The 108,773-nt window shown below is 36.8% G+C and overlaps 4 protein-coding genes and 2 non-coding genes across 6 annotated transcripts; 5 read left to right on the top strand and 1 right to left on the bottom strand.

Annotated features, from left to right (window-relative positions):
- Positions 1–6,080: 6,080 nt before the first annotated feature.
- On the bottom strand, positions 6,081–7,220 carry LOC146734369 (uncharacterized). Its single transcript, XM_085508220.1, has 3 exons — positions 7,190–7,220; positions 6,677–6,784; positions 6,081–6,445 (listed from the first exon to the last, which is right to left on the bottom strand). The coding sequence occupies exons 1-3, from the start codon at positions 7,218–7,220 to the stop codon at positions 6,210–6,212; spliced, it is 375 nt and encodes a 124-aa protein (XP_085364346.1). The 3' UTR covers positions 6,081–6,209.
- Positions 7,221–37,735: 30,515 nt separating this feature from the next.
- On the top strand, positions 37,736–48,448 carry LOC100377278 (sphingomyelin phosphodiesterase-like). Its single transcript, XM_078010705.2, has 12 exons — positions 37,736–38,136; positions 40,547–40,711; positions 41,398–41,521; positions 42,237–42,340; positions 42,500–42,669; positions 43,350–43,469; positions 43,651–43,731; positions 44,455–44,625; positions 46,462–46,654; positions 46,945–47,034; positions 47,144–47,238; positions 47,654–48,448. Exons 1-12 carry the CDS (start codon positions 37,846–37,848, stop codon positions 47,763–47,765), a joined length of 1,716 nt encoding a protein of 571 aa, XP_077866831.2. The 5' UTR covers positions 37,736–37,845; the 3' UTR covers positions 47,766–48,448.
- Positions 48,449–50,654: 2,206 nt separating this feature from the next.
- LOC102805850 (sphingomyelin phosphodiesterase-like) lies at positions 50,655–79,435 on the top strand. The gene is made up of 11 exons (XM_085507780.1): positions 50,655–51,284; positions 55,987–56,151; positions 57,256–57,379; positions 61,200–61,303; positions 61,666–61,835; positions 65,446–65,568; positions 69,878–70,129; positions 70,278–70,470; positions 73,677–73,766; positions 74,190–74,284; positions 75,911–79,435. The coding sequence occupies exons 1-11, from the start codon at positions 50,928–50,930 to the stop codon at positions 76,068–76,070; spliced, it is 1,833 nt and encodes a 610-aa protein (XP_085363906.1). The 5' UTR covers positions 50,655–50,927; the 3' UTR covers positions 76,071–79,435.
- Positions 79,436–82,369: 2,934 nt separating this feature from the next.
- Positions 82,370–87,127, top strand: aqp (aquaporin). Its single transcript, NM_001165015.1, is given in 4 exon segments — positions 82,370–82,735; positions 85,202–85,406; positions 86,085–86,165; positions 86,659–87,127. Coding segments are annotated over 4 exon segments (885 nt in total). The 5' UTR covers positions 82,370–82,379; the 3' UTR covers positions 86,902–87,127.
- A 14,355-nt stretch (positions 87,128–101,482) lies between these two features.
- On the top strand, positions 101,483–101,555 carry TRNAA-AGC (transfer RNA alanine (anticodon AGC)). Its single transcript has one exon. It is a non-coding gene; the product is annotated as a tRNA-Ala (tRNA).
- A 5,442-nt stretch (positions 101,556–106,997) lies between these two features.
- TRNAA-AGC (transfer RNA alanine (anticodon AGC)) lies at positions 106,998–107,070 on the top strand. Its single transcript has one exon. It is a non-coding gene; the product is annotated as a tRNA-Ala (tRNA).
- Positions 107,071–108,773: the final 1,703 nt, after the last annotated feature.

Genomic DNA, 108,773 nt, shown 5'->3' with positions numbered 1-108,773 from the left:
CACAGTAGTACTGTATGTATCTGTTCAAACATGATTTATCGCAAGCCTAATACAAATGAACGAGCATATTTGATATTTGATAATGATTTAAACATAAACGGACTAGATTGGAGAGGAGAGTAAATAGTATGCCAGATTGGCCATATACCTTGAATAATGTACTAATGACATAATTACATGAAAAACAAAAGTATATTCCGAGCTGAAACAAGCAAGAGTTATTGAAGGGAATATTTATGTTATATCAATACTTTACCAGTGTGGTATATTTGTAGTCACCGTATATGCCATAGAACGTATCCACATTTTCACATTCCCTATTTGGCTCAGGAATAAGTATATCATCTTCCTGTCAAACGAGAATAATTATATGTATAGGAAGTAGTTGAAAACACACATCTGTGTGAGGTATGTAACTGGTACAAACCATACAAACAATGGCCTACATGTGCATATTTGGTTTGTGTCCGATAGATTGTATTTTCAATGATTTTGTATGAATTTCAGTTCTTTCAAACTCAATTTCAAAACAGTTACGATCGACTCTGAAATTAAAACAGTTGACAATTGTATATCTTGCCAGTATGCCAGAGAATAGCTTGAATGGTTTGTCAGTAAACCAATAATAAAAAGTGGCTTGTGACCAATGTTTAATTACTTTGCTAATAAAATGTATTGAACATATACCGCCATGTGTATAAATAAACAGGAAGGCTTGCATGTGGGATAGTAGGTAACTTGTTGAACCAGAAATGCAGTCATTTCTTACAAGTCAAGTATATTCCTCCGGACATTCAGACAAATAGTGTTGGTTTCACTCCAATAGCCAACTCCCATCCATCAATCTATTCATCTCTGCCATTGTTGTGGGGAGAAAATTGAATAGAACACACCTAGTTGGATGTCCAATTGCAGGGTGGATTTATCAAACTGGTAATGATAATTAAAAAAATATCGTCCTCTACGGATTTCAATAGTGAATGAATGAAGATATTCTAAAGACAATATTTTCACCTTATATAGCCCAATGGAGGTCTTGCTTCCTGTACGCAGGACCATGCCATGGTCTTCTGGAAATGGCGTGTCTTCCGGAGAATGTATAGTCATCAGAACCCCTGCATCCTTGCCATAGAAAGTGATGTATTCTGGTTGTTCTACATTCATTGTTAGCCGAAGACCTATATGCACATTTAGAAAGTGTAGATTAAATACGAGTAATAACCGTGTGTGTGCGTGGTGTCAATTTTGTTTTTCAAAAAACACATCTTATATACAAGATACCAGAAAAATCTATTTTCAAGAAAAAACAGCATATCCAACCAGATATTTCATATTTCTTTGCTCTCATCTCAACTAAACCTTGTACTGTTTTTGTAAGCATTGGTAGGATGTTTCTGATAAGCGAATGTTACATAATTATGATAGGAGAGATTGTGCTTACCATAATCACCGCCAGCTTTGGTGGAGTTACGTAACGGCACTCCATGCATGCCATGATTGAATGTGAAGCAATTGCCATACTCGTCGTGTTGAAAAGTATGAAAATCTCTAAAATAAGGAAATCCATAAGTTATTTTCCAATTCCATCTTCCATTTTGAATGAATTAATTTCCAATGATGCTTGACGAGAGGTCACGTGATCACAGCTTTTGTTCACAATACACAGACCTGGACTTTTTTCCTCAAACCATACATTCTAGGTAAGGTTTTCAAACTTTCGTTTTTTCGTTATCTCAAACATATAGTTACTGTTATGTTTGGATTGATTCGGCAGACAAAATGTCCACATCATAGCAGTCCGTGAAATGTTATTTTACAAGACCTAGCCATTTTTGGTAATAAGTGTTCTATTAATACCTAATTGCGATATGTGCATCTCGTTGACGGTAGTTTATTATTTATTTTTTAGTACTTTTTTGTGGTTTACTAATTAGCATAATGCATATAATTGTGTACATAGGGACATTCGTTTTTTTTGTAGTCCAGTGAAGCTGTTATGTCATGCCTTACACCTCTCCCGCAAATAATGGTATCTTGCATTAAAGGGGAGCAGATGTTTGGCTTTTGTCACGTCGTACATGAGTTTTGAGATCTATGAATGAATTCTGGCGATAAAAACAACTTGTATGTGCTGAAAATTCCCTAAATATCGAGTATGAAATGGGCAGTGAAGTAGAGGACAAACGTACACTTTGCATGGCATTATTTTGCCTCTAGAGGGCCAGTCAATGACGTCATGCGTGAACACTGATAATTGAACCCATTCATCCATTCAATACGTCAATCCCATAGAAATTCTACTATGAAAGGCCTTGTTTACTGACAATTTAAAAGTTGTAACATGGTGTTTGCAAATGTTTCATCTCAAGTTTCTCACGATGTTAATAGCGAGAAATCGTACAGACTGACAAAAGCCAGACCTTTGCTCACCTTTAAGTGATGCATGTATCAACTGATGCCACTTGTATGGACGTTGCTATACAACGATTGATTGGTCAATGTCAGGGAGCTCCCCTTTTTTAGTGACCGTACTGAATTGTATTAACCGGTGATTGATTGTTTTGGTTTATATCAATGTATAATGAGACCAGCCTTAAGCCTTTGGTAGTTTGACTTTGCATCTTTACCTTTTCAATGCAATGCCGTGAATCTTTTGAGTTGAAATGTGAAAGCTGCCACCATGTTTCGCAGACTTTTCTGAAGCTTCATGTTTTTGAACTTTTATAGTTGTACTGTTTTATTTATACCTAATTTCAATATTTTGAACAATACACAATAATTTTTGTGGCTTTTATGACCAAAACAAGTGTATTGTGTAAGTGTTATTAATCAACGTTCTAACTGCACTTTTTATGTATAAATCTGAGTGGCTGACTTGCGAAGGCCACGATTAACCTTCAAACACAGCGAGAATGGTCTCTATATTTGTCGAACGATTCCAGGACACGAAGCAGACTGTTCCTGAAGCTGAGGATTGGATATCCCAGTTTGAATGATTTCGATCAACGAACACGCGCGGATTTAGGAGGAGGCGCGCTTTCAGCCCGCAAAATAAAATAAAATTGACAAATCAATTGACAAACCCAGCCAACCGGAGGCCACGTCAGTAGGATCACGCTCCTCCTTACCGAATTTCTAGATCCACCAGTGACGAAGGAATTAAAATCCTGTGAAGTCTCGCGAAATGCGAGATTTCACAGTGACAAAAACTCCCGGGTTATTTTAGTATTAAGAAGGAAATCGTTTTTTGTTTTGTTTTACAAGTTAGTGATCATCGAAAGCACAATTGTTCACACTCTGACAGAGCGCCCTCAATTGAATATTATTATTTGCACATAATGAGTGCCCTCAGATGATGTATACTTTCGTTTAAGAAATTTACGTCTTCAGAGGGATCATGCTCGAATGTTTTGTTCTTGTTTTCTTAAAGCTGAAGATGTAGCCAGCTATTTTTGTAAGCCGTTAGGTTTATTGAACAACCAGCATCCAGATCGACCTTACATTTTAAATCATTTAGGTATTCTCTAAATCGGTCAGGTAATTTATAAGTGATTAGGTCTTAAGTTATTTATCATAGATATAAGTGTGACGCTTGGCGCTGCCTTATATAAACATTTACTGCCGAAATTAATGTGTTCGAAAATACAACATAGTTCAGCCAAATATTAAGTAAAGTATGATAGCCGATTAATTTTAAACGCATGATCTAGGCTTTCAACACTGAAGCTATTCTAAAACCCAAATGTATCTTGACCACAAAACCGACTCTGATTCCTTTTCACTACATGCTACAATATCATCTGAGTGGTAAGCAAAAATAATATTATAGCTGGAATATTAACGTTTATGTTCAAGTAAAGAAGCACATACAGGTCACTGGTAGCATAGTGGTTGTCGTACCAGACTCATGATCGGTAGACCCAAGTTCAAATCCTAAATTAGGCTGAACATCAAAATGGTCGACCCCTACCCTGGGTGAGTGTGCCAATTCCACTGGCCGAGATTCATTCACTAACGAATGCGACTTTGGGGGAACCTTGGTTAAGGTCCGCAGGTGCTTGTGTTCGACCGGGCCTGGTTGACGCCAGGATAGCGCATTACAAATTGCCATTTGACAGAGAGATGGCCACACAGCCCTGTCATGTAGTCCCAAACATGAATATGACTTCTGTGGCAAAATGCACTATGTGTCGTCACTAGCACTTGCAATTTGCACATAAAAAAGTCAGGAGAGACAACAGTGACACTTAAAAAAGAAGCACATTTGTACGTTGCAGTGTTTTTTTTCTCCATATTTGGACAGTAATGTTGAAGTTTATAATTACTTTTCCATATCGCATTCATTTCCGTCGAAGCTGCACTCAAGTATAAGGTCTTCAAGTTGATGCCCCAACACTTTTAACTCATCTTTGGAAAACTTGAGAACTTTTCGCAATGGAGTCCACGACGGGTCTCTGCTGAATGACATGAATGCTCGCCAGTCTGGCGGATCTTCTGACTTAACTCGACCATAAAAAGGATCTCTGTAATAACTATCTTCGAATGTCTTGTATACAGTCGGGTCCTCTTCGATATCAAGGTATGCGTCGTACCACCCAGGCATGAATAACACCTTTTTGTAGTCACGGACCTTAGCTGTAAATTTGAAATGGTCATGTTTGGATATCTATATTATATATGCTGAAGGCTCATTTTATATAACTGGATCAAAATTGCCGATATTTGGAAAAATTGAAAGTGTAACATGAATACATCATTTGCCATGCATTCTCAGGACACCAAAATAGATTTTCAGAACTTTTTTATTCTTTCATTTTTATCTGAAAAAAGAAAACGCAAGATAAAAAATATTTTACTCACAGCCACTGACGTTATATGTACAAGACAATTCGTCCAATGCAATAGTTCCATTGGCTTCCTCTCCACAATCTTTCCAGCCATCGCATACTTGGTATTTGAAGATGCATTTCGTGCCATTCTCACACATCACATGTGTATCTGGGCATGATTCTACAAAATGAACCGACGCACACATATAAAACACAATATAACATGTTTTTAACACGAAACACGCCAGCACAGGTTAAACCGTCGAGATTTATTGTAGGACATGATCATGATAAACCCCACCCACTTGTACAATGCCATGTCAATTCCGAGGTCGGTTTTACGCTCACCGCTTTGATCATAGTGTCAATCCTCATCTAAACCACGGCTGTGGACAATTCCTTATGACAATTTGATCAACTGAAGACGTGAATGGGTGATACGATTTGAATTGATATGTTCAATTCCTATGAATAACACATCCAAGGACACGAAGTCTGAGTTCTGAATATTTGTGATAAAAAAGAGTGAATTCCCTATTCCAGTCTTTTACAATTCTCCTAAATAATGATGTATTCGCATATATAATTGCTATTTATTATTTTCAGTATGTGCTTTGAACTCATGTTTTTGTGACGGGTAGCTAGTCCGATTTCATAAAACAATTATTATTATAAATATGAGAACCGGGTTTGAACAGCCAGATAGGACATAACTGGGTCATGTACTTTACTATGTATGTTTATGAGTTACACAACTACTGATTATCAACTCGCATTGTAAATGTGGACATTCTAATTTAGTGGGGGGGGGGGTCAATTTCACTTTTGCGTAATTTGTCCTGAGCTCATAATAAATTGTTTCTATATGTCGCGTCCTTTAGCATCGAAGTGTCTCTGCTATGGAAGCGTAATTGACAGCATCAACATATGTAGTGCTTTTATCCGTATTCATTCGTTACTGCTATTCTCTAATAGGTGATTTTCCGTTCAACTGCGAGATCTCGTGAGTTGCATGAAAGACGCGCGCCGAACGTCTGCCGATTTGATTTTGAACTAGTTTATTTCGTAGCTCACGTCGAAAAGTCGATCTTTGACAGGCGAATATTGCGTTACCCTTATTTCATTGAAATCGCCTATCATCAAATTTGTACAGCACATTATTAAGCATGGAATTCCCCCCCCCCGAAATCTTTTCGCGTTTGTCGAATCCCACGCGATGTTTGTCGCCACTACGACGCTATGACCTTTTTTTTTTTTTTTTTCGTTCGATTTCACGCATAACGCGGGATCTCGCAATGAACGGAAAATGGTATTGGCAAACGACTGCATAATCTAACATAATCGTCGATTTGAACTACATCTCTTGTTGTTATGTTGATATTATAGAAGCGCTCCGTCACTAAGAGCGAGGTTCATCATAAGAGTTGAGACGGAGTTACTAGGACACATGACAAATCGATTCGATTCGATTGGACCATATATGAATATTAAGAAAATATTACCAGGACAGTCATTTTCATCGGAACCATCGATACAGTCAGCTTTCTTGTCACATCTGTCATATGTACTTACACACTGTTCATTGTCACACGTGAACTCATTGTCGAAACACGTCCCTGGAATAAGGAATGAAAAGAGAAATCATTCTTGCATGTTGTATTGAAATTGTGTTCAATTTTATATGTATAATTAAATAAATTGTCATCAACAGTGTGTCACATTTTCATAGAATTTAAAATTAGTTTACAACTTTCGACCTAATATGAATATTATGTTCATAATTTTGATTCTGACACTAAAAATTACAGCTTTGAGAAACATTTGGAATTCAGTGTGCATACACTTACTATGCTCACAGTCTTTCTCGTCCGCATTGTCCACGCAGTCCTGTCTGAAATTACACACCCAGAGACTAGGTATACATAAATCCTGACAAAGGAAACCATTGCACAGTCCTGAAAAATAACATAACAATATAGCTAATAAATTATCTATTTAATATTGATTCCATATAGCGACGCATATAACGCGTGTAAATTGTAAACACGCGACCATGGTTTTTTTCTGTAAAAGGTCCGTCGGGGTTAACAAATTACGCGCATTTTATATGCCGCATGGAACCATATCGAACGCGACGCAGCTCGACGACTATGACACTATAGGAACTAGAGTCGCTATAGAGTGAAGTATCAGGGGGAAATCTTTTCTGGTCTCGGGTTTCTCCAACACGTGTCAGGGGGAAATATCGTCTGTCTCTATATCTCGTCAGCTTGAGGTACCGGACCGGGAAAGTCACTTAAACTTTACAGTCAAATAGACGCACACAGCGAAATACGTTTCAATAGCTAGTCATTAGCCACCTCGAGAACGCCTCGAGGCGAACTGCCTCATCGGGGTCTCTGCCCAGCACTGACCCTGACTCTCTCGCTTCGTGGAGCTCTTTCTCTCTCTCTCTCTCTCTGACCAAGGACTTAGACTGTTTATTACGTATTACAAAACCAATTACAGAGAAGATAAAACACTGTAAGGCGTAACCTTCACACATTCAACTTCACATAGCCAATCAAACTGAACACGTCATATCTTTTGATTAATCGTCCACTATATTACTAAGTTAAACTGAAAATACCAACTAGAATTAGCGGTCAGGATGGCGACGGTTATATCGTGATTAGTTCCAAATCACTGAGTCAACTTCCGTTTAGGACCTCGCATGAGCCTAAATGATGACAGATATCACACAGCCATTTACTAGTAATCAGCTAAATAAGTCGGTCAACAGATACGCGAAAACTAATTCATGACAGAAGTGTAAGACACAGTTTTGTTCATACCACACGACCACGTCTGAAAACTCAGTAGCGCTAAGCAGGTGCCCCACAAGCAAAAAGAAGACGCTACTTTATAGTATAGAAGACATTAAATTAACAGATAGCTTTAAGAAGTAATTCCCATGAACATTATGCAATACGAATAAAACACGATACGAAACTTACTTTGGACAATGAATGAATGAAGCTCAGCTCCAGCTACTTGTGTCGAAGACAAATTTGCGAGTTCTGGATGCGACTTTAACAGAACACAATCTTCAGAAATATAGTTGTACTCAAACGCTTTGCAGTTAGTCAGTGAATTACAGATTTCTTTGCACGTGTCTTTATCATAAATGTTTGATTTATGCGTTAGGATGTCGGATGTGTGATATTCAACGGTCTGGTTTAAAGGACGTCGTTTGTAGTAGTCTCCCAAACTTACCACCTGCCCTGTTACAAACATGATATTAAGTCATCAATTAATAATCATTTCGTATAAGTCGCACTTTTTCGGGCGAAGCGCTTTTATGACGACGCAATTATGTTCAATTGTTTAGGCATTTTGTCTTTCAAATATATAACTTAGTCGCTATAAAACTATAATGCTATTAACGAACAACTTCAAATCAAAACATATATGAACATTACGAATTCTGACATTCCACCCAATTATGTCTAGGAAGAACATTGTCTCTAGAAGGCGCAATTCGTACAAGCAGTTTATATGGCTCAGACTAAGACCAGAGACAGTCAGCTACTAAAAATATAAATATATAAATATTGTTTGTATGGTAGCAGTGTGCTGTGACCAGCGCCATGTAATAGTTTATCACGTATTTATCATCATAAGTACTTGTAAATGCTATGTTTAAATGAGGTTGAGGCAAGGCGTAATGTGGTATCTGTAAGTGGAACTAGCAAACATCTGTTATGTCATACTTACAGCAATCCTCTTCATCATTAGGCCGCTTGCAGTCCCGGCGACCATCACATAAACGATTGGGTTGCAGGCACCATTTCCAGGGTGTTTCACACGTAAATTCCCTCCCTTCGCATTCTATAAATTATTTGAAATACACATACAAAATCAATAGGCATTGTAAATAAGAGAAAGGGAAAGAGAGAGCCACGAAACTTGTCTTTCGCCCCTAAAATAGTCACTCCGTTTTCTACCGTCATGGAATAAACTATTCCAAATATTATGGTCACGTAGATCATTTTTTTCTCTTTTATTGATGTTATATTCTCTCCCATAATTCCATTGGTCCATGAAGTAGACGCGATAACAAAAGAAAATGAGACATTAGATTAGGGACAAAAACAATTTTTGTGACTTTTTCACTAGCAACGAGGCGACCAATTGCGTCTTAGTTCTATTCAAAGTTCATTATATTGATGTATCTAAAATTGCCATGAGGGACACAAGCAAGAGATTTGTTGTATATCATTGATACTACTTGGACAGACAAGATAAAAATATGAGCCAATCTAGTTTGCACTGGGAACAACGAGGCAAAAATAAGGGACAATCAAGGTTACCACTGAGACAAAAAAAGCAAGAATAAGAGCTAATCTAGTTTGGATTTGCCAAACAAGTCCAAAATGAGGGCTAAACTGTGTTGTACTTGAATAAACAAGGCAATAATAAGTAACAATAACAAGGTAGGAATCAACTTGAATCAACAAGGCAAGAATAAGGGCCAATCTGGTTGGACTCTGAGCAACAAGATAAAAATAAAGGCCAACCTACTTTGCACTTGGACAAAAATATGGGTCAATCGAACTTTGAACTTGGACAAGCAAAGCAAGAATAAGGGCCAATCCAGGTTGCAGTTTGGTATATGTAATGCCTAATCGACTTCAATTTCAAGAACAGACAAGGCAGGAATGATGGTTAATCTAGTTTGCACTAGGCAACAACAAGGCAAGAATAAAGGCCGGAATGGGGGGCGAAATAGTTTTACTTTCTTGAACGTGAACCAACAATATAAGAATGAGGGCTAATTTTAATTTGCAATTGGACCAACATGACAAAAATAAGGGCTAATAAAGTTAGCTTTTTCTCCAACAAGGTAAAAATAAAAGTTTTTATGGCCGGGGCTGGGTCGGCAATTTTTTGTAAATGTAGAAACAAAATCAATAACCCCCCTGTATACACAATGAACATTATGGTGACCCCCCGGACAAAGACTAAAAATAATGTGACCCCCCCATTTTCAGTTCTTTTTAAAACATTTTTATAATTAATTATTAAGTTTAGTTATAGTTAGTTGGTGTTGATTAAAGATATCATCTCGAAATGAATAAATTTGAGAGAGATCCACATATAGTACCTATATATGTAATATCAAAGCAATCGGACTTGTGATTTTTAACAAGAATTCGAAAATATCACGTTTTACCAAAAATGACAAAAATATTCATCCAAAATAGAGAATTTGAAATTTTGACATGAAATGAACAAATCTGAGAAAGAACCACCCAAGGTACTTGCATATCAAATTTGAAAACATTCTGACTTGCGGTTTCGAAGAACAACAACAACAACTGATAATCAGTAATATGAACAGCTTCGCTGATAAAGAATAAGATAAACCAAAAATTGTTATATTTTATATTATTTTATATATATTCTATATTACTAATTTTTTTATATCATACTTTATTGTGTTTCCTGTAAATCTCCATACTTTTAGTCATGTGACAGTGATTGCAAACTGTGTACAATCAATAGCTTAGAATCTGTCAACCTATTTATTTCCACTTACTAATATTTATTTATTGTGGTATAATTTACACATTTACATTTATATTTTTATCTAATTTATTGTTCTGTAGTCAATATAAATTATTTGACATATAACCGTCCATACTTTACAGGGTGTTGTCATGTACTGTATTTGTCAACATTTACATTGACATTATTGCAATTTATAACTAGTTTATTTCTGTTTACAGTTTATATTTACAAATCACATTCCAGACTTACAGCAACAGAGCGTATTGTGCTCTTTTCACATCTAATGTGTTGGCATTAATTGTTGCAATATTGTTAATATTCCATTTCACAAGTTTTTAAATCACTTGCTGTCATACGCCATAAATTGTTTATGTGGTGCACGGCAATAAATTATAACTAAAATACCGATATTTGCTAGTGTAATAATTTAAAAATGCTATAGAAATACAATGCAGATAATACCAGCCTAGAAAGAAAGTAACAGTTTATACTTGCAAAATTCTGACGGTGTGAAGAAAGTATTGCATGTTGTAACTTATAATTTGCAATATTTTATAAATAAGGTGACCCACCTCAAATGCTGTCTGAAAAAGACTGACCCCCCTCTTGATACTTCAGAAATAATGAGCCTCCCCGGAATTTGCCGGCCCAGCCCCGGCTATAATAACTGATCCGTCCCTTAGACAAACAAAATAAGTATACGGACGAATCGAGTTTTCAATGCAAGTATGAAGGCTAATCTAACTTTGCACACGAACAGCGAAACAAGTTTATGGGCAAATTTAGTTTGTACTTGGACCAACAAGGCGACAATAGAACCCAATCGTTTTTTGCACTTTACCCAACAAGGCAAAAACAAGAGCCAATCTAGTTGGCCACTGGCCTAACAAGGCAAGACTAATCTTACCGCAGCCATCTTCGTCCTCTCCTTCACTGCAGTGTTGAACGCCATCACATACTAACGATTCATGTATACAGCGCCCATTTATTCCAGGACCACGACACAGAAATTCTTCACTGCCACATTTAACTGTTGAACAAAAAAAATCTTATTCACAAATGCGTGCAGAATAATTGTATCCTAACGTGTTGTAATGAAATTAGTCTGTGTTGTTTTGTTCCTGGTGCGATTTCATGTTACATTGACTGAAAGTTTAATTTCTTTGTGCTGCGACTCAAGGCGTTGTTATTGTTAATTGAGCCATTTTCACGATTCTGAGATAAAAACTTTTTATTTAAATGAACACAATTGAAATACAACTACTGCTTAATAAATAAATACAAAATAATATATGGCAATTATAACAAATTGACTATTTTAGCAAATATTCACGCCCAACTTGAACAAAAAATTACGTGTACAATAGTTGCGTTATAAAATTACATAAAATTATGTTTTTTTAGCGATTTGTTTATATTTATAATTTATGTACCCTCGTTAAACCAACAATATTTTTATAAACAAATGCAAAAGAACCACAGCATAAATACAATGTAGCAAACATAACAATAAAATAAAGCAGCATGTGACATTCACTGTTTTTAAAAAAAATAACGAAAATACATGTATGTTTTGTTGATTAGCGCGTCTGTTTTGAATTAGGAGCTTATTGATTGGTGTCGTATGCTAATTTTGGTCAAAGAAGCATGACGTCAATTACACGCGCCAATGTAATTCTGCGCGCGTTGGAGACACACAGACATAATATTGTGTTATTAGAATAATCCTTACGTTCTAGACCAATATTTTCTGTTTAGACTGCGTCTGTTAAATCGTAGACGTGGTCATAGATAAAGAGGGCTTGGGGCAATACTCAGTATAAAGCAGTTCCATGTATCACCCGCTATGAATGATTAGTCTCTAAATATATACCATAGACTTGACATAATAATATAGGGATTACTATCTTCAATATTATATCAATTGTAATTAAGTAAAAATCTAAGTACCAGTGTGTAGATTTGATGTAATATAATTATATAACATCATACTTAAAAAATATAATATATAAATAGAAAATGGTAGAAACGCATAACCAAATGCATGTTAAAAGCTTTTATGGAATGTGTGTATGTGTGATTAAAAAGAAAACAAAAAAACAAAACCAATAGATGTAAGAATGTATCGGCAATGTGGTGTAAGTGTGTTTTAAAAATGAGGAACATTTTGTGCGGGTGATAAATATATGATTCAGAAAGAACAACATTTCTTAAATTTATTTGATATATTATAACAAAATAATAGTGCTAGATAGTGCAGAGCATAATAATCTTGTTGCATACCAAACTGTGCAAATTGGGGGGGGGGGACCTAGTGCACGTTACCAGTGATATGATATATATTAAATGTTAAAACCCTCCATGGAAAGTAAATATGAGAAAAATATAAAAATAGCAAACGGAGAGCACATGTGTTCATGGAAACGGGCTAAACATAATTAAATGAGGCAGACAGAGAAAAAGAAAACTATATAAATACATTTAAAACACACGCAGAATCAAAAGTACCAGCAAGAATAAAATTGCTTGCAGCCTCACAGCAGTCCAAGCAAGAAGAGCCATACTGTACAAGTACAGTTTGAAATTAGCATGGTGATGGCTGCTAAGAAATATTATTATTATTTGCCACAATTAAATTATAATTTATACACATTTTAGGTTATTATAAGTGCTATAGGTTTAAGTACGTTGTGTGTGTATTCAATCCAAAATAGAAACCACAGCACATAAACATATGATAACATGCAACATATCAAGTTGATCGCTTTTAATACTCAAGGGGATTATATGAACATTTTGTATAATTTTGACGGATATCCAAGATGGCGACCAAGCCACGTGACCGATCCGATTTGGTCGAACATGCAAAATATCAAGTCAATAGGTTAAAGCATCAATGAAAAACAAATGCGGTCATATTATGCCGAATATCCAAGATGGGCGTGGCTGATCACAAATTGTTTTTTCTCGTAAAAGCGTTGATTATGCTGCTTGTTAAATATTTAGTTGGTCGGTAAAACATTGGTGAACAGCAATTGACCCACATAGTTCAGCATAATCGACTGATTATTAAATGTTGGCTTGAAGGCTATGGTGAGTAGTGGAAAACAGAGCCTGCTACCCCATGGATATCGGTTTTAAAAGTAAACCACAATAATATGGCAACCCACAATGCAAATCCGTGTTTACACCCAACTTTTTCTGTTTATAGCATGGAAAGCACCTGAAAAACTGGATGTCCTCTCTTGGTGACAGATGTCTTAATCTGAAGGCAGTCGGACTGAGTTTGATATGGTAAAAGCCTCAAATGGTGTTTCTGACCTAACCTTGTGACGCACACTGTTCTTCATCTCTGACATTAAACGCAACACCAGGTAATCTTTGACAGTTCCAAACACCATCACAGACATGATAGAATTTAATACACGGTCCCTGATCCTCGGTACATAGAAAATCATCGTCCAGACAAGGTGCTGAAAAAGAAAACGACAAATACAGAGGCGAGTATTTAACTATATATTTCAGGTTTGGGTAGCAAAAGAATGAGGCTTTTGTTACACTCCACGATGCTGAGCGTTCTAAGGTTCTAATCTATTCATTTTATAGTCTGATAGCGTAGATATTGTCAAGGTGACCAAACAATTGGGTTATTGTCGTATTTAACCATATTTGAAAGTACAACAATATTCCCCGCATTGCAGTAATGACAGATTAATAGGGAAAAGCACGGTTCATAGCTGTATATGGTGGTGAAAGTTGTTTTGGTGACGACTAAGAAATACTTACGATAGTATATAAGAGTGTTAATTTCCAGGGAATCCAATAGCGAACTGTATCCGCTTTGTTGAATCATCGAACGTCTGACTTTATTTGTGTTACATAGGGTAACAGCAGGAAATGGAAGAGTATTAGCAGATACCAAAATGTTTTCAGTTCGCTTAGGAACCGATAGGTACAGGCTGAGAAGATCTCCAATTTGCCACAAGTACACCGAACATGCTGCACAGAAGATGACAACCCACATGCATTGAGTATATGTGTGAGAACTCTTCGCTGATTTAGGAAGTGCATGTGCACTAGTTTCTAGTGCGAAACGTCTGGTTATACGTCTCACGGTTGTATCACCATTTTCTGTAGATGGATGATTGTCTTTGGTCATTGCATCAAGAGAGGTACTTGACTTTGATATGAATGACCGAGGCATTGATGATTTCATTGATACAGTCTTAACCACTCAAATATTTCTATATATGGAAGTAGACTCAACTTTCAACATAACCATATCCATTAATACCAGTCACTGTAATGTGAAGCACAGATTATCATAGTTAAATGTGATTATATAGAATCAAACCTGTTTGGATATATCTTCTGAATATCATCTAATTACAGTCACTTATTTGAGGTATCGTTGATTTTCTTGGATTTTCTTTCCAGTGTTTAAGATATAATGACTGAACTGGCAGTGACTGTTAGTTAGGTTAAGTTAGTCCTTCGTTTCCATATGTGTCACGTGAAAGACCAATTTCCTAAAACCCCTATAATATTTCTGACTGACAATTATAGGATACACTCAGTGTTACTAAGTTCATGTACATTTGTCCCGCCTGTTTTAAGAACCTGTTTTTATTTTACAGAAGTGTCTTCCAGTTAACATCTTTTACGAGCCATTATTCCGTGATAACGCAAGACATTAAACAATAACATCTCGCATTGTGGCGCTATGGTAGTGGTTTAGATGGGGGTTCCAATGAGGTAATTACAGTATAGCAACTACTAAATATTACAAGAAAATAATATGCTAATGAGGCAGTGCAGGCTGCCAATGAAATGTTAGTATCCATTGTTATGTAAATATAGCAATTTAGGGACAAATCATTCATGTAAGCAAACAGTGCTGGTTTGATTAATGTGTCACAAACACTGGGAGATATGTTAACTATCTATAGTGATTCATCTACGTTTAGAAAGATGTTTTCGATTGTGAAAAAAAAATAAAAGAGACGTTTTTATTATTTGTTCATTGAATATTCTCTTGAAGCAACAGAAATGTTAGCAAAATAAATAAATGTAGACAATTCAGTGATTTTAAAGGTTTTTTATTTCTACATATTTACAAACAGAAAATCACATTTAACACTGCGTCAAATGCGATTGCTGCAAGTAGTTGTCAACATATTGGGTATATTTGGTCGGAAGATTCAGTTGACGTACCTTCAAAATAAAAAATAGTTTTGTTACCAATGGAACACCTGACCATTGAGAATGTTTATATGAACTGATTAGAAGGAGCCCTCAGTGGATGTTAGGTAGAGAGCGTGACATTGTGACAAACAAAGTACACAAATATCCAGTAATCCGTATGTTATTTTACAGACAATCGTTTAACTCAAAGCATAGTTCAGTGTGTCTTTGCCATGTTTTAGAATACATTTTGAAAATAAACTTTAAAATCAAGGCCATGAATGAAATGTTACTTCATACAATGAATATGAAAAAATGTTGTTCAGTTAATGAAACTAACAGACTGAATGTATGTATAAATTGTGTCAACAGACAAGGTTGAATATATTAATGTATTTCTATAAATGCAGAAGCCATGTGCAATACAGAATATTTTATAATAATAAATACACAGATTAGGACATACCGAATTGATCAGAAGTTCGGCCGCTCTATCACCACGCCATCATAGTTTCCGGAAGTTGTCAATTCAATATCACACCTGGTGAATTCTAGAAGTAAGGGTGAACTACATTTGACCGAATTACTTTTAAAAGCTATTTCAAATCACTGTTCCCACAAAAAAAAAAATTATCCCAACCAGCGTATCTACAAAAAATAAAACTTTGCTAATCTCTCTGTCTATTTTTACACATAACATATCTACATAAGTTTAGCTTAGCAAGAGATTAATGCAATAATATGTTTTATTCGTACCGTGCTTTTCAAATGTGGCAGGATACACTTTTATACAAAGGTGTGAAACCCTTCACTTAGGGCGAAACATAACAAATGTATAATAATATGTTTCATGTATTTTAAAAAGTATATTAAATGTGCGGGCGAGAAGATATTGAATTGTAATTGAAAAAGCAATTCAATTCAACAACGGCGGCATGCTTCAATGACAGAAAAGCACGCATGGAATTTACTGCTATTTTCGTCGGGTTGTTATAAAATGTAAAATGTAAAATCATGCCCACAGTTGTAAGATGTTGTTTTTCATCACAACACGCCTTGATTTACGAACAATAACACATAGATAAATAAATGAATAAACAAACAAACGAACAAAGTTTATAAATAAATAAATAAATAAATAAATAAATAAATAAATAAATAAATAAATAAATAAATAAATAAATAAATAAATAAATAAATAAATAAATAAATAAATAAATAAATAGTGAATGAATTAATAAATTAATTAATTAATTAATAAATTAATAAATAAATTGTACAGGTAAAATTAAAATTAAAGGAAATAGACCCCTCATATAAATCATCCAGAATATACTATTTGTGTGTTTGTGTTTTATATAATTTTATTTTTCTGCTTTACAAATTAAAGATTTATATCCTTTATAGACACCTTTATGTCCATGATAAACACAAAAAGACCATATTATTATCAGTATAGCGTGTTTTGTTCATTGCATTTTAATTCCTTTCTCTTCGACAATTGTATTGTATGAATACCAATCATAACCATGGCCATCAATGCATGTCATTGTATAACAGTACTTAGCTAATGCTGTATATTTTCGGCTCTGTCCATTAATGTGTGCTGTTGTATTTACTAGTTGTAAATGTACAACCCGGTGGGAAATGTTCATATCGATGTGTTTCATTCGGAGTTATTCACAAAATGTAATTGGAGTTGTAAATTACAATTAGATACCTGAAAATACATGAATTATGTTTTAACTTAGTCGGAGTTCGGTGTTTTGTGAGGTAAAGAGGAGAAGTTAACTTATTGATGAAATGCCCTATTTTATCCAGCAGGTATAAAAGAAGAATTCCAATTTGAAGTTGGCCTAATAATAATTCGCATTATATTTTATTCATTCATATTAAAATGTCAACACTGTAAAACACATTATAGAATTTTAACAAATATATTTTTCATTATAATACCAATTGGAACGTCAAATTTACCACCGAACTGCTCTATATAACGAACATTTTAGATAATTCTTTCAGATGCTTGTAGATTAGCGACTAAAATAGAGTTTCGTAAAACGTTAATATATTGGGAGAAAAATGAAAGAATTTGTTGTAGCATTGGACAATAACACTTCTATTGAAGGTCAACTCCAATGTCACTCTGGGTTATTCGTGAATCTCAAGTGTCCAAACATGCAAAGTTATTGCATCAGTGGAGCTATTATCCTAAATAGATGAGTGGAGAGAAGATAAGGATATACAGCTGTTCAAATTGTCAGATCTTACTAAGCTTTACACTCAGAATAGATAAGATTGTTGTGGGTGTTACCAGATGAGTAAACAGTAAGCACCTAAAAGACTGGATTCTCATGCATCTACAAGGTGTGAAAGCCTACAGGGAAGTAAGAGATGAGTAGCTGACAGATCGTCTGTACTTCAATGGTTCAGACAGTCAGTTGGATATCTGAATAAAGTATTGGAACTGTTGCATTAACTTTTATAGTTGAATACATGCCAAGTCCTTTGCATTTTGAAACACGTAATTGGCCGAAGGCGTCAGGGGAAAAGCCAATCAAAACTGCTAATTGTTTTTATAAACACTGGAACAAACCATTATATATAAGGGCACTTATTTCAAACAAATGTTCAACGCATTTTCAGCCAAATTACCTGCAGAAATATTCAAAAATGATGAAACATCTCTCATGTGTTGAATAGATATTCTGACCCCCCAGTACTGCAATCAAAAAGAAGTTCAACAGGGCAGGAAGAATGAACAAACTATTCACTCATATAAATGCACTACATAACATGGAGAATTATATTGTTATCAATCCATGGGAAACTCATTGTACACGTCCTTCACGAGCGTTTTGTCGCACCCATTGCAGAGAAAATACTTCGATGTGGGTTGCAATTGACATGATCTTGCAGCAAAGTAAATTCAGGAATTTCAGCTCAAATATGTTTGTAGTAGTTATTCCTTTGTAAAACGAGGATGCGTGGTTGCACGTCTCCTTTTTACTCCCCGTTAGACGTAGTCAATCAACATTTGGACAAGTCATCGACCGTTTCTCGGACATGCCTTGACCGATTTCATTCAAACTTGGCATTGGCACCATTCACGGTTGGTTACTGATGCGCATCATTTTTTCGTGATTCGATACAGAATGGCGGACTCGTGGCCATTCTGTTTTTTACGAGTGCTCTGCTCATTTTACAGAGATGATTGTACAGATTTGGGTTTAATGTGTCACAAAGGCAAGATATAAATGGTTAAATGTTGTGTTCTGTTTTATTTTCGTTTTCATCAAAATTTCGTCGAATGGCAGCCATTTTAATGAAAACGTCAAAAATGAATAAAATCACAAAATTCAAACAACTTTGACATGAGTCATAGTGAGTTACTGATGCACGACTGGTGGCCATTTTGTTTTTTATGAGTGTTCTGCCCATTTTGTAGAGAGGGTTTAAACTTGGTACAAAGCCAAGATAAGTCATGATACATATTAATATCATTATGTTTTATTTTGTTAATCTTCAACTGACAGCCATTAATTGTCCCCAAAATCAGTTTCTGGTGCATGCCTTGACCAATTTCATTAAAACTTATACCTTTTTCATGCGCATTTGTAGTTAATATGCTAAATACTATCCCAATGTTTAAACATAATCTGACTATGCTTTTCATTGTTCACCAAAAACATGACGGGGACTATGTCATTGACAATGACTTGTTATTGTTATATTTGTTATTATGATAACAACAACACTTAAAGATAGAGAATGATGTGTGAATACATTAATTAGATTTTTTCTGAAAATTGTGCTTATATGACACATATGATAGTAGATGACAAATTGTGAACTGTGAGCATTTTGGACCTGCATTTAGTCTCAATTAACAGAAATTTAGTTTCAGCCATTTTTATAAAAATGAAAAAATAATCCTGCTGCTGTAAACATATATTATTATGATAGCATCCCGATATAAAATGGCTACAATCGATGATGTCACTTGAAGACTAGCCAAGGTATATCATGTGTTTAGTTAAAATTAAGTTAAAATCAGATCTTTGACAAAAAAGGAAATCCCTAACGGATATCAGCAAATCGGTCGCCTTCTTTGTTCTTCACTGAAGATGTGAGAATTGAACATGTTACCATAGTCATATCCCCAAAACTGAGGCATATTTGATCGTGATACCATTCTTCATGAAAAGGCCAAAATCACTTATATGTCAGCTCTTTTTGTGAAAGCATGTAGAGACGATTAGTGTCTAGGCGAGCGATTAGTGCCACCATGAGTACAAAGCTAAAATCTTAGCTGAATTAATGTAGCATGGGCTCAAATAACATCGCTGCAGTGGTTAAAGAACATATACTGCAAGCATATGGTCAACCATTATGAATCTGAATGTGTCATAGTGACCATGAGGTTATTACGAAGATACCGAAAAGTATGCACGAAGACAGTACAGCGGGAGTATCGATGTGTCAATGCGACAGCGTACTGTCTGGTGCAAAAATTTGCGGTATCCTTGTAATAACCTCATTATTATACATCTTTTCCACCCGATAATACATCATGGGAATGTCGAAATCCTAAATCTTTAGAATAGATTTAGAGAACTTCTTTCTGTGGGGTTAGGGCAAACCCTGGGGGCCGCCATGTTTGTTTGTATTATTAGAGAACGCTTGCACGCGTAATCGTTCCATACATATAACTCGCATTTCCTAATATGGTAGGATGACAATACCCAGTGCTATACCGCGACATTACGGCACACTGTTAACTTATGGCATTACGGTGACAGATGTATAATAATTTGAAGTATTGTTCATATTAAAATAATACATTTGAAACATGTGCTTATCAAAATATAAATGTCAGTTATTTTGTACATGTAGCCAATACATAATAAAGAAAAACGGTTTTAGTAACACGCCATAATATTTCTTGGTCAAACTAATAAATTGTATGTTTGTGTTTCTTTGACGAAACGAGGTAGTTACGCAAGAAATGGCAATTGTTAAATTGTTCCCATTATCTCAATATTTGTCCAAACGATACGCGAATACGTATGAAAGTATTGTCTCTAGGTGATCACGTGTATGAGAGATTATGATTGACTGAATAAATTATGAAGTCGCTGTATCATGTATGCATGTTATGCTACCATACGACATTTATGGTGAGGTTAACCACAAACACACCGAATCTATTAATTTTTAGAAAAAGAGTCAACATTATAATTTAGACATTTATTATTTTATATGGGGTAATACAGGACGTACAAATGTGTACTTTTTCAAATATCCTTTGTGTTATATATGCCAAGTGTGAAGTACAGTTGAACCAGTTGGCCACCTTGCTATTATACTGGCTATATAGGGGTTGAGTAGATAAAATCAGCAACACTTTGTTCACCGTATTGGTTAAGAGATCATTGTCTTAAACAGTGACATACAACCATCCTCCCATCAAAGAGACAATATCCTGCATTGCGGCTATTTAATATATTAATTTGTTTTTTCATGTAATATCAAAGTTAACCAATCATGTTTTCCAAATTGCTGGGAGCCACAGTGTAAGACACCATTAGTAGTCAACACCTTTTTTAATTGCCTTATTATAATGCGATTGCAGAAGTATTTACTAACAACTAGGTAATAAATTTTATGCATTTTTGTCGCCATTTCGAATTATTGGAAATATGTTTTTGCAGTCCAGATGCATTATTCAACCAACAAATAAGATTGATGCAGGTAGTGCCATATATATATAGAAAATCGATTTCTTTGTATTAGTAACAATTAGACACATACAGAATCTATTCAGTGTCATACAGTTTGCATTTTTATTCATTCTGTCATTCAAGAGATATTTGATAATTATAGAATTCCCACGAGTGCCTGAACCCAACAACAACAACGTGTGTTTCGTACGTGTTATGTTAGATTACTCGTGACTGGCCAACTAACACGGTGTAAGGATTGACCAATAATTTATAAACTATCATGACACCTAAATGTTTTTTCTTATTAATGGAAAGCTTTTGCAATGACTTAGATTACAGTTCAGCTAGCAATCACTGAACCATTATTTTCAAAATGTAATGTTCACACGTGTTATTTTACCATATCGAAAGTATGCACCTTCAGTACACATGGCAGAGTGTGTTTATAATCGCAAACCCTACAGTTGTGTTCCGCATAATGTAAACCTTCTGATAACAAATTGATATTATCTATTTTCCGTCTTGCATAATGTATGACACTGAAGTCAAAAGTTAATACAATGGCTTACATGCAATTGTCTTTTGTATGCTTTGCCATGTGCTTGTTAATAACAACATTTAGAAATGAAAAAAATTTATTAAAAGACAAAAACCGACACAAGAAGAGCTGTGGGGTAACGGCTCGGTGCAATGGGTATGCCGTCTAAGGTGGTAATTAGAGTACACTCAGTTTACCGAGGTATATAAGGACACTTGCTTGGTTAAACCATAGAGATTGACTGAAAACTGGTCAAAATCGGTTACAGGATTGCCTCAGTAAGTGTTCATTACGTAATTGTCAAAGTTCAACCTAGTTTCCAAAGGGTAAAACAGCTCTAGTTAATACACTGTTGCCGATTGCATGAAAACATACAGAAGCGATTCTTCGGAGCAGTGCAGATCACAAAACACTGTGAGCACGAATACGTTAAATATTATTACCAGGCCACGGGGAAATAGGGTTTAACTACTTGGAATGAATGACCACTTTCAACGGATGTACGGTACGATATGTGTTTGTCCAAATACGAATTTAATTTTTTGCATCCTATATTTTTGTTTGGAAAACATGACAGGGTGTAAATCGATATTCACCATTTATAATACATTTGATAGCTTTCCGTCGCTTTTCGCTTTCCAGATGAAATCAACACAGTTTTATTCATGGCACGTAATATACCAAGTTGTCAAAATATATGAATCGCCACTTCCAGATAATGTAGCAATAATTCAGGACGGATATAGTCCAATTAACACAGGCATGATACAAAGCTATGATATTAATGAGTCAAGTGCAATGTACCCCATCATTTCCAGAATTGTATTTTGTGAATTTTACTGAGCAGGGATTCCCGGTTTATCAATTATTTTCTAGTAATTCCTTAATATGTGGTTATTCTGTAACAAGGCATTTCCCTCGTGACAGACTATTTCTTTTAACTGATGTTGTACAAGGAATAACGATTCCCCCGCTGATCTATTTAACCTGTTATCTTAGCAATACAACGAATCGTGTTTAATCTTTATTATGTACACAACAGCGAATACTTGTCTGTATTTATTCAAAACCCATCTGGGAACAGGCAGTCGTAATTCACTTCAGAAATATAAATTAAAAAAAGAAAAGATACGATGATGATGTGACACTTCCCGTTATATTAATTATATTTATACATTTCTTGACAGATCAATACAGGAAATGAGTTTGTAATCAACGCTTTGACGAGTACATAAAGGCAGAGTGACGGTGCAAACCAGTCAACTACACTTTCGAGTTATATACTTTAATATTAGTATACGATAACGACCAGCTAGTAATAACGAAGGATAAAATACTGCCTTATTTGCATAATTTCAATATGGCCACCTACTTTCACACAATTGTCATGGTATGAATGAGCTTTGATGCGTAATTATTAATAGTGAGATAATTATATTGGTTTCTTAACAACTTTATTAGATCAAGGTTGTTTTTTTAATTGGTAATATTAGAAGGCTCACAAAATAGCCGAAAATCCGTATACATTTAAGATGACCGTCTCTTGCTGCTACCCTTCATCAGGTGGGGGCGTCATCTCTATCTTATGAAGCTTAATCTTAGCCTCTCTCCATTGTAAGAGAATAAGAGTGGGACCTAAAAGCAGTGCACCGTTTGCCTTGCTGTGCTGGCGATTTTAATTGAACCAATTTTTCTTAGCTGCTACTCCCTACTTTGCTAAAAACTCTCCTAATACTTTATCTGGTAACAGCTGGTCTGGTTGTTACCTTACTTGCCCACCACCGTTTCGAACACCTGTTTTTGGCAAACGGCGTGTTTCCAGTTTGTCAATTTAAATGCCTAAGCCAATCATACTGAGAATGAGTGACAGAACTTCTCAGCTAATTATTCAGTCCTTCTATGTGAGAGCAGTGTATTCTACATTAGGCATGCAGATTCGTAGCCCAGCAACTTACTACATATATCCTGCATTGCTGACATGACCAACAGTGCTTACAATGTCTCAAGTGGAACGTGATTCTGGAGTTGCCAAAAAAGAACACAAATGACAATTTCTGTTGCAATTGTTCATCTCTCGTGAAATAAGCCCAACACTAAATAAAACATGGGAAATTGCTTAAAATAAAATTGAATTTCAATACATAAAGCTCATGACTCGTGGATTGTATCAGATTGCAGTGATACAGAATAAATAGATAAATCCGGTAAACAGATATTTTGCTAGAGATGCGATTTTTGTTTCACACGGACCCGTCATAAACTTGTCCTTTGCTTTGGCTGTTCTATTTTGCATCTGTGAAAAACATTGTTTGTTGACAGTACACATGGCAGTACGTTTACCTTGGGGGTTGACAGTACACATGGCAGTAAGTTTACCTTGGGGGTTGACAGTACACATGGCAGTAAGTTTACCTTGGGGGTTGACAGTACACATGGCAGTAAGTTTACCTTGGGGGTTGACAGTACACATGGCAGTAAGTTTACCTTGGGGGTTGACGGTACACATGGCAGTAAGTTTACCTTGGGGGTTGACGGTACACATGGCAGTAAGTTTACCTTGGGGTTGACGGTACACATGGCAGTACGTTTACCTTGGGGGTTGACAGTACACATGGCAGTAAGTTTACCTTGGGGGTTGACAGTACACATGGCAGTAAGTTTACCTTGGGGGTTGACGGTACACATGGCAGTACGTTTACCTTGGGGGTTGACAGTACACATGGCAGTAAGTTTACCTTGGGGGTTGACAGTACACATGGCAGTAAGTTTACCTTGGGGGTTGACGGTACACATGGCAGTAAGTTTACCTTGGGGGTTGACGGTACACATGGCAGTACGTTTACCTTGGGGGTTGACAGTACACATGGCAGTAAGTTTACCTTGGGGGTTGACAGTACACATGGCAGTAAGTTTACCTTGGGGGTTGACGGTACACATGGCAGTAAGTTTACCTTGGGGGTTGACGGTACACATGGCAGTAAGTTTACCTTGGGGGTTGACGGTACACATGGCAGTACGTTTACCTTGGGGGTTGACAGTACACATGGCAGTAAGTTTACCTTGGGGGTTGACAGTACACATGGCAGTAAGTTTACCTTGGGGGTTGACAGTACACATGGCAGTAAGTTTACCTTGGGGGTTGACGGTACACATGGCAGTAAGTTTACCTTGGGGGTTGACAGTACACATGGCAGTAAGTTTACCTTGGGGGTTGACAGTACACATGGCAGTAAGTTTACCTTGGGGGTTGACGGTACACATGGCAGTACGTTTACCTTGGGGGTTGACAGTACACATGGCAGTAAGTTTACCTTGGGGGTTGACAGTACACATGGCAGTAAGTTTACCTTGGGGGTTGACGGTACACATGGCAGTAAGTTTACCTTGGGGGTTGACGGTACACATGGCAGTAAGTTTACCTTGGGGGTTGACGGTACACATGGCAGTACGTTTACCTTGGGGGTTGACAGTACACATGGCAGTAAGTTTACCATGGGGGTTGACAGTACACATGGCAGTAAGTTTACCTTGGGGGTTGACAGTACACATGGCAGTAAGTTTACCTTGGGGGTTGACGGTACACATGGCAGTAAGTTTACCTTGGGGGTTGACGGTACACATGGCAGTAAGTTTACCTTGGGGGTTGACGGTACACATGGCAGTAAGTTTACCTTGGGGGTTGACGGTGCACAAATGCCAGATCATAGTATAAAAAGTGTCTAGTAGTATTGGATGTTTATGTATACAGTCAGTCGAACTGTGCAGTACTATTATTTGCAATAGTACTGTCTGTACTGACCAATCTCTGGAAATTAAATTAGGTAAGGTGAGGTGTAAACTTATATATTACATTTGCTTTCATCTCCTCTGTCAAATTACTCAATTGCCCGTCAACTCTACTGCTTAAGCCTGTTTTTAAATCTGAAGTCTAGCACGATAACAACTATCCGACCTCATATTATCATACGCAGTTGAATGTTGTCAGCAGTTACAATGACCGTAATCATATCGTAACATGCTGCCATGAATCATTGTGCCTGTTGGAAATGCATAAGATAATATATTCATACTCCAACAGTGTGTACAAAATATGAGACGAGATTATGTAAACTCACATAGTCTGCCTCGCTATTCATACTCCAACAGTGTATACTAAATATGAGACGAAATTATGTAAACTCACATAGTCTGCCTCCCTATTCATACTCCAACAGTGTGTACAAAATATGAGACGAGATTATGTAAACTCACATAGTCTGCCTCGCTATTCATACTCCAACAGTGTGTACTAAATATGAGACGAAATTATGTAAACTCACATATTCTGCCTCGCTATTCATACTCCAACAGTGTGTACTAAATATGAGACGAGATTATTTAAACTTACATAGCCTGCCTGGCTCTGGCTATTCATACGATATTTTGTAAACTCACATAGTCTGCTTCACTATTCATACTCCAACAGTGTGTACTAAATATGAGACGAAATTAGGTAAACTCACATAGTCTACCTCACTATTCATATTCCAACAGTGTGTACTAAATATGAGACGAAATTAGGTAAACTCACATAGTCTGCTTCGCTATTCATACTCCAACAGTGTATACTAAATATGAGACGAGATTATGTAAACTTACATAGTCTGCCTCGCTATTCATACTCCAACAGTGTGTACTAAATATGAGACGAGATTATGTCAACTCACATAGTCTGCCTCGCTATTCATACTCCAACAGTGTGTACTAAATATGAGACGAGATTATGTAAACTCACATAGTCTGCCTCGCTATTCATACTCCAACAGTGTATACTAAATATGAGACGAGATTATGTAAACTTACATAGTCTGCCTCGCTATTCATACTCCAACAGTGTGTACTAAATATGAGACGAGATTATGTAAACTCACATAGTCTGCCTCGCTATTCATACTCCAACAGTGTGTACTAAATATGAGACGAGATTATGTAAACTCACATAGTCTGCCTCGCTATTCATACTCCAACAGTGTGTACTAAATATGAGACGAGATTATGTAAACTCACATAGTCTGCCTCGCTATTCATACTCCAACAGTGTGTACTAAATATGAGACGAGATTATGTGAACTCACATAGTCTGCCTCGCTATTCATACTCCAACAGTGTGTACTAAATATGAGACGACATTATGTAAACTCACATAGTCTGCCTCGCTATTCATACTCCAACAGTGTGTACTAAATATGAGACGAGATTATGTAAACTCACATAGTCTGTCTCGCTATTCATACTCCAACAGTGTGTACTAAATATGAGACGAGATTATGTAAACTCACATAGTCTGTCTCGCTATTCATACTCCAACAGTGTGTACTAAATATGAGACGAGATTATGTAAACTCACATAGTCTGCCTCGCTATTCATACTCCAACAGTGTGTACTAAATATGAAACGAGATTATGTAAACTCACATAGTCTGCCTCGCTATTCATACTCCAACAGTGTGTACTAAATATGAAACGAGATTATGTAAACTCACATAGTCTGCCTCGCTATTCATACTCCAACAGTGTGTACTAAATATGAAACGAGATTATGTAAACTCACATAGTCTGCCTCGCTATTCATACTCCAACAGTGTGTACTAAATATGAGACGAGATTATGTAAACTCACATAGTCTGCCTCGCTATTCATACTCAAACAGTGTGTACTAAATATGAGACGAGATTATGTAAACTCACATAGTCTGCCTCGCTATTCATACTCCAACAGTGTGTACTAAATATGAAACGAGATTATGTAAACTCACATAGTCTGTCTCGCTATTCATACTCCAACAGTGTGTACTAAATATGAGACGAAATTCTGTAAACTCACATAGTCTGCCTCGCTATTCATACTCCAACAGTGTGTACTAAATATGAGATGAGATTCTGTAAACTCACATAGTCTGCCTCGCTATTCATAATCCAACAGTGTGTACTAAATATGAGATGAGATTCTGTAAACTCACATAGTCTGCCTCGTTATTCATACTCCAACAGTGTGTACTAAATATGAGACGAGATTATGTAAACTCACATAGTCTGCCTCGCTATTCATACTCCAACAGTGTGTACTAAATATGAGACGAGATTATGTAAACTCACATAGTCTGCCTCGCTATTCATACTCCAACAGTGTGTACTAAATATGAGACGAAATTATGTAAACTCACATAGTCTGCCTCGCTATTCATACTCCAACAGTGTGTACTAAATATGAGACGAAATTATGTAAACTCACATAGTCTGCCTCGCTATTCATACTCCAACAGTGTGTACTAAATATGAGACGAGATTATGTAAACTCACATAGTCTGTCTCGCTATTCATACTCCAACAGTGTGTACTAAATATGAGACGAGATTATGTAAACTCACATAGTCTGCCTCGCTATTCATACTCCAACAGTGTGTACTAAATATGAAACGAGATTATGTAAACTCACATAGTCTGTCTCGCTATTCATACTCCAACAGTGTGTACTAAATATGAGACGAGATTATGTAAACTCACATATTCTGCCTCGCTATTCATACTCCAACAGTGTGTACTAAATATGAGACGAGATTATTTAAACTTACATAGCCTGCCTGGCTCTGGCTATTCATACGATATTTTGTAAACTCACATAGTCTGCTTCACTATTCATACTCCAACAGTGTGTACTAAATATGAGACGAAATTAGGTAAACTCACATAGTCTACCTCACTATTCATATTCCAACAGTGTGTACTAAATATGAGACGAAATTAGGTAAACTCACATAGTCTGCTTCGCTATTCATACTCCAACAGTGTATACTAAATATGAGACGAGATTATGTAAACTTACATAGTCTGCCTCGCTATTCATACTCCAACAGTGTGTACTAAATATGAGACGAGATTATGTAAACTCACATAGTCTACCTCACTATTCATATTCCAACAGTGTGTACTAAATATGAGACGAAATTAGGTAAACTCACATAGTCTGCTTCGCTATTCATACTCCAACAGTGTATACTAAATATGAGACGAGATTATGTAAACTTACATAGTCTGCCTCGCTATTCATACTCCAACAGTGTGTACTAAATATGAGACGAGATTATGTAAACTCACATAGTCTGCCTCGCTATTCATACTCCAACAGTGTGTACTAAATATGAGACGAGATTATGTAAACTCACATAGTCTGCCTCGCTATTCATACTCCAACAGTGTATACTAAACATGAGACGAGATTATGTAAACTTACATAGTCTGCCTCGCTATTCATACTCCAACAGTGTGTACTAAATATGAGACGAGATTATGTAAACTCACATAGTCTGCCTCGCTATTCATACTCCAACAGTGTGTACTAAATATGAGACGAGATTATGTAAACTCACATAGTCTGCCTCGCTATTCATACTCCAACAGTGTGTACTAAATATGAGACGAGATTATGTAAACTCACATAGTCTGCCTCGCTATTCATACTCCAACAGTGTGTACTAAATATGAGACGAGATTATGTGAACTCACATAGTCTGCCTCGCTATTCATACTCCAACAGTGTGTACTAAATATGAGACGACATTATGTAAACTCACATAGTCTGCCTCGCTATTCATACTCCAACAGTGTGTACTAAATATGAGACGAGATTATGTAAACTCACATAGTCTGTCTCGCTATTCATACTCCAACAGTGTGTACTAAATATGAGACGAGATTATGTAAACTCACATAGTCTGCCTCGCTATTCATACTCCAACAGTGTGTACTAAATATGAAACGAGATTATGTAAACTCACATAGTCTGTCTCGCTATTCATACTCCAACAGTGTGTACTAAATATGAGACGAGATTATGTAAACTCACATAGTCTGCCTCGCTATTCATACTCCAACAGTGTGTACTAAATATGAGACGAGATTATGTAAACTCACATAGTCTGCCTCGCTATTCATACTCCAACAGTGTGTACTAAATATGAAACGAGATTATGTAAACTCACATAGTCTGCCTCGCTATTCATACTCCAACAGTGTGTACTAAATATGAAACGAGATTATGTAAACTCACATAGTCTGCCTCGCTATTCATACTCCAACAGTGTGTACTAAATATGAGACGAGATTATGTAAACTCACATAGTCTGCCTCGCTATTCATACTCCAACAGTGTGTACTAAATATGAGACGAGATTATGTAAACTCACATAGTCTGCCTCGCTATTCATACTCCAACAGTGTGTACTAAATATGAAACGAGATTATGTAAACTCACATAGTCTGTCTCGCTATTCATACTCCAACAGTGTGTACTAAATATGAGACGAAATTCTGTAAACTCACATAGTCTGCCTCGCTATTCATACTCCAACAGTGTGTACTAAATATGAGATGCGATTCTGTAAACTCACATAGTCTGCCTCGCTATTCATACTCCAACAGTGTGTACTAAATATGAGATGAGATTCTGTAAACTCACATAGTCTGCCTCGCTATTCATACTCCAACAGTGTGTACTAAATATGAGACGAGATTATGTAAACTCACATAGTCTGCCTCGCTATTCATACTCCAACAGTGTGTACTAAATATGAGACGAGATTGTGTAAACTCACATAGTCTGCCTCGCTATTCATACTCCAACAGTGTGTACTAAATATGAGACGAAATTATGTAAACTCACATAGTCTGCCTCGCTATTCATACTCCAACAGTGTGTACTAAATATGAGACGAAATTATGTAAACTCACATAGTCTGCCTCGCTATTCATACTCCAACAGTGTGTACTAAATATGAGACGAGATTATGTAAACTCACATAGTCTGTCTCGCTATTCATACTCCAACAATGTGTACTAAATATGAGACGAGATTATGTAAACTCACATAGTCTGCCTCGCTATTCATACTCCAACAGTGTGTACTAAATATGAGACGAGATTGTGTAAACTCACATAGTCTGCCTCGCTATTCATACTCCAACAGTGTGTACTAAATATGAGACGAAATTATGTAAACTCACATAGTCTGCCTCGCTATTCATACTCCAACAGTGTGTACTAAATATGAGACGAAATTATGTAAACTCACATAGTCTGCCTCGCTATTCATACTCCAACAGTGTGTACTAAATATGAGACGAGATTATGTAAACTCACATAGTCTGTCTCGCTATTCATACTCCAACAGTGTGTACTAAATATGAGACGAGATTATGTAAACTCACATAGTCTGCCTCGCTATTCATACTCCAACAGTGTGTACTAAATATGAAACGAGATTATGTAAACTCACATAGTCTGTGTCGCTATTCATACTCCAACAGTGTGTACTAAATATGAGACGAGATTATGTAAACTCACATAGTCTGCCTCGCTATTCATACTCCAACAGTGTGTACTAAATATGAGACGAGATTATGTAAACTCACATAGTCTGCCTCGCTATTCATACTCCAACAGTGTGTACTAAATATGAAACGAGATTATGTAAACTCACATAGTCTGCCTCGCTATTCATACTCCAACAGTGTGTACTAAATATGAAACGAGATTATGTAAACTCACATAGTCTGCCTTGCTATTCATACTCCAACAGTGTGTACTAAATATGAGACGAGATTATGTAAACTCACATAGTCTGCCTCGCTATTCATACTCCAACAGTGTGTACTAAATATGAGACGAGATTATGTAAACTCACATAGTCTGCCTCGCTATTCATACTCCAACAGTGTGTACTAAATATGAAACGAGATTATGTAAACTCACATAGTCTGCCTCGCTATTCATACTCCAACAGTGTGTACTAAATATGAAACGAGATTATGTAAACTCACATAGTCTGTCTCGCTATTCATACTCCAACAGTGTGTACTAAATATGAGACGAAATTATGTAAACTCACATAGTCTGCCTCGCTATTCATACTCCAACAGTGTGTACTAAATATGAGACGAGATTATGTAAACTCACATAGTCTGTCTCGCTATTCATACTCCAACAGTGTGTACTAAATATGAGACGAGATTATGTAAACTCACATAGTCTGCCTCGCTATTCATACTCCAACAGTGTGTACTAAATATGAGACGAGATTATGTAAACTCACATAGTCTGCCTCGCTATTCATACTCCAACAGTGTGTACTAAATATGAGACGAGATTATGTAAACTCACTTAGTCTGCCTCGCTATTCATACTCCAACAGTGTGTACTAAATATGAGACGAGATTATGTAAACTCACATAGTCTGCCTCGCTATTCATACTCCAACAGTGTGTACTAAATATGAGACGAGATTATGTGAACTCACATAGTCTGCCTCGCTATTCATACTCCAACAGTGTGTACTAAATATGAGACGAGATTACTGTAAACTTACATAGTCTGCCTCGCTATTCATACTCCAACAGTGTGTACTAAATATAAGACAAGATTATGTAAACTCACATAGTCTGCCTCGCTATTCATACTCCAACAGTGTGTACTAAATATGAGACGAGATTATGTAAACTCACATAGTCTGCCTCGCTATTCATACTCCAACAGTGTGTACTAAATATGAAACGAGATTATGTAAACTCACATAGTCTGCCTCGCTATTCATACTCCAACAGTTTGTACTAAATATGAGACGAGATTATGTAAACTCACATAGTCTGCCTCGCTATTCATATTCCAACAGTGTGTACTAAATATGAGACGAGATTATGTAAACTCACATAGTCTGCCTCGCTATTCATACTCCAACAGTGTGTACTAAATATGAGACGAGATTATGTAAACTCACATAGTCTGTCTCGCTATTCATACTCCAACAGTGTGTACTAAATATGAGACGAGATTATGTAAACTCACATAGTCTGCCTCGCTAGTCATACTCCAACAGTGTGTACTAAATATGAGACGAGATTACTGTAAACTTACATAGTCTGCCTCGCTAGTCATACTCCAACAGTGTGTACTAAATATGAGACGAGATTATGTGAACTCACATAGCCTGCCTCGCTAGTCATACTCCAACAGTGTGTACTAAATATGAGACGAGATTACTGAAAACTCACATAGTCTGCCTCGCTATTCATACTCCAACAGTGTGTACTAAATATAAGACGAGATTATGTGAACTCACATAGCCTGCCTCGCTATTCATACTCCAACAGTGTGTACTAAATATGAGACGAGATTATGTAAACTCACATAGTCTGCCTCGCTATTCATACTCCAACAGTGTGTACTAAATATGAAACGAGATTATGTGAACTCACATAGTCTGCCTCGCTATTCATACTCCAACAGTGTGTACTAAATATGAGACGAGATTATGTAAACTCACATAGTCTGCCTCGCTAGTCATACTCCAACATATATTTTTTTTGCCTGAGCTTGAACTAAAAATGAGAAAGTATTCATGTCCTGGGTGTTTTTTTCTCACAGTGTTTATTATTATGGAATGGTATGTGACGTCATTGTGGGTGAGGAGTTATTGTTGATTTGGTCAGCTGCAACATGAATAATGAACCATTGATTTGTAAACATTGATGATTTAAAAACTTTTAACAAACTTGTCTGATACATAAAGTCTTTGAACCATAACATATAATAACAACACAAATCAGGTATGTTCACATCTTTGCATTTGATCTGATTAAGTTTCTGTTGTCGTGAATTTATTCTGTTTGACTTCTGTTTAATAAGTGGTAGTGTCAAAATTATGTTCTAATAATTTGAACAATTCAGTGATTGGGTGACTAAAGGCTCTTATATTACATTGGTTTGCTTACGTAAACATTGGTATGAGAGATAAATGTAACAACCAACTTTCAAGATTTTGATGAAAAACACAGTTATGTTAAAATTCTCCACATACTTTAAAATTCATAAAATCTAATTTAAAAATAAACAGCAAAATATGAAATATCGAAACATTTCGTAATATACATTTGTTTGGTTTGTTAACTGATTTATTCTGCGGATATATACTTGCCCGGATAAAAATAGACATCCGAGGTAGCCAATCCTGTGCCGTCAAATAAATAAGCAAATAATTCGTTTATATTTTATTTATTAAAAAAAAGATAACACAATTATTACAATTTACATGTTAGGCCCAGAAAAAAATAAAAAAAAGTTACTGGTACATTATTTCGAAAATCGATGCATCCGCTCTGTTTTTTAATATAAAATTGTCATTAAGATAATGCATTTATTTTTATTTTTCACTGGTGGATTGATTATTTTCGTTACCGCATCGAGTCACCTGGATTTGTTCAATAAATATCTTTGTTATCGATGACCTTCTGTCTGTTATGTATTTAATTGTACAAGAAAGGTGGCCTACACTACATAATGCAATAAAAATATAAATAGATATAAATAATCGCCCATTGTCATACCATTATACCACAACCAATCAGTCAAGCATATACTTGCAAAATATATATAATCTTATTCCTAAACAAATATTTTTTTTCTGATATTTTAATTAACCTCGTTAATTTCATGTCTCCACATGATTGGGCCATTAATACACTAATGTGAATATATTAAAATTAAAACAGAAATTCGTATGAGAGTAATATATTTATATAGTATAAACACGGCACCTGATCAGCTCAGTTCAACTGAGACTAACGATGGAAAATTACTGAACCACAGCGCTAACTAAATTAATTAGTTAAGGTATAGATGCATGTTTCGTAGCGCTCTTTGCCCTAACATTAGGTTATTTTTTAATATAATTATATATTTAGACAAAGTTAGCTATACACAATTAAAATGTGTTACAGAGTGGACATACTCAAAATGAGCATTATCTACATTTTGATTATTCAGTTAGCGAGGTGATTTCAAACTTAAATATCTCCCAAAGTCGTTGTTTCTTGAATTTAAAACTATGTGGGTGATGTGTTTCTCAAGAAAGAATCGTTCAGTGTCTTTTATATTACGTTTGCTCTCTGACAATGGTCCATGAAGTGTTAAATACTTAAGTAGGCGTAATTACGTAGCTTATAATCTGTTTGACACATTTGACAGAACAACCGAAACTAACAATATTCTCGGATAGATAGATAAACACGATACCAACATAGTATGAAAGTTGCAGAGGAAAGAAAGAAGCACACTATAATTCCTATGACAGTCTGCTATACTTAAAGGGCGATGGTCGTCGCGCCGCGTCCTATTCGATATGGGACTCATAGCGACGTATACAACGCGTGTAAAATACATTGTTTATTTACATGATATTCGAACACGCGCTGCGCGACGACCACCGCGCTTTAAGTTGAGAGAATGCATAATCATTCAGCGCAAAAAGTAATTTCGTCGAGAGTCAAAATATTGTTATTCCTACTTTAAGTTCTTCTTCACATAATTAGTAATTACCCACAACATTTCCATCAACATTGGATGGCAATGTGCCACTTAAATAACGATAATTTTAACTGTTGGGCAAATGGTCATTCGTCAAACAGAACGGCTTTCGACATTATTCCTTCCTGTGACAAGATGATCATCGAAAGCGGTTCCATGGAAATACCTAAACAGAATGCCGGGTGTGGTATAACTGAAACAGGTGTGGAATCTGACGTTATTTAGAAGGGTGAAAGCCAATGTGTGCAGCGTTCAGAGCCACAATACTCTGAAATATAGAGAAATTCCACCTGTATTAAAATAGCTGCATCGATATTATTATTATTATTATTGAGTCATCCGTACCCGGTACAATTTTACTTTCTATGCGCTATATTTGCACTTACCGTGTATTAGAGACTACGTGACTTGTTGTCATAGTTATTGAGCAATCGCTTTGGAGAACACATGTAGATCTGATCGTGTTGTTCAAGGTCATAGTTACTAATATGATTGATAGTCTGGCCCACAGTATTACGGTTGTGCAACGCTTCTCATAGCAGGGCTCTAGCAGTATCGATAACACGTAATATTGTATACAATGTCACCGATGGTCAACTCTGTGATGACACAGCCGCCTGCATTTATATGATGGCACCGTTCTGTTCTTTTTATAAACACTGATACATTCAACCATAACAGCCAATCAACGCTTATATGTGATAGTTTCCGTCGTCGCCATTTTTATTTATATTGACGTCAGGATATCCAATAGCTATTTTCCCGAAGACTTTTTAATTAGTTTATGCAAATTATATGCACTTATGTCATATTTCAGTAAAACACGATGACCCATTATAGTTGAGATGACACGTTGTTAACTTTTTAATATTATTTCGTTATTGATGTCTGGACACATAAACTTATTCTTTCATACAATGTGATAGGAAAAACGATTACGTACAAAATAAAACCTTGATGACAAAGATTATTATAAATGCTATAATAATTATATTAATTAAAGTAGAATGCTTGAAAATGTATTAACGTTGGTATTTTAAGCAACTGTCATTTTAATATAAAGTGAAGGTAGATAATATCTGTCAAGTAATATATAGTTTTGTGCACTTATTATCGAGATATGAAATACACATATCAATTTATCACTGCTGTGTCACTGTCGTTTACATTGTTCCATTAGTTAATATCATTGTGATGAAAGTGCGGTGGTCGTCGCACAGCGCGTGTTATAATTTCATGTAAATGAACAATGTATTTTACACGCGTTGTATACGTCATAATTTCTCCCCAAAAAAACAAAATAATTTCACAATGTCAAGAACGAAAAGTAGTGTTCAACATTGTAAAATGTTGACTTCATGACACGGCAAACTCTGCTCATGACCGGAACCGTTGTCTTCGTTGAAAATTCGCCAATTCACCATAACCGTGGTTGAGAACTGTTTAGCTAATTTTTCAAAAGATCATATGAATACTAAGTATTCAATTCATATTCACCCAAACCATAGACCTTAAAATACATATTCTAAGGTCTATGCCCCAACTCGTATTCAAATATTCTTTCGGAAATTTGAGATAATGTTCAAAAAATCCTGGACAAAGATATGTCTGATGACAATACGCAATTCTCCATGCAGTACTAGAAATTATTGCTGATACTAATCACGTTTTTACCGGAAAGTTACTCGAACGTGTAGTAGACGAGCATAATAATACTGTCACATGTCCTTCGTCTTAGCCACATAACCGCCGCAGTTCGCTTCATGTATGTAACATCGAATATTTAGTTTGATGATTGATAAACATATATTCACCGTTGCTTTCATGTTACGTTAATTTTGATTTTGTTAAAGAAAACACAACATAACACAACATAACTTCTTTTCTGATGAAATTTCTCACAGAGAAGTACACGTGATGTTTTACTGGTAGTTATCGTACCCCAACTATAAGTTACGGGAAGCGCTAAGTTCTTTTGATTCAGAGCAATTTACTCAAGGTCGTAAGCAGTCACGATCAATACAATTTCATTGCTAGTGTTGAATTGAGTGACGCAACTTGAATATTACGGTTTCTCGTTTATGTAGCGCAGTTAACAGTATACGCTTTCGTTGCACGCATCTAGCGGACGTCTATATCCAAAGGTAAATCTTCAGGGAAATCATCTGTATTTATTTGTCCCACAGCACGACAACCACTTGATATCGTGTCGATTTACTTCTTATCTTGGTGTTTTGAGTGGTCACTTCGCGTCCCGTCAAAATACCAAAATCACTCAGGCTCGAAGATACGGTATGATATCATTCTAAATTATAGAAGAATAGATCGTTAAAGTTGTAGTCATAACGGCTTCTTGCATAGGTAAGTTATAACTCTGATAACTGCCATACATTATACGTTTCAATGGGCATAGAAAAGGGATGTTTCATGTTTGTGAACAGTCACAAAGAAGCCAACTTTAACGTTGGTGGCGCCTTTCGTACAGCTGATGCCTATTCAATGTACAAATGGCATTGTGTTCGTCCATCTTTCACGCATTTTCTTCCATCTAAAGTGAGATTGTCGAATGATGTGCCAAGAAAGAATACAAACTGTAGCTGTATAGCGATCGTAATCTTTGAAGCATGCAGTTAAAATGGATAGTCATTATTTTGATGGCAGCGGTAATGTCGATGGTCCGAGGTGCATTACTGCGTTATGGCCGTCAATCAAGGCAATTCAAAACTATCAAAAACAACGTCTACATGCCATCGTGGCTGACGTGCGATCTGTGCAAGTTTGGAATCTCGTTAGTGCAGAACAAACTCCGAACCAACGAGACGACTGATGCGATAGCAGACGACGTTGTAAAAATATGCATTGACCTGAATATAGAAAGTGTACGTGTTTGCCGAGACGTCGTTAGCGAGTTCAAGGTCGGTAGCGTAAATACGACTCATTTAAATTATCGAATAATTTTAAGAAAGAAAAATTCCAGTCATTTTACATTTCCATGGCAGCAATATCTGTGGTGTATTCAGTATACAATTGCGTATTCTCTACTGCGTCATCCCGTACGTATATACATATAGGTTATAGGTCAAATATCAAAGTGTAATGACGTGAAACCAACCCTTATCCCCGGCCTTGACCTTAATGGTTTTATTATTCAATGCCAGAGTAGACGGCGAATCGGAGGTTTTGATCACCTCTTTAGTTTTAGGTTGCACATAATTACACATAATTACAAATTGCAGATAATGTTTGTACGATTGACACTGAAATTTATATTGTAATAACGGATAACGTGTTGTGTTAAGGGATGTAATAGTAAACGAAATAGAAATAAATAGAAAAGTAAATCTAGTCAGACGATCTAAATTAAAAACTACCGCATGCGTTTTTTTTTAGCTGTCACCCTGAAGGTGTGTGGTCTTTTGTAATGAGCCGACATTTAGCTAGCTGCGAGGGGCGTTCAATAAGTAATGCCGCTGACCCATTTCCCATAACAGGAGATTAATGAAACTTGACACAGTTATTAGTATTTCTCTACATAGGAACCATCCAGAGTTATGCATTTCTCCCATCGTTTGATGCAGCTCTGGACACCGTTTTTATAGAACACCCCAGGTTGGTCGTTCAACCACGTCGTAACTTAAGAAATCAAGGCTGCATCATCTGCCTTCCTTTCAAAAACAACTTCATGGCTGGGAAGAGATAAAAGTCAGAGGGTTTAAGGCCAGGATGAGGGCGGATTTCATAGCCACATGCTTCTGATCTGGCAACATGCGAGTGTTGGACCGGGGCGTTGTCCTGCAGGAGGAGGATACATTTGCTGATCTTGTCCCGCCTCTTGATTTTGATAGCTTCTCTCAATTTCATCAAAAGTGAAGCGTAATAGGCTCCTGTAATTGTGGTGCCCTTTGCCAGGAAACCTGTCATCACTACTCCGTCCTGATCCAAGAAGACTATGAGCATGACCTTGCCAGCGGAAGGCTGCACCCTTGCCTTCTTTGGAGGTGGTGAGTCCAAGTGCTTCCACTGCATTGACTGGGCTTTGGTCTCTGGATCAGAGTGATGGACCCAAGTTTCATCCTGCGTAATCAGTCCTTTGAAAAACTTTGACTCATCTTCTTGGCATATCTCCAAATTCATCCTCGAGCACTGCACTGGACGCGTTCTTGCTTCTGGAAAGGTGTGAGCAACCTGGGAATCCACCTGGCAGACACCTTATGCATATGCAAATGGTCATGAATGATAATTTCCACAGGCCCTGTACTAATCTCGACATCTTGGGCTAATGGGTCGATCTTTCAAAATGGCTGCCTCAACTTGACGGACAGATGCCTCACCAATGGCAGAAGAGGGACGACCAGGTCTGAGAGCTGTTTCCACAGACTTTCGGCCATGTTTGAATTCACTTTTTACAAGGTCATATGATGGGGCATCATCACCATATGTTTCTTTCATTTCATCAAAAGTCTTCTTTGGTGTGCGTCCTTTCAAATACAAAAACCAGATCACTGCGCGACACTCAACAGGCTCCATTTCACACCTGACTCAGTTCAAACACATGTAAATCAGAAACCACAATTAGTTCAGAGCTGTTTTTTGCAACGTTACCCATATAGATGTAAGTCATTACACATGAAAAATTTCATCTAGATCAGACAAATGGAAGTGAGTCAGGGTCATTACTTATTGAACACCCCTCGTATTCAGATGATCTAAATTATAAACTACAGCGCTTTTTAGAAACAATGTTATGTGACTTCAAAGTTGTTATTTTTCGGACGCAAGACAATGTTTTTAAATAGCACTGTAGTTTATAATTTAGCTTTGTAGGAATCACACTATGTTTACCTGGCACCAACCGAAAAGACACAGTCTTGCACATATTTCGCCTATAACCTAACAACTGTTTCGGGGCTAAACCTAAAAATCCTCGTGAAAGAATCATATATTAACAAATAAGAGAAATTAAAACACAATTTAACATGTAATCTTACAATTAAAAAACTCAATAGAAAAGAATATTATGCAAAATTGGACGTAAATCAACGAGTGGACGTGAATATACAACAGAATGCAAATATTTTGGGGGTGCCAGCTGAGTAAAATCACGCAAGCGCGTAATAACAACGCACTGTTATGAAAGCCTCGCTCTCACGCCTAATAATTTAACCATACTGCATTGCATTTTTAAGAAGCATAGCAACAGATGTCGTGTGTATTTGAACAAAACAAAAAGTCAGAATTTGTTTTCTACTATAACATTATTTATTTGCTTAGGTCCGCGACACTCACTACACAGGGTTACTTGTATTATTATCTATTTTCTCCAAGGACTGGTTCTGTGCGGTTATAACAAATCTGATAGTCAGTCCGGATGAGATGTGTGGTCTGATGCTTGGTCCTTTGTGTGCAAAACCCTACAACCCTTTCGATGAGTGGAATATTACATTTCCCGACGTCCCTAAGCCGCCGGTTGTTCCACCCAGTCCTCCTAAGGTGCGTATAATTATTTTGCTATTTAAAGGGCGGTGGAAGTCGAGTTGTGCATGTGCGACATTTGTGTTGATAAACATTGATTTTCCCACAATCCAATGCGCTCTTCTAATGGAAATCACAAGTATGAGGTTGATCTGGGCGCGATTGCACTGGATGCCGCCGGTGACTCTTTCGATACCTTCCAATCACCTAAAACAATACCTAATTAAACATGGTAACGTCTCAGTTTGTACTCGTTGATCTGCGCAACAGCCAAAGTCGCTATCCTTGTTTATATGAGACCCATATTTCTCGCACATTCGTGGCGCGACGACTACCGCCCTTTAATATCCTGACTATTGGCAGGTTTGTGTAAGCCATTCATTGTTTTCTTTGTTGCTGATGGGAGTTATTTGTTCTAGTGATTTATCCCGTAATAGCAACATTGATATTGAACTGTTGATTTCTGTTCACGTGGTCATTTGCCAAATAGCTCGTACTCGCAAAATGGCCACCGAGAGATTGTTATTGTTAAGGATGCAAAAACAGTTCTCGTAACGAGATTTTAATGGCCATTCTGCAACAGTTACGAGGAAAGTGGCTGGTATATAGGATTAGGTTTTTGTTATTTCCTGAAATTTATGTAACACTGTTTAAGAATTGATTGTTAACTAAGTTATTCGGTGTTATGTGTTTTACCATAACAGTTATTTTCTCCCACTCATCGCGTACTGCATCTATCAGACATACACTACGACAAGCATTATAGGGCTGGAAGTAATGCTAATTGCGGCGAGCCGATATGCTGCAGGAGAGACGATGGTAGACCAGGTAGGTTTAGTACATACATGGATTTTTAAAAATGGAAATTAAGGTTCCCGTCGTTTCCTTCGTGTGTGCGTGTGGCGACAGTGCTCATGTACAACTTTTCTGCAATTCTTTTTCCTTGAATGTCCGAATTAACCGATACGTACGGTTAGTACAGTTACAGTGTTTATCAAGTTTAAATACTAAATTCAGTATTGTTAGTTGATTTTATACTAATAATAAATACATTGGATATGATTTATCACGAATTAAAACGTTGTTCTGCACTTTCATACAAGTATTCGTTCGATCAAACAAATGCAATTCTTTAATATGCTTACGCGTTGGTTATTTTGGTACGTACGAAAAATCACTGCATAAGCCTATTTTTTATCTAACGAATACAGTTGTGTACGTCCGACAACAAAACGTGTAGTTTATAATAAATCGGCAGCGGCAGCATTACTAAACAGCAATATTAAAGGGCGGTAGTCGTCGCGCCGCGTCCTGTTCGATATGGGACTCATAGAGACGTATACAACGCGTGTAAAATACATTGTTTATTTACATGAATTTGAACACGCACTGCGCGACGACCACCGTGACTGCGCTTTAAAACATACATTGCATGTGTTTTCGTCGATTTATTTTTAAATATGGTCTGCAACACTTGCAGTTTTCCATATTGTATTTTTAAATGTGTGCACATAATTTACACTATGCCCAATTTGGATCACAGCTCCCGGTGATGATGGTGCTGGAAAATGGGGTGATTTAAGGAATTGTGATGCGCCATTGTGGTTACTGGATAATCTCTTTCAGCATCTGTCGTCCAGAGAAAAGGCGAGTCACTTTAAACTATTGTCTAAAGAAAAGTATATCATCCACGTCAGATAATCACATTATCATTTCTTTCAGAACCTTTTAAAAACATTCAATGAACGACTGCGATTCTTTGTTGCAGTCGTATTTACACTATCCTTAACATATCATTCTCTGTAGTTTCATTATGTTTTGTGGACCGGTGATCTGCCAGCGCATGATATATGGGAACAGACTAAAGAAGAACAGCTACAAATTTTACATATCATTACACAGATGGCGAAAAAGTACTTAGGCAATGTACCTGTCTTCCCCGCTGTTGGAAATCACGAAAGTGCGCCTGCCAATAAGTAAGTGAAATTGTTTCCGGTCATACATTGTGAAATTCAAACATAGATAACTCACTAATCATTACATAATTTGAATAATTATTCTTGAAGACGTTCACTTCGGACAAACAAATAATTTAAAACAGTAACTGTCAATAAAAATGATCATCTGTGCATGTTGTCCGCTTTTGCAAGTACAAGACTGTTCATAGTATTTGAGAGAATAAGTAATAAATTGAATTGGCAATGTTCATTGGTAATTATTTTCAATCTTGGAACGAGAGTTCCGTCTATGTGAACGGCATTCTTTTGTGTGTTTCATTGCCGTATTTTGAAAAAAAAATATCATGTTTGATAGTCTTTTCAATTGCTCACTTTTAAAATTACCGTAATCCTGAATAAATTGAGTCCGTCCTGTAATTAAACTTATGCATGTACAAAATAATATTCATTTTATAGCCCGTCATGATGTCTGTTCCCGACACCCGTCTTTGTTAATTGAATGACTGCATATGGATCAATGTGCTTGACAAACATCAATAGAAGTATCATAAAACTACAATCACACAAAAAACAGACAGTCATGGAACAATATGTTTAGTCACTACGGAGTTCTAAAAATTGAAAGAAACACAGATCACCCAAAACGCCATATTGTGCATTCTAAACTTGGCATCTCACTGCCTGCTTTCATCTCATAGTTTTCCGCAGCCCTTTATAACTGGGAATCATTCCATTGAATGGCTGTACGATGCTTTGGCGGATACATGGATCGACCAGACACACTGGTTACCTCCGTACACACGTCACACCATCAAAAAGTAAGTACACATAACGAGAAGCACGTCGGATGGATTGTCATTTAGATATAAATCTGTGTAAACATTGAAGTTCATTTTAATTCCAACATTGTATTCATAAAACATGGACTCGCGCTGAATAAACAATGTAATGACAAGTGTATATAAATAGAGGTGCTCATTATGTTGTCTGTATGCACAGGGGAGGCTATTATACTGTACTTATATCACCAGGTCTACGTTTAGTTGCGTTGAATAGCATGTATGGTTACTATGGCAATTTGTGAGTATTTGTAAACACTTTATTTATAATCTAGCCTACATAGTAGATATTCTGATCAAATTATGTAAACTGCCAGTGGTGTGGTTGGTTTACGGGGTCCGATATATATGTTCATACAAATATGACGTTGTTGAACTCTGGTTCTGTTTAGTCGATTACAAATCTTGTGAACCGCAAATTGAATCAGATTTTTTTTAAATCGTTCATGTTTCAATTCATCAAATAAATCTGACCCCCTCCCAGATAAATTGTATGTAATTTTATCAGATGGCAGGTGATTTGGTTAGATTATTGACGTCGTTATTCATCAATACGAATTATATATCATTAATTCCTGCTTTCTATATTTGAGTTTTTACTTCAAAAAATATTTGTTATGACTTATTCTCGCCGTTTATTTATATCATACATTTTACGGAACAACTCAGACAAGCCACATTGCGTGTGAATCAGCAGTATCCATATATTGGCAACGTTTAGAAAATAATCCCAACACGATTCTTTCGATATCCAAGTATGTCTTACGTGACGGTTACTTGTCAAAGTTTGACGCCTAACTGAAATGCTCGACTGCGTCTCAGTCATTTTTGCGAACAGCGCCGCCCACGTCCGGTTATCGCACAACAATTGAAAACACGTCGTTCTTTATTCCCGAAATAATTTGACATTTTGAAGATCCCTTATACCGTAAATAATGATCTGTATTATGAATTAATTCCTCAGTTGGTTGTACCTCAACACCACCGATCCCGCAGGTCAGTTACAATGGCTTATATCCATACTTCAGACCGCCGAAGACAACGAGGAGAAAGTTTATATTATTGGTCATATTCCACCTGGAATAGACGACTGTCTCAGACGATGGAGTTGGAATTATTATAAAATTATTAATAGGTAAGATTTAAGTGGCTTCATAGTCGTGAAATTCGGTGTTTAAACGCGCCGCGTCGTGTTCTATATCAGGGGGAATTCTTCTCCCTGAGGTTCTCCAAACGTGCCAGGGGGAAATTTCGTCTCGTCTCTATACACGTCTGCTTGAGGTACGGGACCGGGAAAGTCACTTAAACTTTACAGTCAAATAGACGCACACAACGAAATACGTTTCAACTCTCGTCTTTAGTTGGTCAGTCGAGCATTCTATATGACACAGCGCCCTGGGGAAAAGTCCCCAAGACTATCGCAAGGCTGACCCAAGACTCTGTCCCTAGACTCTGTCCCTAGACTGCCCCAAGACTGCGTCTCTCGTTGTGTACTCGCCAAGACCAACTAACAACTCTTTTATTCATTTTCAAAACTCTAACCAATTACAAAGAAGTATAAAGACTCTAGGGCGTAACCTTCAATCATACAGCCAATCATACTAAGTACTGAACACGTCATATCTTTTGATTAATCGTTCACTATATTACTAACTGCGAATACCAACTGTCAGAAATAGTAGTCCGGATAGCGTCGGTTATATCGTAATTAGTTCCAAATCGCTGAGTCGAGTTCCGTCCAGGACCTCGCATGAGCCTAAATGATGACAGATATAACACAGCCATTCACTAGTAAACAGCTAAATAAGTCGATCAACAGATACGCGCAAACAAATTCATGACATCTATGTGGGGCCCAAGCGACGAATACAACGCGTGTAATTTACCCGAAATTCGACCGCGTGCTGCGTGGTAATTGTGAACTAGAACATATATAAATGTTATTGGTATAACCCGTATATATCCCGTGTTTTTAATTGTTTCAGTTTTGTTATAAGTACTGGCATTGGTCACGTTTGAGTATACGTAAATTACATTTTGACTAAACCTTTATATGTTTTGTATAATTCTAAACAGTATAGTTAAAGCAGGGGAGTCGTCATCTGCGCATGCGACATACTGACTTAGCGTGTCGTTGTTTACAAACAAACGTCTACCCATGAGCCGTTGCGTTTTAACGAGCGTTGTTATCGTCGCCTGGGACCCTTCTGTTTTAAATGTGTATGGGAATAGATTCTTTTGTTATAACTCTTTGTGTTGGGACAGCCTTATGGCGATTTGAACAATTGCAATATATTATTCTGCAAATGGTTGATAAGAGTCGTCTTTCAATATGCTGGTGGATCATGAAAGATAAGAATAACCATCGTCTGTGACCCTTAGTGAACTTACAATAATACGCATTTCGCTCACTTTTATTTGCGTTTTACGGGCATGCGTCATACAATGCGGAGATGAAAACAAGTCTGCATAACTACAAAGGCCGTCGTACTTTTTTAAGCTTTGTGTGCGTGCACAGTGACTGGTTGGCAAGAACTAGTCGTTTCTCTCCAAGTTAAATAACGACAACATTTTCATAGCAGGTAGTGAGCGACATTTGTAGTCAAACATTCGCTTGCAAAAACGTAATCAAATGACGTCATAGTGCGACGGTCTAGAATCGCCCACCTGATGTGTAATGACTGTAGCACATTAAGTTTGCCTTGTTCAAATTATTACAATACAGGCCAAGAATAATTAAAATGAATCGTTTTACATACTCGTTGCACATAGCGTATAAATTACAAATTAAAAAAATAAACAATTCAAATACAAGACAAATCATGAAAACGTAAGATAATAGTGCTGTGCTACTGAAAACGTGTTGCAGGATATGTTAACCAATACGCTTGTACTCTGTGATTGAATTAACATGATATGATTTGAGTAATCGTCTAAACCATTCAGCCACTACACTATACTTTCCATTCAGGTATGAAAGTACTGTTGTTGGTCAGTTCTTCGGACACACACATTTCGACCATTTCCAGATTTTCTACGATGAGGAAACCTTGTCGAGACCTCTAAACGTGGCGTACATTGCTGGAAGTGTCACTACACAGCCAACCATGCACCCTTCATACCGAATATACGAGACGGATGGATTCTACTTAGGAAGCACTAGGGTATGAATTTAGATATCATATATGTCCCGAGAATGTTAGCTGCAATGCTTTATATGGGCGTGTCATGTTTGGCGCGTTGTTTTTGTTTTTCGAGGATTTTTTTTTTTGAAAACTTTTTTTTAATATAGGAAATGATATACATACAATCAACGGAACATTTACGAAAGGGTAAAGTAACATGACAAGACGTAACTGATCATAACTACCAATGAAGTTTCTATTTGTGAATAAATACTTGTATAGATTTGTATCGACATAATCAATTTATTACAGTGCTCTTCTTTCTCTAGATGGTTTTGAATCATCATACATATATATTAAACATAACTGATGCCAACTTAACCAATAAACCAGTTTGGATAAAGGAGTATTCTGCGAAGGTAAGAAATGTATATATTAAGTGACATTATATATTGAATCAGTTCATATTTATGAGTAATTGTTTCAAAACTCCATAAGCACTCATTAATATGTGTCCTGTATATGCAGGAAGCGTATGGCATGAATTGGTTATTCCCGAATGACTGGAATAGTCTTGTGAAAGAATTTAAGAAGAATAAAGAGCTGTTCAATAAATACTACACGTAAGAACTCGAAATATACTTTTTTTAATGTGTTATAAATTTAATTTAATAAATGTACGTCTTCTTTTCGCTATTCATTATTCAATACTATGTAATCTATTCTGTAAATAAATTACTATATGGCATACGAAAGGAAAAACACAGTTAACAAACTATAAAATTTAGACTTGAATTAATGTATAGTTTTGAAGTTCAATATCTTATGGACTAACATGTTTTTTGGTATAAATTGTTTATATTATACTACATATATCTTGTCTAAGACGAAAGAAAACACAACCTCGTGTGTGCAACGTGGGTTATTCAAATAAAATGGTAGGATCATTTGGGCAATGTGTTTTTTTTTTCAGTAAGAGAAGTGGTCTGACTTACCCCAAAATGTTCATAAATCTTTGTTTTTATAATCACTATACAGATATTATTACAAGAGCCATCCTGTCACCGAGTGTGACGATTTCTGTCGAAAAACGATGATATGCGACATGCAGAGTGGTCGGTCATTTGACCCCGAGTTATGCAATTTATAATGAAACGTACACGGACAAGAAGCAGTAGAAGAGATGACTTGGTGCTAATTATGTTGAATTAAAATATTACTTAAAGTTATTATCGAAAAGTTTACAATATTGGATAAACTATTACTATGGCAACTAACAATGAGAATGATGACGCAGATCAACGAGTACGAACTGACACGTTTCCAAGCTTGAATTAGGCAATTTTCATGTGATTGGAAGGTATCGAAGGAGTCATCGGCGGTAATCAGTGCAAGTCGCGCCTAGGTCAAACCTCATACTTGTGATTTCTATTTGAAGAGCGCATTGGATTGTGGGAAAATCAATGTTTATCAACACAAATGTCGAACATGCGCAGCGCGACGACTACCGCGCTTTAATAGTTACGATGGTATTTAGTTGGATCGTTTGATATAGACACATTGATTATGAGTACTGATCATGAGAGTACTGCATATACCTAATTTATTTTCATGTTTTGTGCATAATGAATGCAGTCTTCTAATTGAAAGCCTTCTCATCTGTTTTTTACACACATTTTGAATTTGCCAAGATATAAGGCCTCGTCTTTGAAGGCAGGTTCACATACCGCTAGAATATAGACTGGTATCATCGTTGTTGTTATTATTGGTAATTTGGCATATATATTTGCTGAGATAATAAAGAAATATTTTATTGAGAAAAGATATACAAAAGATGATACTGTGTTCAAGTTGTATGATCAATAACAATTAGTCGTATGTGTGTTTTTTTACGTATCTGATTGGCAGATGTATATTAAATATTGTTTTGTTAAAATAGTAATTATGTTACTGGGAAAAAATAATGAAAAATAGTACTGGTCGATTTATTTGGATTTTCAGTCCTCGTGTGTCTGTGCATTTACTGCTTCATACTAAGTACCAAATTGTCATTTGAACATTTCCGAAATCAATCACATATCGCAAACCTGTTTCGCCTGGAAATTGGTAAACAAGGATGGATCAGTGTAAATCACCGTCCCACAAAGACACATTAATGGGTCACTTCCTTTGGCTTTGCAAAGCACCCAATGAGAGCTGGTTCTTGTCGCTATTTTGGAACCTATCATGTGTTGAATCTTAGTCGATGACGAAGAGCGCCATCTGCGTTCAGATGAAAATGATTCTAAGAATACAAATGGAACTTTTACACATACAACTATGTCTATCAACAGACTGCCCTCTAACAATTACAAATAAGTGAATTATGAATACAAATGAAGATGTAACGAATACAAATACAAATTTCATAAAAAAACAAATGCAACTTTGTATTACAAATACGAATTGGGAGTTTAGGAATTCAAATGGAGATTGATTTTACAAATACAAATGAAGGTTTTATGTATATAAAGATTTTATTTATTTATTTATTTATTTATTTATTTATTTATTTATTTATTTATTTATTTATTTATTTATTTATTTATTTATTTATTTATTTATTTATTTATTTATTTATTTATTTATTTATTTATTTATTTATTTATTTATTGATTTAGTTAGTTAGTTATATTTTTATTTAGTTATTTAGTTATCACGAATGTCCAAAAATAACACAATAATAATGATAAAAACAACAATTACAAAATAATAAAAAAATATGAGAAATAAAATAAATAACAATAACATTAGAACCGCAACAAACCACCTCCATCTCTGAATCAATGTTGATATAATAATCATTTTTAAGTTTGATAAAGTTGATCAATAAACCCATCTTATCTGACATAAATGTATTTTCACTGGCATAATGGTCTATTGGTCTATGAAAGTTGTCCCTTCAGGAAAAGTGTGTTGACCTTTCCACATTTTCGGTCATTGTGACGTTACGCAAAGTCAAAACTAGGTCAACCTACTAGTATATATTTAAACTCTGCTTGTCAACTGAAGATGAGTAAATTGATGCAAACGCATTTTTGAATTTTTACCCCAAAATGGGTGTTTTTGACCCAAAAAATGATTTTTAATTTTGGCATCGCCCAGTGGCGGATCCAGCAACATGTATTGGGGGGGGGGGGTCTAAGCTACGCTTAAGATATACAGAGCGTAAATCGCAGAAAAGCTATGCGTAAACCAGATAATACGAATCGTCATGCGTTTGGGGGGGGGGCATGGCCCCCTGCCCCCCCTCTGGATCCACCACTGGCATCGCCCCTGATGTGAAACCTTACTATATAATGACGTCATTTAGCATAGATGCCTGCTTGTAACAAAACATGCCGGAAAAAAATTGAGCACTTTTCTACCTTCTGCTGGCTGTCTGTACTACATAATATTTTAATCACTTTGACGGGAAGTATTTTTTTTATTATATTATGTTATTTTCTCTTTGAAAATGATATTGGTAATGATGTTCTACAACATACCAATAGTGCAAAGGATGTGTACCAGATAATGTACATATTCATATATTAACAGGTATTGGAACACTTAGTAATATCATTAATTTAATTTTAAGAATGTTGTACAATTTTCATTAATGTCAATAATTAAGTTACGTTTTTAATTATATTTGCTGTTTAATCTCCGTCTTAGAATGTATGTAACTGTTGATACTGTTGCTAGGTTATTTCAACAAAGCTAAAAAACTGCCGCAATCACTCATTTCATGGAAAAGGAAAAAGTATTTATTTTCCAAAAAATGTCATAAATTTAAAACAACGATGTACAGTACTGTCAGAAGTGTTTTTTTTATTTTAACAGCCATATTTTCAACACAAATCTGAATATATATTTTTTCCCTGTAATCTGTGCATGTCGTTTTTTTTATCTGTCATTCACTGTCGCACCCAAAGTTTAAAAAGCGTGACCTCAACGCTGATGGCGCACTTTTTCTTCTAGATCAGGTGATCGGTCTCGTGACCTACTTAACTTGTCACGCCATTAATGTTTGACACAAACAACAACGAAGACTTGCCGAGCGAAGTGTTTTAGTAGAACATGGATGTACTTCCATGGTATAGCGGATGATTTTTTTGTTGAAAATTAGTATTTATTGATTTTCAGCCCCCAAGTGACTGTGGTTGAATCACCCGGTATCTGTCTGTCCCACTGCACTGTGAGTCCGCTACTACACAAGGAGACGTCGTCTTGTAGGTACCTGGTTTGTCTCCCACCATCCGATTTAGTGCAACACGATTATTGGCGGAGCATGGTTTTGAAAGCGACCGTTATATTGGGCCTGTTGTTGGCGATCTGTGTCAAGTTGGGCGCCCATCCCGTATACTATATGGACCAAGGTCTTACAGCCAAATCTTCACGACTCGAGAAGCTTGAAAAGCTGGTATACCATGAGCTGCATGCATTCCAATCGAGAGTGAACAGCCTTGATTTGACATTATCTGTATCGTTAGAGTGCGAGGCGTGTCGTTTTGGAGCCGAGTTGATACACATTTTATTTACACAGAACATTACTGAGAAAGAGGTCGTATATCTCGTGTCCGAAGTCTGTAACGTAGCTAAAATAGAAAGTACTCGAGTTTGCCAAGCCGTGGCACTAGAATTCAAGGTAAGCCAAGTAACCACTGGGACAATCGCGCTAGAAAACTGCGATCCACATTTTCAAGGCCAATATTTACTGCTTTTAGCATACAGGTGAAGATCAAGGAAACACATGAACACAAATCATTGTCTAATATGGAATAATTGTGGGAATCTGAAATGGGGTGACTACTAATAATAATATGATGGTATCAAATTATTACTGATTGATTTCATGACATGCCTATTGCCAATCAGATTTGCGCATTACAGATAGTCATATTCCTTATGTATGGCTTTGTAGGATCTAGCAAAAAAAACAAAACAAAAAACAGAAAATTGTTTACTGCTTAGTTGCCCCATGGAAGGTACTAAAGTAAGTACCATCCATGGTTGCCCCAAAATGCCATGCTAGGATTTTTGCCGGTTGGTGTATAGTACACCACCCAGCCAAAATAGTAGCATCATTTTTTCAAGATTTTGATACAGACTAAATTAAGTACATTATTACATATGTACTGCAGTTTATTTTGATTCGTCCTTATTCGGACAGTGATTCAGATTAGTGATTAGTCGTCTGATTATTTTTTTCACACAGACAGTGACACGCGTTCTTCACTGACACGCGTTGCTAGGGCGTAACACTATCTTAGAACATATTAATGGGCAATGGGGTTCCCTGACCTAAATTTCATCCCGGTTTGTTGCTCGCTTTTTCTTTAATATGAAATAATCAATATGGAACATATGTAATAATAACAAAACCCCCCTTCCCCATGGCTTTTGTTGCGTATGGAAGTTATTTCCACTCAAGATGCAATATATTCCTCTGTACTTTCACTCGCTTTGTTCGTAAAAGTATGGACGCAGGATACACCGCATCACTCGTGAAAATAACTTTCATACGAAACGAAAGCGACGGAGAGGGTGTGGGGTTCTGTCATATTATTTTTTGCTAAATCCTGCCATGCTTATACTTAGATTTCCAATCTCCTGTGGTTCTAATGTGAACTAGAACGCCATGTGATATACAATGGTGACACCATGTGTAAAAAGTAATTCTTTGTCTTGCTTTAAGCTGCTGAAATTAGGTGTATCAGTCACTGCTCCTGAAAGAGTTTGTATATTTGTGTGCATACATGTATATGTATTGAACTCTACAAATACAGGGCTTGAAATTAACACTAGCCCATGTGTACAGATTACCAAATCTTATCCTGGGGCTACCATTTTTTCAAAATTACCGGTAGTAGCCAACCTTGGCAAAAATTTACCAAAAATTAGTATTTTGTTTTTGAAAACTGGATGTCCTACAAAATAACATGTATTTATTTCTATTCACACTTTTCTGCATCTTGATAGCTCTGAGTACCTTAAAAACCAGATAGATACCAAATATAATTAGTGACTACCAGTGGGAATCGAAATTACAGGATAAAGGAGACGATCGATTAAGTCAAGGAAAGAGACTTTATTATACGATATAGACTACACGAATACTATACAGCTACTGCCAAATAAAGCGTGTGTTGAAAGTATACATACAGTGTGGCCGGAAGTTTGGGTTTACGTAACTTGTTACTGAGTAGCCAATCAACTAACTCAATAATAATTAACTTAAGTACATAACGTATCTCTTTGTGGTTTCCGCAGTTCGATTGTGGTTCCGACACTACCAGCTTTTAAAACTGGTAGCCCATCAGACTTCCAAGAAATTTTCAAGTCCTGAAAGGTGTCAAATTCTTTTTTATGATTTATTCAGTATAATAATACAAATGTTCACCACAACAAGCTTAGATATACCGTTTTAGTAAAGCCTCAATTGTCAATGAGTACTTTTGAGTTTGGAAGTTTTTTAAATCATGAAACTAAAAACACTGATTAAACCAATAAAATAATGCAGAACTGATCAGAAAAGCTAAAAATAAAATAAAATTAGCTGTTGCAACATGTGCATTTCCATGAATTTCGTAAGTCAGACAGTCGCAATGATTTGTATAAGTGCACATTTTGCTGAGGTGTGCTTTTGCAAAATTTCACTCGCCTTCTGCCCTTATATCCTGAAAATTTCTGAAAAAATGGTGTTCATTATTTAAATGGTTACAGGTACTATAGTTACAGAATGTTATGAATGCTTTGAACTAGCTACATGCCATTTTTGTTAAATTTGACTGAATCGGTCATTTACTGATTGTTGCAGAATGTGACTACCCCTGGTAATTGTTGACCAAATATAGCTTTTTAGCATTTTAACTTTCCAGAAATATACACATATATTTTTTACTAATATGAAAGAAACATTTTCATAAATACCGGTAAGCTCAAAATACTTCAAAACAACAAAACAGATGAAGAAAAACTAATATTCATTTTGCAAAATAAAGATGAGGAAATACTAATAAATTAAGGAACTCGTGATTTTTCCTACTTCCTGTTTATGTATTCAAATGTTGTCATGTGATGTGTCATGTGATGTAAGCTCTATTTATATCCACTCTAATGACACCCCCTAAAATAAAGCAACTGTCATTTCTACTGTCAAGTAATCATACATTAGAAATGAGTGTGTTGGGGCCTATATGTCAAAAACCACTCTGATCCATTGCAACATGTGTTTCCATGTGTTTCTTCAGTAACATAATGCAGAAATGATGGTGTCAAATACTTTTATTTTCACCCAGAATTCTTTTTACTATTTTTGCTGAAGGAGTGATTACAAAATACAGTGGTCCATTACATCAGTTTTGTCAATGTGTTTCTTTGAAATGTTAAATACTAAAAATATAGCGTTCTAACTGAATGTGTGTGTTGTTATGTGTTCAGTCAACAGTGGCCCATTACCACAATTTTGGTGATGTGTTAAGTACTACAGTGGCCCATTACCACAATTTTGGTGATGTGTTAAGTACTACAGTGGCCAATTACCACACTTTTGGTGATGTGTTAAGTACTACAGTGGCCCATTACCACAATTTTGGTGATGTGTTAAGTACTACATTGGCCCATTACCACAATTTTGGTGATGTGTTAAGTACTACAGTGGCCCATTACCACAATTTTGGTGATGTGTTAAGTACTACATTGGCCCATTACCACAATTTTGGTGATGTGTTAAGTACTACAGTGGCCCATTACCACAATTTTGGTGATGTGTTAAGTACTACATTGGCCCATTACCACAATTTTGGTGATGTGTTAAGTACTACAGTGGCCCATTACCACAATTTTGGTGATGTGTTAAGTACTACAGTGGCCCATTACCACAATTTTGGTGATGTGGTAAGTACTACAGTGGCCCATTACCACAATTTTGGTGATGTGTTAAGTACTACATTGGCCCATTACCACAATTTTGGTGATGTGTTAAGTACTACAGTGGCCCATTACCACAATTTTGGTGATGTGTTAAGTACTACAGTGGCACATTACCACAATTTTGGTGATGTGTTAAGTAACAAGTGTCTTGTACGAAAAATTTCACCAAACTGCGCTATTGTGGCCTGCTACAACAATATTGCTCTAGCATGAAGTTGTACAGTGGCTTATAGCTTCAGTTTCTTCTATGTGGGAGTCTGTTCATAACAGAGATAGATACATCAAAGACTGCTCTCATTTAGACAATCAGTTGTCAGTAGGCCTTGTGTTATACAGTGAAAGCCATTTTGAAAACCACAGGAAACTCCTACAGTGACCATTGACATGTACATGTATTGCTACTGTGGTTTGGGGGAATGACTGATTCATTTGTTGAATGTTTACCATGCTTGCATCACTCTGTGTGTCTTGTTATGTGTTAATTAAACAGTTTTACAATGAACAATTTAGTCTAATGATGACTGATACTGAAACAGTTTTATTTTATTAAAGTAGAGATGCAGGTTCGTGGGCACTTGGGAGTGACATTTTTTTTTTGCTTTTTATTATCCAAACAGTCTTGGCTATAGACTGTTAAAATTTTGTAGAATTGTGAATAGTAGAACATACTCAAAAAACGATTTTAAAATATAGATAACAGGTGCAAACATTCTCTCCTTTGAATGCTTAGCAAGATTTAGCAAGCTGTACATAACTAATAAAAAATAAACATGGTGAAAAAAAGAAATGACGGGATCTCCATACTATGCACTATATTTAACTTTTAACAAAACGATAATACATTTCAATTTGGAACTGTTACAGCCATTTCAATTATGAGCATTAGCAAACTTCTTACTGAGTGAATTGTTATGCAAATTAGCAATTATCTCAGCTTCTTTTTAGTGCACATCCCAGAAAATAGCTCCTAGACACTTTGACCTTTTGTTTTGAAATTTTCACAAATGATTGACAATGTGTTTATCTTCAAAATGCTGTCGAGGCAAATTGTTATTGGTTTAACAGTGTTACAACTATCATACAGACTACTAGCCTGGGTTTTTATAAAATCACTTTTGACCAAAAAAGCACATTTTTGTGCATATTTCAAACTACAGTGTCCATAAAAAAAATACTAAAAACATTTTAAAATTCATACAATAAGCTTTCCGAAAATATATAGTTTTGTGGACAAGGAGGTCATCTTGGTTTCCTAATTAACTAATTAAAATATCTGACAGGTAAACTGCATCTCTATCTTAAATTGGTACTGCTAGATATTAGCTAAAATCATTTCAAAGTAGCATTCTACTAAAATATCTCTCCTTTTAAGAAAGCAGATTTTAAAACACATTTTCTTATGTTCATTTTTCTAGGACGAATTTTTCTATGTCGCTGATAATCTTGTACTGACTCCGGATGAAATATGTGGGACATTAATCGGCACCTCCTGTGGACATCCATATAATCCAACCACCTTCTGGAATATTACGCTTCCTGCTACACCAAAACCTCCCATCATCCCACCTAAACCACCCAAGGTAAAAGCTTAAAGCGGAAGGGTCATTATCTGTTTATGCATGGGAATTGAGTTCTAAGCGTTGATGATAACGCACACTAAATATGCAAAGGCTCATGGGTTGACGCTTGTTTGTAAAGAACGCATGCACAAGGGACCACTCCTTCGCTTTAATCAATATAACGTTATGTTGGAAATAAGTATGCAAACCTCATTCTAAATTTTCATGTATAATTAATAAAATGAACCATTGAGGTAAATAATCATTTATTTATTTGCATAACAATAGACTCCCAGGACAAGAGAAAACAAGGAAAACAGAATCATGTCAATTGATTTTCTAAAAATGTATGCATAGGTCTTGATTAGCCTCAATCAGATTGGTGGGGTGACCTCAGCTAATTTGCATAGAAATGAATAATGTTTCTCCCTCCAAAGATTGTTATGTTAGGCAGGGTTACCAGAAACACAGAATTTATTTTATTCGGCCTTGTTATACCAGGATAATGATGACATAACTCGACAGATAAAATAAAACAAAGTGAAAAGCATATGAAGATACTGACAAATTCAGTTGTGGATCCAGGCATACAGCCACTTACAACTATGTGGTATTCAGATTTGTAAGAAGGTACCAGAAATGAGAATGCTTGTCCAAACTTTGAATAACGAGACACATTCATTGGTAAATCCTGGATCGTCCACTGCATGTCTCTGTTACAATAATGACTACAAATGGAATGTGGTTTTCATGGCAAAATGCATTATTTATCAGCGCACACATATTATGTATATTAACACATCACTATCTGAAAGCTTCCACAGGGATATTCTATGACTGGAATTGTTGCTCAAAAATAAAAAAAATAAAATCAGGCCCAACTGAAAAAAACGTTTACAGTAAAAAATGTCATGTATTCTTTCAACATGACGCTCAAGTTTAGCTGTTCACACAAATTAATGTAAATAAGACACTTTGTTGCCAAGCTTCGGCACATAAATTGAGCAATTTAAAATGGATGTCAAGCTGCATAAAAATAAATAAAACAAATGAAGATGTCTGATATTGTACATTTTATATCGTATTATTAATTAATTAATTTTGCAATTATTATTTATTATTCAGAAGGGAGCGCCAATATCCAGAGTTCTGCACCTAGCCGATATTCATTATGATCGTGACTACATGACTGGATCTAATACAGAATGTGGCGAACCTCTATGTTGCCGATCCAATGATGGGCCTCCTGGTATGTACACAGCCAAATTTTCAGAAATACTATCAACTACATTGCATACTAAAGCCGGGTAGTTGTCACCTGTGCATGCATCAGATGGCCATAGCGTGTCATTGTTTACAAACAAGCATCTAACCACGAGCCTGTGCGTTTTTAGTGTGTGTTGTTATCGTCGCTTGGGAGGTGACGACCCTCTCGCTTTAAATGCTCTATTTTCAGCTATGGAAAGTGAAACATACACTCCTGTGTGTATTGCCTTGTGAAAACTAAATTGACTTTTATTTATTTTTTTTAAATAAATACATTAGTTTCAATATATGTGCACATTCTTAATCCCCCTCCCCCCACCCCCACCCGCCAGCAAACGCATAAAGGACAAATTAAAATACACCAGTAGTTCAAGTTCACATTCATGTAAATTTTTGACTTATGACTTGCAATGATAACATCCATGATAATTTTAAGCCTGTGGAACATTAATCGTTATTGTTAATTTAACACAGAATATTTTTTTTTTAATTTTTACAAAAACATTTCAATATTGCAGTAATAATTAATTACTTGATTAAAATCAGGATGGGAAGCAATTCAGATGCGTACAAATAATGGTATTCATTGGTTCTTGTGATGTGTTATTTGTGGTCCCATGCGAAGCATACAACTAGTGTAAAATACAATGGATATGCAAAATTTGAAATTAATGTGTTTGATTTTCTGAATCGTTCTCAGTTATTAATACTTACATTGAATTGATTAAAATAGAATGTTGTATATTGTATGTAAACAAATGAAAACTAAATTGGCAATTTTGAAATATAACTCACTGTAAAATACTTAATTTCCACTTGGAATTTATTTTCGCTATTTTCGCTGAAGGGATATTCAGTGAAAATAAAACCCAGTAAATATACCTTTTTTCCTATATTTCACATTCAACTCCTAAAAAATCAGTGAAAATTAATTCCAGCCAAAATAAAGTATTTTACAGTAATTACATGTAAGACGCCTTAACCTGATCAAAGTTTAACATTCATCCAGTGATGAACATTGTAGTAAAAGTGCAATGACCTTTTCTAGAAGAATTTATGTTAGTCTCAAACAGTTTATTATCTTCAGTAGCTTTTTACCAAAGTCTATGAGAAGTGTGCCAATGCAACTCTAGAACAGAAATTGACAAGGGTCAATGCACTTTAGACATGATATTCAGGTACAGATCTCTAGCGCAGACAGGAAGGTCAATTAACTATTCACACCATATCAACATAAAAAAAATATTTACAAAACAAAGAAGAATTGTAATTTCTTTACGACTATATTAAAAATTATTATTATCATTATTAGCCCATTCTAATAAAACATGAAATCAATGTTAAAAGATTAGCAACTTGTATGTTTAGGGCACCTAAATAGTTGTCTCTCCCATCTGTGAATGTAACTGGGTCTACCTGACATGCAAACGGTCTTGGGTTAGAGTGTACTCTGAACACAACTTTTAAAGGTCACTCTCAAGGTGATCTTTTGTACAACAATACAAGATTATTATGAGAATACTGCAGATGAGTGATTGTATCAACAGACCTAGACTTAGTGCATAATTTTGCACTATTCTCGGATAACCTTATTTTTATCATTTTCCTGTTTGCAGTAATAATTTAATGAGAGATTATAGCCTGCGATGACAATCAAAAACATTTTGTATGTCCAATGTAAACTAACAGAATGTGACTTTAATATCTTGTACGGCATCAATGTTGGTGATATAGTTTACCTTGTAATAATAATAACAACCTTTATTGATATCGTATCCCTTCTGGGATCTAGATTAGAATACAATAAGGATATAAGGAACAATAAAATACATAAGTAATAATAATAATAAAAAAGAAATAAATAGTAATACATGTACTGTGAAAATATTATTATATAAATATTTTTTTGGTGTTATTTTGAGGCAGCTGGTAAATTGCTTTTCATGAAATTCTCTTTTATTGAAACAGTCGCTGATAAACTTGGCAATTGCTTGGACGGTTTCAGAATTTTTGTTATTGAGAAGTGCTTTCAGATTACCGGATAAGTTTACGTTTTCAAACAAAGCATCTCTTTCAAATTTGTACTGGTTACAATTGAAGAGGAAGTGTTCTTCATCTTCAATTTCATTGGAGTCACAGACAGGGCATGTTCTATTTAAGACATCTATGTTGTGATATCGCCCAACTTCAATCTGAAGTATGTGGGCACTTATCCTCAGTTTAGTCATAGATGATCTGTGGATGGGGTTTTTAATAATTTCAAGGTATTTTTCAAGTGCAAAATCAGTTTTCAGCTGTCTGTAGGTACGAAGTTTATTTTTGTGATTAGTGCCTTTATTGTCATTATGCATTGTTTCTTGTATTTTGAAACATGTGCTGCTATAGCTTTTTACAAATCCACTATGAGTGTAAACATATTTGAGTCCTTGCAAAATGAACATAAAACATACTTTATACATGGCTATATAGAATATTAAATATACTTTATGTATAGAAACATACATTTAAAACATAACTTATGTACTGCAAAATGAACATAAAACATACTTTATACATGGCTATATAGAATATTAAATATACTTTATGTATAGAAACATACATTTAAAACATAACTCATGTACTGCAAAATGAACATAAAACATTATACATGGCCATATAGAATATTAAATATACTTTATGTATAGAAACATACATTTAAAACATAACTTATGTACTGCAAAATGAACATAAAACATACTTTATACATGGCTATATAGAGTATTAAATATACTTTATGTATAGAAACATACATTTAAAACATAACTTATGTACTGCAAAATGAACATAAAACATACTTTATATGGCTATATAGAATATTAAATATACGTTATGCATAGAAACATACATTTAAAACATAACTTATGTACTGCAACATGAACATAAAACATACTTTATACATGGCCATATAGAATATTAAATATACTTTATGTATAGAAACATACATTTAAAACATAACTTATGTACTGCAAAATGAACATAAAACATACTTTATACATGGCTATATAGAGTATTAAATATACTTTATGTATAGAAACATACATTTAAAACATAACTTATGTACTGCAAAATGAACATAAAACATACTTTATATGGCTATATAGAATATTAAATATACGTTATGCATAGAAACATACATTTAAAACATAACTTATGTACTGCAACATGAACATAAAACATACTTTATACATGGCTATATAGAATATTAAATTAAATATACTTTATGCATAGAAACATACATTTAAAACATAACTTATGTACTGCAACATGAACATAAAACATTATACATGGCCATATAGAATATTAAAAATACTTTATGCATAGAAACATACATTTAAAACATAACTTATGTACTGCAACATGAACATAAAACATACTTTATACATGGCTATATAGAATATTAAATTAAATATACTTTATGCATAGAAACATACATTTAAAACATAACTTATGTACTGCAAAATGAACATGAAACATACTTTATACATGGCTATATAGAATATTAAATTAAATATACTTTATGCATAGAAACATACATTTAAAACATAACTTATGTACTGCAAAATGAACATAAAACATACTTTATAAATGGCTATATAGAATATTAAATTAAATATACTTTATGCATAGAAACATACATTTAAAACATAACTTATGTACTGCAATATGAACATAAAACATATATTTTGCACTGCAACATATTTTTTAACAATATTTTAATTATTCTGTCTCACATTTCATTCATGATTTTATTCTTGTTCCTACAGCCCCTTCAAAACCTGGAGCTGGAAAATATGGTGATTACAACAATTGTGACGCACCAAGAAGTCTAATAGAGAATGCTTTTCAACATCTAAGCAAAAATGAAAAGGTAGGCTTAACAATTTCCTGAATTAGAGCTTTGGAGATTATATAGCATAGAAAAGAAAAGCTGTTGAAATATTTTTGTTTTTTGCCTTCAGGCTTTGAAGGAAAATATGCGTCTTTGGGCATTTTCATTTGTAGTCGTACTTTTCATTAATCCGATCCATTCTACTGATTTCGCAGAAATAATGTGTAGACCGGAGGAAAACATTATTTACTAGTAAACTGATTTAGTTTTCTAGTTTTCGTTATAATAGCAAAAATAAATTACAACTGACAATAAAGTTTTCTAATGTATTTGTTTCTTCTTTATTTATTAAAAAATCTGTATTTAATTGCTCATTGCATCATTTCATTGTCATCATTCAGTTTGATTACATCATCATGACTGGGGACCTCCCGGCACATAATATCTGGAACCAGTCCAGAAGCGACCAGCTGGAAGTTCTGAAGGAGATCACAGATATGTTGCTGAAGTACTTCCCAGGTGTTAAAGTGTACCCTGCTGTGGGAAACCATGAAAGCTCTCCAGTCAACAGGTCAGTTAAACAAAAACTGGGAATATGATTGTATACCATGTTTCGCTTTGAATAACATTCGGTTAGAATTATCAGATGGTTTATTTTGTAAAAGAAGGCTAAAGTTTGATGCTCAAATTTAATTACATACATTGGCAGCAGGCTGCTCTTTTAGACTTTCAACTTCAAATAACATATTCTGCAAACATTTATTGAACAAGCATGTCATTTCCTTCTTGTTTTGATTCAAAGCATGTTTTCTCGCAATTATTGTACTGTTAAAGTCCTAATATAAACCGCATACGTAATAGTAACCGCACCCCCAATTCCGGCTTCGGGGTTAAAGAGTTCTTAACAAAAATTGAAAACTTGAAAAGTACCTATTACTAACCGCACCCCCAATTCAACAAGGCCGTGACTGACTTCATTGTTTCAACCAGCTGTTCCAAAACGGCATTGTTCCTAATCCTATTCATTTGTTTCGACAACATGGCTAAAAATATTCACACCTATTTATTGTTCAGCGGTGATAAGATGTCAGACAGGCAATGAAACTGCTTTTGTTCTGGCGGCGATCTCTGTCAATACTCTTTCTGAATACGTCTGTGTTTCATAAGTTTTAGACAATGAGCTTTTATCACCGTAAAAGTGTTAAACTGAGCATTGAAGAATAATTTATCTTTCGAAAACAAATAATTTCTTGATTAAAAAAAAAATCATGCCATTTTCCCATGGAAATCAAAGGCAAAAGATTATCGGTAAATCTCTTCCGTGTTCACCATGAGGTCGCTGAACTGTCATTAACATATTTAAATGAGCTATGTAATTTAGACACGTGGGCACCATCCAGCATTTTGATTGGTTAATTAGCGACTTGACCTATCCGATCAATAATACGTCCCCGTGAGCATTCAAAAACATGGCGGATATCGTATCGGCTGTTTACATGTGACTGAAATCATTCGCTTATGGGGAAACCAAGTTGAATTTTACTTGCATTTTATAACGAATTTATTTTTCGTGCGTTATTGTAATCACTACTAAATAATAATCACGAATATCAACACTTCGAAAACAAGTAAGTTATTCACTTGTGACCCGCAGCATGGCCGGATCGAGCTACCGTTATGTGATCATTTGCTACTAAGCAGTGCATTCGTGTTTTTATTTGAAACTTCTGTTAGAATATACTTTTCGTTACCAAGAAAATTAAAAAAATAAATGCATATTACATTAAAAATACCGAGTATTTTTTGTATCATGTTGAATTTTTTTTTGATTGACTGTAATTTTTCAACATTTCGTAACGCCTATTTTAGAACCCAAATAAGGCCTTTCACTCTTCCCCGACACCTATTCAAGAGATTGTACGGTGTATTGTTTGTTTTGTGCATGTGTTGTGGACAAAAAATGACCACGCCCATTTAGTGATTGCAATATGTACGTAATAGAAACCGCACCCCGAACTTGAGCTTTTGATCCCAATTTTTAAATTGATACATTGTAATATAAACCACGATTTATAATAGGACTTTAACGGTACAATCATGGTTGTCTTCAAAAGCCCCTTGTGCTGTCATTTTTGATAAAAATATTAAAAAAAATAAGCATACAAATAAATACTATAGAGGTCATTAATTAACATGATATTGTAAATACCTTAACATAACCCAATATTGGGCTCTGTCTATGTTTCTGTGTGACCACTACTGAATACACCCAACATTGGGCTCTGTCTATGTTTCTGTGTGATCACTACTGAATACACCCAACATTGGGCTCTGTCTGTGTTTCTGTGTGACCACTACTGAATACACCCAACATTGGGCTCTGTCTATGTTTCTGTGTGATCACTACTGAATACACCCAACATTGGGCTCTGTCTGTGTTTCTGTGTGACCACTACTGAATACACCCAACATTGGGCTCTGTCTGTGTTTCTGTGTGATCACTACTGAATACACCCAATATTGGGCTCTGTCTATGTTTCTGTGTGATCACTACTGAATACACCCAACATTGGGCTCTGTCTGTGTTTCTGTGTGATCACTACTGAATACACCCAACATTGGGCTCTGTGTTTCTGTGTGACCACTACTGAATACACCCAACATTGGGCTCTGTCTGTGTTTCTGTGTGATCACTACTGAATACACCCAACATTGGGCTCTGTCTCTGTGTGACCTCTACTGAATACACCCAACATTGGGCTCTGTCTGTGTTTCTATGTGACCACTACTGAATACACCCAACATTGGGCTCTGTCTGTGTTTCTGTGTGACCACTACTGAATACAACCAACATTGGACTCTGTCTGTGTTTCTGTGTGACCACTACTGAATACACCCAACATTGGGCTCTGTCTGTGTTTCTGTGTGATCACTACTGAATACACCCAACATTGGGGTCTGTCTATGTTTCTGTGTGATCACTACTGAATACACCCAACATTGGGCTCTGTCTGTGTGACCACTACTGAATACACCCAACATTGGGCTCTGTCTATGTTTCTGTGTGATCACAACTGAATACACCCAACATTGGGCTCTGTCTGTGTTTCTGTGTGGTCACTACTGAATGCACCCAACATTGGGCTCTGTCTGTGTTTCTGTGTGACCACTACTGAATACACCCAACATTGGGCTCTGTCTGTGTTTCTGTGTGGTCACTACTGAATACACCCAACATTGGGCTCTGTCTGTGTTTCTGTGTGGTCACTACTGAATACACCCAACATTGGACTCTGTCTGTGTTTCTGTGTGGTCACTACTGAATACACCCAACATTGGGCTCTGTCTGTGTTTCTGTGTGGTCACTACTGAATACACCCAACATTGGGCTCTGTCTGTGTTTCTGTGTGATCACTACTGAATACAACCAACATTGGGCTCTGTCTATGTTTCTGTGTGGTCACTACTGAATACACCCAACATTGGGCTCTGTCTGTGTTTCTGTGTGATCACTACTGAATACACCCAACATTGGGCTCTGTCTGTGTTTCTGTGTGATCACTACTGAATACACCCAACATTGGGCTCTGTCTGTGTTTCTGTGTGATCACTACTGAATACACCCAACATTGGGCTCTGTCTGTGTTTCTGTGTGATCACTACTGAATACACCCAACATTGGGCTCTGTCTGTGTTTCTGTGTGGTCACTACTGAATACACCCAACATTGGGCTCTGTCTGTGTTTCTGTGTGATCACTACTGAATACACCCAACATTGGGCTCTGTCTGTGTTTCTGTGTGATCACTACTGAATACACCCAACATTGGGCTCTGTCTGTGTTTCTGTGTGATCACTACTGAATACACCCAACATTGGGCTCTGTCTGTGTTTCTGTGTGGTCACTACTGAATACACCCAACATTGGGCTCTGTCTGTGTTTCTGTGTGATCACTACTGAATACACCCAACATTGGGCTCTGTCTGTGTTTCTGTGTGATCACTACTGAATACACCCAACATTGGGCTCTGTCTGTGTTTCTGTGTGACCACTACTGAATACACCCAACATTGGGCTCTGTCTGTGTTTCTGTGTGATCACTACTGAATGCACCCAACAGGAATAGTCATTACATCAAATACTTGATAAAAAAAGAATTTATTGTCATCATTTATTTGCAGTTTTCCACCACCTTCTATCAGTAACAAAGATCTCTCTATTTCCTGGTTGTACAATGCATTTGCATATCAGTGGGTAAACAGGACAGGTTGGTTGCCATCGGATACCGTAGCTGACATTAAAAAGTAAGTTTGAACACAAAAGGAAGATATTGTTAAAAACAGAAATAGTGTTACCATAAAAACAATTCAAATGTTGACACCATGCACAGATAATCAATGTATTTTCAATTGTGTTAATTCACTATAGGGTTTACTTGTGAATGAATCACATCAACATTTACAGTCTGAACAAAACCCTCACATAATTGTATCAATTCTTCAACTTTAAGTGTCACATGTTCGCTGTGTTGCTTTTTTTTCAATATGGTTGCCCTCTGATGTGTACAACTCTTGTTAAAACATCCTCCTCCATTTCTTCTGAACAATACAGACTGTGACAATTCCTTCCTAAATGCCCTACGTCACTTAACACATCATAGTGACATGCACATGACGTTAGCTGTGAACCGATGAATCATAGTGACATGCACATAACGTTAGCTGTGAACCGATGAATCATAATGGCATGCATATAACGTTAGCTGTGAACCGATGAATCATAGTGACATGCACATAACGTTAGCTGTGAACCGATGAATCATAGTGACATGCACATAACGTTAGCTGTGAACCGATGAATCATAGTGACATGCACATAACGTTAGCTGTGAACTGATGAATCATAGTGACATGCACATAACGTTAGCTGTGAACCGATAAATCATAGTGACATGCACATAACGTTAGCTGTGAACCGATGAATCATAGTGACCTGCACATAACGTTAGCTGTGAACCGATGAATCATGGTGACATGCACATAACGTTAGCTGTGAACCGATGAATCATAGTGACATGCACGTAACGTTAGCTGTGAACTGATGAATCATAGTGACATGCACATGACGTTAGCTGTGAACCGATGAATCATAGTGACGTGCACATAACGTTAGCTGTGAACCGATGAATCATAGTGACATGCACATAACGTTAGCTGTGAACCGATGAATCATAGTGACATGCACATAACGTTAGCTGTGAACCGATGAATCATAGTGACATGCACATAACGTTAGCTGTGAACCGATAAATCATAGTGACATGCACATGACGTTAGCTGTGAACCGATGAATCATAGTGACATGCACATGACGTTAGCTGTGAACCGATGAATCATAGTGACATGCACATAACGTTAGCTGTGAACCGATGAATCATAGTGACATGCACATAACGTTAGCTGTGAACCGATGAATCATAGTGACATGCACATAACGTTAGCTGTGAACCGATGAATCATAGTGACATGCACATAACATTAGCTGTGAACTGATAAATCATAGTGACATGCACATGACGTTAGCTGTGAACCGATGAATCATAGTGACATGCACATGACGTTAGCTGTGAACCGATGAATCATAGTGACGTGCACATGACGTTAGCTGTGAATCGATGAATCATAGTGACATACACATGACGTTAGCTGTGAACCGATGAATCATAGTGACATGCACATAACGTTAGCTGTGAACCGATGAATCATAGTGGCATGCACATAACGTTAGCCGTGAACCCATGAATCATAGTGACATGCACATAACGTTAGCTGTGAACCGATGAATCATAGTGACATGCACATAACGTTAGCTGTGAACCAATGAATCATAGTGACATGCACATAACGTTAGCTGTGAACCGATGAATCATAGTGACATGCACATAACGTTAGCTGTGAACCGATGAATCATAGTGACATGCACATAACGTTAGCTGTGAACCGATGAATCATAGTGACATGCACATAACGTTAGCTGTGAACTGATGAATCATAGTGACATGCACATAACGTTAGCTGTGAACCGATGAATCATAGTGACATGCACATAACGTTAGCTGTGAACCGATGAATCATAGTGACATGCACATAACGTTAGCTGTGAACCGATGAATCATAGTGACATGCACATAACGTTAGCCGTGAACCGATGAATCATAGTGACATGCACATAACGTTAGCTGTGAACCGATGAATCATAGTGACATGCACATAACGTTAGCCGTGAACCCATGAATCATAGTGACATGCACATAACGTTAGCTGTGAACCGATGAATCATAGTGACATGCACATAACGTTAGCTGTGAACCGATGAATCATAGTGACATGCACATAACGTTAGCCGTGAACCGATGAATCATAGTGACATGCACATAACGTTAGCTGTGAACCGATGAATCATAGTGACATGCACATAACGTTAGCCGTGAACCCATGAATCATAGTGACATGCACATAACGTTAGCTGTGAACCGATGAATCATAGTGACATGCACATAACGTTAGCTGTGAACCAATGAATCGTAGTGACATGCACATGACGTTAGCTGTGAACCGATGAATCATAGTGACATGCACATGACGTTAGCTGTGAACCGATGAATCATAGTGACGTGCACATGACGTTAGCTGTGAACCGATGAATCATAGTGACATGCACATAACGTTAGCTGTGAACCGATGAATCATAGTGACGTGCACATGACGTTAGCTGTGAACTGATGAATCATAGTGACATGCACATAACGTTAGCTGTGAACCGATGAATCATAGTGACATGCACATAACGTTAGCTGTGAACCGATGAATCATAGTGACATGCACATAACGTTAGCTGTGAACCGATGAATCATAGTGACATGCACATAACGTTAGCCGTGAACCGATGAATCATAGTGACATGCACATAACGTTAGCTGTGAACCGATGAATCATAGTGACATGCACATAACGTTAGCCGTGAACCCATGAATCATAGTGACATGCACATAACGTTAGCTGTGAACCGATGAATCATAGTGACATGCACATAACGTTAGCTGTGAACCGATGAATCATAGTGACATGCACATAACGTTAGCCGTGAACCGATGAATCATAGTGACATGCACATAACGTTAGCTGTGAACCGATGAATCATAGTGACATGCACATAACGTTAGCCGTGAACCCATGAATCATAGTGACATGCACATAACGTTAGCTGTGAACCGATGAATCATAGTGACATGCACATAACGTTAGCTGTGAACCAATGAATCGTAGTGACATGCACATGACGTTAGCTGTGAACCGATGAATCATAGTGACATGCACATGACGTTAGCTGTGAACCGATGAATCATAGTGACGTGCACATGACGTTAGCTGTGAACCGATGAATCATAGTGACATGCACATAACGTTAGCTGTGAACCGATGAATCATAGTGACGTGCACATGACGTTAGCTGTGAACTGATGAATCATAGTGACATGCACATAACGTTAGCTGTGAACCGATGAATCATAGTGACATGCACATAACGTTAGCTGTGAACCGATGAATCATAGTGACATGCACATAACGTTAGCTGTGAACCGATGAATCATAGTGACATGCACATAACGTTAGCCGTGAACCGATGAATCATAGTGACATGCACATAACGTTAGCTGTGAACCGATGAATCATAGTGACATGCACATAACGTTAGCCGTGAACCCATGAATCATAGTGACATGCACATAACGTTAGCTGTGAACCGATGAATCATAGTGACATGCACATAACGTTAGCTGTGAACCAATGAATCGTAGTGACATGCACATGACGTTAGCTGTGAACCGATGAATCATAGTGACATGCACATGACGTTAGCTGTGAACCGATGAATCATAGTGACGTGCACATGACGTTAGCTGTGAACCGATGAATCATAGTGACATGCACATAACGTTAGCTGTGAACCGATGAATCATAGTGACGTGCACATGACGTTAGCTGTGAATCGATGAATCATAGTGACATGCACATAACGTTAGCTGTGAACCGATGAATCATAGTGACATGCACATAACGTTAGCTGTGAACCGATGAATCATAGTGACATGCACATAACGTTAGCCGTGAACCGATGAATCATAGTGACGTGCACATGACGTTAGCCGTGAACCGATGAATCATAGTGACATGCACATAACGTTAGCTGTGAACCGATGAATCATAGTGACGTGCACATAACGTTAGCTGTGAACCGATGAATCATAGTGACGTGCACATAACATTAGCCGTGAACCGATGAATCATAGTGACGTGCACATGACGTTAGCCGTGAACCGATGAATCATATTGACGTGCACATGACGTTAGCTGTGAACGATGAATCATAGTGACATGCACATAACGTTAGCCGTGAACTGATGAATCATAGTGACGTGCACATGACGTTAGCCGTGAACCGATGAATCATAGTGACGTGCACATGACGTTAGCCGTGAACCGATGAAATGCGAAATTAATAAATTGTTTGCATTATTATTAATTTGACTAATGAGCAATTTCTCGTCAACAGCGGCGCTTACTATACTGTTCTAATTCATCCTGGTTTCCGTTTGATCTCGTTAAATATGAACATGTGCAACAATGGTAACTTCTGGTTGCTGCTGAATACGACTGACCCAGGAGGTGAATTAAAATGGCTTATAAACGTGCTCCAAAATGCTGAAAATAATGACGAGAAAGTCCACATCATTGGCCACATCAATCCCGGTAACGGTGGATGTCTTCGAGCATGGAGTTGGAATTATTATAAAATTGTTAACCGGTAAGTTTTCTGTTTTCCTCATTCATAATAAGCTTCCTTTGGTGTTATCACTGGTAGTAACTGATTCCTGGCTTAATTCTAAATTATAATGGTAGTTTGAAACCTACAGTTTATCAGAGTGTAACATCATGTTTATTTTTTTCACCAGATATGAGAGTACTATCGTTGCTCAGTTTTTTGGTCACACCCACTATGATTCATTCGAACTATTCTATGATGAGAAGACACTGAAAAGACCGACCAACATAGCGTACATCGGTGGTAGTATCACAACGTATAGCTTTCTAAACCCTAACTACAGATTATACGACATTGATGGAAATTACAATAGCAGCTCTCGAGTAAGAAATAGATATATGCTTGGGGAAAAACTTATAAGAACTTGAGTGAATATTATCACTGTCATTTCCCATCACATGTTTTTGTACATGTTCATTTTTGACTCCCGTGTGCGAAGCACAAAAAGGGGGTCTTTGCAGTTAGTGTGTCTGTGTGTGTGTGTGTGTGTGTGTGTGTGTGTGTGTGTGTGTGTGTGTGTGTGTGTGTGTGTGTGTGTGTGTGTGTGTGTCCCTGTCTGTTCCACTGATATATAGATGCTCTGGGCCAATGCACAGATTTTGGTAAAAATCCATGCATATTGATTACCTAATTTGCATGATAATTAGCTGATTTTTAGCTGTTCCATGACTGTTCCACTGATATCTAAAGAACCTAATTAATTTTCAGCTTTTGATATTTCAAGTAGTAATCATCACATTTCAATGACACTTGGTACATAGATGTCATAGGACACTGCACAGACCTCATAGTTTTTAGGGTAATATGAGTACATATTAATTACCTAATTTGCATAATTAATTAATTTTCAGCTTTTGATATTTCAAGTAGTAATCACATTTCAATGAAATTTGATACATAGATGTCATAGGACACTGCACAGACCTGATAGTTTTTAGGGTAATATGAGTACATATTAATTATCTAGTTTGCATAATTATTAATTTTCAGTTTTTGATATATCAAGTAGTAATCATCATATTTCAATGAGACTTGCTACATAGATCTTCTAGGATTATGCAGACACCTGATTAGTTTTAATTGGATATTAATTACCTAATTTGCATAATGTTCCACTGATATATAAAGAACCACAAATTGGATTTTAATGAAACTTTTAAAGAGAACTATGCAGAAACCCAATTAGTTTTTGGTAAATATTTATGCTTATTAATCACCTAATTAACATAATTAATTAACACTGATATCTCAATTACTGATCATCACATTTGAATAAAATTTGGTACATAAATGCTCTAGGACAATAGACAGGCCTGGTTAATTTTGATTAATATTAATTCTCTAATTAGCATAATAATTCATAATTTTTTTGTTTTGTTCTGTTCATATTAGTTACCTGATTTACATAATTAGTTTTCAGCTTTTCCATCAATATCTCATGTACAAGTAATTTTGAATTACCGGATTCGGCTGATACCCCGCCCATCCTAAACCCCGCCCATGGGCGATGTTTCAAATAGTGGGCGATGTTTTGGTCCACACATTGCCTGACTGAACCAACATTTTTACAGACCCCAATTTTCCCGTCCGACATCTTGTATCGAGCGCGCTATTTCAAATATGACGCTAAAATAATTCACTGTGAAGCCCAAAAGCATTAAAAACTTTAATAAAACCAATGCTGTAAACGAATTGTTGTTGCGTATTATTACACTCGAATAAAGTCTACGCTTGAAAAGAATGTTATTTCCGAAGTTTAAAATATCCAAGCCTTCCTTGTTCGAGCCTCTCGGTTGTTATCAGTAATGTTTAATCTTTGTCTGTATCGCATTCCAGACAAAATGTCGGTAAACAAGAAATGGCGAACTAAAATGCGACATGATTATTAAAAAACACAGAGTTAAGCGATCATGTGCGTTCTATAAAGCTAACCTTGTACACATAATCTTGTACTGACGTGTTTTTTCTCCAAAAAAGACGTTCTCTTTCAGTTAACCCCCAGTTGGCTCTTCGCGTTCATGGTATTTGTGAGAGTTGAAAGATTTTTTGAACACATGACAAGTAACTATATTGATTTGCGTCAAGCTGGGTGGCCCGAATTTAAATATCAGTGCGTGAACTCAAACGCGTGGTTTTTAGAGTTCAGTCGAAATGTACGTGAATATTGCGATCGAAGTGCGCTGTCCAGAGTTTATTATATTATAGTAAAATTTAACTTGACGCATGGTATGGTTTTTATTACATGTTCACTTCATTTCGAATAAAAAGATCACCATTTGGAACATCGATGAATCACAAGTATTTAAAATATTTTCTCGACTTTCCGTAGATACCCGACTACTATCATTTTTAATGATTTAAATGCGCCAATGTTTATGTTTGCGTAATTATTACGAATGCAACGCATTATCAAGTCGGTAATATTGAAATATTCACAGACCCAATACCCCGGGTCAGTGCCCTAACAATAGTAAAAATTAACTTGAGTTTGCGTAATTATCATGAAAGCAATACATTTAATACAAAGTTGAAATATTCAGAGCTGGTACAATATTGTAAACAAATTTGCGTAATTAGAAAAGCAGTGCACTAAGTCAACGACGTTGATATATTCAAAGCCAGTGCAGAGTTGCATACAAGTTGCGTAATTACAGTACCGTCGAATATAATAAAAATTTTACTAGATCGACGCGCGGACCGCAGAAGAAAAAGGTTGCTAAGGTAACGCGCCAGTTCAGCGCGTGACTTGGGGTCAAACTTCGGTCAACACACACTTGATGCCAGCATCACCGCGCAGCAAGTTTCGCAAAGAAGTACTTCAAGTTCAATTGCGTCCCAAAATTATGTCGCTAATCACTCAGTTGTCGCAGCGTGTGTTGTCATGTCCATGATGCACCCCATTTCGACTTTGACTTGCTTTTTCTTCTTAGTGCATGTTCTTGTTCACGTAAAATGCGACCTCTCACCAAATGTATTAAAACACTTTGAATTTATACTTTGCATGATTATATTTGGTCAACGCGAAACATTATTTTTTCTAGACCATTTCTATCAACGCAGGGTTATTTTTTTAGACAAGATGGGCCTCGTAATATCTGTCAAAAGATCGCCCGGGCGATCTTTTGGTCCACATTTTTCTAAAAAAAAATCGAATCCTCCATAAGATCGCCCAGGGCGGGGGTATTAGCCGAATCCGGTAATTTTTAATGTGTCTTCAATACTCTCAGCACACGGGAGTTCTTTCTAAGCTTTCTTTGATTTTTTCTGTAATAATTTTTTCAACTTTCATAAAAAAAATTGGTATATGTGCAAAAATCAGAGTGAAGCGATTTAATTTTACGAGAGACAAAGTGAAAATTGTGAAACATTTAGCAGTGAAAATGTCTTTGTTGTCCTACAATAGCAAGTGTTGGTGACTTTTATGAACATCTTCACAAATACCGTCAAATTCTCAAAACATTTCTAAAAGCGAAAATTAAACGCTTTACAATAATACATATCATTACCATTATTTTTTTTATTTTCTCAGGTTGTTTTGGATCACTCCACATATGTGATGAATTTGACAGATGCCAATTTAACAGGAAACACAACATGGTTCAAAGAATACTCCGCCAAAGTAAGAACTCATGATTACTGAATGGAGGGTTTGTGTCAGGGATCAATCAATTGAATAAAGTTTTATTTCATATCCTTTGCATATTTATATTTTATTTATAACAGCTAAATTAATCTAATGTGTGTGTTTAGAGTTTGTCACTTGTACTTGAGGATCCACTTCAGTTGAAGTACGCTCCCAAGTCCTATTGACTCGAATACTTACTTAATTGTTCCAATAAGAATTAAAAACCAATTCTGATCAAAATATGGTTATCAGAAAGTCAACATTTATAGTGAAAAAAAATATTTTGAGAATTTTTGATGCCTTACCAGAACATTATCTTTTCATGTGTATGATATATTGAACTATACCTTCAAAGAGGAAGTTTTCATTGTCATGTGACTGTGATGCATTATGGGTAAATGTATGTTTTATTCTTAGTCTGCCTTCAACATGACTTCATTGCTGCCAGCAGATTGGCAAAAAGTGGTTGACACGTTTAAGAAGAATGACACTCTGTTTCAAGAATTCTACAGGTATTTAAATGCAACTACTGCTTTCTATGGTGGGAAAGTTTTCTGTTAATGAATATATAATCAGCTAATTTGCATACTTTAAAATGACAATTCGAAATTTGTTTGTTTCCTTTTCCACACTCAAGTACAGACTATTCTCTCAGATGAAAAAATATTTCCTGTTTTTTTTTTAAATATTTAATTAGCTAAATTGTATTCCTGGAAATTCAAGCGAAGATATTTGTTTGGTTGTTTCATCTGTACTAAGTTGGTTCATTCTATTGATGCGTTTACCAGATGAGACCATCTGAATTTTTAGTCCCCGACTGGACACAGTATTGCACAATATTGCTTTATTTCGTAAATTCTTGTTGCCTGGTTACGTTTGAACTTGCTACTCAGGCAAATGTATTTTATCACATCAATTTGGTCTGTATCCCAATCTAATCAAAGATGGTCACTAGCAGCAATTTTTTTTGGACATGCTTATGCTGATTTGTTTCAAACTTGGTATGATGGATTTATATGTTGGGTGCCTGATGTATGTCCTGTTTTTGGTGGGTTTTTTTGTTGGCATTTTGACTCAAAATGGCTGACCGGTGACCATTTTTGTGGCATGGTTTGCATCAATCTCCTTCCCAGAGGCCTTTGCGCTTTACACAATAGTGCCTCTGCCACAGGCAGCCTTCAATTTTGTGGTCAATCACCTCACTACGCACGGCCAGTTTCCTGTAGTTGTTACATCTGAAAATGTACTACAAAAAGTGGAAAAAAACGTATGTGACATCCGAACTATTTATTAATGTCAGACTTCAGTAAAAACGTAAATACGAACCATTTTATTGCGGACTATGTTTTGCAAGGTAATGTTACTGTAGTGAAATGGTGCATGTGATACACTAAAACTGTGGAGAAAAAACGTTCTGTTATCGTATATAGTTGGGAAAGAAACATTAAAGACTAATTTCACTGAAAGGAGTTTCCTAACATTTCCGTTTATCTTGTATTCTGGTGAATATTTCAATACTATTTCTGGCTTGAACGGGTTCGATTTTGCGTGTCAAACAGCCATAGAACACACAGGTTCTAGTAAGTTTATTAAGTTAGTTATTTATTGTAGAAACTAATGCTTTGGCATGTAGGAAAGGATTGTACTTTTCTAATGCAAGTCATGTATATTTTAATCTAATTAACTGAACATTTTATTCGGAGTCAGGGCGTGAAACGTCTTATTAAAGTGATTGAAGTAACCAAGTGACTTACGCATAACTTTGCTAACCGACAGGGTCTTGTAGTTCGAACATATTCGAATATGCAAATGAGTTCTATGCAAAGCTGCTTTGTGCAGTGATGATAAGTAACGCATATCGAACTGTGTGGAGTTCGGGTTTGCATATCAAATATGCTTCGACCAGTTTGGTTCAAACTTGATCACATGATCATACTTTACCCATAACCCTTTGCTTGAAAATCAAGATGGCTGACTACATAATACCGATGAAAAGTTGAATATCTAGAGAATGAAAAGTGATATAAAAACTGTAAATTGCATTCTCCTACATTTGGGGAGCTTTTTCTTTAAAGGTCATTATCTTGTTTGGCTTGATGTTTCCTTTAACAACTTTTGTTTTTTTATTCATTCTTTAGGTATTACAATAAATTACATGTGACGTCATCATGTGATGATGCCTGCAAGAAGTCTATGATATGTGACCTCCAAACAGCAAGGTCAAGTGACCCTAGTCTTTGCAAAGATGACTTCTTTGGAGATGTGACAAAGCTCAGAAAACAACAAGCACTATGCTGACACACTTGTTTTTTTTCTAACAGTTATTTTTATATGATGCAGGATCCAAATCAATACATCTGACTCACATACAATTTACATTTTATATTATAGTTTTTCTTGAGATTTGTGATGTGATGTTAGATTGTTGTCAGATTTTTATTTCTTATTATCATGCTGGTTGTACTCATTGGCTGAGGTTTGCTTATTAAAGATGGCAATACATTGGTAAATGTGATACTGAAAACCCATTTTATTATTATATGAAAACCAAGGCAATATAGCATCCCTAGCAACCAATGAATATGAAAGCCCTATAGGAACAAATTTGTAACAGTTTGTATTTTAACCAAATTCATCATGATTTTTAACTTTTGTTAAAAATCACAACTTATTCCGGTTTACTACCCCAGACCATTCGTCCCGGTGTTATCGCTATCGCCACACGAGACTCCAGCTTGTCTCCTATACAATTTTCCTTCCGCCCACTTAATTTTAATATTCATATGACCTTTGCACTGACATCGATAGCCAATCGCATTCGACCGCGGACGTCACTCTAAATAAACAACTGAATAAATTAATATACCATATTTGGAAGATAGCGGGTAAATTCAACGTTGTTGGTGTGTTCCTTCGGGTTCCGAAGTCGCACGAAACGAGTTCATGTTCCGTTATCTTTCGCAAGTAAAACAGGTCGATATGTATTAAACATGGCATTTGTTTTCTTGTTTTAACCCCCTTATTACGCAAGCTTCCGTCGAAGTGGTGTTTTTTTCGACGATTTGTGGCATGTTGCAAAACGAACGAAACATTGCGGCATTCTTAGCGGTGGATAAGGGATCGACTATGTCGTCACATTTATGTCTCGTTTGAAAGAGAATAAACAACCGCTCAGAAAAATATGTTGCTAATATTTAAGTGCGGTGCCTTGAAATCGCTTGCCCGACGTCCAAATTTCAAAAGGATGTTCGATTTGCAATGACGACCGTTCATATGTACTAGGCGACGTTACTAATCACTACTAGGGTCGGTGTTTGCATTAAGAATTATAGAACAAAAGATCAGCAAAGCGGTGCTTTTGTCGGCGATTTTGTCAAAGGGAATATTGATAAAATGTTGCAAAACAGAATCGCGAGTTGGGTGAAAAATTGCGCCGGCGGCATTCTCAGCGATGTCAGTGTACTGGAACTAACTCCAAGTTTCGTTGCCGCATTCACCTGACCCTCAATTAGCGCAACTAGCGGTGAAATTACCAGTATTATTACCCCAGACCATTCGTCCCGGTGTTATCGCTATCGCCACACGAGACTCCAGCTTGTCTCCTATACAATTTTCCTTCCGCCCACTTAATTTTAATATTCATATGACCTTTGCACTGACATCGATAGCCAATCGCATTCGACCGCGGACGTCACTCTAAATAAACAACTGAATAAATTAATATACCATATTTGGAAGATAGCGGGTAAATTCAACGTTGTTGGTGTGTTCCTTCGGGTTCCGAAGTCGCACGAAACGAGTTCATGTTCCGTTATCTTTCGCAAGTAAAACAGGTCGATATGTATTAAACATGGCATTTGTTTTCTTGTTTTAACCCCCTTATTACGCAAGCTTCCGTCGAAGTGGTGTTTTTTTCGACGATTTGTGGCATGTTGCAAAACGAACGAAACATTGCGGCATTCTTAGCGGTGGATAAGGGATCGACTATGTCGTCACATTTATGTCTCGTTTGAAAGAGAATAAACAACCGCTCAGAAAAATATGTTGCTAATATTTAAGTGCGGTGCCTTGAAATCGCCTGCCCGACGTCCAAATTTCAAAAGGATGTTCGATTTGCAATGACGACCGTTCATATGTACTAGGCGACGTTACTAATCACTACTAGGGTCGGTGTTTGCATTAAGAATTATAGAACAAAAGATCAGCAAAGCGGTGCTTTTGTCGGCGATTTTGTCAAAGGGAATATTGATAAAATGTTGCAAAACAGAATCGCGAGTTGGGTGAAAAATTGCGCCGGCGGCATTCTCAGCGATGTCAGTGTACTGGAACTAACTCCAAGTTTCGTTGCCGCATTCACCTGACCCTCAATTAGCGCAACTAGCGGTGAAATTACCAGTATTATTGGGTTTGGATCTAACCCTAGTTCTTTGATGACAAGTGGAAGAATTTGGAAAATAAGCGATTTTCCGAAACCAGTCGGCAAAAAAGCGACAGTATCTTTCCTGTTACACATAGCTTCAATTGCGGACAATTGTTCTTCTTTGATAGAGTTGATGCCATCGATGTGTTTTAAGACACTGTCCACTGCTGACGCGACAATTTCCTTAGAAATCATTTTGATTTGATTTATGGATGGCGAGCACCGACACTCCGATCCGATGAACTAATCAAAACTAAAATGGCGCGTGTCACGTGACTTTGTTTACTAAAGATAGCGTGGGCGTTTGATTGACACTCAACTCATTAGTATTCCACCAATCACAGCTACATCTACTTTCTGGATGTGCGCAGTCAAATTGTATAGGAGACAAGCTGGAGTCTCGTGTGGCGATAGCGATAACACCGGGACGAATGGTCTGGGGTACCGGTTTACAGTCTGCTATTTACCATCAAAAGTATGACTAGAATTGTTCATAACTTGAAAACTATATCTTATTTTGATATTTTGGTGAACTTTGAAATCAATGAAAATTGACATACCGTAGACGTTTTGAGCAGGATAAAAATGAAGATGGTATTTGAGTGTTAGTGTCAACACTAAAGCATGTGATAGATAACAATGTCAGACTTTTATTCATAAATACTAAAGTAAAGAACAGGTTCAAGATTTATCAATACAACTTACTGAAAGTATTCAAAATTATTCAGAGTAATTCATACATTCAAGTAAAACATTCTTATCATTATAGGCTTTTATCCATGACCTCTAAAGGTCACACATACTGGTACTGTGGGGGTGTGGCTAATACTGCAAACTGTTGTCATTGAACTTTAAACACCATTTTAAAGTGACAAAAATTGAGGTTAAATATTGGTATATACAAAATTTGACTGGATGTAAATCAACTTGCAGCTTGTTCATACATGTTTTATAACTGCATGCCAAATCTTGTATTGATTGATATGTATTTAGTGAAAGAATTTGATAATTAGAATTTAATTTGTAAACTGAAATTACTCATTCCATACAAATCTTTAATTTTAAAATGATTTATTTTTTACTGCTGTGTTTGAAGCACACAATGGGAGTCTTTGTGGTTACCCTGTCTGTATGTATGTCTATATGTCTGTTCCACCAGTATCTCAAGACCTGATAGTTTTTGATTGACACCCATGTGTATTAATGATCTCATTTGCATAATAAAGAGCCCATTTTCAGCTGTTCCAATGATTTCTCAAAAAATATTCAACATACTTTAATGACACCCGATAATTTTTCGGTTGAAATCTGTGAATATTTTAGTATTCAGCATATTTCAGTGAAACTTGAAACTTAGGTGCCCTGATAAAGTGCTTTGACAACTGTGTTCCTTGCATAGCAGAACTATATTTATTTAATTCCCTGAACACAGAGTACTTTCTGAGCTTTTCCAATTTAAAATGGTTGTCATGGATTTAATCATTAATTTGTTCTCAGAATTTATTTCTAAAATTTCAGTAGTTGAGTTATCCTATCATACCATTGGGTAACAGCTCTGGTAATAACTGCCATTTGCTTCTAATAAATGAATCTGACTCTGGTGGATTAATAAAGCTGATATCATATTATAAAACGTTACTTATTTGCGATAATGAACTATATGGATAAATGATTTACTATATTAAACTGCCAGAGACTGATGTTATAAAAGGAACAAACATATGAGAAATTGCAGTTGCACATTTTTTTCAATTGTAACCATGGCAATATTATTGCAGTGTTGTTGAAAAAAGGCACATTGTGATTTGTGTGATGCTTTTATTAAAAATTTGAAATTCAAGTGGTCTTATTTCAATTATCTATTGTAGTTGTGGGAATGTCAATGCATATGGCAATTTTGTGATCCAGTGCCAGGCATGTATGGGCTGTGTTGATCATCATTAGAATAAATTATGAAGATAGTCTGTCATGGAAGACTTTGAGCTGCATAGATTACACTCAAGCATTTTCTAATAGAACCCAAACCCTAACCCAAAGTTTAACATTCACTCAAAGGGGCATAGGAAATGCTGTTTAAAGCGCGGTGGTCGTCGCGCTGCAGCGCGTGTTCAAATTTCATGTAAATAATGTATTTTACACGCGTTGTATATGTCACTATGAGTTCCATATCGAACAGGACGTGGCAAGACGACCACCGCCCTTTAAAATGATAGTGTGTGTAGGCGAAAACTCAGAAAACTGTATTTTGGGATAATTGAGACTCTAGGGAACAGTGTACGACAATCTCTACATGTGCAATATATACAGTTTGGTTTGTGCTGATGTAACTATATACCTAAATATTTTCCGTGTCATCAGAAGTCAGAGTATCACATATAGTGAATCATGCACACACCTGTATTAGAGGTTTTATGACACCCTCTTAGGCCTGGAAATTAGTTTCGGGGGTATTTGTTTTCCATATAAATGCGCGTTTTTTTTCTCTAAAATCCTGCCAAAAATCTAAAAATGTATTTAAATAAAAAAAGCTTTGACATGAGTAAGTGGTGCGAACACTATTACCTGTGCAGTAAATTACGGATCGTTCGCAGTAATATGTTGTAATTGTTGATGACAAAACAACGCATTACCGATGTATGAGTTCGTCGTCGTTGCTGTCGCCCTCTCATTCAGTATTTCATCATACGGCATGGGGATCCGAACTGATGATATGACCTGACGCCCTCTACTGTCATATTCCACGCCGTAACCGTTGGGTTATGCGCACGCTAATTTGGGTCGAGCTCTCAACGGTCATCAGACTAGCTGCAGTTCTGTAGCTCGCTTGGTTTCGCTGTCGGTTATTTCGTTCGTCGTGGTGTTAACGCGAAACCATGGAGCTGCAGTTCCATCCTATGCGAGTTACCCTATTTTACCGAACTGAAATCAGGTCGGGCCGTAACAGCCTTTTTTTTTTTACTTATTTTCGCCTCAAGTTTCTACTTTTCTACTGTCGATGGGTCCCGAAACTGTTTCATCAATTATTTTGAGGGCGATGGTCCGAAATTGGTCGATTTCACGACGAAAACCGCGGAAAACTACAGCGAAATCCCCGCGTTTGCCGCCATCTTGAATAAGTTATCGTGACGTCACAAGGCGTCACAGTTTTTCCATTTCACGCGGGACCGTGCGATTCGGACGATGCTATGAGTAATCCAGATGCATTTTCATGCGTTTGAAGGGGCCATGGCCCCCTTGGCCCCCCTCTGGATCCGCCACTGCATGTCGACTACTTCAAATGCATGCGTGTACTACCTACAATTTTTTTAGAGAAATATAAAAAAATGTCTTTCCATGCTTGTAGAAAAAAGTGGACAACTACAGTAAATACTAAGAAGTCCATAGCAAACTACTCATAGTTGCAGACGACAACTTGCCGGTTTGTAGCTGTTCAACTTTTTGTGTTGGTGGGTGTTTGAAAAAGATAATCGCGATTGGCGTGATACTACATGTAATGGTGTACTTTTATTTTGCGATGCCTTCTGGCCTCGCACGTTTGCAAGTCTATGGGGGAACAATGGCTCTTCTGTGTTGATATAAATCCTTATATCTGAAAGTAACAAATTTAAGGAACCAAATGTATCAAAAATGACTAAAATACCATCACAAAGACCATGCAAAGACTAAGACGAAGGGCGACACAAGTAAAATTAAAGCTATTGTCCCACAGCTAAGATTATACCATGGAAGGTACTAACGTTAGTACCTTCCATCGCGGTTACTAACCGTGTTTTCATGATTAGACTAACCATGGAGGACCATATTTTTGTTTTATCGCAACGAACTTTCTTTTTGTGTAGCTCATGTAGTAGCCTTCTTCCGAATTGACTCCAGTGATTTATCGATCTTGATCTACCTACAACCATAGAAGGTACTAATGCGACAACACTGTTACTAAAAAAGTCACGTTTTCTTGACGTTTATTCCTAGCTTTACACCCAGTTAACACCCAGTTCATCACGTGTCACGTGAATATGCGAGTATGTCAACTGCAGCTTATACCAACTTCACACATGTTTTGCTTCCTCCTCTTCAAAGACAATAGGTTTGCTGGGGGCCTCACCCGTCTATTGTTTTCCCTTTACAATAAATAGTAGCACATCGTCTAGTAGTCAGTTCCAGCAGTTATTTTAGTTAGATAGTTTGTAATGGCACCTGCCAAGAGCGTAGTCGCTGAAGTTTGCGATATCAGATGCTGTCAAGAACTTCGTTTCTGGCGAGCAGTAGCTGCCGAAATGCTTGGCACGTTTCTTTTCTTGTTCATCCTTCTATCATCAACTATCTCCTGGAACGACCAAACGCCAACCATCTTGCAAATCTCGTTCGCCGCCGGTCTGGCAATTGCCACTTTGGTGCAATGTTTCGGTCACATCAGCGGTGGTCATTTAAACCCAGCGGTAACGGTGGCGATGCTTTTCACTGGTAAAATTGGAGTCTTTAAGTCACTTTTCTATATCATTGCGCAATGTGTTGGTGCTATTGGCGGTGCTGCTTTAGTATTCGGGTAGGTACACTCTAGACTGTCGACAGTCCCTCTGGCCTTACGTGTGTGTGTGTTTTTTTTTTGCCCTCGCTTGAAATGCCTTCGGCATTTCGCAAACGCCTACGGCGTTTGATTAATATTAATAAAAAAAAAACACACACACGTAAGGCCAGAGGGACTGTCGACAGTCTAGGTACACTCTTAATTTATATTCTAATATATAAATCCATTGCACACTGTCAACTAATACACATATACAGGTTATCGAGCATTATTGGTTTACTGCACTTGTTACCATTTCACTATTCGTAGGTGGTCTTGCATTGTTCTAAACTGTTGGCCGCATTTTTTCCAAGACCTGTTAAAATGTCCTACAAAAGACGAAAAATATGTCGTGAATAAAGATAGTCCGACTAAGTCGTACATTCGTTGTGCGTTTAATATATAATGAATAATTGTGCATTTACCGTAAAAACCCTCAAATAAGAGCCACTTTGTAACACTTTCATTTCTGGGTGGTGCTTATTTGAGGTAACATGTTGACAACTTTGTAGCCAGTGGCTCTTAAACCAGGGTCATCAAACTTGTTCATTGTGAAATAGGGAAGGGGATAGGTAAACACACACACAACCAAAATAGACAAGTAATTATTAATGATGTATCATTGCAATTAATTTATTCTGTAAAAATACTGTTATGGGAATAACAAATGTCAAATAAATACGACGATTCGACGTTTCATCGATAATGTGTAGCAATGCCTGAAGTCGGATTTGGTAGCACTTTCAGTGTCTGACCCTACACTCGAATCACTTGTACCTCCGTTGTACAATTGTTTACCAAGTTTGGTACGGCAAACTTTTTTCTTGAAAACTGGGAATAACTTGGGTGGCTGTGGCTGGCGTTGTGGTTGATTTGGTGACGATATAAAATAGTTTCGGATAGAATTGATCTGACCAGCAGCGACAGGAGAAGACATACTTGCAAAGCAAGCATGGAACGAATGAAGAAAATGATGCCCAATCACTTGTATTTATGGCAAAAACAATAAATAAAAACACGTTTTTCTATAGATTTTTACAGCTTGGGTACTTGGGCATTGTTTTAATTGCGCTAGACGTCTGACAGTACAGCTTTGGTTTATATTTCCTGTTTCATAATCAAGCCAGCTTATAATGATATGTTAATGATATTCACGTACTTCACAGTCCACGCAAACGGGGTCAAACTATAGCCCCACCCCTATATAACCAAATACGAAACGATACCGAGAAAGTAACAATTACATGTATTAAAAATAATTTCCTGTGACCAATCGGAGAGACGAAATCATTCACGAAAGCCCAGGCCTGTTACAAGGCATTTTCTGATTGGTACAAGTACAGATTATTTTCAATTCTCACAAATAGCTAATTTAAATATTTGGGTCAGCGGGTCACGTAGACTTCACTTTGCTGTAAGACAAGTTGATCGCGCAAGTTTGTGGAACTAATCCATTCGACTTCAATTTTGATTATTTTCGGCAAGAGAGTCCTCTCCAAACTAATGCCAGTTATTTTGTTACTTCCCTGAACATTTTGTCTCGAATCACCCCAAAACGAACGTCTCAAATGAAATGCAAAAAATAACCCAAAATCACGATCAGCGAGAGTAGACTGCGTAATCATTACATTCTCACAGTCGGAGCATTACAGCTCCCTGGTCGGAGCTACGTCACGATCCCTCAAACGTTGCCAGGACCGGATTAACACCTCTGTTTCCCCCCCCCCCCCCCGCTAAGGAAAAAATCTTTTGTTTTCTGCTGACTTCCTGTTCCGGTCCGTCTGTGAGAATGTATTTTCGATACCTCCGATTTTCCGATAAAGGCGTTCTAAAATCGTGACGTTCTTTACTTGGTTATAAAGACAACATTGACAATGAATATCCATGGAGCTAAAAAAAAATCTTTTTTTAGCTCCATGGAATATCTCAACGTGATCCTTCGGTGTTTCGGCAAAAAACATACTAGTAGTTACTATGAATAGTTTGTGAATTGGTCGATTGTGTGTCAGAAATATAAAATGGACAAGTTGACAGTCACATTCACGCTGTCAGTTCATTTCTTTCGTCTATCATTCTTCCGTTCTCAATTACACTGGACATCAGGCAAGTTATGGGGATAATCTTTATTTGTCTCACACCTTCTATGGGGCAATAAACAATGCAGGGTGGAAGTGAGGCACGACAAGCTCGGTGTCTGCCTGATTGTAAACAACCTGGCGGCTGGCGCTTATTTCAGGGTTCTTATTGACAAAACCACTCAACTCTTGGTGGCTCTTAATGGAGGGTCAAATGTAACAAATTTTCACTGAGTGGCTCTTAATTGAGGGTGGCGCTTATTTGCGGGTTTTTACGGTAATATAAAACGACAAGGGCCGGGTCGTCCTGTGACACCCATTTTCAGACCATTATGCAAAAGTGAATTGTGACATGTATTATCTTTTTCAGTGTTACACCGGAGGAAGTTCGAGGGAATATGGGTGCCAATGTACTAAATGCTTACGTCACTGCGATTCAAGGATTCGGGATAGAGTTTACTTTGACGTTCATTCTGGTGTTTACAGTGTTTGCTACCACCGACGAAAGGAATGAAATCTCAGGCAGTAAACCATTGGCTATCGGAATTGCTGTGATTATTGCACATCTTGTGGGGGTATGTAATAATAATAATAACCGTATCCCGGAGTGGGATCTTAATTGAAAATACAATAATTTAAAGTAATACAATAAGATAGCAAATAAAAAAAAAACATTCACAGACAATTGAATAAGGGAAAAAAATAATGTATATGTGACCACGACGTAAATCGGTGCCAGTATTACAATATGGCTAGTGTATTTTTTTAATGAGGAGTGTGTTTCACATTGTGCTTTTGTACTCGCCTGTGCCTAGTTTATTACTGAATGAATATATTGTCCACATTTATGAACCGTTTACATATATAGAACGTATGGTGTAGAAAATCTGTCTAATTCGACACAATTATAAATTTTCAATTACCAATACATATATATATATATATATGAAAAATGTCCGTTTTCCTCGGATCTTGTTTTTCTTATGACTGTCCGTACATCGAATGCGTTTCTCTATAAACTACTAGTACATTGTACATGGTTGCCGACGAGTTGGGCTCTACGAGAACGCCACCAACGGGAAAACTCTGTTGATTCTCGGAGAACGTTTTTTATAGTGTGATGTGATTTTTGAAGCTTGCAATCGTTTTGAATCACCACACTCGCCTCAAATTGTTTTGATTACACGTGACGTCATGCTTTTAGAAGGACGCCCTCTTTATGAAATATGCGCATGTTCTATACTTTATTTCAGATTGGATACACAAGTGTTGGTATCAACCCAGCCAGGACACTGGGGGCGTCTGTCATGATGAAAATGTTTGATGACCACTGGGTAAGTCTCATGTAAATTGTGATGTTGTCTTCCCTCCAATGATATTAATAGTTCCGTACTGACATTCCCACTGTACGATCTGACCAATGCAATCATTAGAATAAGGGTTTTGACGAATCAGTGTTCCATTATTGTTTTTATTTGTTACCAAGACAACTAATTTTATCACTCTCATGTGATTACAATAATCGACGGGAAATACAACGAATTGGAAATATTGATGTAAATGTATTTATCATTTTAAAATCATCAATATCCTTGTTATTACCCTGAATTAAAGAAAGTATTTAAATCGAGTGACGGAGGTACACTCCGTATGTGCCGGTCGTGTGCCCACCGTGGGCGTAAAGATTGTCGTCACATAGCATATGTGATTTTTTTCATGTTAGATCATTACGATTTCCTGAATAGTGCATCAAAGATAATGATGAAAAGTGTACGGAGGATTGCAAGGCATACCAAATGCATCCTATTAACCGTTGTAATTTTGCAGGTCTTTTGGGCTGGTCCATTGGGTGGAGGGGTGGCAGCTGGATGGATATATGTGTTCACATTCGGACGACAATTCGACACAGAAAAGCGAGAGACCGAATCTGAAAAGTACACAGAACACCATAAATATCTGGAGAGTATTTCAATGGATAGTGCAAACGACAGGTCGACGTTTGTAGTCGAAGACGCGCCAGGTGTGAAGGTTGATACGGTAAACTTGAGCAATGAAGTAACTACCTTATGAGCTGATGTCGCATGTTGAACGATGAGGGCGCACCGGCGGAAACTTGAATACATGTCCTGATGCAGTTAATACAATATTACAGAAATTCCTCTACTGCTATTTCCAACTGATTTTTTCCAATATATTCTTTTTCACTTGTTTCGATGTTCATTTTGTAACAAAGACTAATTTTGCAATGATATTTCATAATTATTGTGAAAGTTAATAAAAGGCGATAAAAAATATATAACGACTGGTCGTCTGAACTCATTGTGTTACATTTCACTAATATACGTGTTATTCAAATAAATACTTAGAACACACGACATATTAGTATTTATTACCAGTGTTGATTGGCTGAAAAGTTTTATTCATCGACACTATCGTTTGTTCGGTTGTGTATATACTTGCATAGAGTCTCCTGCTTTTTGTGGTTTTTAATAACATAAACTATTATGTTAGTGTGTGAATGGAGAAACTTGCTTCGCAGTAACCCGGTTTTGCCATTTACACACTAGCATACTATTTTATTAAAAGAAAAAAAAAACACTGTATGCTAATATTATTGTGGACGGATTAAACCACGGCGACGCTGTAAATTACTAGTACCTCAATTTTACCCAATTTCGTCGCAAAAAATTGCAATTTGCTGATATAATAGTTATTTTCACATCATCTTGATCAGATAGTGCCATGCGTGGGATATGTGTTTGCAATGTTTGTGCAAAAGCGTGATACTAGTATATCATATTTTACGAATCTTCGAGGTGCCAGTCAATATATACGCCATCATTTGTGAATGAACAGTGAGAAATTAACTGCAGAATGATTTGGAAACAAAGAAAAGAACTTACTCAATTAGAAGGATTTATACTGTAGGTGTTTTTGTATGAAGGCTAACCCCTACAGGACAGGACATCTACTAGTATATTGTTTAGCCCAAGCAGAATCATTTCAACAAATTTTATATTTTTAGCTTGTTCTGATGGGCGGGGGTGACATTTTACATATTCAAGAAAAGAATGCAACTATAAGGATAGTGACAAAAAAAAGAAATTCAGTCACCATATTCAGTCTTCTCGATAACGGACTGACGTCACACAATCTCGCCGTGTGAGTTTATGGGGCTTTAACAAGCTATGTAAAGCGCGTTGTAACCCGTTGATGAAACACGATTTGGGTAATTTACTTTAGTCCGCAGTGACTTTGTAATTCATTTTTAGAATAAGGTCATTAATATTTGTTTACATTGCTCAGGAAAATTATGGTCTGAAATGAAATTTATTTAGGCGAGAATATCACCACCAACGTTGTTTAGTTGTTCGTTGCATGATACCATGCCCTCTTGTGGCGGCTGCTAACAGTTTTTTGATCTACGGGTAAAACGTACTCTGACTCGTTAGAATGGGTCCAGGTCACTGAACGTATTAATAAATCTTATGAATAAACCTTAAATGTCACACATCCCAGGACTGTCTATCGCCTTTTCCGTGCTATCTGTTCAATGATTACTGCTTGTTTTAAAATATTGTAGAGCACCCCCAGAAATACCCGGATGTGTGACCAATATTTTTTGAAAATGTCACAGTTAAATAATATAATAAATAAATCAAGTTATACTTGCCCACACCCACCCACCCAAACTTACTACAGGTCACGGTCACGTGTTTATCTATCGAGACTTGTCACATTATCGATACCTATATACTAGCAAAATACTGTTATTTGGCATTATTGCTGCAGAGATAAGATTGGGGTCAAATATAATTTGTTAATTCTTCGAAAAAAATCACATTCGACATTCCTTCCTTTCTATCGCTAACCTTACTCAGCAGTCGTACGTACAATGGTTGTCAGTTTTCGTATGTCCATCACACTTCTTATCCCGTCTTTACTCATGGGGCGGCATTTCAACATTCTACCCACGACACTGATGTTTAATAGTAAACTGTTTACCAATAATAAAACACCGAGACTCTCTTTTCAAGATAATCCACAACACGATGTTGAGGGACTGTGGATAAACATACCGTCATTTCAAATCAAATGAGCAGCAAATCCATTCAAATTTTCCTCACAACAGAACAATCGAAACAATGTGAACCAAGACTGTTTACATTCTACAACGCATACGTATATAATATTGAGTCACATGTTGCACACGAATCAACATCTATAATAATAAAGGGCTGTCTAGAGCTCAATTATTTCAAAGTATACAACAAAGAAAACGACAACAGTATTCACGACACTGGGGACGCTTTATGAAGACGAATCATTCACATTTGTATAGATAAGAAATAAAGCAGCTCGAATATCGAACCCTTGTGTGGTGAACCATCAAATCTGTCCCTTTGTAGAAATGTTCATGCAATGGGCGGGGAAATACGGATATCAACATATGAAACTATAATTAGAATAATGACCACAAATGAAACTATAATTAGAATAATGACCACAAATTTTGTTGAAACCTGGGTATTTTCAGTTGAATAGTACGAATGTGTCGTAGCACTATATGTATATATTCATTAAACGTGCGAGGGACGGGAATTTCCCATAAATAGAATCATAATTCCATTGCAAGTCGCGTTTGGTTCAACAGGATAGTTTTTTGGCTAGGAAAATGATGACGGCATTAGGCCTGAAAGTGAAAAAAAAAGTTGTGTAGACTGACTTTGTTTGGGAACATGATTCAAAAAATAAACAGATAAATGAGTCACACGAATAAAAATGCGAATAGCATATTCACTGTCTTTCTTGTTGTCAAAAATACACTATAATTGTAAAGAATACATCATGAAGTAAATGAGTATTTGTTTTAATTACTGTTCCCATTCTTTCTAGAATGGTAAATGTTTCTTCACATATGTTAGTGTTACAGTGATGCTACGATGCTTTTCAGGCGACGTTTAAAAAAATACAAGGGTTAGGGTATATTCTTAAAACTATAAAATAAACTCGGAAGCTAATATTTTGGGCAACCAAAACACCAAACGGTAGTATCGTAGTGCTACTAGTACTCACAGAGTCGCTTTTTTGATTTTAGCGAAGTCAACCAAAACTGAAATGAATAAAGTCACTTATATTGTCAAAAAATAAATAATTTGTAACGTTGCCATGAAAGGAAAATCACTATTTACGTTGATATTTTAGTTGAGGATTTTGGGGGGCAGATTTCATAAGACTTCCTTATTTATTAACTCATAACAAGAAGATAAAGATCACAAACACTATTACTGCTCCAAACTAATTCAAGACACAGTCACGCTGTGGAAAGTGACATATAAGTTTGTTGCTCATAATGGAAATAAATCTCTCTCACTACTGGTTCTAAAATTATTAATATGAATTTCTGCTTTGTTAAATAAATGCCATTTATGTGTTGTATATGCTGGACATTTCATAACAAAGTGTTTTTCATCTTCAACTTTGTGTACATTGGTCACATATTCTAGAATTAACTGCAGTACTTACACAGTGTACCATGAGTAAACAGAAACTCCTACACTTGTTATGAGAGAAGAAGAACATGCGTATTATCATAGGAAACTACTTTTTTAACAAAATATGTATGACAGTATATATGTAAATGCCAACAAGTCAGACGTAACAACTATCCATTGTTGAACTTACGACCTTTTAAATTTGCATATGAGAGGTGAAGGGGAATGTGAATGACCTGTGCCAGGCACCACTTTTATTTTTTATTGAATTCCTTATTTGTTATACATTCGTCTGTGTTATCGTATCGTGGCTCAGTGATTCGTGACTGTGGATTACTGCCACGGTATGAAAGTGACCCTGACCGTGTGACAGAAATCAGTTAACACCCGAACTTTCAGTTCTATCATCTGCACCCTGCCTTACGCGCTTTGACGAACAACAAACTACGACAAGCATGGAACTTAAAAAATTGTGGGACGCTAAACAAATGAAAACTGTCAGATTTTGGCGGGCGGTTATCGGAGAAACTTTGGCGTTGTTTCTCTTTGCATTCGTCGTGTGTGCCTCCACCTTACCATGGTATTCCACGGAGATGAACAGCTCGAAGATCCTCATCATATCGTTCACCGTTGGTTTCGCGATCGCAACCTTGGTGCACTGTTTCGGCGAGGTTTCAGGGGGACATATCAACCCCGCTGTTACCCTATCCATGCTTTGTACTCTTAATATTGGTATTTTCAGGGCGTTCTTCTATATGATCGGACAATGTGTAGGCGCCATCGGTGGAGCCGCGCTTTTACTAGCGTAAGTACTGAGTCTACGTCATTCGAAACTGACTAAGCATTGTACTTGGATAATACCTAGACATGTAATCAACAGAGTAAGCTGGCGGTGTTATATCCATAATTGTGTTTGACTATTATATCTATCAATGAGTTATTTGAGTACCTAGTCATAATCTATGCTTTCAAGCGATAGTAATTGTTTGAAATGTTTCAATTGTTGTCAGGTGTGTTCAACCATGGAGCTAAAAAAGAACTTTTTTTAGCTCCATGGTTCAACATAAACCTTAAGTAGTTAGCATATACACATTATTTAACGATGGTATATTATAATAATCGTTAAACTACTAGTAGGTGATCATGAGCGACATGGTTTCGTAGCTAATGTAAATGCATATCGTCATTGATATGCCCAACCTATACACCGCATATACGTATTGTTTCGTTTACACGAAATTCGAACACGCGCTGCTTGGCGACAACTATACAACCAATTTTGTACGACAGCAAAACGTGCCTCTCAGAACCCCCACCAAGTCGATTCACCGTATTCTCGATCCAAGCAAGCGACCTCGAAATTATTAACGTCCAGTATATGCGCAATGTAGCACATCTAGTCTATGGTTTTCCCTTGAAATTTTATTGTGCCATATAATGGGTAATTTTCGTGTACAGTTCGGAATCGTACAATGTTTCCACCATGGTAAGACTTGTTGAATAAATGAACGATTTTAATTAATTTTCTTCATATGTTAATCAGCCTAACAAGGTAGAAATGCTTTTGAAAACTGTTAGGCTTGGTCCAGGAATCATCCAGTTGCATGCATGTATAACGTAATTTTCGCGATCGATATTCACACATAGCTCAAATAATTTCTAACATAATGATGATGGTGACAATGAATGAGCTCATGTGGGATTGATGTTATGTAACATGTATACAAACAGTGGTATTTTATTGATATTTTCTTGATTCACATACGCCTCGGCTAATTTCCATGGAATCTAGGTGACCTTCTCATAACACAACCACCAAGGACAGTCGATGTGGTTTTATTGCCCCGCGGTCGTTTGGTTGTGTGCACAATACAACATATACCCATTGACCACCTCCTCCGTATCCCGTAAACAAGTGGTATGATTTAGTACCGCCTATGTCACCAGGCCCCATTGAGTATCGACATTCTTCAACGGCCCCTTTCGGCGTTGCTTACGCGTGATTGGCGCCTTTATAACCAATAATATTTATAACCACGAATTATCACTGTTCTGGTGATTTGTAATATGCGACAAGCGCTAAATATGTTCCATGTGTACTAAATTACACCCATTACCAGTGCATCACAGTAATTTACGTCACATCTCAACATAACACGCATCAATATTCTCAACGGTGAATGGGGAGAAAACAATCAGACTGTATTATTGAGTGAATGAATGAATCAAGGGACGTTACAAATTTGGTATTTGATCATTCACAGCGCGAGCATTGTAGAAAATCAGAAAATTGTATAATTTATATACAGCATCCAAGGGCAGTGCATCCACATCAATATGTCGTACTTGTCATGTGCCGTGGAACCAATAGTATGTTGGTTATGTATTTACACCTGTAGTTTCTATCATAACAATGGGCGTGCCACGCAGACAGACTGTGATCCGATATGGTCTGAATCAGTTCGTTCAATGAGTGCCATGCTCAAAAGACGTCAATTGAGTTACCTGCGTAGGTGCACTGTCATTAACCCAGATTTACCGCGCGTTTTTTTTTTTTTTTTTTTTTTTTTTTTGTTTGGTTTTGGTTTTGCGTTTCCTTTAAGTGCCGAGTGTACATAAAATAAAAATAAAGTATACAAAAATAAAAATAAAGTATACACATTAACGGGGTTCCAAGGTCTAGTTTATTTGTCGGGTGGTCAGGAGAATGGACCATCAGTTATGTTGATCCATAAAATTCGATATGCGTGGAAACCCTGGATCGATTTAAACACCATAAGGGTAAAACAAATATGTGTGGTCCCAAGGTGTTTTTTTTAACAGAACCAAGAATTGATGTGCGTGCTGATCAGTATTGTTAATATATAAAATAATGTTCCTGGATTGGTTTAGTTTAATTCGCAGTTTGGACCTGCCTGCTTCGCTCGCTTTCAAAAGTGCAAGAATAAATGTGATTGGCTTACCAACTCTACAACTGCGCATACCTAACCGGCAAAGTAAACTGGGGTTGATTTGTTGTTTGTTTGTTGGTCTGCGAAATTTTTACAATGCTACACACGAATAGATTGTTTGACCAATTTGAAGTAGACCATTAAAATAAAAGTTGTTTCAAAGTTATGCCAGGCACTGCCCGTCAACGTCGAGAAGCGATGTTTCGGGCAGGCAAGTATCACGTGACCAAACTTACGCTATGTACTGGCGACAGTGGTACAGTATTTACGTAGAAATTATTATTTATTTGTCATCTTTCATCCCAGATGACTTGAAATAATAAGCATGCCACTGCAATGTCAGGTGACATGCTTCTGAATACGTAATCGAATCCGTCATAGCGTACAGCAGCCTGATGAGGTTGCGTTCTTCTCGATGCCGGTCAGCCGACAAGGGCGCTACTCACGCCTACATGACAGGCTAAGCTTACAGCTACTCACTGTTATAAGTATTTACTAAAACGATAAATGTCTATAATTCACTTCATCACCATTTCTGCTTAAGAGAAATTATTATTATGATATATTTCATAACCAAAGCAACATAAACAAGTAATTACAGAAATATTATACAGAAAAGAAAATGTATAAATCACATGGCATGGAAAAACGAAATAATTTTCTCCTGTATTTATTTCATCTTTAGCATTACGCCCGAAGAGTATCGGGGCAATCTAGGCGTAACGTTGGTGAACGATTCGATTACAGCTGCCCAAGGTTTCGGGATGGAATTCATGCTCACATTCATACTTGTATTCACAATCTTCAGCACGGTGGATCCTAAACGTCATGTGACTGGTAGTCAACCAATAGCAATTGGGCTTGCAATTATCATTGATCATCTCATTGGAGTAAGTAAAACCAATATTATATTTGCATGTAACAAAGATGTATTTCAAATATTATAATTATATGAATCGTGGTAGAAAACCCAGCTGTGTCGTCACTGTTTTTCTCAAGAAACTTCAGATCATTTGAGAAATAAGATTGTGATATCTATTCAACAGGCGTTTATAAAATGTTAAAGTGCGGTAGTCGTCGCGCTGCGCATGTGCCACATGTGTGTTGATAAATATTGATTGATGGGGTTTGACCTGGGCGCGACTGGCACTGATTACCGCCGGTGACTCCTTTGATACTTTCCAATAACATGCAAATTACTTAATTAAAGCTTGGAAACATCTCAATTCGTACTCGTTGATCTTCACAACAGTCAAAGTCGCTGTCTTTGTTTATATGAGACCCATATTTCTCGCACATGCGCAGCGCGATGACTACCGCGCTTTAAGTTTGTTATAATTTGACCAACGTGGTGTTTTGCAACTACGTTCATCATCATTCGAACACCTTTCACGGATAACGTATTGCCATCCCTCAGTATTATTATTGTTTTAAGGCCGGGCATCACATAACGGTGACGCTGTTTATTATATTGCCATTTTTACTGCTCCTATTATTCACTGTTGTGTTCAGTTCGTGCCGAGACTCAAGCACCAGTGGTTTACGTCACCACTTGACGACCCATTGGAACAACTAGCGATGTCCAATTGTTTGAACTGTTCATACAATAACTTATTAGTTTAGTCCTTGCGCCTTGTCGTTGAATTCGAATGTCAACGTTCCGTATGAATAGTCAGTTATTGCGTGGCGTGTCGATCTCGTTTTGGTGACACTGTATTGAAATGATGCTTGCATTATTGTGTTAGACAAAGACAGCATGTCAAGTAACCAACCGAGGCCACTGACCCGGAAAACAACCTCGCATTCATTGTCCCCACTTCTATGTCTACCGCTGAATGAATGGCTTTTGTTATTTTATGGTGTTCCATGATTATACAACAGTCTCCGTGGAGAGATTATGTTTATAACAACAGCTCATAGGGCGCGGTCAGTCACATATTCCATAGAAGGTCAGTTTCATTAGTCAGCTAAGAACAAGCCCCCATTTCAATCCATGTAACGCGGGTAAATAATATAATGAACCAAGATGAAAGGACTTTAAATTTGTATACTGTAACATACTTTATTTTTGCTTGGAATTTATTTTCACTATTTTATTATACTCAAAACGTTCCAGCTAAAATAACGTATTTTACAGTATATATAAATTGCCGTCCAATGCAGTTAAGACTGTATATTGCAAAATGCTGTCAGTTTTTAAAACAGTCACGGTCTCTTCATTGAGACTGAAATCCGGGTCATTCTAATCGTCGGTCAGTGTGACAGTGGTACATCGGTGCACTATATATATAAGAAACAGACAAAAACGTATACAATCAATTACAGAATTATTTAATAAACAGCTCTTACCTAAATCCCTGAAATATTATTAGTATTGTGCATCTCGCCAGGCACGTGAAATCATTTTGACCATGCAAAAATGAACAGAGATCAGAAATCTATTCACATATTCAAACCCAGGAACAATGAAACTCCAATTGCACTCAATGACACATAGTGGCTGTCTCGCCAAAAATATCGAATGTCAGCCACACAGTAATTGGCTTTAAACACAAGTCACAAGACTACTAGTATTTTAATGCTGCACAACACAACACACCAGACAGCTGTCCTGTCCTTGGCCTCAAAAAAACGAAGAAGAAATAAAGAAACGGATCTCAACTATAGAGGACACCAATCACAATATAGGGACATATTCATAAGAATATGGTTTGGTTTATATAAAATTATATATATATACTGAGTATACACCACTTTTCATTCATTTCATTCTGAACTTTCCATCAGTATTATGTAGTGCACCACGTTGATTCTTCAGCCTTGTCGTTGAATTCGAATATCAGCGTTCCGTATGAATGGTCAGTTATTGCGTAGCGTGTCGATCTCGTTTCGGTGACACTGTATAGAAACGATGCTTGCATTATTGTGTTAGACAAAGACAGCATGTCAAGTGACCAACCGAGGCCACTGACACGGGAAACAACCTCGCATTCATTGTCCCCACTTCTATGTCTACTGCTGAATATATGACCTTTTTACACTCAAAATATATATATACATGTATATACACCACTTTTCATTCATTTCATTCTCAATATTCAACGTTTCATCAGTATTATGTAGTGCATCATCTTGATTCTTCAGCAAAGGATTATGGGTAAATGATGATATAGCGTTTCAGAAGACCTAGATTTAAAATTTGTCAAGGGGAAGCATGCCCTGGACCCCTTAGTAAGGTCGTAATTACGGCGTGAGGGATGGTAAGCAGACTCAATGCAAAATTACGTGTCGCCGCCTCTGAGGTAGATGAAACGATTACATGACGTGACTCATGATGCTGATGATTCCAAGACTGTCCAGGTTCGCTGTGTTAAGTGTTCATTTCGAACACCCCCTCAAAAAATGTTTGGGCGTCGCCCACCTAAAATCAAGTTGAAACCCTTTGTGTCAGAAAAAGTTGCCACTCAAAATGCAGGAAATGGCGTTTCAGAGGGTCTATATTTCAAAATCGTTAAGGGGAGAATGCCCCGGAACCCCTAGAAAGGATGCGCCTTTGGCACGAGGTATGGTGAGCAGTATCTCGATCCTCCATTAAAAATTGTGTGCCGTTGAATATCGTTGAATGTGAATTTTTGTGGGATTTTTGTTATGTAACCATTTAATTGTGCCACCATTAAAATTATTAAAATTTCAAATGCAAACATTACACATAAAAAGCAAACAAAGTTACCAAGGGTGAGTTGTTACAAATAAACCAAAATGCTGTTATAAAAGGTCCATGGAATTGTGAACCATATTTTTTTCGTTAATATCAATGAAAGCCAGTATGACAAGGTCGCGTGAGTTGCGCCCTTCACGGTGCTTCAAACCCAACACAGTTGGCCTACATGTCAGGCTACAATGAAAGCAGAAGAAGCTCATCGCGAAGTCTCTTGTCAGTATAATAAAATCCCACAATTCTAATTTACCACGTGACAACCCCAAGCGAATGTCATTGATCACGTGTCTTCTATATTTTCTACAGATCAGTTTTACCGGTGCTAGTATGAACCCGGCAAGAACACTGGGACCAGCTGTAGTAATGGGAATATACGACGATTTCTGGGTGAGTAAAATTACCTGAATTGGCAGTGTCCATAACACAACATGATCCCGTAAAAAAAGTTCAAGATTATTGATTTTGTCTAATAAAATATATAATATCAGAGGTACATTACTTGGTGTTTGCAACGCGCATAGTACTTTATGGTGACATCGTGCCAAGATCCCATTCAAGTCTCATCTCGTGGATAGCGAAACTGACGCTACGACCTTCTGACATGACATAGGCGGTTTGTAATAAAACAATAACACATGTATTACCACATTCATAGCGAAAAATGTAACGCATCGAAAATGTACAAAAAATATACTAGTAGTTATCGTAATCCGTCACATCGTGAACAGCTATTTTGACCCACCTGGACATCCCAGTATCCTAGTTACCTCGGGCATACGCATTCGCATTTTTCTACATTGAAACGCTTATGCGAGAGCGAGATTGAAGCGGGATCTTGGTATCATGTCACCGTAGTTGCAAACCCCAAGTAATGTACCTCTGATAATATAAAGATTATCACAGAACTCCACACCCTCCCCGTGGCTTTCGTTGCATATGGAAGTTATTTTCACGAGTGATGCGGTGTATCATGCGGCCGTACTTTCACGAGCGAAGCGAATGAAAGTACAGCAGAATACACCGCATCTCGAGTAGTGGAAAAGTGGTGCAAAACTAGGTACAGTAAAAGGTCCCGCCATCTACGGACAATTCGCTTCTGTGACGTTGATTGTTCGTGAAATTCCGATCTGTGGTCTTCTGTCGATAATAAACTCGATAGTTACAATGTTGTAATTGACGGATGTCAGAACAAGTATACAAAGATGGCGTCATGGATAATACTGCTATCATCTAGTATTACGTCACAAAATTTTTTCGTCGATAGAGGGCGTGTATTGGAAAGGTGTGTAGCAAGCAGACGAACAACTTGAACCAAAAAAACAACAAAAACAAGGACAATTCACATGATTTACAACTCTTTGCTTTCTGAAGACGTTGGCTCTATTTCGTTTTGTTAAAATGTTTAAACATGTGTCTATATCAAGATAGCCATCCTGGAAGAAATAATGCCCCCCCGAAAAAAAAAACACTTAAACAAATTCATTTTTATTAAAAATTAACAGGTATATTGGGCTGGTCCATTTGCCGGGGCTCTGGCTGCAGCCTGGTTGTACGTATTCACGTTTGGACGCACTCTGGAAGATAAGAATGAAGATGATAGCAAGCGGTCTAGCGGCTATGAAATGAGTACCACCAACTCGTATGTTAATCGAGGTGCTACCGATGACACTGAAATTGGTACTCAAACTCCAGACGTGCTCAATGATGATTCGTCGCTGACGGTATTGTAATGCAACATCCTGGTCGCTCTCTGTTGGGCACTGCACAAACGCTAACACTATGTTTCGGTACGCCATATATAGTTGTAATACAAACGAAAGTTTTTTAATACTTGCTCGCGCGTGGCGCTAATAACAAATCGAAATTAGTTTTTCTAGATTTTTAGATAGTAATAGATGCACAAACAATGTATTTGACACGTGTTGTATACGTTGCGTGAGTCCCATATTGAATACAACACAGCGACTGTAAAATCCCTTAGGAATTGTTTCGGAGCCGTCGTCGTCACTTGGACCAAACCGTATATACAATCAACGTTACCAGTAAAGTCGAGATATATGTCATACATGTAACACTTGACACACGTGACAACATAACTACTCAACTATATCAATAATACTATATTTGATATTATTATTTGGCATATATAGCATAATTTAAGAAAAAATAGCTTTCCTTAGTCAAAAATTGTATTTTTTAGTTATAGTTATAAAAAAGTTCAACAGAGGCTTCTGTTTGGTATACACGCAACGACTGTCACAATCGCATGTATTTTTGTTTCGTATCATTAACATCATGTCCCTCCTCATTTGTATCTAGTTGTATTAAAATCACTAAAATATTCCTTCGAATATAGTTTTTTAATATTCTCGAAATCCTGCAACAAAAAAACGTAGTCATTTTGGGCAAATTTTAGCATGCATTACAACCGCTAAGTATGCGAGCCGGGCTTACACGGAGGCCGAGCGTAAGACAAGTCGAGTGACATCAAGCTCTGTGATTTTATGCCGTGTATGTGCATCGGCTCCATTCACTACGATATACATGTTAACTTTGATTAAAGTAACGTACTACGTGTACTTGTGAAAGACTGACGTCACTTCGGCATGATTCAGTTGTAAATTTGGTACAATTCACGTACTCAGTTCGGTTGTTATATGTACATGTATATATATTTTATAACATTGTATTTTGTTGAGTCTCTGTGTGTATTGTGGAATGTCAAATATTTATAATTATAACAAACTTATAATAAGTGAATACATTTATCACGTCTGGTCATTTGCATAGTTATTATGAATATTATTTTCAAATAAATTGTCGAGTGAACCCAAATTGTGTATGATCTAAATGTCATTTAAAACCCCGGCCTACTTAAGTAACTCGTGGTCATGGTGTAAACCACGATTTAGCACAATACATGATATACTAAGTAGGGTGAATTTACAAGTCTTTAAACGATTTAAAAGAATATGACTTTAGAGTATTTTACTTCATAGATTTGTTGGCTGTATTCCTCTTCCGAGAGAATTAGAACGTTCTAAATATCATCTGCGGGAGATAAGCTCAAATTGTAGAACGCTTGATTCCAAGATTCTCTGTCATTTTTAGTTACCCATTCATTAATTTACCATCTGTTGCTATTTTTCTTGAACATCAATTGGATTTCTAAAATATTTTGTATTTGTGACATGGCAACATAGCTCCATTTAACAATATCTTCATCTGCATTGCATTGGTCCGCAGCAAGTACGGCGGCCGTCACGGTGAATGACATCGCTCCCACGCGGCGGTGCACGTCATGTGAGACAAATTTGATTGCTTTAGTCATGAGATTTGACACTGCAATTAATATAAAACGCAACATTTTTTTCCATTTTGAATACTTAGATTATATTTTCATTTTTAGGCCGTATAGGAATACCCTAAACACCCAGTCACGTGACTATATCATCACAGTATCATCACACGTATAGAATATCTTGTCATAAAAATATAAGGCATTGTCACTACGCGAGTATACTTGTTTGAGACACGTGACCGTATTTATATGCTAGTATACATACAGGAAGCGGAAAAAGCGAATTGGATATCGTCATGGTGTCAATGGTTTAAGTAAATGTGTTGGCAGAGTGCTCGCTTCCACTGGTACACTGTTATTACCTATTCACTAATTCAGCAATACATATATACATTTATTTATTTACATAAACGTTCGATAGCTCATCAGAACCAAGGAAACCCGCGAACAAATTGAGAGAGCTAGAAATCCCCCTCCCATTCTCGCAAGGAAACCGACTGGTGGCGCTATAGCTAAAAACTCATCTGTTACAAAATACCAAAATAAGAATTGTAAGTAAGAAGTGTAGGATTAAGAATCTAGTTTGATTTACATAGCTAATAAGCCACTTTACTATATACTCTCACCGCGTCCAGTTATTTGCAGCACAATATGATGCATATATAGCAAGACACGAGTAATTATGCACTGTGTTGTATGAAAGGAGAGATGTTTAGATTGGGCAATTACCCGGTGTACCCGGCAATTGCTAATGCAGTACAGGAGTAAATAAATACGTCGGTAGTTTTAGTCCGTTAGTACCTTCCATGGTTAGTCTAAACCATCTCAACTCCCATAACATTGCGTACACTGTATTCTTAAAGCGGGAGGGTCGACACACGCGCAGCGCGGGAATTGAGTACCAAGCGACAACAACACACACTAAAAACGCAAAGGATCATGTGTAGACGCCTGCTTGTAAACAATGACAAGCTATGGCCATCTGACGCATGCGCAGGAGACGACTCTCCCGCTTTAAACTTTAGAACGAATAAGAAATATGATGATATTGGTCGGATTTTGGTGTGTTTGTTCTCACATCTGTGTGAGCCGGCTTCATTATGTATCTTAAAACAAATGTTAAGAGTAGATAACGTACATAACAATAGTTTTCTTGTTTAGATTGCGCGCTGTTTGCCAATACATTGGGGAATTAGCTCAGATGGTAGAGCGCTCGCTTAGCATGTGAGAGGTACCGGGATCGATGCCCGGATTCTCCAGTATTTCTTTTACAAATTAAAGGAATTAGTTTTCATTTTGACACCGTTCACCAAATTTCAATACGCGCTGTTATTTGCCACACGATTAATCGCATCGGTCATTCACCTGTGGCATCAGTTGGGCTATGGCCAACAATAAGGGTAATGAACATTGCCCTCTCGCGGTGGTGGCAGGAAAAAATATGAATAAATAAAATTATTGTGCCTCAATATTTAGTAATATAATATTTTACTATTTATTTTTACACTACGCATCCTAAGAATCGAGATATGATAACAGTAATCGAATATACCTAAGTCTAGCATGCTGGGTTCTAGGCCGAAGGATTATATTATATAACGATAATGCGTAGCATTTTGAATTTTCGAGGTGAATGTTCCGGCAAAGCGCTCCACTGGAAGGAGGAATGTTCAAACGGAACAACATCCTTCAGGCGGACGATGATGCACAGGGAATAAAGAACTCCATACTACCCGTTAGTATAGTTATTGCACAGTCACTTGGGGGCTGAAAATCAATAAATACTAATTTTCAATAAAAAATCATCCGCTATACGTATATAAATAAACAAGTTGTGAAACACGGCACCTAGTAAATCGACACCCTGTCGGTTTCAAATGTCGATTTCATACCTTAAAATGCGAAACAAAATTTTTAGAGGGGATCAGGTGTTACGTTAATAACCATTGTTCATAATCGCTAACTTGGTTTTATTCAAAACTGCACAAATCCCGCGTTTTCTGATGATATCCGACGATTTCATGAACGAAAATGGCCAGCAGCCAGAATCAAGGGGGATTCGCACAGAGTTCTGGGTAAATCAAGTGCGCATACTCATTTTCAGCCAATCAGGCGTGCCGTAACAGCGACTATTTCCTTGATTTACCCAGAACTCTGTGCGAATCCCCCTTGATTCTGGCTGCTGGCCATTTTCGTTCATGAAATCGTCGGATATCATCAGAAAACGCGGGATTTGTGCAGTTTTGAATAAAACCAAGTTAGCGATTATGAACAATGGTTATTAACGTAACACCTGATCCCCTCTAAAAATTTTGTTTCGCATTTTAAGGTATGAAATCGACATTTGAAACCGACAGGGTGTCGATTTACTAGGTGCCGTGTTTCACAACTTGTTTATTTATATACGTATATCAGATGATTTTTTTTTGTTGAAAATTAGTATTTATTGATTTTCAGCCCCCAAGTGACTGTGAGTTATTGGTATAACTCACCGCGATCAAAATTAGAGGTTATAACATATTCCGTCTGTTTCATCTGATTTAATGATTTACTTTATCCTGGAATTGCGACATGCACCAGAAAGGAATGTATGCTGTGACCACGTGACAATAATCCAAAGGAAACTTACATAATGTTTATGACATGGTACAAAGCATTGTTTTCAATCACATTTAAAAAAAAAAAAAAAAAATGGCATCTTGAGTTCCACACACTTTGGCTTATCCAAATTGGATCATAACAAAATTTAAAAAAAATAGACCGGCAAATACATCACATATGTATGACCAATCACGTCGCTTTCGGGGTTCATCGAACTTTGAATGAATGCCGGCTTACAAATCAACTACAAACAAACATGGCGGCGAAAGAAAACCTCGATGATTTAGATAAGATTTACAAGGAGTTCCTGGCATGTAGCCAAGAAAACCTCGATGATTTAGACAAGATTTACAAGGAGTTCCTGGCATGTAGCCAAGAAAACCTCGATGATTTAGACAAGATTTACAAGAAGTTCCTGGCATGTAGCCAAGAAAACCTCGATGATTTAGACAAGATTTACAAGGAGTTCCTGGCATGTAGCCAAGAAAACCTCGATGATTTAGACAAGATTTACAAGGAGTTCCTGGCATGTAGCCAAGAAAACCTCGATGATTTAGACAAGATTTACAAGAAGTTCCTGGCATGTAGCCAAGAAAACCTTGATGATTTAGACAAGATTTACAAGGAGTTCCTGGCATGTAGCCAAGAAAACCTCGATGATTTAGACAAGATTTACAAGGTTCCTGGCATGTAGCCAAGAAAACCTCGATGATTTAGACAAGATTTACAAGAAGTTCCTGGCATGTAGCCAAGAAAACCTCGATGATTTAGACAAGATTTACAAGAAGTTCCTGGCGTGTAGCCAAGAAAACCTCGATGATTTAGACAAGATTTACAAGAAGTTCCTGGCGTGTAGCCAAGAAAACCTCGATGATTTAGACAAGATTTACAAGAAGTTCCTGGCATGTAGCCAAGAAAACCTCGATGATTTAGACAAGATTTACAAGAAGTTCCTGGCATGTAGCCAAGAAAACCTCGATGATTTAGACAAGATTTACAAGAAGTTCCTGGCATGTAGCCAAGAAAACCTCGATGATTTAGACAAGATTTACAAGAAGTTCCTGGCATGTAGCCAAGAAAACCTCGATGATTTAGACAAGATTTACAAGGAGTTCCTGGCATGTAGCCAAGAAAACCTCGATGATTTAGACAAGATTTACAAGAAATTCCTGGCATGTAGCCAAGAAAACCTCGATGATTTAGACAAGATTTACAAGAAGTTCCTGGCATGTAGCCAAGAAAACCTCAATGATTTAGACAAGATTTACAAGAAGTTCCTGCCATGTAGCCAAGAAAACCTCGATGATTTAGACAAGATTTACAAGAAGTTCCTGGCATGTAGCCAAGAAAACCTCGATGATTTAGACAAGATTTACAAGAAATTCCTGGCATGTAGCCAAGAAAACCTCGATGATTTAGACAAGATTTACAAGAAGTTCCTGGCATGTAGCCAAGAAAACCTCGATGATTTAGACAAGATTTACAAGAAGTTCCTGGCATGTAGCCAAGCAAACCTCGATGATTTAGACAAGATTTACAAGAAATTCCTGGCATGTAGCCAAGAAAACCTCGATGATTTAGACAAGATTTACAAGAAATTCCTGGCATGTAGCCAAGAAAACCTCGATGATTTAGACAAGATTTACAAGAAGTTCCTGGCATGTAGCCAAGAAAACCTCGATGATTTAGACAAGATTTACAAGAAGTTCCTGGCATGTAGCCAAGAAAACCTCGATGATTTAGACAAGATTTACAAGGAGTTCCTGGCATGTAGCCAACTATCAACCAAGATTAGCATTTTTTGTTTGTTTTATTCTTTATTACCTGGGGGGGGGGGTTAGCCGGTATCTCCCTTTGGTCCTGTGCGGGTGTTGTTCAGGTGCTTGATACTTGCTGAACTTTCTGTTCTTCCCAGGCATCCTTGAGCACGGTAAACAAATTAATCATTACAAAGTAATTTATACTTATGTTAATGAAAAAAATAATTATGCTAACATCATCTATTTATTATTGCGTAAAATATTTTGTTATTCAAATGACCCACCGGATTGTCCGAAATTCCCTTGTAAAACACTGGTGAACATACCCCATATCATGCGGGCTTGTATCGCACGCTACTATCGGAACATTGGCGAAACAACGATTTGATTGACCGGGTATTCAGTTAAAAAACCTTTAAAAATGACTATATTGTCTCTACTGTTACACGCATTTGAGTCACGTGGTGGTTGTGTTTCTGTTTGGATTAACTTGACACTCAATTGCCGTTTAGTAATTAACGTAACATTTCGCCAATCTATCTGTAACGATTTCTTATTAAACGTGCGAATTCTGAGCAATGTTCCAATCCGGGCGGAGCGTTTCTTCGCATAACTAGTAGTAAACTAGTTAGTAAACTAACTTTGTCATGACTACACTTTCAAATCAATTATTCCTTTGTATAATCAAGGCATATGTCATGCCATTCTTAGTTGCTCACAACATATTCCTGCAAATAAATCCAATATCACTTATGTTATGTTTCGGTTTATATGAAGAGACATTTATAACCTCGGTTGTACTTGTGTGGGGCTGTACAACTTAAAGATAAAATATGAAAATGTGGGTAGCAGCCATCAGAGTACGCTATGCCATTGTCACTTGGTGATATTACGTTTATAAAATGGCGACGTTACGGTACTCTTGTAGGCAGGTCACGTGGACACATACGGGTATTATGTAAATGTATTGTTTCAGAAGCAGACGCTATCTTTCCGAATCATTGTACAGTTATTGCCACCACCGTTGAATTGTTACATTGTATTTGGTAACGTACCCAAAGCCTGAATCCGACTCATCACATTTGCATAGGCGTGTCTTGTGAAAATTATACGTTTAATGTAGATAGATAGATACCGTATCCATAACAATTACTAGTAGTTATCAATCGATGTTGATGATTTTTGCCGTACTTGCATTCATGAGTGTTTTCAAACACGACACTTATCACAGCGACTTTTACCGTCCCAAATTTGAAATAATCATTAAAATGCGACTTTTAGATTAAAATAACATCACATGTAACTTTTGAATTAAATAAAGGTTAAGTTCACAGAAAAGTAATTTAATTGGTCGAATAATGATGACGCAAACAAGTTGTCGTTCGTTCAGTTTTCGAGAAAGTTTCAATAGACTATTGTCTAGCCATAGTTAACGCACCCGTCTATCGGTATACAGCGCGCGGATAACGCATTGCGCCAGAAAGTGTTTTTTCGGCCTTGCTGATTGTTTTTCTTCACTTACTTCACTTATTTCTTATTTCTTTAATATTTTACAGTAAACGGCCCGGGATAAGAGAGTAAACGCGCATTAGAATGACGTCATCGATGTATCAGTCTACCTAGAGCGCTCGACGCCCGAACTCTCTTGTAAACATTTACGTTTATCTATTTACTGATTTGTTTTTATGAATATAGAGGGCGTTTCCATACCTATTGCTGTGTCATGTATGCAATGCGACATTTACGACTCGGTATTCGGAACAGAACTGTCGTAGTGTCATGTATACAATGCGACATTTACGACTCGGTATTCGGAACAGAACTGTCGTAGTGTCATGTATACAATGCGACATTTACGACTCGGTATTCGGAACAGAACTGTCGTAGTGTCATGTATACAATGCGACATTTACGACTCGGTATTCGGAACAGAACTGTCGTAGTGTCATGTATACAATGCGACATTTACGACTCGGTATTCGGAACAGAACTGTCGTAGTGTCATGTATACCATGCGACATTTACGACTCGGTATTTGGAACAGAACTGCCGTAGTATTCTGACTGGCGATTTCCGAAGGCATTTTTTATGATTGAGGTTTCGTAAATTATCCCTCCCCATGGCTGACAGAGATTTTCAGTTTCGAATGCAAAACTACTTCCAAGATTGTTCCTCATTGGCTACCCAACCCTGACACCTGAGACCAATCAGAGAGCAGCTTGTCAGTTGGCAGGTTATTTCGAAGTATTAAATTATGCCGTTTTTTATTATACTATCATATGATATAGGCATATCTTGCATATCATAAAATTCTTATCTACTCTCAAGTCGAGCATAAATGGGGAATTAGCTCAGATGGTAGAGCGCTCGCTTAGCATGTGAGAGGTACCGGGATCGATGCCCGGATTCTCCAGTATTTTATTGGTATATTTTATTGGTAATTAACTCATTTTTCCATTTTTGTTAATATCTCAGACATCTATAACAGTCTTAGTTAATATCGAGGACATTTTTCGAATGTGTTTGCGACATGTTAACCTGGCAATGTGTCAACATCTAACTGCCGTAAATGCTTACTAGTAATTTGTATGACCCACGTGGCGGCAGTGAATGACATCGCCCTCTAGCGGCATAGCATGACAAGTAGAAAGGAAAACAATTTGGAAGACGTCAATGCCTTATGAAGCTATGCTTGTGATTTTCAAAAAAAAAATGTGAAAAGTGCCCAAAAAACTATCCTGCTACCTTAAATGCTCGTCCGTGAAGTTATAAATCTGTAAAATTTAACAAAAATACGACTACATTGGAACTAAAATACACCTTATCAACTATTCGGCCGACTTTATTCAGGTCGACTAGACTACAGTGGGTCGCGTAATTTCGCGTGAATGTTTTGTATTTTTTCATTTCGACGATCATTTCGAGTCACGTGACGATAGTATGCCATGCATAAATATCCGTTTAACCAAGTCCCGAACTTCAAGAATGTATATATTTGTTTGACATGAGCAAATGTTCGTGAAGAACATTTCCTTAATACGATTCTCTAGTCATGCAAGACCCATTCCGTCTCAGCAAACTCAGTATCAGCCGAACACGTAATGCGCTGACTCACCAACTAATATGTTGTATTGACCCGGAGTACTTATTACTAAGATGGTAATTGTCACACGCTTCACAATTTAGTATCCAAGGTGTGTGTTTTTTATTAGAATTTTACTATGTTCCGGGTGACCCACTACTTCAAACTTATTGGAAACAAATATGTGATGATTATACAGAGGCGATGGTGAGAAATGTTGCGTGGAGGGGCGAGATCCCTCGCGCTGAAGACTCGAACTTACTAGGGGTCCAAGGGTATGCTCTCCTTTAAAAATGTTGAAATCTAGATAGACTCTCTGAAACGCTATTTCCTGCATTTTGAAAGGCAAATTTTGCTGACACAAATGGTTTCAGCATTATCAGCTTTTTGTAATAATCATCCGAACATAACCATATAATTATGGATATTATACCCAACAAAGGTAAATCACAACCTAACAACAACTTCATATAACAACACTTCTATTCATCATTCGCTCGCTCGGTTTTTTTATTCGGTCAGAAAATTCTCGTCCCAATGATTGAAACGCATTTCGCTTCAAGTTGGTCATAATCCCATTTCGCCGGTCAATTATTATTATCATCAATTTTAATAAAACAGATGGCGATGTTCTTTTATTTGTATACATACACTTTGCATATCCCACCACTCAGGAAGTTGTTCTAATGATTTCGTCACGCGCACTTTGCGGCACTGTGCACAGCGCCACTAACTTGAATTTTAGCGCATCTTTTACATATTTCACAATTTGATTATTAAAATAAGATCCTGGTTGGCTTAATTGTTTTGTTACTATTTTTTGTTGTATAATTATTATTTATTTTTTAACGTTACAATTCAGCTGCAATTATTGGGTTGTTTAGGAAAGCCACCCGGTGCTGCAAAAATTAAAATAAATATAATTAATAGTAATAATAATGATAAATATTAAGCCAACCAGGATCTTATTTTAATCAGATTGATATTTTCATGTCAACACTTGCTCATACATGCACAACTCAAATCAATCCCAC

This window comes from Saccoglossus kowalevskii, chromosome 14, assembly GCF_978046115.1.
Source record: "Saccoglossus kowalevskii chromosome 14, keSacKowa6.1, whole genome shotgun sequence".
Taxonomy (NCBI): Eukaryota; Metazoa; Hemichordata; class Enteropneusta; family Harrimaniidae; genus Saccoglossus; species Saccoglossus kowalevskii.
The sequence above is the reverse complement of the archived record's forward strand: the minus strand, read 5'-3'. Positions and strand labels throughout refer to the sequence as shown.

Coding starts and splice junctions, on each gene's coding strand:
- LOC146734369 (XM_085508220.1), bottom strand. CDS start 7,220: ATGAGGCAGTTCGCCTCGAGGCGTTCTCGAG. Junction 6,785..7,189: donor CGCCTCGAGGCGTTCTCGAG/GTGGCTAATGAC, acceptor GTTATTTTTCAG/GACTGTGCAATGGTTTCCTT. Junction 6,446..6,676: donor CGAGAAAGACTGTGAGCATA/GTAAGTGTATGC, acceptor TCCTTATTCCAG/GGACGTGTTTCGACAATGAG.
- LOC100377278 (XM_078010705.2), top strand. CDS start 37,846: ATGCAGTTAAAATGGATAGTCATTATTTTGATGGCAGCGGTAATGTCG. Junction 41,522..42,236: donor GAGAGACGATGGTAGACCAG/GTAGGTTTAGTA, acceptor TTTGGATCACAG/CTCCCGGTGATGATGGTGCT. Junction 42,670..43,349: donor GAAAGTGCGCCTGCCAATAA/GTAAGTGAAATT, acceptor TTCATCTCATAG/TTTTCCGCAGCCCTTTATAA.
- LOC102805850 (XM_085507780.1), top strand. CDS start 50,928: ATGGTTTTGAAAGCGACCGTTATATTGGGCCTGTTGTTGGCGATCTGT. Junction 51,285..55,986: donor CCGTGGCACTAGAATTCAAG/GTAAGCCAAGTA, acceptor TCATTTTTCTAG/GACGAATTTTTCTATGTCGC. Junction 65,569..69,877: donor ACCGTAGCTGACATTAAAAA/GTAAGTTTGAAC, acceptor TCTCGTCAACAG/CGGCGCTTACTATACTGTTC.